The sequence below is a fragment of the Delphinus delphis genome, chromosome 16, assembly GCF_949987515.2.
Source record: "Delphinus delphis chromosome 16, mDelDel1.2, whole genome shotgun sequence".
In the NCBI taxonomy this organism is placed as follows: Eukaryota; Metazoa; Chordata; class Mammalia; order Artiodactyla; family Delphinidae; genus Delphinus; species Delphinus delphis.
In genome coordinates, this window is record NC_082698.1 from 19,294,470 (window position 1) to 19,423,516 (window position 129,047).

Consider the following 129,047-nt stretch of genomic DNA (forward strand, 5'->3'; position numbering starts at 1 on the left):
TGGTGGCCGTAATGGTTTTGCATATGGTAACTTGTGACCATTCAACCCATTCCGGTCTTCCTGGAGTGACTTACCCTTAACTGGCAGCTGTTCTTCTGCCCTTGCTGGCATGGGTTAGGCTCCCTGGTCTGTGCTCCCACAGCATCCTGGGCTTCCCTCGTCCCACCCTGCCTTGTATTTGCCTCTTGCAGGCTACATCCCCTGGAAGCTGTGGGCTGCTCTGTGAAAGTGAATGTTGTTGTCTTGCTGTTGTATCCCCTGGATCTAACACAGCACCTGACAGCATCAGAGGAGCTAACTAAATATTTGTGCAACAAATAAATGAATAATGCTCCCCCCCCCAGCTCTTTTAATCATCATACCCAACAAGGGAAAAGGAAGTGGGTGAGTTAGGAAACATTACTAGCATGTAGCAATTAACAACCCCAATCATGAACACTAAATGGGAACTTAGGAAAATAATTACGTGAGAATGTTAAGCAATACACAAGTTAAATTTCTTTTGGCCTCACCTGGAAAATGGGGCTATTAACATCTACTATACTGGTTTGTTGTGATGATTAAATGAGACAAAAAACGTTTATCATAGCGCCTACTTACTATGAACATGTGTTTGATAAATGATATTTATTTTGTTGTTGTCATTTACAGTGACATTCAGTAGTAAGTGAAAGAAAAAACAGAACAAAAATAATTCTTTTAGGCTGATTTTGACTAATAAAACAACAAATTTTAACCATTTCTTTTAATGTAGCAAAATAAGGTTATTTTTTCTATAATTTCAAAAATTTTGTGATTAAAGTAAAAGTGACCAGGGTTTATTACCAGCTCCCTGAAACTCATTCATAAAGTAAAAATAAGTATCATGTCCTCCTTGCCTTATAAGGTTTCAGTGAATTAAATGAATTTCCAAATGTGAAAGTGTCTTAAATGTAGTCACATACCTTTTTCAGTTTTCTCTCTTGCCTTAATTTCCCCCTCTGGTGTCCTTGCGAAGGATGTACTGGCTATGAGGCAGACCCTGAAAAAGAAGCGAGAGTCAGCAATTCAAGTGAAAATCCATGTGGGGCTGGCCATGACTTTAGGAGTCAGGTGCCAGGCTGGAAGGGATCTGGTGGGCACCTCCAAGGGAGAGGGAGCCCACAAAAAGAATCTTGGAATATCTGGGAAGTGGAGACAAATCCCCCATGCTGGGTCCTGGGTTTGGAAGTGCTCCAGAAAAATGCTATCAAGACTCAAGAATTTAATTTTAAAAATGCCAAAGGCGGCTCCCCTGGTGGCGCAGTGGTTGAGAGTCCGCCTGCCGATTCAGGGGACACGGGTTCGTGACCCAGTCCAGGAAGATCCCACATGCCACGGCCAATGCCAATATTCTGTTGGCAGAATATCAGATTGCTCTGTTTCATTCATGCTGTATGGGAGAGTCAAACACAGTTTCAACTACAAAGTCAACATTTGGGAAGCCGGGCCAGGCACTTTTCACTTAATCCTCACAAAAAACTCTGCAAGGCAGGTGTTATTATGCCCATTTGTTGGATGAGAGAACTGGGTCTCAAAATTCACAAGCATGAACAAGATCATACGGCAGAGCTAGGATTCAAAAGTAGGGCTCTGGCCTGCTGAGAGCCTGGCTCTTTCTACTACACCAGAGTATAGACAGAATGTTGGACTTTAAAGATTTGCTCTATAAGTTCATATTTTAAGGCACTACTGCTGCTTCAAGTACAAAAGAATAATAGATAATATCAAAAACAATTAATCCTTGCTCCAGAGCACAATAAACACCTCTGTGGACTACTGAAGATGAACCTGAAAACCAAAAATCTTGAGCACATCAAGAAATCTAACCCTAAGAAAGAAAGCTAATAAAATCAAATAATAGAAAGGAAATTTTTAATACAGATTAAATTAAAATAATAGGATTTTCTGAATAACATTTCAAATGATTTAGGATGCATTTTTCTCATTGCATCTTAACAAGGTACATGGTTTCAATTTGTCCCATTAACAGTGTTCATTTTGACCACCTGATTAAGATGACATCTTCCAGGCTTCTACACTGTACAGTCACTCTTTTCCCCTTTGTAACTAATAAGAATTTTGTGGGGAAGCCATTAGGATGCTGCTGCATGTGTGCAAACTAGAGTCAATGATGTCTTCTACTGAGATAACAGCAAAGGAGATGGGCATATTTCATAAACCTCAGGAAATAAAAGCCACAAGCCATGGTAGTTATTTGAAGCTAAGACAGTGTAAGAAGCTAAGGACAGTGTAAAAGTATTCTGGCCTAGGCAGGTGGGTGGATGGAGATGAACTATGGCACACAAGAGAGAGAGTAGTCAGGGGAAGATGGAAAGTTCAGTGTGTGGGTAGATTCTCCTAACTTGTGAGTCATTATTCTTATTTTAAAATTATTTCAAATTTAATTTTTGAATAATATATTCATATCAAATGAAAATATTAAAGAATACAGAATATTTGGAAATTAAACAGCAAACTACTAAATAATCCATGGGCCAAAGTAGAAATCAAAAGGGAAATTAGAATATATTTGGAAATGAATGAAAATAAAAGTACCACATATCAGGGCTTCCCTGGTGGCACAGTGGTTAAGAATCTGCCTGCCAATGCAAGGCACATGAGTTTGAGCCCTGGTCAGGGAAGATCCCACATGCCATGGAGCAACTAAGCCTGTGCGCCACACTACTGAGCCTGCGCTCTAGAGCCTGCGAGCCGCAACTACTGAAGCCCGCGTGCCACAACTACTGAAGCCCACATGCCTAGAGCCCGTGCTCTGCAACAAGAGAAGCCACTGCAACGAGAAGCCCGCGCACCACAACGAAGAGTAGCCCCCACTCGCCACAACTAGAGAAAGCCCACACGCAGCAACAAAGACTCAACGCAGCCAAAAATAAATAAATAAATAAATTTTTTAAAGAGGAGATAAAAAAGTACCACATATCAAATTTTGTGGGGTGCAGTTAAAGTGGTGCATAGAGGGATATTTATAGCTTTAAATGCTCATATTAGAAAAAAATAAAAGGAAAGCTCTAAAATAAATTATCTAAGCTTCCATCTTAAGAACTACCAAAAAAAGAGCAAATTAAATTCAGGGTAAATAAATAGAAGGAAGAAAATAATAAAGACAAGGGCAGAAACCAAAGAAATAAGAAATGGACAAATGGATAAAAATCAATTAAACCAAAATCTACTACTTTGAAAGAATCAATAAAATTTATCCCAGGGATGCAAGGATGGTTCAGTATCCATAAATCAAACAATCTGATAAGTCATCTTTAACAAGAATGAAAATTATATAGCCATCTCAATAGATGCAGAAAAAGCTTCTGACTAAATTCAACATTCATTTATGGTAAAAACTCACCACAAAGTGGGTATAGAGGGAACATACCTCAACATAACAAAGGCCATATATGAGAAGCCTACAGCTAATGTAATACTCAATGGTGAAAACCTGAAAGCATTTCCTCTAATATCAGGAATAAGGATGCCCAGTCTTGCTACTTTTATTCAATATAGTTTTGGAAGTCCTAGACACAGAAGTCAGGCAAGAAAAAGAAATAAAAGGAATCCAAGTTGGAAAGGAAGAAGTAAAACTATCACTGTTTGCAGATGACACGATACCATACAAAGAAAATGCTAAAGATGTCACCAAAAAAACTACTAGAACTCATCAATGAATTTGGTAAAGTTGCAGGATACAAAATTAGCGTACAGAAATCTGTTACATTTCTATACACTAACAATGAACTATCAGAAAGAGAAAATAAGAAAACAATCCCATTTACAATCACATCAAAAAGAATAAAAAGGAAAAATAAACAAACGGGACTGTATCAAACTAAAAAGTTTTTTGCACAACGAAGGAAACTATCAGCAAAATGAAAGGGCCACCTACTAAATGGGAGAAGATATTTGCTAATGATATACCTGATAAGGGGTTAATATCCAAAATATACAAAGAACTCATACAACTCAACATCAAAAAAACAAACAACCTGATTAAAAATAGGTAGGGGACCTTAAGAGACATTTTTCTATAGAAGACCTACAGATGACCAACAGACACAAAAAAAGATGCTCAAAATCACTAATCAAAGGAAACGCAGGGCTTCGCTGGTGGCGCAGTCGTTGAGAGTCCGCCTGCCGATGCAGGGGACACGGGTTTGTGCCCCAGTCTGGGAAGATCCCACATGCCGTGGAGCGGCTGGGCCCGTGAGCCATGGCCGCTGGGCCTGCACGTCCGGAGCCTCTGCTCCGCAACGGGAGAGGCCACAACATTGAGAGGCCCGCGTACCGCAAAAAAAAAAAGGAAATGCAAATCAAAATCACAATGAGATATCATCTCACACGTGTCAGAATGGCTGCTATCAAAAAGAACAAATATCAAGTATTGGTAGGGATGTGAAGAAAAGGGAACTCTTGTGTAGGGTTGGTGGGAATGTAAATCGGTGCAGCCGTTATAGAAGACAATACAAGGATTCCTCAAAACAATTGAAAATAGAGCTACCATATGATCTAGACTTCCACTCTTGAGTATTCTTCCAAAGAAAACAAAAACACTAATTAGAAAAGATATATGCACCCTTGTGTTCATTGCAGCATTATTTACAATGGCCAAGATATGGAAGCAACCTAGATGCCCATCAATAGATAAATGGATATAGCAGCCTTGGACTGAGCCTGGGAAGGGCCTGAGCTGGTGGGGAGGGGACAGGGGCTCAAATCCTTTCTCTGCCACTTAGCTGTGGATTCTTGGGCAAGCTACCTTAGCTCACCTTGGCTCAGCCAGTTCACTTCTCTGCAAAATGGGGATAAATGAGGCCTGGCTTAAAGCGTTTTCAGAGGTAAGTAAGAGAGCGTAGGAAAAGCACCTGGCACCTGCCTAGCACAGAGGACAAACCCTCTAGACAAGGTACTTCTCTCTCTCCAAATGATGTGTGTGCCGGTGTGTGTGTGTGTAAAGGTGTAAATACACGTGTGTGTTCGTGAGAAAAGGCAGGGCCGGCTGTGGGATGCAGCACACAGTTGGCTCAATTACTTATGGCCTCGAAATAAAAAAGCAGCTCCAAGCATGTATGGGCCCCAGGATGACTGTAAATCCCACAGCCCTGGGCCCAGGCCAGAACACTTGCCAACCCTACCCCACCTCCTCTGCTGGTGGCCAGAGCCCTGCTGCCCTCCTCTCTCCCCAGATGGCCTGGTCCATGCCTACCCAGGGCCCTGGGAAGCCACAGAGCATCAGGGGCTCCAGAGTGGTCCTGAAGGGTCCAGGGAGGGGGTCCGGGGCAGAGGCTGGGACCCCAGTTGTCTGCAGGGCTTTTTGGAGACTCTGCACTGCTTGCCTGCTCCGGGGACCTCTCCAGGTTAAGGAGATCCATCTGGAACCAGCGAGTGGAGGGATGCACAGCCTGGGCCTCTCGCCTTACATGTGGCTCAGCCAGGGGTGTGGATCCTTAGTCCCTCCCCCACAGGAGCTGGCAGAGCAGGTGGAGCTCTTTAGCCTCAGCGTTTCTGAGGGCTCAGGGATCCCCTTCCTGTTCTGGAGCTTGGGGAGAGCTGGCCATCTAAAGGACTCCTGCTGTGACTTTATTTCTAAACAGATAGCCCCCTCCCCGGGGGAGCTCATTTTGGCCTCAAATATTACAAATGTAACTTGGATGCCAACTGGCATAAAAAAGAATTAAACCTAATTCTTACGAGCAACCAAGGCGTGCAAAGCACTCTGTTCTCATTTAATTCTGGAACCACCTTTTAAGATAGTTTCATGTGGTATCTCCATTTTCCTAGAGAGGAAATGGAAACAGAGGTTAACAAGCTGGCCTAAGACCATACAACTAGCAAATGCCAGGGCTGGGATTCAAACCCCTGCTTTTTTCCAGAACCTCCCTCGATGGCAGGTGCTTCCACGTATGAGACAACACACCTGGACAGGCTGTGTTGGTGGCACTAGGAGCTCTGGGCAGACGCTGGAGTGAGGGTCCCGGGGCCCCAGGAGAGCTGCCTCTAGGATAATGAACGAGCACAAACCCCAGGCCCAGCCTTCCTCCACCTGCCCAAGCCCCTTCCTCAGGCCCCTGGCACAGCTGTCGCCATCCCAGCCTGTGATCCGATTACAGACCCCAGAGCCGCTGGTCTCTTCCTGCCGCTGCCGCTGCTGCTAGTGAACAGGAAAGCAGAGGCCCATCCTGCCTGCGAACAACGCGGAAGCAAGCGGAGGACGAAGCTATCAGAGGCCCTGCCAGCTGCCGTCATCGCTGGGGGCCCCGCCCTCCGAGCTCATTCTCTGGGGTCTTAGGCGGCGACTGCTGAAGAGGGGCAGGAACGAGGGCCCCGCGGTGAGGATGTGAGGAATCCTGCAGTTGGCTTTGTTTAGACGGGTGGTAGGGGCGCCTCCTCCCTTGCACCAGAGTGCGGACACGTGCACACATACAGAGGAAGCCCCCTCCACCTCCCACCCAGTGGCCTCGCACAGGAGGCCCAGGCCTGAATTAATGCTGGGCTTCACCAGATATGAATTTGGCGACTCTGGGCCTGCTCCTAATCTAAGCTTGCTTCCTCACGTGTAAACTGGGTTCATCATAGCACCTAACTCGTAGGTTTTTACATCCCAGGTCCTCACCAAATGCTTGTTGAGTAAAACCATTCCCCGCCACATCGACCCATCCATTCCCTGTGGTACAGGCCCCGGACCCCTCTCTCTTCTGCACTTCTTTCCTTCCTAGCATCCCTACACCTACTCAGCTGAGCTTGACCCGAGGTGTTCTTTCCTAAGCCTCCCCCTTCCAACCCTGCAAGTCCGTGAGCTACTTTCCTCAGGGTCACACTTCTGAGGGCTAGAGCGGGGGGTCCAAGAGGCTTCGGATGTTTAGAAAATGTACCCAGTTCTTGGAAATAAGGCGCAAGCCTACTGAATGCTCTTTCAAGGTCACACTAGAGCAGTGTCCAACAGGCCCCCTAGGGGCCTTCTGACTCTCTAAGGGAAGGCCATTTCGTTTGACACACTGTCTTCCACTGATTAGGGTGTAGACTCTGCAAAGTTAGATGTTAACTTAGAAAGAAATAGAGGATTGGGAAGTTGGGAATGATCCTTGTAGGCTAGAAAAATAACCCCAAAGATTATAGTTTTATTGACCTATAGAGCTTCTGTCATGCTGCTGGTTCCCTCATTTATGAGATAAATCTCTTAACACACGCTCACTATATTGTGTATGAGAATCGTATTTTCAACTTTTCAAAAATGATGCTTCAACACGGATCTCACGTTTCTAGGAAGAGGCCAGGGTTGGGGTGGGAGGATCCCCCAGGGTGGAAATTGGAAAGAATGCAGCCCCTGTGGAGGATGACGGGCTGTGGATGGAGAGGAAGGCTAAGCTTAAGGCCAAGTGCACCTGTGTCCTGAGAGCGGTGATGCTTAGGATGCTGGTGGTGATGTGTGTGTGTGGAGGGGGGTGCGGAGGAGGGGGGTAGATGGAACTACAGAGGGGCGACTGCTGAACATAGTGGCAACAGAGAGCTCGGAGCTCACGGGTCCCTCTCCCTAAGCCTGTGAGAAGAGACAGGTGAGAAAATGTAGTCTCCATCAAAAGGGCTTCAACAATGAGAGACCTCAGAGGAAATCATCAGCGGGGGTAGAAGGAAGGTTTCAGGTGTTGAGATTGAGGCTGAAGGTTCCAGAAGCTTTTGCGATATAAGAGGTTTCGGAGGAGGTGGGGCAGGTATGGAGGATGGCTGGCTGCAAGGACCTCGCCTCAGGCCCAGGGATGAAGGCAGCCAGGAGGGCGGGAAGCCGTCTGGAAGGAACCGGAGCCCTAGTGAGGCCGGTGACAGCCTGGGCAGGCCTGGGGCTTCTACCAGAGCAGGGCCTGGTGCACATCAGAGGTCAGGACTGCTCCTAGTGGGGACTCTGGGCAAGAGGCACTGGAGGTTTTCCTGGTGGTCTAGTGGTTAGGATTTGGGGCTTTCACTGCCGTGACCCGGGTTCAGTCCTTGGCTGGGGAACTGAGATCCTGCAAGCCGTGCGATGTGTCCAAAAAAAAAACAGGATTAAGAAAAGGGGGTTTTCCTCCCTGGCTGGGCGAGAGGACACCCTGAGTTGGTCACACTCATCTTGGGTCCTGGCTCTTGGCTTTCAACAAAAACTCCCCAGAAACCTCAGGTGTGCAAGGAAGGTATCAGGGCAGCAGGGAGCAGCTGTCAGGCCCTCTAGCTGTGTCCACTGCAGCACCAGGGCGGTGATTATCCCCCGAGTGTCACCCTTAGAACTGCTGGCAGCAGGCACGGACCCTCAGCTGGGAGCCTCCAGGCCCCTTCTATTGAGGAAGCCCGTGAGTCAAGCTGGTAAGTTTAAAACTACTCTCCCCTCAGGATGGGAATTCGTTTAAAGCGCCCAGTACAATGGGGGAGGTGGAACAGTCCTGAGGCGGGTTGGGACAGCGGCGGCTCTGGTCTGCCAGTCACAGGGGCCTCCCTCCCACCCGCCCCCCTGCAACCAGCTTCCACCCACTCTTTACCTCGGTTCAGATGAAAGTTTCATTTTCCTCTTTGGATAAAGCATAACCAAAAAAGTCTGCTGCTTTCCTTCGCATAGACGTCTTCAAAAGGATTTCTCCCAGGTCACCGGCCATTCTTTGTTCCAGAGGTCAAGGATTTCAACAGGCCGGAGCCCACTCTTTGAGGCCCGTAGATTTCCCCAGTTAACAGGCAGGACCTGAGGGCTTCCTGCGCCCTGCCCCAGACCTGCTGATTTAGAATCTCCAGGGGAAAAGGCGGGAGAAACTGCATCTTCCAAAACCACTCCAGGTGGGGAGTTCCCTGGTCGTCTAGTGGTTAGGATTTGGGGCTTTCACTGCCGTGACCCAGGTTCAATCCTCGGTTGGGGAACTGAGATCCTGCAAGCCGTGCGGCATGGCCAAAAAAGAAAAAGAAAAAGAAAAAGAAAAAAAGGGCGGGGGCGGGATTAAAAAATAACACTCCAGGTGAATTTGATGATGAGGCAAGGCCTGGGTAACAGGTTTCTGTTAGAACTCCACCAGGATATGGGGTATTCATACACTTCTCGTCAAACATCTACTAAATTGTTCCAGCTTCTTCCCCAGCCACCAGGTTCACCCCTAGGGTGGGGCAGCGTGGACCCCACAGAGCATAGCTTTGCAGAGCATCCACGCCCCCTTCCGCATGGGGAGAACCCTGTCAAAGGGAACCAGGGCGATGATAGAAATAGTCTGAGGGAGAAGTCGGAGGGGAGAAGCAGCCTGGGGTGTCCCAGGACACGGCCCGCAGGCAGGAGGAAGTCTCACTGACGGGGAGGCACCACGTGCCTGTGGACCACAGAGGAGGACAGACCTGGGCTGGGGTCCGGCTGCCCCCACGTAGAGCTGCGTAACTGGGGTTCGGGGTGGGGAAATAGCCTCTTCTTTGGAAAACGAGGACAGCAGTTCCTCTCTCAGGGCTGTTGTGAGGTTTGTCTGCCATAAAGAACATAAGTCACTGAGCACAGAGCCTGGCACATAGTAAGCGTTCAGTAAGTCCCAGCTGCTATTATCAATTGTTCGTTCTACAAACACTCTCTGCATAAAAACGGCAAAAACAAACAGCAAAACAGAAACTTAGACATGGTCCCAGTCCTCATAGTGCTTACAGGGTACAGGGTTTTAAAGGGATTTTGCTCTAAAGTAAGGCAAATAGAAGGTTTTTGTTTTTAACGTGACAGAGGAAAAGAACTTTGGGGAAAAGCACGGGTTTGATTCAGATGAGAGTTCTGCCCTCGCTCCTGCTTTCAGATTCAATCTGTTGGAGCAAGAATAGATTGTGGAGGTCCCAGAAAGGGGGCCTGACTTCCTGAGACCAGAGAACCTTTTCAGCCTTGAAGAACAAATAAAATTTTTACCCCCCCGTGCCCTGCCCCTGCACTAGTGTGTCTAAAGTCTTGGTCACCTGCAACTATTCTTAGTTCTATCAACTTCCAAGTCTGCCTCTACCTCAAATGTCTCAAGTTACTGCTTTAAAACCTTCCTATACCTGCAAACTACAAAGTGAAGACTAATTAAATGGATTTGAGAACCAAAAGAGAAAAGGGATGGTATGGGAAGGGGCACAGAATCACAGTCCTGCTCTTCAGAACTGGAAGATAAGATGAATGAGGACTGAACCCAGGCCCTCCTCAGGGAAAACTGAGCTCTAAGAGGCTAGGGAAGAGGAGTGGCAGTGGTGGCAGTGCTCAATGTGCAACCTTTGCCTTTTTCAAATTGGGAGCAGAGGATAGGGTTGGGGGACTTAAGAGGAGTTGATGGTTAACTGCTAGAGAATTCCAGAATCAAAAGCACTCAGCCAGCATCCTCCTCTGCAAAGATGCTTGTGTGATACAGAGTGGGGGGGGGGGGGAAGGGGGCTCCTGGTTTTGGATTTGCAGTTCCTTTTCGGGGACCACTTCCAAGTCGACCACCTGAAATTGAAATTTTTTTTTTTTTTTTTGCTGCACTGCGTGTCTTGCAGGATCTTAGTTCCCTGACCAGAGATCGAACCCAGTGCCTGGGCACTGGGAGTGCAGAGTCCTAACCACTGGACTGCCAGGGAAGTCCCCAAACGTTTCGTTTTAATACCCAGCCAAGGGCAGAGGTTAGACAGACAGACACCCCAGGAGCGTGTCCACAAGAAAAAGAAAGCAAAGAGTCACTGGAAGGACCTCTTTGGCATGCAGCTTCAGTAATTTCTCTTTCTTGAAGCTTCCAGAGCTTTAATCTCACAACTGAGAGGAAAGACAGACACTCTCACCTCAGAAGTGAAACACCATGTTGCTTATTTCTCTACCTGTGCCTTAAAGTCCAGTGCATCATAAGGCCACGCTTGGTGCCAGTATTTGCATCAGGGGCATGGATGGATGGAGTGTTAGGGAGGACAAGATTTAGGCCACTGTGTGACGCCAGCTGAGGCACAGAGGCAGGGCCGTGCATGTGCACAGGCAGGCACACATGCTCCTTCACACCTGCTCACCGAGAGGATGAACACTTTATTCTCCAGCAGTACAGAAACTGGACTTCTGGGAAAATCCTAAAGAGGATAATAGTGCTTTCTCCAAGGCTACAGGGGTGCTAACTAGGTTTCTAACAAGAAAACAAATCATTAAGTATTGTCATCACTCTGTGAGAGAATGTAAGAGATCCTAATTCTGACTCAGTAGTGTTGGGGAGATGATGCTGAAATGGTAAACTGAAAAGCAACGTAATAGGTGAAGGTGTTTCCATTAAGGGATGCAAGGTGTGAGTCAGAAATAGGAAACAGGGAAAACGAAGACAATCTCTTCTGGGTCTACAGAAGGATTCAGAAGGCACCAGCAGAAAAAAATGCTGCTCTGAGAAACAAGTAGGGCTGTTGGAAGAAAGTGTTGCCATTTTGTTAACAAGATCCTATTAAACAGCTGCTGTGTATCTTTCTAAATAGCAATACAACCTGTTGCGAGCACTAGGTACCTTGGCTGAAAGCATCCACTTTATGAGCACTTAGCTCATAAACTCCAGCAACAGGGCAATCTCAAGAATATCACACCTTGACCTTCTCGTTGCTCCTGGAACTCTACTAATGAGGAACTAAAGAGGAAACTAGTTTGAAAACTAGACTGGAAAAATGGAGGGGTTGGCATGCGTCAAGGTCCCCCTCTAGCGGTTCTGGAAATAAACAAAGTAACTTGAAATTTAGAATATCAGGAGAAAAAAATAGCTGCATAGACAAAGCTGAAGCAAACCTTTGCAGTCATCGTTTCTAATTCTGAGGGCGTATGATAGATTCCTGTTTGAAAAACCTCTCCTAGCAAAGGCTTCTGCCTTAGAAGTGGCACGACCCTTTTACTATGTTACACATTAACTGCCTCTGTGACCTTGGTTCCAAATGATTTGGTCTCACATCCATGTCCGTCAAATTCAACTTTCTACTGTTTGTTTTTCTCTCTCTCTCACCTATATGTACTTCTATGTTACCAGTCTTTATAACTATCATCTTTAATGAAGGAAAAATTTCAGACTTAACTTATGAGGCTAAAGCAGGACTTGGCAACACTGCACACATGACTGCTTGTGTATTATATAATCAACATGCCATGCACTGGTCTGAAGCACAGAGAATACATAAAAGGTGACATTCAAATGTTAATGTCCTCTTTGCAATAGACTTATACCAACCAATGTGATGACTTGAGAGAGTAAATATATCCACATTCTCCTTGAAAACCTAATCTCTATGCTGCCTCATATCCCTGTGCAGTTACTGGCTGCCACAAGGGCTCTTACACCCAGGAGACTCTCTGTCTCTAGGAAGGGGAGACTCGGTGCCACATGGTGGCAGATTTATGGAGCAACACTAACATCTTTCATGCAGAAGTCTGGCAACCGGGAGTAACCCAATCCCCCTAGGACATTCAGGGACACAAGTGATCAGAGTGTACCTAAATAGGTAAAGGGCTAAAGAAAAGGGGAGAAGGGTGGGGAGGGAAAAGGTAAAGAAAACTAAAGATGGTGGTAACTCGCCCTTAAAATCTGTTACTGGGTGTAACGAGGAGGACCAATCAACACTGTACAATTATGGTACAAAATATCTCTTACTTCCATAGTTAACCAGGGAGAACAAAGAGCTAACCATTCCATATTTTACATTCTTTAAAATGGTGCAGAAATTATACAAACAACTTTCTATCTTGGGAAAATAATCCTAAATTTCCACAGTTCTGTGTAAAAATGCTCAGTTTAAGGGGGTTTGTTTTTGGCATTGTAGCCAAAAGGAAACAATCTAAGCACCCAACAGGAGGAGGTATTTTAAGTAAATTAGGCTACTTCTATTTGACAGAATTTTGTGGCCGTTAAAATTTTGTTTCTGAAGAGGTTAAACAGAGGAATATTTTATATTGTATTACTAAGTGAAAATTCAGGATATAAAATTATATACACACTTCAAATCTACTAATACTTGGTAACAATATTAACAAAATCTCAAAGTGGAAAAATCAGGACAGGACTATCCAGCCACAGAGAAGCACTTTTTAGATTTATGAATCACTGGCTAATTCCTTTGGTGAATTTCTTTCCTTCCTCTAAGTTTCTGGGTTAGCCAAGTATGTCCAGGATTGTCACATTTTTCTATTCATTTTCATTAAGAATTAATAATTTATAGGGATTTTCCTGGCAGTCCAGTGCTTAGGACTCTGCACATCCACTGCCGGGGGCCCAGGTTCAATCCCTGGTCGGGGAGCTAAGATCTCACAAGCTGTGCAGCGTGGCGCAAAAATAAAAATAAAACAATAAATTTATGACTGAGATATAACAAGGAATATGGGTTTTATATTTATATTCTATGTTTCATTATCTAGGTGCTTATTGTTACAAATCCACTGGAGTCTCATTTATACTGATATTCTTGGGGAGATGCTTAAGATTATTAGGAAGTTCTAGAATGATGGCATGCAGGTAACATCCCTTGCCAAATTCTTTATTATAGAGGGTGGGTCATATCAGGGCAAAGTTATAGATCATAAACTATATACCATTTCAATCTCCACAGGTAGTGACTCATAATGATTATTCTTGGGGAGATGCTTAAGAAACATTTTAGGAATATCAGAAAGATACTGTGCTTACATAACCCTTTGAATGGGGTCTTAGAGTATTTCTTATACTAAATTCTCTGTTAGGGAAGATCAGTTATATTATGGCAAAACTATAAACAATATACTGAACGTTTAAACTCTACAGAGATTCAGCTGGTCAAAATGAAAACTCAAAGTGAATGTACACTTTAAAGTCACAATACTTCTTCCTCCTTTTAGAAGTGCCTCTTTAGGGATTTCTGGCTCCCACCAATGGAGACTCCTAACAAACCAAACCTCTTGTAGATAACAACTATAAACTCTGAGGGTAAACAAAAGTCAGCAAGAAATAAATGGTATATATATTAAAAAGGAAGAAATAAAACTGTCTCTGTTTGCATATGACATGATTATGTAGAAAATCTCAAAGAATCTACAAAAAAGACCTAGTAGAATAAGGGAGATTTCCAAGGACACAAGAGTATTCAACCCAGTATAGGCTGTACTGGTGACTTGCTCCCAAAGGAGCGTCAAAGGGGGAAAAAAGTAACTATAGTGAAGAAACCTGACAATCTTGGGCAGGTGATCGAGGTAAACATCACCAGTGATAAAGCATGTTAATAACAGGCACTACTGATGTGATGTGATGAGGACATTTCACCTCTATAGTATTATATATTTAACTCCAGTTTAACCATGAGAAAAATAGCAGACAAGGGCAAATTGAGGGGCATTCTACAAAACATCTGAAAAGCAGTCCTCAAAACTGTCAAGGATGAAAAACAGACTAAGAAACTGTCACAGACCAGAGGAGACATGACAAGTAAAAGTAATGTAGTATCCTCTGTGGGATCTGAGAAAAAAAGGCATTAGTGGAAAAACTGGCAAAATCTGTAGTTGAAAAACTAAATGTACCCACGTTGGGGGAAAAATGTACCACGGTAACTGTTATGGGCTGAATTGTATCCCCCCTCCAAATGTACATGTTTAAGTCCCAAACCCACTACCTCCAAATATCACTGCTGTTTTGGAGATAGGACCTTTTAAAGAGGTGATCAAGTTACAATAAGGCTGGAGTGGGCCCTAATCCAATCTGACTGGTGTCCTTAGGAGGAAATCTGGACAAACGAGCTTATTTCTTTTAAACGTTATGCTTCAAAAGGTACCATTAAGAAAGTAAAAAGACAATCCAAGGGCTGGGGTATTTACAAGTCACACACCTGACAAGGATCTTTTGCATCCAGAATAAAGAACTCTAACTTCTGTTATTAGTATTCTATAATAATGCAAACTATGATTCTATAATAAAAACACAAGTAACAGAATTTAAATATGGGCAAAATATATGAATAGACATCTCACTGAAGAAAATATATAAATGACCAGTAAGCACATAAAAAGATGCTTAACATCATTAGTCATTAGGAAAATGCAAATTTAAACCACAATGAGGTACTACTTCACTTAAGAATGGCTATACTAAAAAGACAGAAAAATAAGTATTGGTGAGGATGTGGAAAAAAACATAGCCCTCATATATTACTGGTGGAAATGTAAAATGGTGCAGCCTTTGGAAAAGTCTGGCAGTTCCTCAAAATGTTAAACATACCATATGACCCAACAATTCCAATCCAGGGTAAATACCCAAGAAAAATGAAAACATATTCACACAAAAAAAACTTGTTCATAAATAGCATTATTTATAATAGCCAAAAGGTAGAAACAACCCAAATGTCCAACTAATGAATGGATAAACAAACCATGGTATACAGTTGACCCTTGAACAACATATAGGTTAGTGGTGCTGACTCCCCTTTGGGGTTGAAAATTCATGTACTGTTATCTCTGCCTCAAAAACAAAGGAATTGATAAATTGCTCACCCAAGGGCAGGAAGCTAAAACAGTTTGGATAGAATAAGGCCTCAAACCCTAGATCTTTTGATTCCTCATATTATGAACACAATCTTTATCCTCATACTTAAAGATCAATAAAATGACAATACAGGTGCTATACTGAAAAAAACCTAAGTATAAGTGAACCTGAGCAGTTCAAACCCATGTTGTTCAAGGGTCAAATTGTATATTCATACAATGGGATATTATTCAGCAATAAAAAGGAATCAAGTCCCGGTATGTGCTACAACATAAATGAACCTTGAAAACATGCTAAATAAAGGAAGTCAGTCACAAAAGGCCCCATACTGTATGATTCCATTTATATGAAATGTCCAGAACAGGCAAATCCATAGTATGAGACAAATTAGATTTGTGGTCGCCAGAGAAATGATAAGGGGAGAGGGAGATGTAGAGTGACTGCTAATGGGTACAGTGTTACTTTTGGGGTAACTGAAATGTTCTAAAATAGATTGTAGAGATAGTTGCACAATTCTGTGAATAAACTAAAAAGCACTGAATTGCACCATTTTAATGGGTGAATGTTACGGTATGAATTACCTCAATAAAGCAATTTTAAAACACAATAAGCAGCAAAGCTCTAATCTGGGAAAAGACCAATGTTTCAATAACAAGGTTTTCCAAACTACTTATCCAGAAAAACAAGGAAATTTTATAGCTCAATTTCTTGGATACTCTCCTCAACTTCTATTAAACACACTGCCGTTTTAAATTAAAAATACTTTTTAAAGGACTGTTACATTGAGTTAAAGCAGGGGTTCTAACCCTCACTGAGGGTCAGAATCACCTTGCAGAACTTTAGAATTAACAATGAACAAGACCCTATGCCTTAAAGATTTCGATTCAAGTGGTCTAGGGAAAGATTTCAGCAATGTTAAATTTTTTTTTAAATTAATTAATTTATTATTGGCTGTGTTGGGTCTTCGCTTCTGTGCGAGGGCTTTCTCTAGTTGCAGCGAGCGGGGGCCCCTTCATCGCAGTGTGCGGGCCTCTCACTGTCGCGGCCTCTCTTGTTGTGGAGCACACGCTCCAGATGCACAGGCTCAGTAGTTGTGGCTCATGGGCCTAGTTGCTCTGTGGCATGTGGGATCTTCCCAGACCACGGCTCGAACCCATGTCCCCTGCAGTGGCAGGCAGATTCTCAACCACTGCGCCACCAGGGAAGCCCAGCAATGTTACATTTTTAAAAGCTCACTTATGGATTTAAAAATGTAGCCAGGATTGGGAATCACTGCTGTAATTCAACAGAATATTAAACTGTGTTTTAAAAATCTTCTTTTAGGGGCTTCCCTGGTGGCACAGTGGTTGAGAGTCTGCCTGCCAATGCAGGGGACACGGGTTTGTGCCCCGGTCCGGGAAGATCCCACATGCCACGGAGCGGCTGGGCCCGTGAGCCATGGCCTCTGAGCCTGCGTGTCCGGAGCCTGTGCTCCGCAACAGGAGAGGCCACAACACTGAGAGGCCCGCGTACCGCAAAAAAAAAAAAAAAAAAATCTTTTAGGTGAAGGCAGACCTCTTCTTAAGCAAAACAAAAGGTAGATATTTAAGAAAAATTTGTTTCTAATCATAGAACCATAAATAAAAAGCCACATAAAACACAAAGTTAGTCATAAAACGAATTATTTAATTGAAGCTATAAAAAAGAGGCAATATAACAGATAAAATAATTAGGAAAGACTATTTAGCACATTTTAAAAGATTTAAAATAGGAGGACACTTTACAAAAGGTTGTGTGGGAAAAATTCTTAAACTATAAGTAGAAATGTAACATTACAGAGCATGTTATAAAATACAATGACAGAAATATAAAAGGGCTATGTATGCTCTAAGTCTGAAAACTATTAATAATGACCAGATATTTAGGTTTAAATTTACAGTTCCTGGGTATGAGGATCATATTACTATACACATCTTCCAAACCAATGGGAAGTATTTTCCAATTAACCATGAGTGGTATCATCTTCTACAAAGTCTTTGGCCATCTCTGCTGTGATCACATCAATATGACTAACCTGAAGAATAAATGTTAAAAACAAAATCTGTTAAATCTTAAAGAAATGTATCAGTGTTCCCCTGTATAGGGTAATATTTTAAAAATACACCCAATCACCTGAATATTTTACATAACAAGTCAAATGACTCTAAAACACTGACTGAAAAACCTTTATTTACAATGCTGTTTGTTCAATGCATGAGTTTAAAAATATTTGAACCATATTTTTGTTCAGTTTTTATTACTTTGCTATTTTAAAGAATCTTAAGGCTGAAAGCACCAGGAAGAGTTGTGTGGTCTAACCAAATATAAATGAACTTATGTAACTGTTTAAGACTGTGAATTAAATAAGCACTAAAGAGATAGATAGGAAGATAGTGTCTCTTAATGCCAATAAAAATAAAACCAATGCAATGAATGCTACAAAAAAAACTGATAACCTTCACAGGCATTTTAAGTTTTTTTCAATAACTTTCTAAATTTTCTTTCATACTTAAGTAACATAAAACAAGAATTCAACAGTATAATGGATTGAATACTACATAAACTTAAACTTAATATAAAAAAAATTACCTTATTTCTGAACTTTACACCATAGAATTTGTCAGCTGACTCAAGCAATTCAGGCCTAAAAGTAGTTGTAATAAATTGAGCATGTACAGCAAGTTCCATAATCATATCTGTAAAAAGAAATAGTAATCTAATAAAACCCTTTTTTAGTTGAAATGAAAATTTAAAAAGCAACTATCTTTTTACTCTTACCTAAAACTTAAAACTGCCTGCATGCATACATCTACAAAAAATATCAACTTGTTTCTTAAACTAGGGATAAATTTTTAACACAAATAACTTAGTTACAGAATATAAAGAAGCAACACCTTCTAACACAGCATTAGAAATAATGTCAGAGCAAAGTAAATTTTCTCACACAAAAAACCAAAAGCAACCTTTTCCTGCTACCCACACCCCCAACCTGTATACTGGATTTGTTTGCATAAACTTACTAAAGATCACATATAGATTATTTAAACACATCAACATTGTTTATGACAGGGACTATTCAAGCATTGAGAAAAAGTGTTTAAAGGAGAGACGTTTGTATAAAAGTTTAACCGGAGGAGGATTTTCAATTATTACATCTATTTCTCACAGAACTAAACTTTGCAGTCTAATACTAGGTTTTTGAAAAATTGTTCAAAGAGAAATTATTTTATTTACTAATACCCTGTCCAGGCTCCCTGGATATCTCAGGCAACAAGAAATATACTATAAAAGAGGTAAGCTATTGGGGCTTCCCTGGTGGCACAGTGGTTAAGAATATGCCTGCCAATGCAGGGGACATGGGTTTGAGCCGTGGTCTGGGAAGATCCTACATGCCACAGAGCAACTAAGCCCGCGAGCCACAACTACTGCTGCCCACGTGCCACAACTACTGAAGCCTGCGGGCCTAGAGTTCATGCTCCACAACAAACCCACCTCAATGAGAAGCCCACGTACCGCAACGAAGAGTAGCCCCCGCTTGCCACAACTAAAGAAAGCCTGAGCGCAGCAACAAAGACCCAATGCAGCCAAAAATAAATAAATAAATTTTTTAAAAAAAGAAAGTGAGGGAATTTAGTGGAGTGGGGATGAAGGGGGAAAAAAAAAGTAAAAAAAAAAGAGGTAAGCTATCATTTCTAGCAAGTTACTATGAAACTATGAAACCAAAACTGTACCTGACACAGCCTTTCTGTGCTGAGCATCCAGAGCCTGGTCAATCTCATCAAACAAGTAAAAAGGAGCTGGGTCACATTTCTGAATGGCAAAAATCAGAGCAAGAGCTACCAAGGATTTCTGTCCACCTGAAAGCTGTTGCATTTCTCTCATTTCACCTTGTTTTCCTGTAAATGACACCTAAGAAAATATTTAATGAGTTATATCTCAAAGGGGTAAAAATGTACCAATTTAGATTCGCAAAATAGTCTACAAATTCTACTATGATAACGCTCTGGGGAAAATTGAATGTAAAGGTATTTTACCCTAATTCCAACTCCAGTGAACTGGTCAACTGATGGAACACTGCTTTGTGACCCAGAGCCCCTCTCACTTTCACCACTCCCTTCTCCTTCATCCTGAGACTGACTGCCTTCCACATCTCCTTTCTTCATCACCAAAGTAGCTTTGCCACCAGGTACCAACTTTTGGAATACTTCACTGAAGTTTTTGGATACCTTAAAATAAACAGATAGATAGATAGATAGATAGGGTGTCAACTGGAATATGTATTTTTTTAAAAAAAGATAAAATTTAAAAGCAATCAAAAATAGTTTTATTTTTTTAATCTTAAGAACAAGAATAACAGATTGGATCCCCTTTAAGAGCTGTATAAAACATTCCAGTTACTATTTTGCAACCTATATACTGGATTTGTTTGTATGTTTCAGATCCAATTATCAGTGGAAAAAAAGTTTAAAAATCTTTACAAATTGAATAACAGACTGAATAATACCTGAAGACTTTAGCTTGTGTGTTTACTACAAGTAGAAACATACCTGTTTGAAAGTCAACTGAATAGCTTCATATTTTCGAAGTTCAAGTACATTCATCAGTTCCATGATTGATTTGTACCCCCTATCCAACTCTTCTTGCCGCTTTATTAACTTTTCTTTCTGCTCAGAGAAATTTACAAACTGATCTAAAGCTTTTTTGTTAACATGGCTGTACTTCTTCAATTCTGTGTTGCACTGTTCAAGTTTTCGAAACAACTATAAAGAGGAAAAAAATGTGTAAATAAATCCACATACAGGGAAATTTGCAATGAGATTTCAAATTTAAAACCAATTAGATTTACCTGTTTGAGGCTCAGTGTTTGGTATTTTTCAAATGCTTCCTGGGGAAGTGATCCAAGTTCTCGAATTTTCTTCATACACTCTTCTTTCTTCTTCAGTAGCATGCCTTGTCGATTTGTCATCTTTTCTAGTTCTTTAGTGTCATGATTTATAGCATCCATGTGTTCTTTTTCCATATTTTTCCAGCGCTCCATACTTTTCTGCAACTCCTTAATTCCAGCTTCTGTTTTATCAATGGAATTGTCCAAATCTAAAATGGGGGGAAAACCAAATTAGGCCATAACACCTATTTTATTATTTTTTTGACCAAGCTGCGTGGCTTGAGGAATCTTAGTTCCATGACCAGGGATTGAACCCAGGCCCTCAGCAGTGAAAGCATAGAGTCCTAACCACTGGACCGCCAGGGATTTCCCCAAAACACCTGTTTTAAAGCCAGAGTGTTAGGTGACTAAAGATTTTCAAGGTCAAATCTATCAAAATAAATAGGTTTAAATTTTACTGTGAAAACTTATGAAAAACTTCAGAACAAAACTGGGAGTGTACATGAGTCAAGGTATACAGTTTACATTTAATGTTTATAAAAACCTAAAATAGTTTTCTTCTCAGCAACTAGTGATAAGAAACTTGATTCAGCTATTTCGTACTTTTGTCAATGAAACTAGTAATATTATGGTCTCTCATAAAATTGTCACAAACATTTCAACAAAACAAAGGTTACTATTTATAATCAACATCCTAAACTCTGTTCACTATAAACTTTTTATGATGATGGAAAACACATAAAACTATTGGTACATGCTTTTGCCTATTTGGATATTTCATTTTGTAGTAAACAATCCTATAAAACCAATAAGCTAAATTTAACTAAATACCAAAAATATTTTTACTAAATAAAAATTCACCTTCTGATCGTGCCATGGTATCTTTTACTCTTTTATTGATGGCTTCAAGTTCTGAGGTTGTAGCAGTGAGAACAGTACCCCCTTCTGTCTCTCTCAGTTCATTGAGTTCCTACAACACAAAAGGAACTTAAGAGCATTAAACCACAAAAATATGAATTTTGTTAGTTTCAAAATGTTATAACTGCCGTTTATATAGCTGTTAATATGTCTGAATAAACACTTAAGAAAACCGAAAAACATATTTAAAAGAATTGTAAATACTTAATGTATCCATTAAAGGGGAAAAAATTACCAGAAAACTTCTTAGCATCTACTGATGAGAAAATATTCATAACTAATATTTACTACCTAGAATGTGCCAGATAATCATACAAAACGGGTACTACTGCTATGCTTATTTTACACAAGAGGAAACTGGAGCTTAGAAATATTAAATGACTTGCCCAGTACTGTACACTAGGTGGCAGTGCTAGAACTCCAAGCCAGGGCAGGTGGTCAGACTGCTAGGCTTTCTGTCCCCAGAGCCCATACTCTAAATCAGAGTCTCTCATATAAGCATTATCAAAAGGTTATGCTTGTCAAGGAACCCTAGAAAAAGAACATACCTGTTCTACTTGGTCCAAGCGCTTTCTTAAATTCTCGTTGAGGTAAGTCTCTACTCGAGTAATAATACCTTCTAACTTAATTCTTTCATTTAGCAACTGTCTGTTTTCCTAGAAGAAAAAACAAAATTCTTTGTCTACACAGCCATGCACATTTCACATACAGGAATGCTATCAATCTGTTGTTTTCTCCATTATTTTTGTTCAAATGAGCTGAAATAATTTTACACCTTTCCAAAAGGCCCTATATTTAAAAAAAAAAAAAAAGCCCTATATTTTCTTCATTTTCCCTCTTATCTATTCAGAATGCTGTTTCTGTGCCTGGTTCTTTTTATAAGGCATGCTACCAAAAATATTTTTCTTTTCCTGCTTTTCGTGTTTTGAACTTAGTATTAATTGCTTACATCTCTGTATTTAAAAATCAAATGTTGTTAAAATGTTTAATCAAGACAATATTATTAAATATGTAAAGGTGGTCAGGTCAATAAATACAGCAAAGCTCACAAGCTCCATCTTACCAATGACAAATGGGCATTAAGTAAGATGAAAGAAAACAAAGATTTCTTACACAATCCTAACATATGGTTTGGAAAAACTTATTAAAACCTCATTTACTTTAATGGATATTAGAAGTCTAATAAGTCTTATATTTTCTCAATAATCTCTTTCACATTCCTTTATTAGCCAGAAAGACACTTTTCACAACAGCCAATTGTCAACAAAAAATTTTTTTCTTGTCAACTCTACTTGCCTGCTGAAGTTGACGAATTTCATCATTCAGTGCATCTACTCTCTTCTGATCTTCCAGACTAAGTTGAGAAAGCAAATCAGTTCCAAGTTCTGCTTTCAGCGATTCTCTGGTGGACTCCATAGCATGCAAACTTGCCTCCAAACTTTGTAAGCTACGTTGCTATATGACAGATTATCCATTTATTAATAAACGTACTAGTCAGTGTATCACTTACAATAGTGAAAAATTGGCAACTATCTAAATTTGATATTAAAGTGAGCTAAGTAATCATATTAACTCAATTAAATATTAGATATCCATTATATTTGATAATTAGAACTATGTAGCAACAAGAAAAATATTTATGATGCAGTATTTGCAGGATGTGTGTAACACATCATATTCCATGGTCAAACTATAAAAAAAAGTTGCTAGAATGTTAGGGTGGTATAATTGTGGGTGTATATATATATATTCTAAACTTTGTTGTTTTAGTACTATTGATGTACAAAATTAATAGTTTTTTGTCAAAACTGCTTCATGTTTATGACACCAATGTGTATTATCATTTGTAATAGCAGTAATAGTTTACTTTCTACTCATTTTAGCACAATCTGGACAGAATGCAATCAAATAAATCCATAAATAGTACTTTATAGACAAAAATGGATACTGGCTGACTACTATCAGGCAGTGCTATTATGCCGCAGCTCAAAATGCCTATTTGTTTAATGAAGTTGGAAAGTCTGAATGAGGCCTACAAAAGGAGACTCTGGGTACTCATGGGTAAAAGTGTGATAAAGATACATGTAGATTCCCAAAAGTATGGGCCTAAATGAAAATGGAACAGAATGTATATGTTATATAACATATAATATATGGTCCACCCCAAATCTTTATAATTAAAACAAATCTATTAAAAAAAGCATACTTAACGAACCTTGGGCATAAAGGTTTTCTCTGACTGCTGCCTCTTCTCTTTTAACATCTTCATTTCTGATAATATGCTATCTCGAGATGCTTTAAATTTCCTTTGCTGAGTCTCTATCTGCTGCATTTGGTTCATCAGCTGATCAATTTCATTATTAATCCATATACAAGGCTAAGGAAAATTCTCTTTGGTGCCTGTTAACAAAACATTGTGTATCCCCCTTCCTTTTCTTTACCCGTAAATAAAGCTATTTCCACAAATTTATGGACCATAACAACGCTGAATTAAATACTACACTGTGTTCAGTCATAAAAGAAGCTTAAAACATTTCACCCCACTTCTCTCTCAAAATAACACACATACTGTTTTACTAATTGCTATACAAAAAAATAAATAATAAATACAATCCTGGGAAGCCCTAAAGGAAGCTAAATGAAATATAATACATATATATTTTTTCATTCAACAAATATTTACTATATAATTTATTATGCTTATAGCACTACATAAGGGAGTCAGATATGAAGAGGAGGCCTTGCCCGATGTAGAAGAATAACTCCATCTAGCTGGATTATCAAATACAGGAAAGTAGTTGGTGCCTACTGTAAACCTCTTTTTTATTAGTATTTCCCCATGCTTCGTGCTCACATCTTGCCAAATTTGGGCAGTTCTCAAAAGTATACTATGCAGACCCCTGCAAAGTTAAAACTAAGATGTTTGTTTACCTTTTTCTTTGTGCTTTTGCTTGCAACTGATGACAGAAAAGCTATAAACTCACATTTTAAAAAATGCCAGTTCCAATAAAGAATATCCTAATGAAGCAGTAAAAATAATTATTTTTGCTGCTTGAGTATCTGTACTTAATACTGTGTGACATAATGCAAAGTACACATAAAGCACTTCTACCTTATACCATGGTTGTTTTAAGAAGATGCACGTGCACAAGTGTCTCACAGTTGTGAATCGAACTAGTCACTCTTCACAGAACACCATTTTTATTTGAAAGAACTAAGAGAACTACGGTTACTAAGACTTGCATTTTGATGGCCATTTCCTCCACTAATACTAAATCTGAGCCTCAAGATAATAACCTCTAATGGACATTTTTCAACCTTTATATATTTAACTTCTATGTAGTATGTGGCATTCCTGATACTGTCCACCATTCTTCCACTGAAATACTATCCTGGTTTTCCTCCTATAAAACTGTCTGACAAATACTCCTCAGTTCCCTCCATAATCTTAAATTTTTGTATTCCTCAGGTTCTTTTCTCTCAGAAGTAGATTTATTGCTACTAGCTATTTAACAGCTAAGCAAAGGATGTTAAAATAGTTTTTAGTTTTCCCTGTCTTCAGAATTTAAAGACTTACTACATAAGCTCCTGTGCTTAAATAAAAGTCAAACACATGGGATACTTTTCCCCATGGCATATGAGAAAATACATCTAACATGCAAAAGATTCTATATTCCCAACCAAAACAGTTATTTCTCTACAGCAACACAAGACAAAAAGATATTTTCAATATTTCTGCGCAGATTTTCATTGAGCTTTGCTTCAAGCTCACCTAGTTCTTCTTCTGCTTTTCTAACATCTTTTTGTAATTCAAGTCTAGACTTCCTTGTATCATAATAGCCTCCAGTTAAAGCACCCCGATGACTAACTTGGTCACCTATAAACAAAACGTAAGAAAATTAGTAATTCTGTATAACAACTTCTTTATTCAATAATAAATTGATTAATAATCAAATGACTAATCTAAAGGCTTTACCTATTTAATAAGAATGTAAAAGTTAAGAGTTTAAGTCACTCTGGAAAAAATTCTGCTTTACAATATTAACATTTGCATTTAAAAAAATATACCTTCTAGGTGAACCTGAACATCCGCCAGAAAGGAAAGAAGTGTTAAAGACTAATAGGAACATGTTAACAGGACACAGAACCTAGCTTGAAATTCCCACTAGCCACAAATGGGAAAATCTGAAAATCAAAAATGATGATGGCAATGTGATAATACACTGAATTAAAAGAAGTCCATAAATCGTAGCAATACATAAAAAAGAAAAAAGGATGGGGCTCTTTACAGAAGAGTGACAGCTAATAAATATAGAAGCAATCACAGAATTTTAGAACCACCATTTAGAAACCCCCAATGTATTAACTTGAGTCAAGCAAGGGTCACCAAAGCATGCTAAACCACTGGTGAAGAAGTTTGGGGGAACCTGATATTCATGTATTCTTAAAGGATAATCCCACATATCACTTATTAATTACAAAGGGGATAAGGCATCTTTACAACCAAGATTTGTTAGTGGTCAAACCTGGCATCAGTAACAGTGGGACACATTGTGTAGTGCAATAAGAAGTACACATCACTCATGCCAAGAATGCTTAACCTAAACCTAATGAAAAGAAAGCAGTAAGATAATCCAGAACAAAAGACTTTCTTTGAGAAAGTGAGTTTCTTGGGGTGGGAGGAAAACGGGAGACCTGTCCTATACTGAAACTGAAAGAATCTAAAGAAAAGGCATTGAATGCATCCTTGATTGGATCCTGGATAGAAAAATATTTTTGGACAACTAAGAAAATTTGAGGACTCCCTTGAGGTGCAGTTGTTAAGAATCTGCCTGCCAATGCAGGGGACATGGCTTTGAGCCCTGGTCCAGGAAGATCCCACATGCCACGGAGCAACTAAGCCCGCAAGCCACAACTACTGAAGCCTGTGGGCCTAGAGCCTGTGCTCCACAACACGAGAAGCCACCACAATGAGAAACACGTGCACTGCAACGCAGAGTAGCCCCCGCTCACAGCAACTACAGAAAGTCCGTGCGCAGCAACGAAGACCCAAATGAGGCCAAAAATAGATGCATAAAATATAACATTTTGAGAACAGGTCCGGAGGCTTCACCAAAGAACCAAAGGAAGTCCATGGTGCAAAAAAGGTTAAGAACCTCTACTATACATTAAATGATTATACTTAAGAGACATCAACTAAATATAAAGAGGTTGACCCTTTTTACATTCTGACTTGAATAAACCAAATATTTTAAAAATGAGAAATAACTGGACATGAATTTTCAAACACTCTTAAAACTAAAATGGAATTTATTTGTTCAAAGCTAAGAATTATTATTACAAACCTTCCAGGGTAATGCAGTCCATAGTGAAAGCACGGGCCAACTGGGTTGAAACTTCCATACTACGACAAATAAGTGTTTTTCCAAACACATGTTTGAAAGCTTTGTCAAATCTGGGATTGTACCTCAATTTACTTATCATAGGAATAGCATCCTAAAAATGAATATTTTACAAGCAAGCAAAGAGATCAAAACACAGTTAATTAAAATGTGTTAGCAGAATCATGAATTACATCTTCCTGAAATACAAACAAAATACCTTTATATTTCAAAACTGTTGGTTTTTATACTGAAAAAGTTAGAAAAATCATTCTACTGAAATATACTGGAAATTGTGCTCATGTAAATCATCCAGGTTTTCAGTACTAGAGCACAGTGATAAAGAGCTTAGTGGCTCTGGAGCCAGACTGCTCAAGCTCAAATCCCAGTTCTGCTGTTCAGATGTGTGCTCTGGACAAGTTGCTTAACTTCTCTATGTATCAGTCACTTCATCTATAAAACTGCAATAACAACAGTACCTTCCTGACAAAGTTGTTAAGTCTAGCAAGTTATATATGTGAAACACTTAGGATAGCCTCTGTCACATAGAAGGGCCAAATGTAAACTAGTAGTATTTCCTCAAAATATTTTCATTTTATTTTATCTCTCTCTATCTACAGATATATAACCTAAGTTAGATATTCAGAAAAAAAATTTTTCAGATAAAATTTATTTTCCCTTTTTTCTCTCGACTGGCAACAGAATTTTTAAATTAAGAAATACGGGCTTCCCTGGTGGCGCAGTGGTTGAGAGTCCGCCTGCCGATGCAGGGGACACGGGTTCATGCCCTGGTCTGGGAAGATCCCACATGCCGCGGAGCGGCTAGGCCCGTGAGCCATGGCCGCTGAGCCTGCGCATCCGGAGCCTATGCTCCACAACGGGAGAGGCCACAGCAGTGAGAGGCCCGCATACCGCAAAAAAAAAGAAAAAAATACATCCTACATACAGAAAAATGCAATAATATGTTAAGCTTAAATTAATAATTATGAAGCAAACACCAATATAACCACCATGCAGGACATGAAACAAAACACTACTGACACCCAGAAGCCATGAGTGTAACCCTTTCCTAATCATAGTGGTTACCTTCAATGGTTACCTGCTGGGGATGACACTATTAAAAGTTCATTCGGGTTTTTCCATAACCTGTTAGGAAAAACCCGAACGAACTTCTTGTCCAACCCAATATAACTTTTGTGGTCACTACTTCCTTGCACTTCTAGTTATATCATCTAAGCTTATTTTGTTCAGGTAGTGTAAAGGGAACCATGCTTACATGCATTCTTTTGTGTCTTGCTTCATTCACACATCACATTTATGACTCAATTTCTCCTCCCCAAAACTTCACAGATAATTCGTAAATTTAAAAGAAGAAAAAGCTAACCACTAAAATGGCTTATAAGATTCTCACTGTTCCTCTTAAATTGTAGATCATTCTCATAGGGTTTTAGCTTTAACCTTAAAAAATAGTGAAGTAGTTGCTACTACCATCAATACTCTGAAGCCAAACACCTCAAAGCAATTACATTTTTTTCAAGAATGATGTCTAGGGAACATTTTTAATCTGTTTAAAAATATACCAGCTAATAACAAAAGCAACAGTATGCTTTCAGAGTCTGTCATCTTGCTAGGTATTTTTACTCTAATTTATAAGCCATTTAAAAAAAGTACATTCAGAAAACTTTAAAATATTTACTTTAAATGATAGTTCCTCAGGGAATTCTTCTCCAGCTACTTCATCTTAATTTTGTCTCCCTGAGATACACTCTCAAAGTATCCTGTGCTTATGTATGGTTTGGCCAAAAAGTTCGTTGGGGTTCTTCCGTAACATCTTCAGGAAAAACCCAAATGAACTTTTTGGCCAACCCAATATTTTAACACTTTGCACATTTTGCAATGGTTTGTTTTATGTCTTGGCTGTGACCTCTGTCTCCCTTCCTTTCCTCATCCAGCACTATGCTCTTCGGTAAGACAGGAATGTTTATCTCACAGATCACGTGAATCCCAATGTACAGTGCCTGTGCACTAGGATGTGCTAAACACAAGAAAAAACGTATTGAAAGGAAGATAGACCTTAACACACATCAACTCACATTGGTTTCAGGATAGGCAGTATCCCTTACATCTAATTTGTTAAGAGGCAGAAAAGTAACCTCTCCAGGTAGGTTCATTTTATTAAACTCCATCAAAATCTTCGTGCTGACTTCATCTGAATCAACAATGTGATAAAACAACCTACATGTAAAGAGAACAGATACATCTGAAGTGCTATAAACATTTAAGCAAACAATTCACTTTTTTTCTATGCAATCCAATTTGTATGGGGAGGGCTACTTAGAAAATTTCAACGGAGGGAGAGGAAGTACAAAAAAGGGAAATTTCTAGCTTCTACAATTAGGAACAAACACTTAGCATCTACATCTTTAATTAGAAAATTAAGTAACTGAGGATAGACGACAATGGGAGACATATTGTATTAAAACTACAAAAAGTTGTTTCTTAGGTTACTCTTATTCCCTCTTTCCTTTAAAAACTCAAAATATCAAGCAAAAACATCTCACCTATTTCCAGCAGTGACTTCCACGCATGTGTAAAAAGCAGGCTCACATTCAAAGTTATTCATCACAATACCATGATAGCCATTTTGAACATGCTGGTTTATTCCCTTTCGACGAAAGTGGTCTAGCACTTTGTTTATACTATCTATTCCATTTAAAATGGCCTGTTTAGAAGTGAAAAATATTAAAATAGTGCCAATGGCACTCCTGCTGGTAAGAAATGAACCCATTACTCTAAACATTAAAAAATATACCAAATTGGGAGAATGGGATTGACATATACACACTATTATATATAAAATAGGTAACTAATAAGGACATACTGTATAGCACAGGGAACTCTACTCAATACTCTGTAATGGCCTATAGGTGAAAAGAATCTAAAAAAAGACTGGATATATGTATATATATAACTGACTCACTGTGCTGTACACCTGAAACTAACACAACATTGTAAATCAACTATACTCCAATAAAAATTAAAAAAAATAAAAAAATAAAAAAAATACCAGAGATTAAACACTCTCTCCAAAAACAGGTCACTCCCTTGAAATATGCCAACTACGTGCAATACTTTATATCATGGATTCTGTTCTATGACATCAACATTAAAAATGGACTCGCCATCTAAAAATCAAAAGTGCTCTCTTTAATAGCATGGGTGCTTAAATGATACCCATTCTTTCGTATTTATAAGACAAGTAATTTGCCCTCTACTCTTGAAAGCTAATAAATTCTTGCGCAATAATAACTGACAATGCAAACTGAGGTAATGAAAGAACCTGCCCACCTTTCCTGTTGCAGCTCTAAGAAGTTGCTGTTTCTTTTCAAGATCTTCTCTTTTAGCAGCAAGTGCTTGCTGTTCTGCATTCTCCTCTCTCCACAAGTAACTAATCAATAAAAATTAGACTGTCTTTAATTCTAAAAATATTAATATTCTAATAGTATACAAATTTGAATAAATACTGAAATTAAACTTCAATAGTTACTTTATAACTTAAAGACTGTTTAACAGCCAGTAATCACATTACTCAAAAATATTAAGACATATTTTAGGCTATACTAACTTTCTTTCACTTTGTAATTCATCTTTCTTATTTTTTACTTCATAGTATTTTCTGTCCAGTTCTTCAACTCGAGCTTTGACTTCATTAAGATCCTGATCCAGTTTCTATGGAAATAAAAATAATTCAAATTTAAAATCCAATTCCATACAAACAAATCCATAGTGACAGAAAGCAGATCAGTTGTTACCAGCGGATGGAAGGGGAGGACAGGAAAGGAGGGAGGGAGGAATTACCAAGGGGTATGGGAAACATTTTGGGGTGATGAACAGGCTTGTTATATTAATTGTGGTGATGGTTTAACAGGCATACACATATATCAAAACAATTAATTTGTTCATTAATGTCCTTACTACTTCTATAATACACACCCTAGAATTTTAAAAGAAAAAATACATTAATAAATTCTCAAAACACTGCAGTGCATACTTTTCATACTTCCCCCTCTAAACACACACTAGAACATAAGAGATGTAGGAACAGACTAAGAAGCGAAAAGGCTGTTTTGTACAATTAATTAGCACTGTAAAATCATCTCTACCCATTATAAAGCACAGAGTTCACCCTCACAAGTGGTCATTTTGATACACGTAAGTGTGGCTGAAATACTGAAAAATAACTTCAAGCTTGAGAAAGAATGAATAAAACCTCTCACTGGAAAATCTTGGTTTATCACTAAACTTTTTCAAAAGGGCATCTGTTGAGGTCGATATTTCCATGAACTCAAGACAAAATGCCTTTTCTTTATTTCAAGACAGAACTGTAGCTATTGCAGCTGAAACTATACTAACAAATTCGCAAATAACTGACTACCTCAATCAACCTGTGTTTTCCATCCCCTCCGTAAAATATCCTGAACAAAGCCCAAAGTACACTGGACTCTCAAGGCCAGTAGGCTGTCTATTATTCCTGGTCACTTTTCCTACCAGTTGAGCTGTTTATGGTTACAGAGTCAGTTCTGTTTGCTTCCTACTATGTTTTTGTTTTGGGGTAACTGATTACATTAAATATTAGATAAACTGATGATATGAGTACAAGGAAGAGTTGTTTCTTTAAAAAAATTGATTTAGTTTTGGACAAACTCAAAGGTGAGTCACTAAAAATTGGATTAAATGGGCAAATCAACTCTAAAAGACTAGGGAAAATAATTATTTAATATATAATACATAAGTTAATAGATACTGTGCACTTTATATCAGTAATTCAAAATGTCAAGTCGCAAAGTCAAAAAGACTGAGGAACTGATCCAGATTAAAGGAGATAACAGAAACATGACAACTAAATGCGATATATGATCTTATACTGAAACCCGAATTCTGTTCTCATCCAACTTCAAGGAGAACTGTATTTACATGTGTGGTCCATAACATGAAAGTCCCCTAGGAACTCCAATCACTACTCATATTCATAAGAAATACTTTGGGCTCTACATCAAAAGGCTGGTACACACTCTGCTGGAGGAGGTTGATAAGGAGGCTATACATGTGTGGGGGCAGGGGGCATATGAGAAATCTCTATACCTTCCTCTCAATTTTGCTGTGAACCCAAAGCTACTCTTAAAAAAAAAGTCTAAAAAATAAAGATTGGTACATACACATATATTTATCTATTTAAAATTAAATACTTATAAATATGTACATTTATATATGTGTAAAAAATACATATAAATATTATACATAAAATATACATAAGTATACACATTTAAGATTTTATGCTTTTAGTGGCTTTTTTTGATAAACCAACCATACCAACTGGTACAGATCTCATGGGGTAAGAAGGTTCCTTCTGGGCATGTATATATATATTCTCCTCACCCTACACCTGTCCTACACACTCCCTTCTCATCACTTCCAATCATCTATATATATCCACACATATCACTTAAAGAATTTTTCTCCCTTTCTAATTTTAAATAATGTAAGATCTTTCTTGTTCTGAAAGTAATGATTTTATCTTCTACTTCACTTTTTAAGAAAATGCTAACTAAACATGCATAGTAAATGTTTAATTCATTTAGAAAATGTTATAAAATCACCAATGCTTTAACAAAATATATATACATTCTGCAGTAAGTTATTACATTGACAGAAAATTACATTAGAATATAAAAATGGAAAAATTTTAAGTTACTATAAAGTCATGTTTTAGTTAAGGGTAGAGTTCAGGTACATATTACCAAGTCATAAAAATATATTTTAAAATACATTCAATCTATACGGACACTCACTGACATGTAAGAACTCTTCTTCGAAAAAGAGAACTACCATATGTATCATATTACATTGTGCTGGTCTTGCCTAATTAAGTATCTGGTCTTGTATATTTTAAGATAAACCATTTACAAATAAAACTTAAAGAAATAGATGAAACTGCACATGTTCACACTCTTCTGAAAGATTTCACAAAGCAGCTATGAAAGTTCTTACATTATACTGCTCCAGATTTTTCTCTTTATTTGCCTCAGTGTCCTCCAAATCCTTATGTATAGCAGCAATCTGTCTTTTCTTGTCATTAATAGCCTGATCTAAAGACTTGAGTTCCTTTTTAATCCACTTATCCCTTTCTTCTTTTGATGTAAACTGGCTTCCTCGACCCTGCTTTGCATAAAGATCCGTTCTTTCCTGCGTAGCTTGGGCCAATCTACACAAGATAGAAGAGAATGGTTTGAAAAGGACAACAGGAAATAACCAAGTTTAATTGCAATAGATACCTCAAGAGTACACAGAGACAATAACCATTTCTATAATTCCATAAAAGAAGGAATTAAAGGGAATTCCCTGGCAATCCAGTGGTTGGGACTTTGCTCTCTCACTGCTGAGGGCCTGGGTTTTATACCTGGTCTGGGAATTAAGATCCCACAAGCCGCACGGTGTGGTAAAAAAAAGAAAAAAGAAAAAAAAAAAAAGAAGGAATTAGGTATAAAAAGCAACTGTTATCTAATGGAGCTCCTGGGACTAGTTCTATATAACATTAATTTAACTGCAAAATCAGTTACAGTCAGGTAAAACAGCCCATCCCCTAAGGATTTAAGGTCATTCCAGGTCTGGGTTAATCAGTAAACCTACACAAATCTAGTACCCCATATCTCAGGAATTTTCAAAATAGCTCCAACTATATTTAACTATTTGAACATTTTCAACTCCTTACAATAAAAGACACTATAACGATTAAAAGGCAAGAGAAAACACTTACAACATACAGAACAAATATTAATGCCCAGATAACATAAAACAACCCTATAAAACATCAGAAAAAAAATCAGAAAAAAGGGGTTTCCCTGGTGGCACAGTGGTTAAGAATCCGCCTGCCAATGCAGGGGACACGGGTTCGAGCTCTGGTCTGGGAAGATCCCACATGCCACAGAGCAACTAAGCCCATGCACCAGAACTAGTGAGCCTGTGCTCTAGAGCCCATGAGCCACAACTACTGAGCCCACACGCCTAGAGCCCGTGCTCCACAACGAGAGAAGCCACCGCAATGAGAAGCCCGCGCACTGCAACGAAGAGTAGCCCCCATTCGCCACAACTAGAGAAAGCCCGCGCAGAGCAACAAAGACGCAACATAGCCAAAAATAAGTAGGATAAAATAAATTATTTTAAAAAGCCGACAAAAAAAATCAGAAAAAAATGGACACAAGATATCAACAGGCAATTCATTAAAATGAACATAAGTGGCATAAAAACATGATAATGTACTAAATTGTGAAATCAGCAAACGTTGGCAAGTCCAATCTATGGATAGATATTAAAATGTCTAGATGTTAAAACGACATAAAGTGGGAGAATGAACACACAGCAGGATACAATTTGGGTAAAAAAAGAACAATCATCATGCATGTTTTTAAATGCCCAACATTTAGCTATGTTATCTTGGGCAAGTTATTGAATACCCCCAGAGCCTCAAGTTTGTCAAATTTACAGTGGTGATACTGTGGATCTCCTAGGGCTTTTGAATAGGCAATAAGCATACAATAATGCTTGGCCGACACTGCCTATTACTTTGAAATGGACATTTAACTTTTGCCCTTATTTACTGTACCTTCTTAACCCATAACTACTTAATAAGGTTCTATAGAGGAACAATGTAGAAAATTAGAATTGTTGGTGAAAAAAATCCCAGACCTAGCAATTCCTCGCTCTTCTTTTTCTTTTACACTGTTGAATTTAGGTTCTGTTTCTGCCAGTTCTTTCTGCTTTTCTTCTATTTTTTCAAGCAGCTTCTGCCTTTCTTTTAATAAGCGTTTCTGTAAATGAAGATAAGTAAAAATGCAATCTATTTAAAAACTGTTGTTTAATTTATAAGTCTAGCATAAAATATTTTCTCATGAAAAAAATGCATGAGACTGATCACGCAACACAAAACTAATTTTTAAACTGATCCTGCAACACAAAACTAACTTTTAAATGTAAGTAACAAAGATAGTACTCAGTTGCAACTTGAATGCAAATTATTTTAATGTGCCAAATCTTTTACAAAAATTCAAGCACCGTGCCACAGAAAGGACTGTCCTCTGCAGTTCCCACTCACCTGAACATTTATATCTTTCATTTTTAGCACTTTAACTCACCCTCTGTTCACTATTGCCTGCCAATTCATCTTGTAAATCCTTGGCTTTAAGCTCCAACTTAGTCCTCTGCTTAATTTGTTCTTGTCTTTCAGCACTGAGCTGCTCCTTTTCTTCTTTCATAGCTGAAATTTTTGTTTTCAGTTCTCTAACTTGGCGCTCAATATCCTACTCAAAAAGTATCAAACAGAAACAAGTTAGACAACTAGAAATACAACAGCAAAATCAGGACACCACTGATTTGTCTCTTCTTTTTCTTTCATTTAAACTTTCAGTACTACTGTCTTTCCAATACTCAATCTCGGTGACATCCCACTTGAAGTTACCATTCTATAATTCTGGTACAAAAAGTTTACTGTGGTCAAAAATGTGACTAAACCTGGTTTATAACCTTACCTCCATTTTATCTCTTGCATCCTGCTGGGCGTCTCTTAATTGTCTGGATTTTTCTCCACTAGTCTCTCGCTTAGCAGAAAGCTGGGGAAAAAACCAAGCTATGATTTCTAACTCATTTCGAATTTGTTCAGTATTTAAAATTTTAAAATATCTGCTAAATTTTAAAATATCTGCTGAATTTTTTAATATCTGCTAAGTATTTTTAGCAAAATTTTAAAATATCTGTTAAAATAAACATTCACTTAAAAATTTTTTTCCAAAAATAATTGTAGTGGTTTTAAATAGAAAATGCCTGTAGTTTTCAGCATTACCTAAAACAAATTTTTGTACAAAATGTCAGCAATACTAATTACAAATTACACCTTAAAAAGCCAGGGAAAAAATTCATGAAACTTTAAAGGTGGCTTCCTCTCATCCTGGTCTGCCTGACATCACCACCTAATTATATTTCAGATACAACTACAGCAAGGACTATGTGGGTCTAGGCATTTTCCTTGGAGTAAACTGATAGTATAAATTTGCTGAGTAATGAATTCACTAAGAGGTTTTAAAATTTTGAAGTTTGTGTTTAAAAATCATTGAAAAGTATAAACATAAAATGAGTTTAATATATTCGTAAAAATAAAATTAAACTGAAGTGGCAAAGTATTTTACCTCATCAAGTTTAGCACGAGTCTCGTTAAGTTCCTGATTGTAAATGGTGTATTCCAGGGCTCGTCTCATCTTATCCCACTTCTGATACTGAGCTAGTTCTTCCTTTTCTTCCTCTAAGGTATGTAATCTCTCTTCAATGTATTTTAACAACTCATTGATTTTTTCCCGTTTGCCCTCTTAAAAATAAATGGGAGAGGGGTGAAGGAGTTCAATAAAATTTTTTTGTAACATCAATTCTCAAATATACCATGAGTTAAACTTAATCTTAAGAACGTTAGCATTATTTCTTTGATATTATGTGGTAACCAAATCCAAGATGCTAAAATTGCCATTAAAATGCTTTATTATGAAAAGCATCGGAGAATAAACACATGGTGACACTGATTCTTATATTACATGTGGTAAAGGCCTCTGTTTAAACTTCCTTTAAAAGCCAGTGTGCCTTCCCATGACATTAAAAAAAAAAACGTACTTAACATCACTGGTGTCACTGATTCTCAATTCTTACAACAGCATTATCTATAGCTACCATATATTGAATACCAACTATATTCCAATCATGGTGATACTTTGCTCCTCTACTCACCACTACAAACTATAAAAAAGGATTTCACAAGATGGGAAAGTTATGGACCAGGGAGGTCAAGTCTAAAGTCACAATATCAGGTAATTATTAGTAAGATTTTGAACCCAAAACTGTCTGACTCTAAGCCATGAGAGGGCACAGCACTTGAAAAGCAAAGTAGGGTTTCCATAATAAATGTACTAAGGAAGACTGAAGTTCAAAATTTCATATTTACTTGCTCCTGAACAACTTAAAGCCTAATGCCAACTGATATTCCAGCAATTATTTTTTGAGGAATACATACATTATTATCCTCACTAATAATAAAAAGGACATTAGAGGCACAAAGTAGGTGACCTAGAAAAGCACTATTATCTCACAGTAACAACTCTTTATTCAAAGAGACAAATTATTGGAACTCTCAAACCTTAAACTTCCTGAAACTAATTTTTTCTCCATTCAGTATATAGGCAAATTATCATACAATACACTTCTGAGGATAACTCCTCTCAAGTATCATAACACAATGAAAAAGTAATTCACAACAAAAAGAATAATGTAGAATCATATTTATTTTACCTGTTTCCTTCATTAAAGAGATGCTTTCTTCTTTTCGTTCATCATACACTCTAGTACCAGCTACTTCTCTTAATAGTTTTAGTCTCTGAGAATCTGGTGCTGTTGCCATCTGGTTGATCTAAAAGTTTTAGAAAAATAATTATTTACAGAGCTACAGAATGCTCTTTAAGAGCTCTACCTTGAAAGTTATTCACATGCTAAGCTTTAAGTATGAGTTCACACTGGGAAAATAGCAATGAACAGAAAAGGTCTTGCCCTCGAGGAACCTACTTTCTAGTGGAAAAAAACCAGGAAGTATGCATACCATTACATTATAATTGCTATGCGGAAAAACAAAACAAAATAAGAAAATACAGCATAAAGAGTTGGAGTGACAGTAATGCTCTTGTAAAAGAGGCAGACATAGATCGCTTATATGAAATGACATATAAGCAAAAATTGAAATGATGTAAAGGGACCTACTATGTTGTATGTGTGCAGGGAAGACTCAGATAACGGCTTTCAAATCAGCCTGCTTTTATTTTATTTTTTAAAGTTTTTTTTGATGTGGACAATTTTTAAAGTCTTTACTGAATTTGTTACAATATTGCTTCTGTTTTCTGTTTTGCTTTTTGGCCCCAAGGCATGTGGGATCTTAGCTCCCCAACCAGGGACTGAACCTGCACCTCCTGAGTTGGAAGGCGAAGTGTTAACCATTGGACCGCCAGGGAAGTCCCCAGCCTCCTTTTAAAGAAATTTCTCTTATAAAGACAGTCTTTTCAAACTCTTGCTCTTAAAGTGAAACTCCATATTGTTTCTAATCACTTCTTCTGAATGCTAACTTTCCAACACATACCTAAAAAAGCCTCCAACATGAAATAAGAAGTGGACATTTTAAAAGGATTTTCCCCTAGTTCAATATAGCACAACAGAAAGCTATTAGGACACTGCAGGTATGTTCTAAGAAAAAGAAATTATTTTAGATATATATAGTTAAAACATACGAGGAAACAGTAGAACAATCAGATAAAGTATATAACTCCTAAAAACTATAAAGAATATAAATTGTATTAAGGGAAAATAATATGTAGCACTACGGTAGATTTCTGGTAATTTAAGCATTCTAGCATTTTAACTCTGTGATATACTAACAGAGAGAGTATTAATTTCAGAGAGTAACTTTTTTCAAATGTGATTTTTATAAAGTTTCTACAACATCCTTAAATATGATTGTAACTTCTACAAACCAAAAATGTCTTCCAGTACAGTGCACCTTGGTAAATGATACAGATCACCAAGAAAATAAGATCCACTTAAATAATTCTACTGAAATACTTTTATCCCACTATACAATGGATCTATTTTGTACATAAATTTATGGCCACAGAAAAGGTAATACAAACTTCAGTGCAAAATAAATCAATGAAAACAGAAGACAATAAGGTCTATTTTCACTCCAACTTAACCACTAGAATGAAATCAAACTCATCATTCAATGAATATACTCAAAAAACAAATTCCACTTAAAAAGATACTATTTCTTACCTTTCCTTGTTTAACAATATAATAAGGATTGCTTCGAGAAAAACCAGCACTTTCAAGGAGATTCATCACATCATTTTTCCTGTTGATAAATTAAAAAAAAATTTCAAATACATAACAATCCAACTATAAGCAAAAAGAGTACACTAACTCCTGAGCTAAGGTGCATGAAGGAGTACAGAACAGTCATTTAACCCTTCTGTTCTATCAGCCTCAGAGAATCTTCTGATTCTTGTGTTTATGCTCTAAATTGTGATTTGTTGAACATGAGACAAAAGTACCATATATGAGGCAAGTAAAAGAATACTTTTAGTCTTTTGTATAGAAATTACAAACATAAAGAAAAATGCTTACGTGACCATTTTCTTGTCTAAGAAATACTGATCCTTTTTGGCACCAATAACTCTTCGAAGTGAAACTTCCTCTTTGTCGATCTAAGAAAAAAAGGAAAAGCCCAAAGTTAAATCTAATAGTAAAAGTGGAAACTTTATAGTTAATAAGGTCATTTCAGAGTCCCTCACCATAGCAATTATTTTGAAACTTCAATCATCTCACTAAAGATATGCCACGAATACTCAATACTATGACAAAGACATTTTTTCACAATGGCTTGCACATTCCCATTTGTTTACCAGAATATTCATTACAACTTTAAGACAAAATTAGTATGTAAGCTGTAGTTATTTTAGTATGAACTAAATTATAAAAGCCTAAGTACAACTATAAATAAGTGTTTCAAAGCATGAAAAAAGTCAGTTGCATCAATAAAATTCTCAATGTTACTACTGAAAAGAAAAAGCAGTTACTCACTGGCAACCGGTTGTCTGAATTGTCAAAAATAATCTCCACAAAAGCAGAAATAACACGAGGTCCTGTACCCTCCTAAAACATGAGAAAAATTAATATGTTGCGTAAGTGGGATTTTCATATTCTTTAAATACATTTAAAGTTTAGTGCATGGTAACAAGCCTGATTCAATGGAGAAAAATTTCTATCAGACTAATATACAGCCCTCTTGCCAAAGCAGCAAACACTGGATTAGGATAATAAAACTCAACCAAACAGCTTCTGATTCTGAATTTTAAAAATGAGAACTATGCAAGAGACGTCAAAGTTAGATTTACATAGGTCTTGTTCTGCATATCACCTCATTAGAGCATAAGACCCCATAGCCACCCAATTTTACCTATTTGCTAAAATATAAAACACTTTGAGGCTTCTCTCTTATAGATTCACCTTAATGCTAGAAAGGAGCCCTAACAAGTCACATGATAAAAACTGTCTTTTTAAACATTTGAGATATTCTATATAGTTTTAAATCTGCTATGAAAACATATGCATTTAACATATGGGTCACATTCAGACCGATTGTGACCCAACTACTTACATACCAAGCCCAGATAATTTCTAGACTGTGAAAACTGCTATTATGTAGTAGTTCAATACAATGAAGAATGATACCTAAAGAAATTATTCTTTTAATGCTAATCTGAGAAACCTAAAGAGAGATTTTTCTATAGGGAATCAATCCTGATTACTGGACTAAAAATTCAAATGTAAGAGGTGGGGGAGGGAATTTCCTGGCAGTCCAGTGGTTAGCACTTGGTACTTTCACTACATGGCCCTGGTTCAATCCTTGGTTGGGGAACTAAGATCCTGCAAGCCACACAGCGCAGCCAAAAAAAGAGTGAGGCGGAGAAAAATATAATGGTCAGAAAAAGAACTTTAAGTCTGAGAGATACTGTGGAGATATATTGAAGAATCTCGCTTTCTGGTCTTAAAATTAATTATAAGCCATATTTAAACAAGACAGGGACTTCCCTGTGGTCCAGTAGCTAAGGCTCTGAGCTCCCAGTGCAGGGGGCCCAGGTTCGATACATGGTCAGGGAACTAGATCCCGCGTGCTGCAATGAAGATCCTGCATGCCGCAACAAGACCCAGTGTAAGTAAGTACATAAGTACGTAAGTAAATAAATAAAGTTACATCATTTTATCATAGCCTTTTATACTTTATCCTAAAATTAGTTTATTATTCATAATTATCTAAAGAAAAATTCTAACAATTTTCATTACTATATACTGTCTTTCATATTGGATGTTACCGTTGTTACCAAATGATGTTACCATTTAAGTATAAATATGGCTAAAAGTAACTTTATGTTGTTTAGTTTGTAATGGTTGCTTTTCTATGCTCCCAATTAACTTATTTATTTATTTACTATTTATGCAGGCTACACTGGGTCTTGGTTGTGGCGCATGGGCTCTAGAGTGCGCGGGCTCAGTTGCTGCAGCACGCAGGCTTAGCTGCAGTATGTGGGATCTCAGTTCCCTGAGCAGGGATCAAACCTGGGCCCCCTTCACTGGGAGTACGGAGTCTTAACCACTGGACCACCAGGGAAGTCCCCACAATTAACTTCTGATTCTGAGTCTCAAAGTTTCTAATCCCCAACCTAACTTTCTTCTTTCTCAGCAAACCTGCTTCCAGACCGTTACCAGGCCATACTCCTAATAAAGAATTTATATTTATATGGAAGGCATATCCATCCATAGGGAACTCGCACAATTTTCTTACCATTATATAAAATTTAAGCCTTTATCCTGCATTAATATAGTAAGCTAAATTTCACAGCAGAACAACATACATAAGAGACACACTGTGTCATGTTCACAAAGGATCTGAAACTTGAAAAAATAATTTTGTTTACCAGAATTGACAATGTATTTTTAGAAGTATTTAATATCCATAAAGCAGTCTCACTCACATGTAACAAAGCCAATCTCTGTTCCGGACGAAGATGGCTAAACTCATCACTGAGAACAAACTGAATTGCTAGAAATACAAAAACAACTATTAGTGGGATCTAAAAAAGGATTTATGCCTTAGTTATAATTTCCCATACCTTCACAGAATACAGTATATCAGGTAATGAACAATGCAGATAAAGTAGATTACCTGTTTTATATAGACAAAAGGAATGCAGAAAATTTGCCTGTACTTCAGACTAATCAGCTAGGAAATGATGATATTAGAAAAACAATAAGTTTTCGCTGAAATATTTAAGGTAAGAAAATAAAAACACTGAAATACACGAACAGACTAGAACTAAGGTGTACCTCTTGATCAAAGTATACATGGTCAGGTTTCAAGCTATAGTTGCTTTTATCCAGTAGATATAAATAATATAAATTAAAATATTTAACAAAGTAGGATATATTCCTATAATATCCTTAATTGCATACTTTTTCAAAATAAATAGCACTAAGTAGGAAATGTTTCAGATTTCCACTTTCTACTGCAGTACTTACTTACCCTTTGTCTTCTGTAAGGAGCCATTCCTGCTTCCATAGGATGCCTAACTGGACCACCCTCTCCTAGAAATGGAACTCTTTACTCAACTGTTCTATTCCCAGTCCACCCAAGAGAGCTTTGACACTCTAAAAGAGGGAGTATGTATATATGAATGTGTATGCTGGGGGTGGAGGTGGGGATTGGTTTTCTTTTATAATCACCTTGGAGGGGACAGGTTCAAACTGCCCTCATCCCCCCTGGAGATCAGGAAATATTAATACTTCCACTCCAATCCTACTCTTCTCACCATCCCCAAATTACAACCACTGATGGGGTAAAGAGTACCCTTTAGCTTTGTAAGTAAACAAGGGATAGAACCTTTGCTATTACTACACCCTCCTTTTCCTCAAGCACTACTAAGAGGTTCAAAATTTTTTCAATCTACTCCTTGTACAGTCCAAATCTGTTAAAATATTTTTTCTCCCCAAAGAATTTAACAGAGGCATTACTATGCTTAAACGCATTTTATATTTAGAGATAGTTTTTAAAGTTCTACTTACAATCTTCTGACAACAACTGTCTTTGTTGAGTCTAGTTTTTTACACCTCTCCATCTTTTATTAAAATAATTGATTTAGATGAAACAGATAAGCCATTTTCCGTAACAATGTTAACTATTCTACTGCACTTACATTCTTTGAATCTCTCTCTCTCTCTGCATTTACAACATTTATATACAGCACTGAAGTTTAGAAAGCACTTCCATACATATTATCTCATTTGATTCTCACAACCCATCTAAGGTAGGCAGGGCAAATATCTCTGTTTTTAAACTGAAAGAGTACTTTGAGAAGTTAACTGTTTTGCCCAGTCTCACATGGCTAATCACTAGAGTAGAGCTCAGATTCTTATACTCTAAACCCTCTACATTAAATTGCAACCTCATTTGAAGAAGTATTTCTTGTGTTTCATGCAGACATAACCTCAGATAAACTACCATAAGATACCTAGGTCTTACTATGTTTAGAATTCAAAAAACAATACCTACCATAAAAAAAGTTACTTTTTCCAGATCCATTTCTGCCCACTACAAAATCAAAAAGTCCATGTTATTTTGTATAAAAAACAATAAAACTTTACAGAAAGTATTCAAAAAATATAAAATCCAATTTTCTAACATAACATCTTAAAAACTGAAATTAAGTACAACAGAACAGTGAACAACAAATCAATAAACAAAACAGCTTTAATTACCAGATGAGTGCAATTTTTGCATAGTCTTCAGATAATTTTTTTCTTAAAGGAATTTATTTCATTGTTTATTTTTTTGCTCTTTCCCAATACTTTAAAATTAACAGGAATAACTAAATATACTACCTGGTTTTCATGATTTATAATCATTACAATGGACATGTAATTCTATTTAATTGTATATAATAAAATATTTTTAACAATTTAAAGATTCACATAATGCTAAAAATTTTAAATACTTAAACAATCATTTAAAATTTTCAAACCATTTCCATGTTAAACAGTTTCTGATCAGTCCTATACATCATGTATAGTTCTTAGAATCACAAAAATATAGACAACTATGAGGCACTTTTTTTTACTACCTGAGTTCAGAAATAAGCAATTCTATACATAAAAGGATATCAAATATTTTAGATTTAATGAATTCATTTGAACTTCTTTTGTTTAACAAAATTTTCATTGTTAAAGAGTCATGAATAACTATGCCACTCTCTCTCACAATCTTGACCAATATCCTGAACAAATTAGCCCCAAAGTCATCACCTTTAATCCAAGATAAATTCTAAAGAAATCAGAGAGTAATGAAGTGCTTTAAAAAAAAAAAAAAAGGCATATAACAGACACAGAGGCCAGCCTGAAGGGGGCTTCTATTAGCTAAATCTAGGACAATTTGAGCACCAAAATAATTAGATGAATTATAAATTAGTGCTGGGGCAGTGGTGGGTGGGAATAATCCATGAGTCCATACTGATAATAAAAAGATAAATATATAGCTAAGGAGTGAAGATGTTTGATTACAGTAGAATACCAAGTGGTAAATGTGAAAGGAGTGCTGGAAATGGAACATCATCATTCTGCAACCATCAGAATAAAGGCAAGAATTATCAATGAATGCTAAATCTAAGGGGGAATTTTGATAAGGAGCACAATATGTGCATAGTCCAAAAGTCTCTCCCCATCTCCATGTTAGTTGCAAGGGAGAAAACACTAACTATACAGTGGAAAAATTGGACAGAATCTCTACTCAGTGATCAAAATTATCATCATCAATAAGAAGTAGATGGATATCATGTGCCTCCAGGTGGAATACCCTGAAAAGGACACACCATTTATGTAATATTTTTCAAAAATAACATTGTAAAAGACAAAGGAAGGCTGTGGAAATTATCCAGATTAAATGAGACTAAAGAGGCATGACAACTAAATGCAACGCCTGATCCTAAATTAAATCCTGTACTAGAGGGGGAAAAATGCTACAAAGAAAATTTCTGGGTCAGCCAACATAGCTAGAAAATAAAATAACATTATTGTATTGATGTTAAATTTACTGACATTGATAGTTACACTGTGATTATATAAGTAATATCCCTATTCTTAGAAAGTACACATTGAAGTCACAGGTAAAGAACCATGATGTACATAACTTACTCTAAGGAAAAATAAGTGTGAGAGCAAGTGCAAATGATAAAGCAAGTGGGGAAATGTTAACAGTAGATTTGGGGGACTTCCCTGGTGGTGCAGTGGTTAAGAATTTGCCTTCCAATGCAGGAGACATGGGTTCGAGCCCTGGTCTGGGAAGATCCCACATGCCGCGGAGCAACTAAGCTTGTGCGCCACAAGTACTGAAGCCGCGCGCCTAGAGCCCGTGCCCCACAACAAGAGAAGCCACTGCAGTGAGAAGCCAGCGCACCACAACGAAGAGTAGCCCCCGCTCACAGCAACTAGAGAAAAAGCCCATGCGTAGCAACGAAGACCCAATGCAGCCAAAAATAAATACATTAATTAAAAAAAAACCCAAAACAGTAGATTTGGGTAAAGGATACACAAGTAGTGTCTCTGTACTGTTTTTATTTATGCAACTTTTCTGTAAATTTGAAATTATCACTAAATAAAAGTTTTAAAAGGTAATTTATCATTAAAAAATTACAGAAATAGTTCAAACCATAATCCATTCATAAATAACTGAAAAATTTATAATTTCCCTAAGAATTACTCCTACCCACACAGTGGAATGCTACATAGCAATTTTAAGGATGTTGAATACTTAATGATAGGGAAAGATATTTCAGTTTATTCTGAAGGAGAAAAAAATAGATTACCAAAAGATTACTACAAACCAATTTTTATTTAAAAAGGCGTACTTATATATATGTACACAAAAACTGAAGAGGTATTGAGATAGACCCAGTTTATGTGTGTCCCCAGATTCACCTGCCCTAACCCAGGCCTTGGCTGCCTGTCAATAGAAAGGCTAGTCTCCCAACAGCTCAGGTTGTTTCTGCCTACCCTGGGGGTGCATTCAGATCTGTGAAAACCCAAAGGAGGTTGCAGTTCCCCAACCACTCCAGGGGAGTTAGTCCCCAGAGTAACACAATCCAAAAGCACAGTGTGGGGGGGGGGGAGGGGGGAATCAATGCCCTATGCGGTAAACTTTGACCAAAGAGAGACAGAAGCCAGCACATAAAACCTTCTCCATACCTCTCCCACCTGAGCTTTCCAAGGTGTGGTGGGTTTACAAAGTCTGTCTGTAAGTTATCCAATGTGACGGCAAACCAGGTGTATCTTCTTTATAAAGCTATGACCACTACCCCCCACAACCCCTTGCCCTCAGACTGCTCCCTCCTAATTAAAGCCTTAGCAGCTAAGCAGGCCTCGGGCTCTGTTCCAGGAAACCACAAGCTAGCTCTGGCGAGGATAACAGTTTAAATTTTTTCCTTTTAGCTTTTATGCTCTTTATGTTCTATAACTTCACGTATATTTCTTTTGTTAGAAGGCCAGGAAAAAGGTAAACTTAAAAAGGTTTATGGTTCTTGCACTTAAACATCAAACATTCAAGTATCAGCACATGAGGTATCTGCCTTCAAATCTTGTGTTTTTTTAAGGGTCAAAATCATTAAACAATCAAAGTGGTAAGCTTTCAAAAGACATTTTTAGGAACAATCTCACCGTATACTATTTTTGGTCTTTCTTATATGATTAAGGGACCTATTTTTAAAATATGTTAAACAAAGTCATATTATGTTTTTTCAGTTAAAACGAAAGAACATTTAGATAATGTCCTTTCTAACTGTGACTATTAACAATCTTAATGTTGCAACCAAAGTAGTAAAACAGCTGTCTGATAATAGCTAAAACAAAAATACTTGATAGGCCCTAAAGATATAATTTAATCATTCTAAGTAATAATGGCCATCATTTTACAGTTCATTTATAAAATTACAGTCAGTCCTCCAAATCCCAAATCCCTGTGCTTCACACCTGGGGATTTAACCAACTGCGGATTGAAAATATTCCGGGTGGGGGCGGTAGGGGAACTTTCCAGAAAGTTCCAAAAAGCAAAACTGGAATTTGCCACAAGCTGGCAACTATTTACACAGCAGGTATATTGTATTTACAACTATTTACATAGCATTTACATTGTATTATAAGTAATCTAGAGATATGCTTAGGTTATATGCAAAAACACTAAGATTTTATAACAAGTTTTATACAAGCATTCAGGATACCAAGGGACAACTGTATACAACTGACATATTAAGATATTTATCCACTTTTAATTTGTAAGTTAAGGAAATAATATAAATCTAGTGATTATTCATTTTTCTCCATTTCTAAAGATTTTTTTATTGACAAAAATCAGAAGGCACATATAATCAAAATGTTTCACTAAAGTAAAACTCTAGTTTTTACTAAAGTAAAACTCTAGTACAATCAAGTTACCCTTATGGCACACCAATTCAATTAATGATTCTCCAGTAGGCAAGGCAGAGGGAAAAGTATGTTTTCTTTATTCCCAACTACAAAGTTGCAATTGATGTATCAAGGGCAGGTGTTTTCCTTGCCCTCAATTTTTAAATTGTATTATATATTCATTTATTTCAAAATAAAGTATGATTCTCCAAGTTTCTCTGGGAACATCAGTATTCATTGTTCACTCTTTGCTGATTTCTCTATGAATCTCACCTCACCCATGCTATGGACTGAATTGTGTCCCCTCCCCACCCAATTCATATGCTGAAGCCCTAACCCCCCTATGTGAAGCTTTTTGGAGAAGGGGGTCTTTGGAAGGTAATTAATGTGAGGTTAGGAGTGTGGGGCCTTTAGGGTGGGATCAGTGCTCTTGTAAGAGGGTGAGGGAGAGGCTCTAACAAAGAAGGTCCTGTGAGCATGATGGAGAGGGAGGCCTACAGAGCAGTGAAAAAATAAATCCCTGTCGTTTGAGCCACCTAGTCTACGATATTCTGTTATGGTAGACCAAGCCGACTAGCATGCCAATAAACTCTGTGAGGACACTGTAGCAGAAATCTATGTCAATAGCAATCTTTGCTTTTCTAGTGTCTAGAAGCACTCATTTCACCTATCCTTTAAAAACTCAGCAGTGTCAGAAAACACTTTTGCTGTCTGTACGAGCAAAATGGAACCTTATCATCTGAAGAACCTATAGATTAACTATTATATTGAAAGGCAATCACCATTAGCCCCTTGTCCTCACACAACTGCCTTCTCATTTAATCTTCCCAACAGCCCCATGAGATGTATATCATTATTTCCACTTTGCAAATGAGAAAACTAAGCAGCTCAGGAAGTCAAGTTTGAAGAATATATGGCAGAATTGGGATTTTAACCCCATTCTGTTACAATTCAAAGTTTATGCTCTTCCCACCAATCTGTGTAGTCTGTCCTTAGACATTATAATAGGAAATAAAAAAAATCTGAGAACAATCTAATTTGTGAAAAAAGAATGGTCACCTTTGAAATAAGGCAATAGTGTCCACTTTAACTAGAAAATGACATACCAAGAAGAGCTGAAACGCTAAATTTAGTGTCATTCACTATAAACTTAAATCTGTCAAAACATACACATACGAGGCTACCAAATAAAAATGATGAATTTATGATTGTCTTATTCAAGTATTTTAACCGTATAAAGGAAGCAATTTCATCAGTGCAGATAAAAAACAGAAAAGTAATTTCATATAGAAAAAAATACACATATATTTATGTAATATTCAGAGACAATTCCTGTCTCCTTAAGCCTAAACACAGGCAGGATTTAAACGGCTGTAGAGGCATAAATCTGATCTAGTAAACCATGAACACTTACCAATAACATTATGTTTTGAACTGAAGGGATCTACAATTGTTTGATCTCTATAACTTCGAAAACCCTGGATAATAACCTAATAAATAAAAGAGAGATTTTTTTCAGAACACACCCCAAAAGAAATCTTCTAAGCTAACATTTTCCTTCTGCACTCCTTCCCGTTCTGGTTTCTCATTTAACACAAGACAGAAAAGCTCCCATGTCCTAGAAGAAAAACTCATTTTGGAAAGTGATTTAAAAAAACTTCTAAACAGCCCGTTTATCAGTAACCATTGCCACTGTTGCTTTTTTAAGAGTTATAATTAGTAACCTGTTAGGGAACTCTCAAAACCAAGCACCCTGTATACGGTTCGTTGGAACGCTAACCCTTAGAGGGCCGTCTAAAAGTCTATCGAGTACGCAGACCGGCCCAGCTTTCCTGGGAGCCCCTGTCAGTAACACACTCGGGCCAAAAAGAGCCGCCGTTCCAGGACAGGACTGCCTGGAGTCCAACACCTCCAGCAGAGACACTTCTTGTAAAGAGTGTGAAGGGGCTCATCTGTGGGGTGGACTCCAGCGCGGGAAGGCCATTCTGACAGAAGTAACAACGGAATGAGGCGGCGCTACACATTCAGCAGGAAGGAGGAGCCCCTTCACTTCTCCGGTTAAGTCGGGAGACACCCCAACTTGGGCCTCAGGGGCGTCCCCGGACCCGGGGAGACCCTCTCTCCACACATCCCACGCAAAAGGCCCACGGGGGGCTAGCCGGTCCCGCAGCACAGGGCCGCTTCTCACCCTCCCGGGAAGGCCCGGCTCCCTCCAAAGGGCCCCGCCCCGCCGACCCCTCCACCCCTCTCCCCGAGAACCCGCCTCCCTCAGGCGAGCGCCCTGCGGGGAGGCCTGGGCTGCAAAGCGGCGCCCCAATTCTCCGCGGCCCCCGCGCTTGCAGGCCGGGGCCGCACCCCTCCCACCCAGTCCCAGTCCAGCCCCGCGCCCACCCTGCGGGGAGAAACGACACCCCCGCCTCAAGGAGCGGTCCTCACGGGCCCGTGAAGGGTGGGAGGGACGCACAGGCCTCACCTGCTTTATGTACATGGTTCCTCGCCCCGAGCCGGGGAGAAGGCCTCCCGCGAGAGAACCAACAACTCGGCAGCTGGATCAGGTGAGGCGCCTAGGAGACCCCTCCCCCCAAAGCGCCGCTCTCTCCCCTCTAGCCAAACAAAATGGCGGCGCCCAAGGAGGCGGAGTCCCCGCCTCGGACGGAACCACCCTCGCAGCCCCCAAAGAGCGTAGGGGGAATCAAAGTCAGATCTGCTCTTTCTTTTTGGAAGAAGGAGCCCTTATTCAATGTCTTTAGGTGAATTTCACTTGATTCCTCAATTTTTAGATGAGTTTTTCCTGATAATTAGTCGGAAGCTTCACTCGGACAAGAGCCTTGATCGTGAGGTTGGCCCGTATTCCCTCCGAGCGTGGAGCCAATGGTTTCGACCACAAGGGGGGAAAGCTTCGGCGCCAAAGCGAAGACTGGGAGGCTAAGGGCCAGTAGCGGTGCGGGTAGGTGCTCACGTGGTCTCGGGCTGTTTGGAAATACGGTGCTGGCGCGCGCCCCCGAACACGGAACGTACTGGACGCGGGTGGGATTCGGTGTGCAGAATCCCTGCTCCTCCACTATTCTCTCTCGCTCTGGGAGCTTTTATACGTTTAGAATTGCTCCCACTGGGTCTGGACCGCCCAGTCGCAGGACACCCCAAATGGACTTGAGGCTCGAAAATTAGTTTTAATAATGTCATAATTATTAATACCTCGGGCGATTTTTACTGCTCTGCCAACTGCTATAAATCTAGGCGGTTGGACAACTGCAACAAAAAGAGATTTAGGTAAGATGAAAAGCTCCCCTCCCCTCCCTTTTTATAACAGCCTAAAACATACGAAGTGCTAGTGGCAACCCTGGGTGTATCTGATATGTTATCAATCGTAGGGGAAAAACATACTGTTAGAAATTGGATCTCCGGGTCCCCGTAAAATTACCTGCCACTTAGCAGCCACTCAAGTTGGTTGGTCCTCGCCATCCCTCCCGCTGCGGCTGGCAGTTCTAGACCTTAGTCTTTCTAGATTGAACTGTTTCTAGTAGACTCTTAACTTCATCCCTGTCAGCGCCTCTTAGTGCTGGCAGAATTCTTTATACACCGTTTTAATAGATGAAGGGAGAAGGACACTTCAGGGAAAACAAATGACTTATTTGAAGGTGAAAAGGGGGAGAGAAAGAGCACATAAGGGAAAACAAATGACTTTTAGGAAAGTCAAATGGGCCCTTAGGAGATCAGATGGGAGACCTGCTAGTTTTTGTGACTTTGTTTGGGTGTTACTCAGTGATAAGAGTCAGACTTCTCTGTGAGTTCCCGGAGAGAGGATTTATGACAGTTGAGTTACTTTGAGCTCTTTTGGGAGGCAGATAAGAGATTTCAGGAACTCAAGTACTTTAAGCTCAAAATAATTTTTATGCCACAGTAGTGGATTCTGGAGCCCTTCAAGAGGGTATTCAGAGTATACTTGCCACTTCCTCCCTCCCAGGTCTGAGGAACATGGTTTCAGTATAGTGGACCAGCATGATAATCTGCTCAATGATGAGAGAATTAAGCACTCTAGGCTATATTATGACGGAGAGCAAAGAAGTAATGTGCCCTTGAATGTGAATTGCTGCAGGCACCGTGGGAGTGCTCCACTCCTTCCAGATGAAGATGAAAAAGAATACATTTTGCCGGATAATAACTGCCAGTCTGTGTTGATCTCTTCTAGTAAGGACTCTACCTCCAGCCCTGCAGCTGAGTTACTTCTTGCTTAAGTTCTGTTAGTCCACTGTCTGTCAGGATCAATCTGGTTTTTGCAAGGACCTAACGGGTGAATTAAATGGAGATTTAATGGGGACCACCCCCCTCATCCTTTAAACCTTTGAGAGTGGCACTCATTTCCACCATTCTGTCCAAGATGTGGTACTGCTTCTAATTTATTATCTTGGCTGGCCTTAAGGCAGTTTTAGGGAGTCTGACTTTTAGATGAAAACATGGGAGTAAATCTTTGTGACTATGGATTAGGCAATGGTTTCTTAAATATGATACTAAAAGTACAGTGATGAAAGAAAAAAATATATACTTTATCAAAACTTTTGTGCCTCAAAAGAATTAAAATGACAAGAAAATGTGAGTTATATATTTGACAAGGGACTTGGATCTGAAATATATAAAGAACTCTTACAATAACTTAGCAACTTAATAAGTTAACAATAAAAAGACAAGTAACTCTGTTTAAAAATGGGCAAAGGGGGCTTCCCTGGTGGCACAGTGGTTGAGAGTCCGCCTGCCGATGCAGGGGACACGGGTTCGGGAAGATCCCACGTGCCGCGGAGCGTCTGGGCCCGTGAGCCATGGCCGCTGGGCCTGCGTGTCCGGAGCCTGTGCTCCGCAACAGGAGAGGCCACAACAGTGAGAGGCCTGCGTACCGCAAAAAAAAAAAAAAAAAAAAAGGGCAAAGGATTTGAATGCACATTTTCCCAAATGGTCAGTAAACTTATGAAAAGATGCTCACCATCATTAGCCAGTCAGATACCACTTCACACCCACTAGGATAGCTAAAATAAAAAAGACAGACAATAACAGGTGTCAGCTTGGATATGGAGAAATTGGAACCGTCTTATATTATTGCTGCTGGGAATGTAAAATGGTGCAGCCACTTTAGCTATTCCTCAAAAAGTTAGACATAGGATTACTGTATGACCCAGCAATGTCATTCCTAGGTATATGCCCAAGAGAAATGAAAACTTCCACACAAAAATTTGTGTATGAATGTCCATAGCAGCATTATTCATAGTAGCTAAAAAGTAGAAATAACCTAGATGTCCATCGACTGATGGATGAGTAAAATGTGCTCTATCCATACAATGAAATATGAGTCAGCAATAAAAAATAATACCAATACATGCTGAAGACTGTACTGCCACATACACTCACTGCTATGGCCCGGGTTCAATCCCTGGTCCAGGAACTCACGTGGCACAGCCAAAAAAACCCCACAAACATGGATGAATCTTGCAAATGTTAAGCTAAGTGGAAGAATCCAGTCACAAAAGAGCACAAATTGTATGATTCCATTTATATGAAAAGTCCAAAATAGACAAATTCATGGACACATAAAATAGATTAGTAGTTGCCTGGGGCTACAGGTTGGGTGGGAAGGTTGGGAAATGGGTTTTGGGGAAGGATTTTGGGAAGGGTTTTCAGAATATTCTAAAATTAGATTGTAATGATGGTTATACAACTTTTTAAACATAGTAAAAACCACTGACAACATTGCAATTCAACTATACTTCAATTAAAAAAATTTAGAAACTGTACACTTTAAACGGGTAAATTTTATTATATGTGAAATATATCCCAATTAAGCTGAAAAAAGAAAAACTAGAAAAATTTTCATTATGGATCTTTAAACCATACCCAGGTCTTCCCTCGTGGCACGGTGGTTAAGAATCCGCCTGCCAGTGCAGGGGAGATGGGTTCGAGCCCTGGTCTGGGAAGATCCCACATGCCACGGAGCAACTAAGCCTGTGTGCCACAACTATTAGGCCTGCACTCTAGAGCCCGCGAGCCACAACTACTGAACCCACGTGCCACAGCTACTGAAGCCTGCACACCTAGAGCCCGTGCTCAGCAACAAGAGAAGCCACGGCAATGAGAAGCCCGCGCACCGCAACAAAGAGTAGCCCAGCTGGTTGCAACTAGAGAAAGCCCATGCACAATGAAGACCCAACGCAGCCAAAAATAAATAAATTAAATAAATTAATTTTAAAAACCCACACACAACCATACCCAGATTTAGGTCATGTGCAGATTTATATAATGTACAAATTATCTGGGTCATTGTAGAACCATTCCATAAAAGTCACCAGTGATATGTATATATAAAATTATATATGTATATATAATTAAAATACATTATAATTTCAAATATGCTATTGAAATCTCATGTTTATCTCATCTTTACTCAAAACTTTAGCTATTTAGGTTAGCGCAGAAATTCAAATTCTGGCTTGGAATCAAATATGCCCTCTTCCAAATTCTCGATTTTGCATTCTGTAATAACTATCACTACAGAGTTAAGCACAAAATTACATTCTTTAACCAATAAGATGATAAAATTTCCAATGTAATTGGTATTTTAAAATGTTCTACAATTTAAAAGTTATTTAATGCAAAATCGCCAAACAGTATAAGGGTTTTTGGTGGGGGGAAGAAGCAACACAATGCAAAAATGAGTTATTTACTAAGAAGAGGGAGGTTTACCTCCTCCCCGCACCTTTTCTAGAACCAGAGTTTTTGCTATAGGCAAGATTTAAAGACCCTAACCTCAGGACCAAGATTTTTTTCCCAAATTTTTGGCCTGTAGCCCAAAGTTAAATTTCTTTTTCCAGGTTGAAAGTCAGATGGAAAAAAAGAATTATTGATTTAAAAATCATTTAATGCAGACATTGTATCATCTGTTTTTCTGGCTAAAGAACAAACAAAACCTCATTCAATCAACTTTCTCAAAAGCAACTTCATATTTTATACTTTTCAACATACAGACTTCAGCTGTTTGTTTGGCACCTTCCCAAAGAGACAATTCTCAAGACCCTGAAATCTCTGATCATTTTAAAACTCAGCACACTTAAGATTTGTTTTTATACCATTATACACGCATCAGAATGACTAAAATTAAAAATACTGATAACACTAAAGGTATTAGAGCGAGGTCTTAGAGGAACTGAAACTCATACATTCATGATAGAAATGTAAAGTAAGTGGTAGAACCAGTTTGCAAAAAGTTTCTCTTTTTTTTTTTTCTTTTTGAGGCCAGTCAGCTGACAGCTTTATTGCATCAGGGAAGGGGATAGATCTGTCAGGAGCTCTTCGTGGGGCGGGTCCGCTTTCTCTTCACCATCACAGGCTTCGGGCTGCGCAGGATAGCGCTGGCTCTGCGGGTGACGGCCATACGCAAATCCGTATGTTCTTTCGGATCACGTGCGGGATGCTGCTGAGGGTGGCCCGGGCGTTCTTGTTGATGGTGGTCCGCACGAAGGAAGTGGCTGCCTTTCGCTGGCCGGATCCTCGCTTCATGACCACCACGACCCCTTTGCCGTCCGCCGCCGGCTCCACGCCCACAGTCTTGCGGTGAATGAGCCCGTTGTAGCGAAAGGAATTGCGGGCCTTCAGGTTATTGGGTTCAGTGCTGTACGTCTGCTGCTCCTCTCTATCAAGAAGCTGGAGCAGTTCCGCACGACCATCCGTTGCAGATGCGCGGACTTGACGGCAGCTTCTCTCGTGGCAGCGGCCGGATACGGAGTTTCTTTCTTATAAAACTAGATATACATCTACCCTAGGACCTAGCAAGTCCATCCATAGGTATTTTGCCTAAGATGAAAACGTAAGTCCAACATGATTTGTATATCAACAGATGACTCAATCAATAAACTGAGGTATATATATTGACAACAAAAAGAAATGAATTACTGATACATGCAATGACCATTGATGAATCCCAACAATATTAAACTGAGTGAAAGAAGTCCTATCTACATGAATACATACTGCATACCTCTATGTATAGGAGGTTCTAGAACAGGTGAAGCAAATCTATGGTGGGAAAAAAAATCGAAAAAGTAATGATTACTTAGGGGAGGTTCCAGGGGAAATGAGAAGGAACGTAAGGGAATTTGGGGAAAGGTTATGGTAATTATATCTTTATAGGAATTTTGGTTCCAAGGTTTCTGCATGTATCAAAATTCCATGACTATTCACTTAAGAATTTTGCATTTAATTGTATCTTCATTTTACATCAGAAGAAAGAACATACTAAATATAGAATTCTAGGTAATGATAATGAATGCTGAAGTATTTAGGGGGAGGTGTATTGTTGTCTGCAACTTACTTGGAAATTTACCCCCCCAAAATTAGCTGTGTAGACAGATGGACAGATGTGATGAAATAAGTGTAGTTAAAACATTAATGGGAAAGTTGAGTGGAAGGTATATGGATTTCATTGTAAAAATTTTTAAACTTTTTTGTATTTGAAAATTTTCATAAAAACATTCTGGGGGGATAAAAGTCCTAGAAGTTTCCAAAAAAAAACTAGCCCATTTTTGCCTCTCTGATCTCCTCTCCTGCTACCGCCCCTCTCTGTTCTAGCCGCATTTAAGTGTACCAGGTATCCCCTACCTCAGGACTTTTGCACTTGCCCTTCCTGATGCCTGCATTTCTCTTCCCTCACATATCTATCTGACTTTCTCCCTCACCTTCAGGCAGATTTATAAGATTTCTGTCCCCTGGTGTACATGCCCTGTATAATCTCCTCCCCTTGGGTGTAGATGGGACTTGTGGATACGATGGGACATCACTCCAGGGATTAGATTACCATATATGGCAACGGGACTTGAGGGGATTTTGCAGATGTAATTCAGATCCCTAATCAGGCAATTTTGAGTTAATTTTTTGAAAAAGATGATCTTGGATGGGCCTGACCTAATCAGATGAGCCCTTCAAAAGAGGGCATCAGAAAGGAAGTCAAGTCAGAGAGATTCCAAGCCAGAGATGCTCCCCTGCTGGTCTTTTAAGCTGTGGAGAAGGCCATATGGCAGAGAATAACAGGTAGCCTCTGGGAACTGAGGGCCTCAGTCTTACAACTGCAAGTAACTGAATTATGCCCCAAACCAGTGAGCTTGGAAGAGGCCCCTGAGGTTGAGATGAAATTGCAACCTGGCTGACACCTTGATTTCAGCATGTTGAGACCCAAAGAGAGGACCCAGTTGCATTGTAAGAGTTCTTTATATATCCTGGATACTAGACCCTTATCAAATACATGATTAACAAATACTTTCTCCCTTTTCTGTGCATTGTCTTTTTACTTTCTTGATAATGTCCTTTGAAGTACGGAAGTTTTAAACGTTAATGTCACCTGATAGATCTATTTTTTCTTTGGTTGCTTGTGGTTTTGTTGCCATATCTAAGAAACTATTGCCTAACTTTTAGTCCAGTTTTTTTTGTTTGTTTGTTTTTGGTTTTGGCCATGCTGCATGGCTTGTGGAATCTTAATTCCCCAACCAGGGATCAAACCTAAGCCCTCAGCAGTGAATGCACGGAGTCCTAACTGCTGGATGGCCAGGGAATTCCCTAGTCCAATTTTTATAATTGATATCTGTGAAAGGAGTCACCTGACCACTCCACACTACCTGGAAAACACTTCTACCAGACATCCCCAAGACTTACCCCCCACTTCATTTAGGCCTTTACACAAGTGTCACCTTATCAGCAAAGTCTTCTTTGATCACGTTATCTAAAGTAACAGTACCCTTTGGTCACTTACCATACTTTACACTGCTTTATATTTCTTTAGAGGACTCCTTATATGACACACTCTCTCTCTGTCCCTCTCTGTTTCTCTTTTCTTCTCTTTTCCATTTTCATTTACTGTATACCCCGGTGCCCATATTGGAATGTATGCTCCTGGAAAGAAGGAATTTTTGTTTACTTTGTTAACTGCCAATTACTCAGTGTCCAGCATAGACTCATAATAGGTGATCAATAATAATTTGATAAGTTAATGATTCCCCCAATCCAAGTGTTATCAAACTTTTTCATCTTTGCCAATCTGAAATATGTAAAATGATATTTTAATGTCTTTTTGTTTGCATTTTCATTTCTTTGAGGAAGGTTTAGCACCTTCTCATACATTAAAAAAAATATTTCTTTCTCTGTTAGCATCATTGTTTTCAATAGATGCTATTGTAATAAATGAAATATACACATCCCTTCAAAAGGATTATAAATGTTATAGTAGTTTTTGGTCGTTCTATTCTCTATCAGGGTTTGAAATAATGCCTTTTGTTGAATGCATGAAGAATGAACAGCTAGAAGGTGAAGACAGGGCCCATGAAACTTTTTGACGTTTAAAAGGAGTCCTCATAATTGAAGGGTATTGTGTAGGCTAAAATATGGAGAAGACACATTTAGCTGTGGCAAAATACACATAACATAGATTTTACATATCTTGACCATTTTTAAGTGTACAGTTCAATGATATTAAGCACATTCACATTGTTGTGCAACCATCACCACCATCCATCTCCAGGACTCTTTCCTCTTGCAAAACTGAAACTTTACCCATTAAACAATAACTCTCCATTTCCCTCTCCCCCAGCCCCTGGCAACCACTCTACCTTCTTTCTCTATGAATTTCACCACTCTAGACAACTCATACAAGTGGAATCATACAGTGTTTGTCTTTTTGTGACTGGCTTATTTCACTTAGAATAAAGACTTCAAGGTTCATCCATGTTGGAGCATGTTGCAGAATTTTCTTCTCCATTGTGTGTGTGTGCGTTTCTCTGCAACCGGCCTTTTTTTTTTTTTTCAGTTGAAGTATAATTGACCTACAACACTATTTAGTTCCAGCTGTACAACATAGTGATCCGATATGTCTATGCATTTCAAAATGATCACCACTCTTCTGTTGCCTTTGAATGTTTCCCCATGCTTTTGGCCCACCTGCATTTCACACTCCTTAAAGGTCAGACTATTGGCTGCTTCAAGGTGTATCATGCAGTCCCTTGGAATTACATTGTGACTTATACATTCAGGTGTTGATTGTTTTTCACTCATTCATTCATTCACTACAAAATGTGACAATCATGGTTCTGCAAAAAAGGAAGGAAGATATGCTTAAGCACTTTGAAGTTTATACCTAGCTGACCTTGCCTCTTGTTGCCCAGGGCACTAGGTTTGCCTTCATCCCGTATTTTTATACATCCCAGAGAAGGAAACTAATCAAGTGCCACCAGTCCTGGACCAGACATCCAAGTAAACATCAACTACAGGTACCTATTGGGCTAAAGAATCGGAAGTCACAAAATAAAATCTCTGCTCTTTGCAGATCATGTCTGAAGTCACAGTTACCTTCTGTTGATTTGTGAAAGGAGTAGAGGACCGTCATTGGGATCTTGAGTATGTTATCTAAGCTGGTTTTATAGTCACCACAATGACTTCCCTGGGAGGAAAGCCGGTGAATCTATTACCCGGAAGGAGACTGTGTCCCAGTGCCAGGGCTTGGTCCTGGCTGTTCTAGACAATGCCGCCAAGTACGACCATGTAGACTGCACTGCACAGCTCCTGAGGACACCATTCCTAGGCTTGTGTCATATGGAGAACTGAAGATAAAGATCTCAAATGGAAGCTCCTTCTCAAACAGGAAAGGACTGGGAAAGAGAGCATTGGTGGGTATCTGTGCTGATTGAGCGGTGCCAATGAACTGACCCCTCCCCGCATGACTTTGTCCTGAGGAAGAGAGTGAGGGTTAAGAATCTGGTTGGTGAGATACCAGTCTCCCTCACACAGTGAGTTGATAGTCATAGTCATAGCATCTACTCTCCTGCAGACTCTCTGCAGACACTTCATGGATAAAGCTCATCCAATCCTCTCAAAAACCATTTAATGGGTGAAGAAATTGTTCATTTCCTTAGAGAGGGAAATGAAGAGGGCATTAGACTAGGAGAAAGGTGGTTCACTACTTACTCACCAGTGGACTTTGGGCAACTCACTTAGGTCTTCTGGTCAATACTCAGTTCCCTGCAGCCCACGAACTGCTTGTTGCAGCACATGAGGAGAGCAGTACAGGATGAAGAGCAGGTGTTTAGAAACCCTCATGCAATTTGACGTCCAGTGCATGATCAGGGAACTTGTTTCATGCTGTCCATGAGTTAGGTGTATTGAGAGCTGTATGTATACTAAGAAAATATTACCATGTGTGATATTTTAAGGGTTAGTTGGTCAACTGTAAACCAAATGCATACAAAAATCTGAGAAAATAAAAGCATTTAGGTCTTTGTATAATTTGTTATTTTTTACTTATTAACTATAACTTTTTTGTAAACGTATGTTTAAAATTTGTAGATATTAGCTAAATTAGGAAGGCAAATTTTCATAATAATATTTAACTATAACTTACAGTTGTCAAAACACTCTTCACTTGACTTCTTTTAATCAAGAAAAGACATACTTTTCCTAACACACAACAGCAGCAGTAATAAAACAAATGATGACTGTGAAAGTGATTCTGAAGAAATTAAAACCAAAAGAATTTGTCTTAGTTTTACTTGAAAGTATAAGTCTTCATGTGTTAAGCTCACTTTTGTGGACATAACTGATACTAAACCACTAAAACTGTGGTATGTTATCTTCAGAGATGTACTAGCAAATGAAACTAATAAAGAAAGTCATCCACATAGATCAGTGAAACAGGATAGAGAGCCCAGAAATAAACTCACGCACTTATGGTCAATTAATCTACAACAAAGGAGGCAAGAATTTTCAATGGAGAAAAGACAGTCTCTTCAATAAGTAGTGCCGGGAAAACTGGACAGCTACATGTAAAAGAATGAAATTAGAAATTCTCCAACACTGTATACAATAATAAACTCAAAATGGATTAAAGACCTAAATGTAAGACCAGGTACTATAAAACTCCTAGAGGAAAACATAAGCAGGACACTCTTTGACATAAATCACAACAATATTCTTTTTTTGATCCATCTCCTAAAGTAAGGGAAATAAAAGCAGAAATAAGTAGGACCTAATGTAACTTAAAAGCTTTGCACAGCAAAGGAAAACATTGACAAAATGAAAAGACAACCTACTGAATGGGAGAAAATATTTGCAAATTGTATGACCAATAAGGGATTAATATCCAACATATATAAACAGCTCATACAACACAATATCAAAATACAAATAACCTGATTAAAAACTGGGCAGAAGAACTGAATAGACATTTTTCCAAAGAGGAAATGCAAATGGCCAACAGGCACATGAAAAGATGCTCAACATCACTAATCAGGGAAATGCAAATCAAAACCACAATGAGATACCACATCACACCTGTCAGAATGGCTATCATCAAAAAGAAAACAAATAACAAATGTTGGCAAGGATGCAGAGAAAAGGGAACCTTCCAGCACTGTTGGTGGGAGTGTAAATTGGTGCAGCCACTGTGGAAAACAGTATGGATGTTTCTCAAAAAACTAAAAATAGAACTACCATATGACCCAGCAATTCCATTCCTGGCTATATAGCCCCCCCCAAAAAATCACCAAAAACACTAATTCAAAAAGATTCATGCACCCCAACGTTCATAGCAGCATTATTTACAATAGCCAAGACATAGAAGCAACCTCAATGTCCATCAACAAATGAATGGCTAAAGATGTATTATATATATATATATATATATATATATAAAAATATATATAAAATGGAGTACTACTCAGCCATAAAAAAGAATGAAATTTTACCATTTGCAGCCATGTGCATGGACTTGGAGGGCATTATGCTAAGTGAAATGTCAGACAGACAAAGACAAATTATGCATGATATGTGTGGAATCTAAAAAATACAACAAACTAGTGAATATAACAAAAAGAAGAAGACATAGATATAGAGAACAAACTAGTGGTTACCATTGGGGAAATGGGGAAGGGGCAATATAGGGGTGGGGTGGTGGGGGGTATTGGGTGTAAGATAGGCTACAAGGGTGTATCGTACAACATGGGGACTATAGCCAATATTTTGTAATAATATAAATAGAGTGTAACCTTTAAAAATTGTATAAATAAATAAATAAAAAATAAAAAGTCATCAAATTTAGGTAGCATTTACAAAGAAAACAAAAGAATAAGTTTAAAACTTAAAGAATACTTTGCAAGACTATTGAATTTTTAAAAATTGATAGAAGCAGAGGTTCAAAATTTCCCATATAAACATTGTTAATTGTGTCTAATAAAGTAGGACTTTGGGATGCTAAAATTAAAAAAAAATAGTGCAAAACTGTATCAAAAATCTTGGAAGTTATGGGTGGATTTGTGGCAAAGAAGGTAGGTCAAATATCATTCTTCATAGCTGGACAAATTCAGCAGCTAGCTAATGACATGGCAGATTAACTCACAAAACAAATACAGGTAGCAAAGTATTTTTATTTCTTTTCATTGCAAATTGTTGAATGCACACATACTGCTAACATGACAATTAATTTGAAATATGTATATGCAATTTGAACATTGTAGAGATATGAGGAAGAATTTTTTTTCAGCCTCATTGATGACAACACAACTAGCTCTGAACTACATAAAACTGTGAAGGATTACACTGTTAAGGAATGTGGTTTGAGTTTAAATTTGTGTAGGAATATGCTCGAATGGTGCAGCTGCGTTGACAGAAAAACATTCTGTAGTTATTACCCAAGTTAAAGAGCTTGCATGAGTATGTAAATCAGCACATGGCTTCCCTCATCAAGAAAGCTTTGCAATGAAAAAAATTTACAGTGTCTAGTTACGTAGTAAAAAAATGTGAATTATGCAAAAGCTGATGTATTAAGTTTGAGATTTTCTTCTCTTTATTATGTGACAACATGGAAGTTGATAACATGGAAACACCTATTATTGCGTATGATATGAGGCATGAGATTCCATGCTTATTGAAGGGGAAAGTTCTATTAACAATGTCTGAATATGAAACAAACTTTCAGTGTTCCTAGCAAGTGAAAAACGCACCTACATAAGGTCCCCACCTTTTAAATATGTGGTTTGGATGACAGACTAGTTTATTTGTGTAATATTTTTGGCATTTTTGATGATCTTACTACTTCTAAGCAACGAAAGACTGCAATATGATTTTCAATGGCAGATGGGATCGAAGAGCAAAAATAAAATTGAGAGGCTTGGAAGAACAGAGTTTCCATAGACTGTTATAACATGCTCCATAATTTAACAGCAATTATCAGTAAAGTAGGGGATGATCTTGATATTGCACATCGGGGAGGTGTTATGGCCAAATGTCTTACAGATTTCACAGAATTGTTTAAATTGTATTTCCATCAAAAGAAGATCCATGATAGGAAATTTACAGATCCAGAAACCTTTGCTTTAATCGAAAGATAATTTGATTCAGCTTTATAACCTTACAGGATAAATTGGTGGAAATGGCAATGGATTGAGAATTGAAGATGGATTTTGAAAATCAGAATCATTTGCTTCACTTTGGGTAAAAGTGAAAGATGAAAATCTTGAGCTTCCTGGAATGGCTTTAAAATTTCTTCTTCCATTCCCATTAACAAACCTCTGTAATACTGGTTTCTCCACTAGAGCTCTTATTAAAACAAAATTTAGAAACAGTTTCAACAGACATTGTACCTTGTGAATAGCATTATATTCCATTCTGCCTGCATTAGATAGACTAACAAGCCATAAGCATGTGTATTTGTCCATTAAAAACACAATATTGATATAAATAATGTTCATTCCAAGTGGGGAAACATATCGTACTTATAATTTTTCTTTAGTTATGACTGAAGAATGACAAAAAAGTTATTCGCATAATAGCAATTGTCTATATTAATCGGTTATTACATGCACATTTAATGAACAACACATACAGACTTTGCAATTGTTTTACTTTTTCCTTTGTTATGTTTGCTCTGATTATGTTTATTGAAACGTAATATTGTCTATTGAATCTGATAGTAACAATTAGGTTTTTATTTTATATGTTTGTTTTTAAACGTAATTTATCTAGTTTTTTATTTTTTATTGACTTTTTTTTTTTTTTTTTTTGCGGTACGCGGGCCTCTCACTGCTGTGGCCTCTCCCGTTGCGGAGCACAGGCTCTGGACGCGCAGGCTCAGCGGCCATGGCTCACGGGCCCAGCTGCTCCGCGGCATGTGAGATCTTCCCGGACCGGGTCACGAGCCCGTGTCCGCTCCATCGGTAGGCAGACTCTCAACCACTGCGCCACCAGGGAAGCCGTTGATTACAATTTTGAGTGATGTGAAGTCCAGTAAGTTAGGAAAAAAGGGCCAATTTTATTCCAGTAGGAAAGATGAACATTGTTCTGAGTGTCACTTTTTCATCTTTCCCACTAGAGGGCAGTCAAGAAGTACTTATAAGTGTTGGGCGTATCATAAAGCCAAAATTGCTCTTTAACTAAGAGATTGAAGTACGGAGAAAAAATAAAACAGAGCAAGATCAATTACCCAGCGAACGTTTATTGGTACCAATACTGTACTGTAACACACTAAGACTCGATGAAGAGCTCGAAACCCAGTGTCTATGTGTTTATAGCTAAAATCCAAGATAGTAGGTAAAAATGAGACAACACAAGGGTAAAGAAAGAGTTTTGCAAGATGTTGTTTTATATTATGTGTATTTTAGAGTGCATGCACGTGCAGGGGAGAGAGAGAGAGAGAGAGAGAGAGAGAGAGAGGTTGATTCATTCCTCAGGCCTGAAGCCTGGGTGGGCTGAAACCATCTATATTGACAGTTCCAGTTCATAAGACGTGGAGAAGTAGAGGGACACAGGCTGCACATCACAGGTGTTACTGAGCTGTTGCTCTGGGGGACACACACATACATACACTTACTTTTATTCTAACTGTCACTACAAATCTTAGCCCATCTCTCTATTCCAGTTTCCTAGCTGACTTCTTTAGGGAATTGCTTTCACTAATTAGTTCATTCAACATTTGCTGAGTATCACCTTGTTTCCAGCACCTTGTAAGGCTCCGGGTACAGCTGTGAATGAGCTTCTACTCTCAAGGTGTTTAGAGAATATAGCTTTTTATGTTTGGGGCCTTGAAGGTCCTGGCAACTGTTTTTATTTCAAGTCAGCATCTCCTTCAATCGGTGACAAGTGGGCCACTTGGAGCTGCTGTCTCTCAAGTGTTCTCTTGCAAAGGTGGGAACGCAAGAAAGAAAAAGAGAGAATAACTATAGGACCATAGTGTGATCCAGAGTTGCCTTGATAACAAGATTAGAGAAAACAGCCAAGCCTTTGAGGTGCCAGGGCTGGACTCAGCCTTGGCCAACTGTCCATGGAAGCATGTCACCTTTTGACTTTAACAGAACTTCACTGAAGTGAGTCTTTGAAATCCAAAGGAAGAGGGGCCCATGCATTGAGGAACTCATGCCACACCTACTCCAGCCTTGTTCCGATTCGTGTAGGAACACACGATGTTCTCACTTTAAAGACTGTCTGGGACTGCTGGAGGCAGTATAGTGGATGGGTAAGAGTTTGACTTAAGAATCAGACAAGCTGCAGTTAGAACTCAGGCTGGACCTCGTGGTAGCTGTGTAACTTCAGACATTATGTCTGAGCCCTGGTTTCCCCACTTGAAAGTGGAAATAATAATAAGAGTAGCACATCAGAAGGTGTTGTGAGGATGGAATCACATAAGTGAAGTTCTTAGCACACTGCCTGGCATAGGGTAAGCACACAGTGAGTGCTGGCTTTAAAAAATAAGCTGAGCTGGAGCTCAGAGATCGTCTCATCCAACTCCATTCTACAGATGAGAGAACTGAGGCCCAGCAGCCTAGTGATAGTGGAAAGATCATGAATTTTGGAGTTAGACAGACCTGGTTTTGAATCCTGGCTCTACCAATGGACTTGAGGAAGGTCACTTAATTTCTGTAAGCTTCAGTTTCCTCATCTGTGAAATGGGACAATAAGGACAATAAGGACAATAATTCTGAGGACTAAATGGTATATATTATGTAAAGCACCTGGCACAAGGGCCTGGCACATAATAGTTGCCCAATAAAATGTTCCTTTGCTTCCTTCCTGCTCTTCCGTTGTCCAGAGTCATACTAGGTCCTAACTTTAAAAATGTAGGCCTCAGGGAGTTCATGCTGACCTTCATGATGCAAATGTGGAAGTCAAACTGGTCTCAAGTCAAATCCAGTTGCTGACCTTGGGCAAGTGACTTATCCTCTTTCTGTTGCATTTAACTTGTCTGTAAAATGACGTTAATAACACTACCTACCACCCAAAGCTGGTGTGAGGATCATGCTCTCTTTTGAAGTGTCCCATAAATGTTTATTTTCATGTCCTTCAAACATGGCTCTGATCTGTAGGAGACTCTCAGGTAGATAAGTAGTCACGCCCATGTTCATTCATTCAATCAGTCATTTTTTTTGTTGTTGTTGTTGTTTTGTGTGCCAGGGTGTTATCAGAGCTGGGAGTCACAGAATTAGACAAGGCTCCTCCTCTTGAGTTGCTCACAGTGTAGAGGACTTAAACAATGGCTACATAACTGTGGGTCAAGGGCTTTGAGAGGCTCGGTCATCAGCAGTTAAGAGTACAGAATCTGGGGCTTCCCTGGTGGCACAGTGGTTGAGAGTCCGCCTGCCGATGCAGGGGACACGGGTTCGTGCCCCAGTCTGGGAGGATCCCACATGCCACAGAGCGGCTGGGTCCGTGAGCCATGGCCGCTGAGCCTGCGCGTCCGGAGCCTGCACGTCCGGAGACTGTGCTCCGCAACGGGAGAGGCCACAACAGTGAGAGGCCCACGTACCGAAAAAAAAAAAAAGAGTACAGAATCTACAGTCAGACAGCCGAGGTTTGACCTCAGCCTGCCACTCTGGGATCTTGTGCAAGTTACTTAACCTCTCTGTGCCTCTATAAAATAGGGATTACCACTGCACTTCGTTCATGGTGTTGCTATGAAGGTTAAATGGTTTCATAGCTGCAAAGTGGTTAGAACAGAGCCTGGAACATAGTAAACACACTCTGTGGGCTTTTTCAATCAATAGGAGCATAAGCAAAAATGACATCAGTAGAACTTAGGGGAGAGGGTGGAGTCCTAGAGGAAGAAATAGGGAAACCCAGGAGAAATTCAGTGCAGTTTCTATACCTCAGCCACCCTACATTTCACATTTCAAAATATTCCCGGGAGCCAAACCTGGAAGGAATCTGGAGAGCTTTTCATCAAAGACTCACAGTTTGCAGATGAGAAAACTCAGGCCAGAGAGAGAAAATGGCTTGCCCAGGTGAGGTAGACAGAATAATGACCCCCAAATACGTCCAAGTCCTGATCCCAGAACCTATGATTATATAGCCTTACATGGCAAAAGGAACTTTGCTGATGTGATTAAATTAAGGATTTTGAGTTGGGAGATTATCCTGGTGGGTGGGTCCAGGGTAATCTCAAGAGAGTCCCTAAGGGAAAGAAGGAGGCAGTCAGAGGGGCAGACGTGGCATCAGAAGCAGCGGTTGGATTGATGTGGGCCAACAAGCCAAGGACAGCGTGTGAAATGGGACCTCTGCTTCCCCCATGCCCCTTCCCCACGGAGGCCCTTCCATTGATCTGAGCCTTCACTTCCTGTTGTTTGTCCCAGGAACCAAATTAGCTACTTTCAGCTCTGATAAAATGTCTGCCTCCCCAACTCCTGGCTTTGGAGAGAAAGCCAGAGCCTCACTCTCAGAAGTGTCCACAGAAAATGAGTGATATTAGCTATCTGTGGAAAACTTTTAAGGAAATAACTCACCCTAGATGAGATTTGTGAACAAGGCTGATGAGATTTGGGAAATGTAGTCAATAGCAAATAAGCAGTCATCTAACTAATTATCAGCGGTCCTCTGTGAAGCAAGACTTGGTGGCTGTGATGGAAAACTGGCAGGAGACAATAGTCAGAGTTTGTATCTCCAGAACTAGACAAGGTAGAAGAGGCCTTGTGAGGCTGGGAGACCAAATTTATGTATTTGGACAGAAAAATCCTTAGAACGAAGAAGAGAAAGTGATCAGGCTACCGCTGCTGGAGAGAAAAGCAGGGCTGTCGGCAATCAAGATAGGGGACACTGCTGGACTTGATAGGTTGGGAACACAAACTGACATGAAGTTTTTGGAAGCCTGTTTGTAAGTATGGACCAACAATTCTCCTTTAGGAAATTCATCATAGGGGAGTAATAAAGATGTTCAACTGCTAACATGTTCATTTCAGCATTGTTTATAATGGTGAAAATACTCAACAATATGGGATTGGTTGAATAAATGATGATATGACTATCTGGTAGGACACTACGCCAGACATTTTTTTTTAAATGATGCTGTAGAAGACCAGTTAAAGACATGAGATGATGTTAATACACACTCATAGGTGAAAAGAGCAGGTTGGAAGATGGAGTGGGCATAGGATCTCATCTTTGTTTTAAAAAAATTATAATACACAAAAAGCCTGGAAGGACAAATACTAAAATACTACCAACAGTTCCCTCTCGATGATGGAGAGGTTTTGATTTTTTCCTTCTGGCTTGTTGCATATTTTCCATATTCAATAATTAGCACGTGTTACCTTTGCAAATGAAAGTTATCTATAAAAAATAATTAAAAGAAAGTGACCACTGGATGATATCTAGTTTGTACCTGGATCTTCCTGTATGTTATCTCATTTACACTTTAAAGCAGTATGAGTTAGGTGTTATTGTGCCCATTTTACTTACAGAGAAACTGACACAGAGACTTTAAGTAACTTGCTCAAGATCATACAGTTCATAAGTGCTGGACCTATGATTTCAAACCAATTGCTTCAGACTCTAAGGCCACCTTCTTTCTACGACATCACTTGCTTCCTTGTAAAGAGTTGCCAGGTCCCTCTGTGCTCTTTCTATGTTCTGAGCAACCTTCTGCTCATATAGTAACCTCGGCTTGCCTTATCCTGTAGCAAAGAACAATACTGCTGCTGCTGGACTCAGGAATGGCCTGATAAACTAATACATTAATTTCCTATTTCATTATTCCCACTCTTGTTATTACTTAGAATAAATTGGTCCCTCCAGAGCTTATTAGGGCTGGGGGAACAGGGGGGTCAAGTCCCAGGGTCCACGCTGGCAGGCTCTGGCTACCCTGGCTGGTTTCCTGCCCAATCTCCTTCAGTCTAATTCCCAGGGGGTCATTTGAAATAAGCTGTGACTTCTGTAGAGACTAGAAGCTGGGTGATTCCCCAGCGTATGTTAACCCAAGGGCATTGAGATAAATGCTCGGTTTCCGTCATGTGAGTTGACCAAGGAGAGAGATGTGCCTAAATTGATTCCGTATCCACACCACGTGCTTGGCAGGAAGAAGTCACTTGGTCGATATAGAATGTATCCATGGCCACAGGAAACCACCGAGGTCACTCTCCGTGCCAGCAGCTGCCTTTCCTCTCCCCTTGGGTCAAACATTGCCCAAGTGGCCGAGAACTGATCAAGCGGTTAGTATTTTCTGGAAACCTGCACTGTGTCCTATTATCTGAAATGACTAAAGGGAAGGTTGCAGGAACAAACAACAATTGAGCACCTGCCTGCCATCAGCATTCTCCTCTTTCCAATATTCATTCATTCGACAAATATACAACTTGTTGAATGTGTACCGTGAACTAGACCTTGCACTGGATGCCAGAGAGAATAAACAGGTAAAAAGGATGCCATGTAAGGAGCGTCTTACTTAAAGCATAGGATTAAAAATTTCTTTTTTGTTTTAAAATTATTGCTCAGTAAAGTTGATTCTGCTGATATACAGTTCTATGCATTTTATTTCTTTTATTTTTTATAAATTTATTTATTGATTGATTTATGGCTGTGTTGGGTCTTCGTTGCTGCACGCGGGCTTTCCCTAGTTGCAGTGAGCTGGGGCTCCTCTTTGTTGCGGTGCGCAGGCTTCTCATCGCGGTGGCTTCTCTTGTTGCGGAACACAGGCTCTAGGCACACAGGCTTCAGTAGTTGTGGCACGCGGGCTCAGAAGTTGTGGCTTGATGGCTCTAGAGCACAGGCTCAGTAGTTGTGGCTCACAGGCTTAGTTGCTCTGCGGCATGTGGGATCTTCCCGAACCAGGGCTTGAACCCGTGTCCTCTTCATTGGCAGGCAGATTCTTAACCACTGTGCCACCAGGGAAGTCCAGTTCTATGCATTTTAAACATGTATAGATTCACCCTGTTAGCATCACAATCAGAGCACAGAACAGAGTATAGGAATTTTAATTTCCAGTTGGCTGTTGTGGAATTCAGTCCCAGAGAGTTTGAGCAATTCTCCAAGGTCAAGGTGTCCAGTGTTTACACAGATGATGGGAGGAAATGCGGGTTTCACCTTGGAGTCAGCAGGAGGTCAAGGAAGAGCTCTGTGGCCCAGCATTGATCCTTGAAGTGGAAATCCCCTCTTTTTCATGGATGGTTGCAAACTTCTTGGTGTCAATGAAATCTACTCTGTAGCTTGTCTGGAATAACTGATTTAACAAAGAAGTATTTTAACTCACTTTCTTTAAAAACAACATGACTTCAAGGTAATCTTTTGCCAGTAACTCTTGGTCATCTTGGTGACTGTCGTTTGAGGTACCTTATTCTGACTCCTCTCTTGGGGAAAGTGTGCTTGCTGCCCTCACCACAAGCCCGCCTTTAACCCGATGTGTTTAATGAGCTCTATCCTGGACAATAAACACTGCAGTGTGGTGAAAACTGTAAACTGAAAGTCAATAAAGTTGAGTAAAAGTTGAGAGCCCCTTCTAGGGAGTGTCACGCACTTGCAAAATCCAGTACTTCCATTCTACTTCTTAAATCACCTGCTGTCGTTGCTGAAAGCACTTTGGAAAATTTTTAAGCCAGCATTTTTATGTTAGTTTATGTAAATAATAAATGCACATGATAAAAATGACACTAAGTGACTGAGAGTCTCCCTCCTACCCCCAGACCTCGTCCCTTGGTCTCCCCTTCCAGGGGCAAATGCCATGGCCAGTTTACTGTGTATCCTTTTGGAAAGTCACTAAACAATCAGAAAGCATTCTATTTATTGTCTATAGAATGTGCATTTATGTACTGCCTAAAAGAAATATGCCACCCCACTTCTCCTGACTCTATTCGTTCAATTAATTTAACTGGGGGCTGGTACCAGGTATACAAGGACCAATAAGGCAGCTGTGACTTTCAAGGAGCTCTTGTCAAGCAGAGGAGCTGGGGGCAGCATTTGTGTAAACAGGACTAAACACAGACTGCTTGGGTTAGTGGCCCAGATGCCCCTTAGTCCCGCCCGTTTGGTCCTGGCCCATCCACCACTGGCACCATCTTGTGGCAGTGGCTGGTTTTCCAGATGTACCTGCAGGGCTGGTCCCAAAGCCTCCAAGGTGGGGCTAAGCTTGCCTTCCCTGGGGGAAGGGAAATTCTTCTCCTCAAAATCCCCAACAGGACCCCGGAGGCCATCCCCACAGCTGGTGACCCCTAGCCTGGAGCGGGCCTGAGGAACGCTTACTTTCCGAAGTGCTTGGAATTCCCACCCCTGCATCACCAGACTGGAAGGGACTTGAGAGGATGAGCCACCCCCTTTCCTGACTCCCGTTCCCACACAACACATCCCCATCCTGGGGACTTCTGACCTCGTGGGGGTGGGAACACATCAAGGACCAGGCACTCCTTCCCTGGGCAGCCCACTCAGTGGTCACACAACACAAGTGGTGAGAAAGATCTTCCCTATATTAGACAACACATGTGGCCCAGTGACACCCATCCAACAGGCAGACCAAACCGGGCTGACAGGATCAGAAAGTGGAGGCATCTGAAAGCATAAACAAATTTTCAAGGGACATTGATATTTGATACTATTTAAAAAAAGAAAACAAAAGAAACGAAAACACTAAAGTGGTCATTGTGAGAAAAATCAGAACCTTATTAGACATCCTTATACTTGTCTTTAGGAATTAGATTGCTTGATTTTATATTACCTCCGGGAGGAGGGTGGGCAAGAAATATGATCATTAGAGGCTTAAGACTTCGAAAGATCTTAAACAATATTCCTGGATCCTGCTCTCGGCATTTACCCGGAGGAATTGTCCCCCACCAGACAGCCTTTCAAATATTTGGTGACTTCTTCCGCTCTCACACTCAACGTTCCTTGCAGTTTGTCAACCTCCAGGAAGCCCTTTCTGTGTGACTGGGAGAGGATTGGGGTTTCCCCCAGCACACACAACCTCGTTTGTGTTTGTCTTTCCACTCAGCGTCCTGACCCCTGTGCTTGGAGACAACAATATCCCCTGAGTGGGTGCCCAGGAGGCACCCATAGGGTCAGTGACTACTCCTTGCTTCATGGCTAAGGCTTGAACATCCGCCTACCTGTCCCCGTCAGCCTTACATCACAGGTCTGGAGGGATGGGGTCCTCGTTCTTTACCCTCCTTACCCAGCCCCAGGACAACCAGGGTCTCCCGCCAGGCTTTCCATAGCAAGGTTGTGGAATAGGGCTGAAGTCGAGAGCTGGTGCCTCTCAACCTGGTAGGATAAGGGCACAGGAAGGGGTGACTAAGCCTCCCTGGCAGCTGGGGGTCATACGTATCATGGCTCTTATTACTAAACAGGGCTCTGGAGCACAGGGGACCCTGAACGAAACAGGAAGTGGTCACTGTGATTCAACCACAGAACTTTTTCCTGTCATCTGGTGGGAGTGACACAGCTTTTGGGGAAAGTCAGTGCTGAGGTGGGAGTGTGGGTGGGAGGGTGGGTGGCTGGATGTTCAAGTTATGGGCCAGTGCTGCCGCAGAAACTGGGCAGTGAGGCCGGGAAGGAGGGCAGACTCCTTCCTGTAGCATCGGTGTCTCCAGGGAGTCACAGCCAGCACCAGTCCCAGCTATGTGGGAAAATGCTTCTCCGTAGAGGGGACAGCTCCCAGGAGGCAGCATCTCTCTGCTTTCCTGGAGTCAGAGACCCTATTTACTAAAGCTACCATTTGTACAGGTTACTTTAATTCTCTGAGCCTCTATTTCCTTATCAATATAATGGGAATAATAATGGAGTCCACTAACAGCTTTGTTGTGAAAATCAAATGAGATGTTTATCACTTAGAAAAGTGCTTGGTATATGGTAGGTGGTAATAAACAATAGCTGTTATTATTTAGTATTTATTATAATCAGGGACTCTCAGAGGTGGAAATCTTAACCTCAATAATCCATTTTAAAGAAAAGAAATCTGAGGTGTCAAGAGGGCCAGTGATGTACCCAAAGTCTCACATTGCTAACCAGAGGCACAGGTGTGCCTAGAACCGAGGTCTCCTGCTTTGCAGCCCCTTTCCCTCGTTCTCTCCTCACCCCCGTTCATCATCCACCACTAACTGGGTTCTTGTTACATGCCAACCATTTAATGTATATGATATCAGTTAATTCTCAGAGAAGGTAGGCAAAATTGTTCCATCTTTCAGATGCCATGTCATTCAGCATGCTTTCAGCCATCTTCTCATCAATTCCTTTAAAACTCTCTGCCCAGCCACCCCCTCCAGGAAGTCCTCTGGCATTAAACCTTCCCCAGGATTCTAGTCCCTCCCAAACACCCTGCCCTCTCAGCTATTAGCCGACAGCCTGATCTAGCAGATACATCTTGCAACCATCAATAATCAACATAAACATGAGGAAGGACAAACACATGAAGGACAACATCCTTCAAACATGGGTCTTTCACATCATAACTTTAAAAATTGTTTAAAATACTTTTATAATAAACATAAACTAACAGGCATCATTTTTTGAGTATTTATTTTATGCCAGGCTCTCTTCTGATTCACATGGAATATCTTTAAATATGCATTTCTAATATTCTCAGCAAGTGAGGAGAATTCCATGGCGGCTCCCATTCTTCCAAGGTGTTCCCTGGCTTCTAGCAGCTCACTTGAGGCAGTAGCAGCTTGCGGGCATCTTCTGCCCTTAGGAGAGGTCCAGGCACAGATGAGGCCACAGAGCCCCAGGATGGCAGACAAGGACTAGAGGGGGGCAAATACCCCAGGTACATCTAGGGACAGCCAGCCAAACATATTCATTGTGGTGTGAACGTATTTCTGAGGGAAGATTTGCCCCCTCTGGTTTGTGTCTTATTCTCCTGTTTCAGTGTCAGCCTGTGATGTAAGGTCCAAAATCCTTAGAGGACGTTCTCAGCCTGGTGGGCCCTGCGTTACTCTGTCCTCTCCTTAATCTCTGAGACCTGCTTACCTACCACTCCTTCCCCTGCCTCGTCACCTTGTCTCTACTACACCAAAGAACTTTGCTGTCATTCCCCCTAATAACCCCAGCTGGAGTACAGCTAGACTTCTGCACATTTCCTTCCCTGCCCCGGCACTCCCCCTCACCTCTTGCTTGCTTCCTGAGGACATTCATGTAGAAGTAAATAAATACTCCGTTTGGGCTTCTCTGCCCTGATGAAACTGGTGGGCTCCTCAAAACAGGGACTGGGATTTAATCTTAACAAAATTTTATTTACAAAAATAGGCTGAAGGCCTATGGGCCTTAGATTGCCACGTGATTTTTTTAAAATATTGCATTAAAATATTATTTTTTGGCACTCCACCCCTCCCTTAGGTTTTTGTACTCAAAGCAAGTACTCAACTCTTCTCACACTATTCCCCGTCCTGTTTGTATCCTCAGCCCAGCACAGTACCTGGAGGTGTGTCAGCTCAGTTCTCACAGTTGGATGAATGAATGGATGAATGGATGAATGAAGTGGAAAGGACACCAGAGTGGGGATCGAGAACTCTGAGGTCCAGGCTCTGCCACTAATTATGGGACCCAGGCATATTTGTTAATGCTGCAGACCTCAGTTTTCTCATCTGTAAAATGCACAGACTGTTTTAGGATTCTTTCTGCAAACACTCAATAAACATTCATAGATAAAGTTATGGCTCAGACATAAAAAGAGAGACATGACCGAGTTTGTTGCCCTGGAGGTCCTCACAGTTGAATGAATTTAGTAAATCTCTGAGCCTTAGGTTTTTCTTCTGGAAAATGGGATGATGTTTGCCTAGGGCTGTCAGTGAGGCTCAAACGAGAGAAGGCAGGCATTCTGCACTATATTACTCCAAGTCCTCTCAAATCTTGAGCCCCAGGACTTGTTTAATGCTTTTCTATAAACCAGTCAACAAAAATACTAACATCACACCCTTGTACTGGCTATGGGGAGCAGCTGAGTGCCAGGATTTCAACTCTGTCTGGGTACTTACTGTGTGTCCTTGGGCAAGTTACTGAACTCCTCAGGGCCTCCATTTGCTCATCTAATGAATGGGAATGACAGTTAAGTGTTCTCCCACCTCACAGCATTGTTGCCAAGGTGACTGGAAATTGCCATTGCAAGTGTATTGAAAACTGAAAACACCATATTTGGGAAGTCATCAGAGGACTCCTCCTGGCACAGTGAAGTTTTATGTCCGTCCCTCCCCCATCACACCTGCTCTCAGAAAAGGAACAGAAACTACTGCTTACTGACATGGAAAGTGATCCCCGCCAGGGGAAGCTTAACTTTTACTGGGCATCAAAGCCTTACAGAAGCGAAGTGGAATTTCAGGTGTTGGGGAGTTGGGGGGTCGGAAAGCCTTTCTGAGCCACTGAAATCGCACGCAATTAACAATGTCGTGGACAGCGCTTCCGAAAGCTCCTGACAGTCTCATTTGGTCATTTCTTATCGAAACTTCAAGTAGACCAACTCACTTCTGCTTGGGCCTCAGTTTCCAACTGCATGAAAGGAGAGAGTTGGGCAAGGATAGCTCTGAGCCCCCTGCTTCTTTTAGGTTTTAATGGTGTTTCAGAAGGCCGGGAGGTGTGGTTGGGAGGGGAAAGGACGATTTCATTTCCCTTTGCCCTCCTCAGTTACCCTTTCCGGTCACTTCATTCCCACACCGGTGACCAGGGCATTGCCAGAGCGTATTTGCACCCAGGTAGGCTGGGGCGCATCCTCTGCCTGCCCGCGGCACCCTTGGATTCCCTGCCGGCTGGGCGCGGGTGCCCATTGCGCAAGCGCTTCCGGGGAATGTGGCCGGGGCAGTTCCCACGGAGCTCCCAGCTCAGGGTGGGACCCTCTCCTCGGCCAGGCAATCAGAATCACACTCTGCAAAATACTAATTATTGTTGTTTCCAAAGCTCCACTGCTGGCCGTTGCCGGGCCCTGCCCAGGAAGTCCAAATAATCAGCACCTATGGCATTTTACTCACCCCTGGTGGGGAGCCGGGTCACGTGATCCCTGGGTGCTCCGTAGGCGGGAGCCACTTCCTGGAGCTCAGCCTGGGACCGGCAGGTGCCAGGAGGCTGGAAGGGGCTGGGGCCGAGTCGGGGTGTGTGTTCGTGGGGGATGTAAGGTGAAGAAGGGAAGAATATGAAACTCTCCAGGAAGAAGGAAGAAACACTGTCTAAGTGAATTTATACACGATTCTCTTCATTTTCCAGAAGAGGTTGAGAGATGTAAGAAAATCGCCCCAAGTCCCAAGCTGCCAAAAGAAAGAGCCAGGGCACTTCCTACTACACTAAAGGCAGGTAATTTCACAGGCAAGATAAACCACCCCAGTCTAAACAGTGGTTGAGCATATTGGGAACGTGAGAAAGCAGTGGGCAGGCCTGCCCTGTCCAGGTGACTATGGGGCTGTGGCACTCATACTCTTGGTGGCAGTGAAAATGCCCTGTCAAAATTCAATGAAGGGGACTTCCCTGCTGGCGCAGTGGTTGGGAGTCCACCTACCAATTGCAGGGGACAAGGGTTCGAGCCCTGGTCCGGGAAGTTCCCACATGCCATGGAACAGTTAAGCTCTTGAGCCACAACTACTGAGCCCGTGTGACACAACTAGTGAAGCCCGTGCACCTAGACCCCATGCTCCGCAACAAGAGGAGCCACCGCAATGAGAAGCCCACGCACCACAAGGAAGAGTAGCCCCCACTCACCACAACTAGAGAAAGCCCGCGCAGAGCAATGAAGACCCAACACAGCCAAAAAGAAAAAAAAAAAATTCAATGATGTGGTACGCATCCAGTAGGGTCCTGTCCCCTGACCTGCATCAGATTTGTGGGAATTTTAGGAAACAGTCTCTTGAAAGTTTCTTGAACAAATTGCTTAATTGATGTCAATTAAGCATCAGTTGGTATTCCAAAGAAGCATTCCAGAATCAGAAACAGTTTTTGAAAAAACACTCATAATTTGTAAATGCATACCACCCCTCTTTGCCGCCACGCCTCCAAACAGTGGAAACAATACTTGGGGAATGAGTCTATCCACTCCACCGGATATTTTGCAGCTCCTAAGAATGATGATTACAAAGAGTCTTTAATAACATGAGGAAGTGCAGAGGCTATAAGGTAGGATACACAACTGTACACACAGGATGATCACAGCTGTTTGAAAGGAAAAAAGAAAGAACGAAAGAACCCAAACCAATACATAGAAAACAGGTTGGCAGGAAACAGCAAAATGTTGACAGTGGTTTTCTGTGGGTGGTAGGAGATTTCATTTTCTTCTTTCAACTTTTCAGTATTTTTTAACTTTTCTATCTATGGCATATATTACTTTATAGTGAAAACTAGCCATGTTTTTTACTTTAAAAGAGAGAAAGTGGATTATAAGAGTAATAATAATAATACTAATAATTACAACAACAATAATAGTAAACTAACATCTACTGAGCATTTACTGGGTATCTGGCACTGTGCTAGGCACTTTACTTCTTTAAAAGAAAAAAAATCCTCATGGCAATCCTGTGAGGTGGACATTATAAATGTCTCTATCTTATTTTTTATTTTTATTTTTTTGGCCACGCGGCTTGCGGGATCCTAGCTCCCCAACCAGGGATTGAATCCGTGCCCCATCCACAATGGAAGCGCTGAGTCCCAACCACTGGACAACTAGGGAATTCCCTTAATGTCTCTATTTTACAAAAGCTCTGAGATGTTAGGCATTTCCGGGACATTGAGTTTTTCGGTATCCAGGCTCCAAAGCCCCCTGACGTATGCAGGACTTACCCTTGTGTGTCGACTTGGAGGAAGGAAGCACCCTACCTCCTACCACTGAGGTCCAAGGGCAAATCCTCCCCCTTCCAGCTTCCTGGCAATGCGTGTGGGCACATGACCTGAGGCTTGGGCCCTGAGCCCTGGAGTGCTGGAGAGTTAGAACTCTGTTCGCTGTGGTATCTGGCTGCCGTGACATCGGCATCCTCAGTAGATGCTTCCCGGCCAAAGGGTGGTTTTGTGCCTTCTGCTGCTCTGGGCCTTGAGCACTGCCTTAATTTCTGCTCCTTTCCCAAGACTACCCCTGTTGAATCCCTGCCAGTTCTACTGCATTGGATTCCCTTTTTTTTTTTTTTTAGGATCGTCCAGGTCCATCTCTGTGGCTTGTTACTAAGAGTTCTGACTGATACTGGTGATTTTCCAGCAGTCTCAGAGCAAATGGTGGAAACAGGACTGTAACCCAGATCTGTCCACCCAGAGCCCAAGCATTTAACTAATCCTTTTGTGTTGTCCACTCTTCCCCAGAGTATGATAAACATTTCCTGAACTCCTAGAAAACAAACCGGAAACATCAGCTTGAAATTTTTCTCAGAAATTGGCGGCCCACCACCCACTCGACTGCCGTGGGAGCCTGGCAACCCAATCGGTGAAGGGCAGGAAGCCAGAGACAAAAGCCAGGTTCGGGTGGAGCCAACTCCTGCCTCCAGTGACTGGGGCGCATGGGGTTGGGGAGGAGAGGAAGCAGAGGCGTCTCAGGCCTCACTGGCACTTCCTGGCTGGTGCCAGAGGACTGACTCAGCATACAGTGTCCTCATCCTGGAGGCCTTCCTTGACCTTTGGAGAATGGGAGAGGAACCCCTAGTTTGACCCTTATGGCACCTTGAATCTTCCTCTCCCACACCAGGTTGATGACTTATTTACACGTCTACCCCCATGCAACTGTGACCTTCTAGAGAGCAAGGACAGGGTCTTTCCCACCCTGAATTCCTCTTGCCTGGCACATCAATGTTATTGGAATGAATGAGAGAATAAGTGAATGAAGGGCTCTCCCCACCCCTATGCTAAGCAATGGGAAATCTTAAACCCTGGGACTTTTCCAAGTCATCTTGGTGAAAGAGAACAGCCATGGGCTTTGGAGTTGACAAATCTTGTTTTAAAACCTGACTCTCGTGCTTCCCTGGTGGCGCAGTGGTTGAGAATCCGCCTGCCAATTTAGGGGACACGGGTTCGTGCCCCGGGATGGGAAGATCCCACATGCCGCGGAGCGGCTGGGCCCGTGAGCCATAGCCGCTGAGCCTGCGCGTCGTGAGCCTGTGCTCCGCAACGGGAGAGGCCACAGCAGTGAGAGGCCCGCGTACCGCAAACAAACAAACAAACAAACAAACAAACAAAAAACCTGACTCTCTTACCTATAAGCAGATTCTTCCTTAACCTTTCTGGGCCTCAGTTGCCTCATCTGCAGGATGGGAACAGGACCTAAATTCTCACATTGAATGATTGGGCAGATAGGAAAAGTGGTTGGCACACTCAGTCTCAGACTGAGTCCTCAGTCTCAGCTAGCTCGCTTCCTCCTCCCAACGCTTCATTCTGACTTGCCTCCTTCTCCCTGCCCCTCACTTGAGTAAATGTCCAACGATAGGCAAAAGGTTAAATAAACTATGGCATACCAAAAACATAAAATGTTAGGCAGTCGATAAAAACGTTGTTTAACCAATAATTATTAATGGAATAGAAAATGCTCATGTATTCATGTGAAGTGAAGATAAGGCTGAATTATTCAATACTGTATGACCTCAGCCATGTAAAATGAGTGTGCATATACACGCTGGGACGTGCAATAGGCAATTTCTGGAAGGATACTCAAGAAACTCTTAACAGTAGTTTCCTCTTGGGTAGGAATAGAGAGTTAGGATAGACTTCAACTTTTTACTTTATAACCTTCTGTCTTATTTTTAATATATAAAATAATATATACGCAATATATAATTTTATGTATATATATTTGCCATGATTATATATTAATTTTTAGATAAAAGCCAAAAAACCTAGAAAGAATAGAAAAGAAGTGTAACAAGATTTCAGCAGTGGTTATTTGGGGAGTTGTGGAATTATGGGATTACTAAAATAATTCTCCCTTTTATATTTTTCTATATTTTCCAAGTGTTCTTTGATGAGCATACAGTTCCTCTATAATCAGAGTTAAGGCAAACATTAATTGGAGTAGCTCCCCTGGGGTAGGGGGAAGAGGGAGGACGAGCAGGTGACTGTGCCCAAAGGGCCAAGGGAGCGTGAGGTGTATCTGGGCAGAGGTAGTTGCATTTTTGGAGCCATGTGGCTCCTGCTGAGTCAGCTAACTAGTTGTTTGGCCCCAGCTTGCTGGTGGAGGCAGGAAATCCTCCCACTCCGGCCCTGGTTTACACTTAGTCATCCTCTGGGAAAGCAGGGTAGGGGTGGAAGCCCGAGGTTAGTTGGGAGCCTCCACCTGCTCTGGGAGCCTTCTAGGCAGAGAAATCCCCCAAAGATGTCTAAGACCTAAGCATCCTATCCACCTCACAATTGCCACCTTGGGGTAGGCAGCAGCTGGGAGCGAGCAGGGAGGGTTGAGGGAGGGGTACTCAGACTATGGCCCTCTGGCCTTTGGCAGGCAGACTGCCTCCTCCTGTGGAAGCTACTGTGAATATTAATTACCATTTGTCCAGGGCTTTTAGATTCCCCAGATGAAAGATGCAGCATAAGGAGTGTCACGATGAATATGTATTTACGGTATCGATTTCATCCCAAACATCCATCATGACAGTCATGTGTCTCTCTCCTAACCTCCCACTGCCCTGACATCATAGCCTCAAAGCACAGAAGTTGAGCATCAGTATCAAATGATGCTGAAGGGGAGGAGGGAAGGGCAGGGGCAGCTGATCCCCCACAATCCTGCATTTCAGATGGGTAAACTGAGGTCCTCCATTCCCCCACAGGTTAAAGGGAAGAAATTATGATGAAGCCTATGAAACTGAGGAAGGAAGCCTTGGAGAGAGGCACTATGGATTCCTCTGGACCAGAGTCCAGGATTCTGCCCCTCTTGTGGATTGAGGAATGGGAGGAATCCCAGAACTCTCTGGCTCAGAGCATGCAACGCCAAGCAGCTTCATCCCTAGATGCACAAAGTAGATGGAGTTTATTCCAACTTCTAATTCCTCTAGTAAACTGATTCACTTCTTTTTTGATTGCTTCTGAACACCTGACCACAGCTTAATTCTGTCATCTTCTGGCTCCGTGAATTTTGGAGGGGGAAACTCTTTGGTTTTCTGGACTCTTCTCATTCTGTCTTTCCTTCTTTATTTTATACAAGATGATTGATCTGTAAAGCTACTTAATGTGTTTCTGGGCAGGTGTACAGAGCAAATCCAATGGAGAGAGGATCATGAAGGGGCCAGGTCCTCCCTCAAAGAGACACATTCTTATAGGAGAGTCAGTCCTTTGCTTATGAGACGTTTAAACAATCTAAGAGAGCAGGCAGGCAGAGAAAAGGCCTGAGCCCTGAGAAGAGCAGGATAGTTGTGGACAAGAGAACTCAGGAGACTTTCCCAGGACCCAAGTATGGAGGTGCAAAGGGACACAGCCTAAGTGGAGACAATGAAGAGCCCACTGAGGCCAGAATGGAAGGTTCATGTGAGGATGTGGGCAGGCAGATGGGCAGGCTGGAGGAGATTGTGAAGGCCCTTGAATGTCAAGCTAAAGAATTAGGATTTTGTCCAGAGGGCAGTGGGAACCCATTGAATGTTTCTGAGCCAGAGAATGATACAAGGCAGAGTTTAATAAAAGGTTAAACATTTTCACCAGGAGGGGAATCTTAACATCTCTGAGTCAGCAGCTCTACCATGAAATTCACCATCTCTCTCCTCAGTCCAGCTCCTGAATTCTATTTCAGCTAATGACACACAAGCACAAATGTCACCTCCCCTGGTTGCTCTCTGACACACTACCCAGTGTTATTTTCTTCATAGCACTTATCACCCTTGGAAATGATCTTGTTTATATACTTGTTTACTTCCTTTCTCTCTGTTGTTCATGGAATGCACAAAATGGGGTAGATGGGCGATTGTTATCTGTTTTGTTTGCTGCTTCCTTTCTATCAACTATGACAGTACCAGGCTGGTGTCAGATGCTCAATGCGTATTTGTGGAATGAATGAGTAGATGGATTGACAAATACATTAATGGCACACTATTTTCTCAGTCACCCCGTCCCCACACCCCATGGTGATTCTTGACTCAGCCTTCTTCATCCTCTGCAGAATCCAGTCATTCATTCCCATGTCTATGAATATTATCTCTGCATCCCTCCCTGCCCTCCCCCTACCCCTCTGCATTTACGCCTGGACCCTCCCAGACAACTCTAAGCTTCTTCAGGACAGCGGCTCCTCCCCCTCATTTCCTCCATGGGGGTAAGCACAGGGCCTGGGCAATGACAGTTCCCACTGGTCCAGTCTTTACAGTTTTCCAAGGGTTTTTCACATGATCCTGGTATACCTCGGGCAGGTTCAGACTCAAACCTCAGCCCTCAACTCTAAACCACACACTTATTCAGTTATTCTGATTTACGCATAATTTATGATGAGTGAATGAATGAATGAACAAATGAGTGAATGAAAGCTGGAAGTGCTCAAGATCAGGTGTAGAGGGAGAAACTAAAATTGGGAAGACCTGTTGAGGAAAATGTTGGTCCCCAACATACTGATACAAAAGGAGAGAGACTGGAGGTTGGGGATAAGGGGGATAGCCAAAAGCTGGGGCTAGAAAGGGCTGACTCCCCAGAGGTTAGATGACTTGGTCCCATGTGTCAAGAACCCCCTCCTCCATCGTCTTGTTTTTTAAAATGGAAAGACATGTAGCCAACCTGGGAGAAGACACCAGAGAAGAAGTTAAAGGAGCAGGGGATTCTGAGTCCAAAGGAGATATAACTTATTGGTTTGTGAGCTACTGTGTTTGTAAGTAATAAGTATTAAAAATATAAGCAATTCCATTGGACAAAAATTGCAAAGGACAGAAATATATAAAGAAAAAATAAACTGAAAATCACCAGTTATTTCACCATCCAGAAAAAGTCATCCTAAATTTTGATACACATCTGTTCAGACTATATAAATGTAAATATCAATATAAATATATATATTACATTTATATAAATCTATTATATATACTTATAATTTTATTATATATATTGTATATATATTTTACACATACAAGTATACACACACTTTAAAAAAAAATAAAATGGGATACATACAGCTGTGTAAACCTGCTTTTTGTTCATTTAATAATATGTAGTGAACACAAAAGAGATTTTATAAGCCCAAAGGGCAGTTTGATAACCTTTGGGATAAACAGGAAACCAGAGAAGATATAAGAGCATGAAGTGAGTAGTTAAGCTCTGGGTTTTGATAAATATTATTAAAGTAAATAAAACTTAGACGTCCTGCCAGGTTAAGTAAATTATTAGCTCTCTATCAGCAAGGCCACTAAGTCGTAGACTCATAGGATGTTGGTACTTGAAGGAGCCTTTGAGTTGATCTAATTCAACCCCCTTCCCTTAGGTATTGAGAAACTCCAAGCCCTGGGACATTAACTAATGTGCCTAAAGAGACATGACTGGTGAGCCACAGAGCAGGAGTGAGAACGGAGTGCCCTGACTCCCAGTCCAGTGCTCTGGCCATTAAACCACACACGTCAACAGTGTGCATGCTCAGGCACTGATGTGCAGAATGGGACAGGGGAGATGAGGCCCCAAACCCAGTAGTTCTCCAGGTGTATAACACCAATGGAGGTGTGTGTGTGTGTTAAGACGGCAGCAAAGTGTCCCCAGGCAGGTCAGCAGCTTTGATGAAATAAACCAATTATTTGAAAGACATAAACAACCAAAGTTCACTCAAGAAGAACTAAGCGGGGCTTCCCTGGTGGCGCAGTGGTTGAGAGTCCGCCTGCCTATGCAGGGGACATGGGTTCGTCCCCCGGTCCGGGAGGATCCCACATGCCATGGAGCGGCTGGGCCTGTGAGCCATGGCCGCTGATCCTGCGCGTCCGGAGCCTGTGCTCCACAACGGGAGAGGCCACAACAGTGAGAGGCCTGTGTACAGCAAAAAAAAAAAAAAAAAAAATACAGCCGGCGTACAACCTGCCCATATTAAGTGCTTTTTTAAAGGTCTTTTGAAAGGCCCTAAGCAGGCTTCCCTGGTGGCACAATGGTTAAGAATCCCCCTGCCAATGCAGGGGAAACAGGTTTGATCCCTGGTCCAGGAAGATCCCACATGCCGCAGAGCAACTAAGCCCGTGCGCCACAACTACTGAAGCCTGCGTGCCTAGAGCCCATGCTCTGCAACAAGAGAAGCCACTGCAATGAGAAGCCCACGCACGTTAATGAGTGCAATGAGAAGCACTCGCCGCAACTAGAGAAAGTCCACGCGCAGCAAGGAAGACCCAACGCAGCCAAAGATAAATAAATAAATAAATCTATAAAAAAATAAATAAAGGTCCTAAGCAGTTAGATTACCAAGGGTCTGGCAGCTCTGCTTCCTGATTCTAAGTCTACTATTCTTTTCCTTGTGGGCTGGAGATAAACTGTTTTCGCCTTCCTATCTTAGAGATATATTTGAGGCTTCACTCTCTGGGAGGTTTATTCCTCTCGAGCAGCACATTTTCTCCTGGCTGCTGGAGAAGCCCAGGATGAAAAGCGTAGGGATGCTTCAAGGGTCTATTTTAAACTACCACCTAGTGGCTTCTAGGTTTCTATAAACTTTATAAGTGAATGGGGGTGGATGTGTGTGGCAGGAAGGGATCTGACCTGCTACTATAAATAAATACTACCATGATTTTAAATTTAGGTACCCTAATTGATAATATGAGGGCACTCACCGGAGGTGGGACAAGAAGGGTAGGGTTGAGTTTTCCTGTGCCCAGGCTATCTGGTCATCTCCAGGGCCTTCTTATTGAATACTCAGTCTTTGGGCATTAATTAAATTCTTTAGTGGCAAGTTAGTCCAGTGTGTGGCAGGATCTCCACCCCTTCTAGCTGAAACTGCTTCATCTACAGTCCTTGCTCAGGGATTCTGAGCTAGGCAGCTCTCTGAACTTAGAGGAGACTGATTGGTGCCAGGGTGGACACCTGACCCAAGGTGTCCATAGGCTGACCAGTGTCCATAGGCTGACCAGTGACCAATGAGGTGATGTGCTGACATGGACTCTGACCAATATGGTAGCAGTAATTAAATCTAGGAAACCTGTTTCCTTTAGGACTGGGGAGGGATTCAAAAGTGGGACCTGGGGTTAACAGGCTTATGAGCTTATGTGCAGAGGACAGCATGGGCTTTGAGAGAGATGGAAAGAGCAGCTTCTGGTTCTGACAGCTTTTCATTCCTATCTTGTCATTCATTCATGCCTTCACTCAACCAATACTTATTGAACACCTACTATAAATCAGGCCCTGTGCTAGATTCCTCTTGAAATTCAATATAATCTTTGCTCTCCTACTGCTTTTAGTCTGATGACAAACATTAATAAAATAATCACAGGTAAATGAATAATTCTTAAACTTTGGTGAAATATGAAGAAAAGATATAGATAGGGAGCTATGAAAGATTGAACAGGGACGTCTGACCTAGTCTGGGAGCCTGAGAAGGCTTCCCCGGAGAGGTGAAGTTTGAGCTGAGAAGTGAAGGACAAATAGGAGTTATTTAGTTGAAGGGTGAATTTAGGGGAGAAATGTGTTCCAGGCAGAGGAGCCAGAATGTGAAAAGAGGCGGGAGGGAGCATGGCTTGTTGAAAGGAGCTTGTCATAAATCCACTGTAGCTGGAGTGGAGTGTAACTGGGCATTAAATGCCATTCATGTCTATACACAAAAGGTTGTGGTTTTTTTTTTTTTTTTTTTTTTTGCTGTACATGGGCCTCTCACTGTTGTGGCCTGTCCCGCTGCGGAGCACAGCCTCCGGACGCGCAGGCTCAGCGGCCATGGCTCACGGGCCCAGCCGCTCCACGGCATGTGGGATCTTCCTGGACCGGGGGACGAACCCGTGTCCCCGGCATCGGCAGGCGGACTCTCAACCACTGTGCCACCAGGGAAGCCCAAGGTTGTGTTTTTTCTAATGTGGCCTGAGGAGACTCTCTCCCTTGAAGACAAAAGCCCAATGGACAAAAGTACCTACTGTATACCCCAGGTGCTCAGAGGCATACAGGATCAATGAAATAGTTTCATCCCAGCCTCCACCATTTACTAGCTGTGTGATCTTGGGCAAGTTACCTAATATCTCTGAGGCTCAGTTTATGCATCTGGAAATGGAGACAATAAAATCATTTGTACTGTGTTGTGTTGAGGATTAAAGAGATGATGCCTGTGTGCATGCCTAGTTTGACTTGTGGCACATAGTAGGTGCTTAATGCACACTTTTGATATTAGCCAAATGACTGAGAAAGGACCATGGCTCAATAAGAACTCACTTCTTTCTTTTTTTTATTTATATATATTTTTTATTTTTATTTTTTACAGTATGCTGGCCTCTCACTGTCGCGGCCTCTCCCGTTGCGGAGCACAGGCTCCGGACGTGCAGGCCCAGCAGCCATGGCCCACGGGCCCAGCTGCTCCGTGGCATGTGGGATCCCCCTGGACCGGGGCACGAACCCGTATCCCCTACACCGGCAGGCGGACTCTCAACCACTGCGCCACCAGGAAAGCCAGAACTCACTTCTTTTTGCACACTGGTGGGGGGCTGGAGGTGGGGCAAGACTAATACAGTGTTCAAGACAAGGTAGTAAACAATGCAAGAGAAGCTGAGGGATGAGCCAAGGCAGGGGTCAGATGGTTAGCACGGGGAAACACAGCCACGTCCACGGGCTGGCATATCTGGGAGCTTAGGCATGAAGCATCCTGGGGCCAGAAGGGAGAGGATGGAGCTCGAGCCAAGAAGAGGGGAGCTGGGGAAGGGGATTGTGTGGGGCTGGGGACATGGGTCCACCTTGGGAGGCCAGCTCCACTCTGGGACAGAAAGTCCAGTGGACAGTCATCAGTACTTATGAAGCTCTCTTTCCCCACTGAATCCCAGGTTCTAGCAGGTGCTCAGTGTTAAATGGATGGACGGATGATGGTTATCTAGGCACAGAGTCACATCCATCACATGCAGTGTGTGAGGGTTGGGATCATCTATGCTGTGGCTTTGAGCCATCTGGTCCAGGGCTCCCCCCATAGAAAGTCACCCACAGCAGAATATAGGGTCTCAGTGCCAGAGATTCTAAGACATGGAGCCAGGCCCTAGTCATGGGGTTTGGGTTCTGGACAGGGTTTATTCCAGAAAGAATACAAAACTTGGTAGATTTACTGAGAAGGTGAAGATTTATACAGTCCCATGGATAAATCCTTCAGAGTGAGATGGAGAGTAGCAACACCGAGGATGTACTGGCTTCTCTCTACGTTCATATTACCTCATTCTATAAATGCACTGTGGTATGTTTAATATTTATTACCCAAGTGTTGTTCTTTTTTAAAAGTCACTGTGGAAATGGAAGTAAAGAAAAATAAAGTTGGTAAATTTTAATGGAAACCAGGTAGAGTTGATACCCAAAATATATGCCATAAGGTCCTATAAAATTGCCAGAGGTAGGCTAAAAATTTGGTTCTGAGCTGTCTCCTTGCCTGAGCAAAGAGGGAAACAGGGGTGGTCACCAACTTTATGGTGTTCAGAAGAGAAACCACCAGTGACTCAGTGAGATGCAGCCTTTCAGGGTATTGAGATCTGGGGTGCTTTCTCCCTGGGTCCTCACACAAAGGAGAGCCATGGGTACACAGGGCTCCTGCGAGCACATTGGTGTGAGCTGCTTTCACATTTCCTGCCCCTAGGTCAGGCCTAGCTCAGGAGCTAGGGTAGACCTGAGGAGCTCACCCACAGACTCTGCTGGGGAACAGAATAGAGAATTAACATTTCTATTCTCCCAGACACATTTCTGCCTGAAGCATTGCTGGAGACCAAGAGAGGTGTTCCTTCAAAACCTGGGGATGAAGGAACTGGATAACACCAGCTTTAATTCTCCACCTGGCACTGGAAGCCAATGTAAAGTTGGTCTTGGCAAAAATGGAGGTGTAATTAATAAGAAGACTATTAAGGGAGTGAGAGTTACGGAGCCATCCCCAGCTGTGGGGCTTCACTTGGCTTACCCTCCAGTGACTCACTGGCTTATGAGCAATCCTCATATGCCTGATTTAGAGGACTTACTCACCCTTCAGAGAAAGAATTTAATGCAATAAAGCAAATGTCAGCAAGTGGGCTGCGGCTTAGCACATCACCCCAGCCTGCATCCAGCTTCCCCCTCCCTGGCTCTCCCTGCTTGCGGCCCCTCCAGCCACTCAGCACCTGGACAGGCCCACACAATGGGACACATTCCAAGGCAGAGCGGAGACTCAGAGATATGAAACCAGGGAGGGACCTCAGGCAGACCAAGCCCTGAAGTTTGGTCCAGCAAGATTAGAGATTAGCTCTAAAGCACTAGAGTCAGGGGCAGGGTGAGGGCTAGAACCCAGGATTTCTTCCTTCTATACAGTGCCCTTCACTCCACTTTCTTCCCCTGGAAACCGTGCTTAGATTATGCAGATGAGGGGTGCAGGCTGAAGCAAATGCAGCTACCCCAGTCTGGGTGACATTCTTATCTGAGGACTCTCCAAGGACCAGTGGGGAAGGAAAGGTGTGTGGGGAGCAAAGTCTCAAGCAAAGTCTTTGAGGTGAGACGTGTAGAAAGAGCTGGGCTACCCTGGGCTCGGCCGCCATCTTGCTATTTGTTGACATGGTGCTTGCTGTGGGGGAGCTGGAGGCCTCTCTGGACGCCCCCCCCCCCCCGCCATAATCAGGTGGTATGGATTGGAATCCCTGTGTCAGGCAAGTATGGTATCATTCCCAGCCAATTTCCCGTTCCCCTTGATTAGGAAACAGGCCCCAAGAGTTAGGCTGGAGCAGAGGCATAAGCCACGGGAATACGCAAATATTTCCCCTTCCTTCCTCCACCACACAGAGGAAATTACTCAGAAGGCAAGTTGATTCAGCCTTGGATTTAAATCAACTCATTGAGGGATTTACCTAGGAACTCCTGAGGGAATTATCTGGAAGAATTAATTCCAAGGGTAAAAGAGGGAGAACAGGCATTTAAGGTAAACCTTTACCTAGTTCACTTATCTGTCCCTTGGTCGTTTTTCCAAACTTTTCTGAGAGTCTGCCACATGCCAGGCACTGGAGGGAGGGGGCTGACCACAAACTTGCCACTCAGGTTTGCTGGAATCAAGGGTCTTGAGCTCTAAGGGGCTTTTGGGATCAACTAGCTTAGTTCACTCATTTCATGGATGAAGAAGTGGAGGTTCAAGTTGAACTCTGCCTGGGGCTCACAAAGAGCCCAGCGTGGGCGGATGCTCTGACCACGTCTCCATGTGGCCTGAGCCTAAGGAGTTCTCTTGCAAGTGAGCCAAGGGAAACCTCCCAACAGGAAAGCATTATTCTGTATTGCTAAGATCACCAGCTCGTGAGCAGACGCACAGCCTCATGCCTCCAACTGCACACCCACCACCATCACCTTAGCGTTCATTCGGAAATAAAACCCAGTGAGGCAGGCTGGGCCCCGCCTCAGTGTATCCCTGCCTTACCCCAACTCACCAACATGAAGAAGCGTTTTTGTTCTTCTCACTATTTTTATTTTGCACTATAAAAAGCAACAACATCAACAACCAGTAACATACTGCTTTTCTTCACATTCATATGGATTTTAGGAAATTATTGCCTTTTCCCCTGGAGAAATAACCTACAGACAAAAAAGAAGTAGTACCACATTGAGAAATCTGCAAATCCCAGAAGTCAACAGCTTGAAGACAACCCCAAGGGGCAGGGAAGAAAACAAGTGTCACCAGAGACCAGACAAGCACATGTAAGGACAGCAAGCTGGGGTGACAACCGTTTCAATGCCACTGACTCAGACAGTGGGTACCCTTTCTCTCCTGGCACCCAGTGCCACCACCTCAAAGGGGTGATTGTTGGTCTATGGTCTAAAGAACTCTTTTCAAATGACGCCAGAGTTGCTTTGAGGAGAGGTGCAACGAGAAAGGTTCAAGTATGAGTAAGAATCATGCCAAAGTCCAAAGTCAGGGTAAAACCCACAGTGAAGAGGAAACCAGAAGTGTTACTGTCTCACTACTTCACCCAAATGACTCCACCTGACCCAAGACAGAGTCTCAAAAACATCTGAGGGTTCAAACGAGCATATACATCATGTCCCTAAAACCCTGTAGGGTTACTTTCCTGACTAGGTGGTGATCAGCTTATGCCCTGAAGCAACACAGACAGATACGGAGACTGCCAAAGTTAAAAAAATAAGGTGGAAATTGTGCTTCCTTCAAAATGAATTGGCTTTGCTACTGCCTTTTCTCCTGGTCCAGCAACTGCTTTCTCTCATATTGCTGCAGGTATTTATTGCCTTATGCTTGAAATGAAAAGGCAAACTTTGAGGTGCAAAGACTGGGCAGTCCTGAGGGCAGGGGGTCTGGAAATACAGTAGTCAGCACGTGCTGTGCTCTCATAATGGCTTGGCCTTCCTTCAGTCCCAAGAACCTATCCCCGAGGTCAGTCTGAAGTTTGTTTGCAAACCTGGTGACCCTTCACTGGTCCCACCAGGACAGCAGGACAGAGTGAGGTCTTCAGTATTGCACACGTATGAAATGTCCACGAGTCAAAATACAAAATCACAGTTGTTCTTGGAGCTGGGCTGGTTTTCCCACTCTGGTCTTAGCAGGATGTGGCTGTGGCCATGGGGCTCTGGCTGAGCTCTGAGACCGTTGAGTGGGTGGGCAACGGTGCCAGCACCGAGGTAGGGAATGTGCAGTAGGAACCCTGCACGTCAGGGCTCAGTGTCTGTAAATGGGCTATGAACGAAGGGCCGGCTGCCTCCCCTTGGGAGGAGGGAGCCTGGGGGCTAGGCGCGCAAGGCAGGATCTCGGACTCATACTGTAGGAGCTGGCCCATGAAGCTGAAGTTGGGCGAGACCACACTCCTCCTCTGCTTGATGTAATCAAAGGCGTCCTTTAGGTGGAACTGCTTGGTCTTCATGAGGTAAGCCATGCAGATGGTGGGTGAGCGGGAGATCCCAGCCTCACAGTGAACCAGGACCTTGCCTCCCTTTTCCCTGACACAGTCTGGAAGAAAGAAAAGACAGTGGAAATGAATTGGGATTGGAACTCAAAGGCAACTGGATTTAATTAAAGAATTAAAAAAAAAAGTGACCTAGTAATCAAATCATCCTCCCTGCTCAACGTCTGTGGTCCCACACCAGGCTTTTGCCAGTCTTTAACCTCCACTGCTGAGGATAGACTTTAGGGTCCCACCATGATGTCTATCTCTGTGTAGGACCTTCACAATCCTTAGTTCTCCAGGATGCTTTCACAGGTTCTGCCACTGGAGGTGCTGGACCTGGAGTAACTCCTTCCTGGGGATGCCATCTTAACTCGGGTTCCACGGATGCGTTTCAAGAAGACTTTGGAAAATCTTTGAAGCTGCATGCAAGTTTTCGTTGCACATTCACATTTCCCTGAGAGGGTCCCAGGCTCAAAGACTGACTTGGAGAAGCAATTCCTGCCTCTCGGGGTCTGATTCTAATGGTGATGACCTAGCCCTCATCCTGGTTGAGGCCTTCCATCCTCCCCGGGATCCCTGTTTGGCTGTGCCAGGGTGGGATGCTTGGCTCAGCACCGAGGGTTCCCAACCAAGCAAACATACAATAAATAGTGCACAGCCACTAATTATAGCCTTGGCTAAGTAACGCTTACTAGACGGAGGATATAAATGGCTTTGGCAAACTCCATCTTGCACAACAATGGGAGTCACTGCTATAAAGCTACCACCTTCAGTTAGCATTCATTAGCTCAATATGACAAAAGCGGGGTGCCCTCCTTTTCTGTTCTACTCCTCCCCCCAAAAGAGCTCCAACTGTTAAAAATGAGCAGGGGCAAAAGGTTAAACACATATACACATCAAATAAAAACCACAAAAAAGAGTCTTTCCAATTCCCTCTCTTGCTAGTGAGGAAACAATTACATCACAGGAAGTTAGATGTCCATGGCACTATGTAAGGCCACAGTATGCAACAACATTTAAGATTTTGAAGGGCAAATAAAAAGTCAGCCCCCTTACCCACCTCCCTCCTCAAGTTCAAGAAATTTGCAAATGCATCTCTAAGATCTGAAAGATCCAGTTTCTGAGGAGTCAGGGAGGAACCTGGAGTCTCCCCAACAGAATGAAAATCCCAAAGGACACCCCAGGGTTCCTCATTAGAAGTGCCCCAGTCTCTGATTCAAAAGAAAAAAAAAAAAAGTTCCTGTAAATTAGTTCAAAAGAGACTCCAAGTTCCTAGGATTATAGGGTCGTGACTCCAACCTTCTTTTGCTCCTCCACCAGCAAAAAGCTGGTAGTCTAGCTTTTAATTGGCCCAGAGCCAAATCCCAGAAAGCAAAGGGCCTACAGTGTATTGCTTCTGGATCCCACTTCACCCCTGGGGGCTTGCCTTCTACGTGGCCCTCGGAAGGGGTCAATGCATGATTCGGCCTCAGTCCCTCCTTCCTTCAGGAGGGCAAGGAGTCTGGGGAAAGGCATCTCGTGTGCCTTCAGAATGCTGTGGGTTTGTGCGGTTGTGTACCCAGACACAATGCACACACAGGATGGGGAGGGAGGCTTCTGAGAAGTGATGGGGGCGGGTTTCATGACTTCACTGAGAAGCTATCTAGATAATTGAATAACAGGCTGACAAGGGCAAGGCATTCCCAGGGACAGGGAGAACAAGTCAAGGGTTTCCCACCCTGACCCCATCATCTTGACTGTCTCTCAGAGACTCCAAAGGAACCATCGCAGCCCAGAGGTTCAGGGAACAGGGAGGCAGGCTCGGCCTTTTGCCTCTGGTGAGTTTCTCTGCAGGCTTCTGTGGAGTAGAGATTGTGTGTGCTGAGCAGAGGGCTCACCACGTGGTGGAAGGGGGGCCTTTAACGGCTCCCTGCACTAAGTAATCATTGCTGCACCCAGCACCGGCCTTTCTCCCTCCAACATCCCTCAGAGCACGAGGCAGGAAGATCACTGCTCAGCTTCAACAGCTATGCATGTTAAAGGGAAAGAAGGACTCTGGAAAGGGAGGCAAGCCCACAAGGATGGGGAGTGGTGGGTGCTTGCAAATCTGAGACACAAAAAAGTCAGTCCAGCCCCCAGGGGAGATGGTTGAGGGAAACAGAGATGTCCAATGAAAGAACAATCCAGCTTGTTCGAGGAGTTGGAATCCCAAGGCCCAAAGCCCTTTCTAGGCAGAGGGACGAGAGGTTTCCAGGCCTACACGATGGAGTAAATGATAACTGCCTCACGGAACGTACAAAGGATGCAAAAAGATGCCAACTTCTCTGTGCATAAAGCACAGAGCTTGAGACGAGCGCTATCTTTAGTCCCAAATCAGCTGAAAATGCAAAACAATTGCCCCCAAAGCAGTTTGCCAAAAACCGTGGAAAGCTGCCAGGGCCCTGGGGGCTCAGTGCGTAAGGAGTGCTCTCTCAGTCCTTCTGTTTGTTTTCAAAAATATCCCAACCTACGCAGAAGCAGTTTGGGTGGTTCTTTCCCTCCCCTGCTTCCCCGGCATGGAGCCTCACACACGGATGCACCCTGCTTCCCGCCCAGCCAGAAACACTAACAAGAGCGACAGAGTATTGCTATAAAATTGTAGTAATTCATTTATCTTGCAAATTAAAGCTCCTATTAATAGCAACTCAAATCCTCCCCTCTGTCGTTTTGGTCGGTGCATCCAACGAGCCAAGTTGGCTCTACAACAAGATGCTTTTCTTCTCACTGACGGGAACCCCCATCAGTACATCAAAATCCAAGAACACGCTCCCCTAGGGGGCCCCCAAAACAACTGAGGGGGAATGGCTGCACCTACCAATGAAATCTATTGCTTCTTGAAAGTGGGAGCTGATGTTAGCCGCATGGCTGTCTTCCACGGGGATCCATTTGTAGTGTAGGTGGGTCGTGCAGGCCTCAGAGGTCCGTCGTGAGACATTCAGCAGAGCCGTGATGTGCAGGTTGGCGAGGAACTCACACTTGGACGCATGGTAGGCACTTCCAAGGTACAGGAACGGAAGGATTTCAACTGGGCCGCCCTGGAAGGAGGGGCAAAGGAGGACAACCAGGAAATGTTGGATTAGCTTGCTCTTTGGGGAGAAGAAACAAAACAACGCTGACCTATTTGTTTTCAGGTGGGAGGTTCCCTTTCTGGTTTCCAGGTAGAGAGCTCAGAGTCAGCGCAGTTCACCCAAGAGTGTGTGGGTGGAGCCTCTGTCCTGGTAAACTCTCTACCCTACATTACTGCCTTGTGACTCAGTGACAGCAAATCCCACACAGCTAAGATTTTCATTTTCTTATATATATTGAGGTGGTAGGAAATGCCGGCAGCCTTCCTATACTGACAAGGATGAGAAGAGGGTGGTGTGATGGAAGACTTGAGAGGCCCGTGCTATAGTTCTAGCTGCCCTGAGAGTGCCAGAGTGAGTCCTTTAACCTTGGGGGCAGCCTCGGTTTCCTTCTAGATAAAATGGAAAATGGTTCAACAAGGTGAGCCCCCTCCTTTACAATCCTGACGTTTTATATATATATATATATAAAATGTGTTTCATCAAACCTAGGACACTGTTGATCCTAAGATGCATTTGGAGCTCAGAGATGTTAAAATATGCTTCCCCCGTCCCCCAAAAAAGTAAACTTCTCAGAAGTGAAAATGACCACTATCTATCCAAAATCCTCAGATAATGAAAAGCTGTTAGGCCATGAGCAGGGCCTGATCCTTTTTTTTTTTTTTTTTTTGGCTGTGCTGCGCTGCGTGGCATGCAGGCTGCAGGATCTTAGTTCCCCAACCAGGGATCAAACCCGTGCCCCGTGCAATGGAAGCGTGGAGTCTTAACCACTGGACTGCCAGGGAAGTCCCAGGCCTGATCTTCTCGTGGGGTTGAGTTTTGGTGAGAGACGCGGACATCTTCACCCTTTTGGGAGACCACCTATACCTGAGGTTTCTAGTTAAGAAGGATCCCCAAAGAACCAGAGACCATCTACCCTGAGGAAAAGCTAAAAAGAACAGCTAGCTAGTCAGACTCTGGCAGTCTCAGCATTTCCAGGGTGGCAAGAAAAGCCATTGTTCCATACTTGGAACAATGGGAGCCCCTGGAGATTTAGAGGGAAAACACTGAGCTGGGGTGACAGTGGCTGTGTCTTTGGCAGCCTTTCCCATATCATCCATCCGCTTCCTGTGTTTCCATTTCCTGTCCTGGAATAAGAGTAGAATGGAAACTCTCTGCCAGACCCACAATAGGGAAAGGGGCACGGGACGAGGGCCAGGAGAAGGCAGTTCTCAAATTACCCCGCATGGGTGTTTGCTTTTTCTTTCCTGAGAAGTCAGGTGTTTAAGGCAAAGGCCAGTTTGGCCACTTGAAAGAAAGTTATAGAGATTTTACAAAAGGTAGTAATAGTAACCAGTATTTTTAATAGCTGGCCCCTGAGCTTAACACTTTAGGTGTACCTACATACATCTCTCCCTCTCTTTAGAGCCTGGAAAATGCTGACACACCGGGCCTGGGAACCTACTCAATTTCTCCTGGAGCTTAGCCCAACACCCCTGAAACCATGTTTCTTTCCTTTTTTGAATCTTCTTTTTAGACTCAAGAGGAAGAAACCAAAGGCCTTCAGAAACCCCAAAGGTTAACACGACCTCACCCGGCTTCTCTCAAGGCAGAAGCGCTACTAAGAGTAGCACTAGGGGGTTCCCCAGATGAACCGTGGAAACACACTAGGGCCTCCCTAGTCCTTGCTTGGCCAAAGGTCTGCTGTGCTTTCACAACATCCTGCAAATTCTCGTTTCTCTTTCACTTTCTGAGAATGGAGGAGGAAAACACCACCCAAACAAACAAACAAAAATAGAAATTCAGCTAAGCCGGATGCCCATGGCTTGAAAGTCCAGGGTTCATCATACACTAATTTTAATAAAAGAAAACAAAATAATAACCCTGGCACCTCGCCAAGCTAATAGGTTTCCATTCAAGGAAAAGCCACCTGGCTGTATTTGGAAGTTTATCCCCAGGGGCAGAGCTCTGCTCTTGGCAGGCAGCTGGCATCTTACACAGTATCTAGAAATCTTCCTTCTATGATTTGGGTATGTTCTTATTTTGTGCAAAGAGCTTTTTGTGCAAAAAGCTCCTCCTACCAAGTCAGATGCCTAGAATGGCCCTCTTCCAAAAGAAGGCATGTGGAAAGCAGAACAGGGTCCTGAAAAGAACCAGAACAAGGAGTTAAGAGAAGGGAGTTCTGGGCCTAGTGTGGCCATGAACCCAGCTGCAGGATTCTTGGCAAAATCAATCATCCCACCAGCTGTGACAGTTTTTCCCTCTGTAAAATGGGAAGGTAGGTTTTGATCTCTGTTTTCTGCAGATTTGGGTCCTTGCTGGCTTTTTCCACATCCTCCTGCATTGTATAGGTAACCCCTGCCTGAGCCGTCCACTTTTTCTTCCTCTAATGAGTTGCCAGAAGGTACAGTTCTTTGAAGGGAAGAAACCCACATGTTTGTAGACACATGAAATCCTCTAGTGTGTCTTGATCTCTGGTTTCAGAATTTATGGAATTATAAGCATCAGAAACCCCTAGGGGAGGCTGCTTAGCCATCCAAATAGTAATTTCTATACAACCCTCCCCCAATCTTCCTCCTTCAGTTAAAAATACCTAGACACGCCTTTACAGGTACTCGGTTGGTTTGCAGAAACTGCAGAGCATGAACAGTTACGAAGAAGATCAACACAGGAAGCCTGAAAGTCAGCTCTGAAACGTCTTCAGGGAAACCTAAACCGATATTTCAAAGCTTCTCTGCACCTCCCAGGCCAGCTAACAATAATGTATATTTCGCTTCCACTTTTTGCCAGAAGCCAGGGAGCGTCCTGAAGCGCATTTGCTCTTGTCAGCTTATTTGCTGGAAGGAAGCCCATTTACTCTTAGATGGAAACTCAAGTTGGCAAGCAACAGAGGCTCTCTAAAGCTAGAGGCCTCTGCCAACTCCCTGATCCGCAAACGAACCAACCAAGGTTGCTGAGCAGGGAGTGGAAGAGCCAGGGTGCTGTGCAAGGAACAGAGCCAGGAGCCGGGACGGTACTTCCACACCGTGTACCTGGTCATAAGCCGGCCTGTAGCTGATGTTGAGCACTGACTTCCCACACTGACTGATGAGGGCTGTCTCGGTTTCAACCTTCTCTGGTGAAATGGGTTTTACGTCCACGCAACACTCAGGATATTCCGAGTGGAAAGTCTCATATCCCCCTAAAAGACAAAAAAAAGGCAAGAGAGATATAAGCATCGATTTTTCTCAGGCTGTCAGAAAATGCCCAGAATTGATCCATACCCTGAGTGTGGAATAGTAAAAAAAATATTCAGCTACTATACATTTTGGTCATATTAAAAAATTGAGCCAAAACAAGTAATAGTTTTAGAATAGAAACGGGCTCCACAGACACACACACACACACACACACACACATACACACTCTCTCTCTCCTAAAAAGCTATAATTCAGAAAGGCAGTGATGAAAGTTTTCTATGCCTATCAGAAGATAGGCATAGAAGAAATGAAAGTTTTCTATGCCTATCAGAAGAAGCTTAAACTGTGAAAGGAAATATATCTGACATGTGGCAAATATTAACCAAATCCCTCCAGAAAACAAAAGCTGTTTTCTCTCATTTACCTAAAATGCAGGTGTGATTATGCAGAATTTCAGTAATTTGTAAATGAGACTCTAAACTGGTCTGGTTCATCCCTAGTCCCTTAGCTCTAAACTGGATTATAGACGAAACCTCCTCTATTCATAAGGGAATGGGGGCTAACACGAGGTTTAAACTCAGGGCAATAAAACAGCTCTGCCCTTTCTCTTTGCCAAGGTGCTAAGAACACTGCTGACAATCCTCTCCATAGGTCCAATGTAATCAATCTAGTTAATTACCTTCCAAACCAGAGCAATGAGGCCTTCTGAACTTAATTCTTAACTCCTTAAGTAAAAACTCCTTCTTTCTCCTTGATGACCACCTACTCTCCCTTTATCTTATGACCCTCCCCTCCTGAACTTTCTCCCCAGCTACACACACACACACACCCTCATACCTGGCAGGTATGATTCTATAAAAATCCTAACTATATTTAAACTTCTCCAAATGGATCAGATCACTTAAGGTAAAAACTACTCTCTGACCGAGTCATAGAAACTTGAGTAGGTAAGTTCTCAGGCCCACACACGAGGTAGGGAAGAACCAAACGAAACACTGGCCTCGAAGCCTCAGAATGCCAAATGCTGCTGGGTGCATAGGCCAGACTTGTGTGGGGAAACACTTTGCTTCCAATCCAAAGGGACCTAAGACACTTCCAAGAGCCTCCAGAAAACCTGCTTCTTTTTCTGGCCCAGAGAATTCACTTGGGGTCAAATCATCAATTTTTTTTTTGTTTTTTTTGGTCCATGCTGCACAGCTTGTGAGATCCTAGTTCCCAGCTTATGGGATCTTAGTTCCCTGACCAGGGATTGAACCTGGGCCCTGGCAGTGAAAGTGCTGCCAGGAATTAGGAATTCCCTAAATCATCAATTAAATAAGCATTCTGAGACCATGTATTTTTCCAAAAAGGCCCCCTTTTTTTCTTCTGTCTTTTGGTGTTGTAATAGCCCCACAGTGGAGCACATGGTGGTTTTTTAAACCCCTGCAGTAGGCAAATGGTTAATGGATTACACGGCAGTCTCCAGCTCTCTCCCAGAAGCTACAGCCAATTCCTAGAATGAGTCATCTAGCTATTACTGCTTCCTCTCAGCTTGCTGGAACTGCCCCCAACCCCATTTAGCACACCCAAATCTCCCCTGTGGTCACTTCAACAAATAGCCAATTGGGCCTTCCCAAATGAGCTTCTGGACCTCCACAATGACCACGTTCCCGGTCATGATGACAGGCCATGCCGGAGGGAGGCGGAGGTGGAAAGTTTGAAGGTGTCTGTGGCTTAGTTTTCCCTCCCTCCCCACCATTGCCCCCACCCCCTTCCCTCCCAGAAGGCAGAAAGAAACCACACTTACACTGACCCTCAGCTTCCTCCGAAGAGGTGTCCCTATAGTTAGCAAATCACTTCCTGTGCCTGGGCCTCAACATTTTGAGTCCCAGGAGACAAACTGAGTGATAGGGGATGGGAATCTGAAGTAAGAGTGGCCCAGGCCCTCTCAAACTTCAGAATGAAGCTTGGGAAAGAGAAGCCTTCAGGCCACCCCATCTCTTGGCTTTAAACAGAGCACTTAAGAGTTGGCTGTTGGGCTTCCCTGGTGGCACAGTGGTTAAGAATCCGCCTGCCAATGCAGGGGACACGGGTTCGAGCCCTGGTCTGGGAAGATCCCACATGCCCTGGAGCAACTAAGCCCGTGTGCCACAATGACTGAGCCTGCACTCTAGAGTTCATTGAGCCACAACTACTGAGCCTGCGTGCCACAACTACTGAAGCCCGTGTGCCTAGAGCCCGTGCTCTGCAACGAGAAGCCACCACAATGAGAAGCCCGTGCACCGCAACGAAGAGTAGCCCTCGCTCGCTGCAACTAGAAAGCCCACGGGCAGCCATGAAGACCCAACACAGCCAAAAATAAAATAAATTAAAATAATAATAATAATAAAAAGAGTTGGCTGTTAGGAGGACAGACAGGAGGTGCGGGTGTGGGCTGGGTCCTGCCTGCCTGTTGACAAAATAAGGCAGGCAGACAAAGTCTCAGTGTAGTTGAGGGACAGATAAACAGGGTCCTGCCTCTTCTAGCTGGGGTCAGGAGTCCTATAGATTAGATGGTCTGTCTTTCACCCACTCCCATCAGAGGCGTGGAGAGACAGAACATTCCTCTCTGGTGCCTCACTTGAACTCCAAGAGCCGTGGCAATTCTTTTGGCAGCTTCAATCCTCTTCAGAGTGATTCTGTTTTTGATCACCACCGCATTACCAGGGGAACTGAGCAGAGAAAGCACACGGACACTATATATAAATACGCACTGACAATGCCGTTCGGTCATCTCATTTTAGTGGGTTTTTTTGGGACTGGAGGGCATTGAGGGAAGTGTAAAAGGCATTGCAGGACTTCCCTGGCAGTCCTGTGGTTAACACTCCGTGCTTCCAGTGCAGGGGGCGTGGGTTTGATCCCTGGTTGAGGAAATTAGATTCCACATGCTGCGTGGCCAAAAAAAATGGTTTGCCCCACGATCTGGGATGCCACTAGATTAAAAACCTGAACTCTTATCTGGATGTGAGTCAGGTAAAGAAAAAGTTTTCTTTGGCAACAACTTAAAGTTTAGTACTGTTATAAGGGTAAGTATTAAGCAATTTCTACTGAAATTTAAAACGGACATAACTTTCGACGTGGCAATTCTCATAATTTTACTGAAAGATAGTGCACATGCAAAAGCATTTGGACAAAGGTATACTCTCCCACACTGCTTCAAATACTAAGGCTGGAAGCAACCTACTTACTGGCTATCACCAGGGGATGGGTTTAAAAAGTGAATAGGACACGTATGCTCTGATATGGACAAATCTCTCAAGATCTAGTTAGATGAAAGAGGCAGGAACAGGAAATATACAAAATCATTTTATTTTTACTCATGGAAAATTAATTTATCTAAAGATGAACAAGAAATAGTTGACTGTTGTCTCTGGGGAGTAGAACTGAGTTCTAGGGTGTGCAGAAGATCCACTTTTCATTGTACAGCCTTTGTGCTGTATGTTACTTACATTAAAAAAATTTTTTTAAACATTAATTTTTCTGAGATGTGAGTCTACAGAGCTGCCTACTTCCTGTGGCAATAACTTCCAAACTGCTAGCGTGGCCCCCTGCAGAGGGGTGGGGAGCAGAGGTAGGACCCGGAAGGGTTTCCTGGAATGTATCTTTCGTGCTACTGGAGAGGCAGAAGCTTTTTCTGTACTCACTGCTAAGAAGCGGAGACAAAAAGCATATCAAAAAGAAATCAGGGACTATGTGTGAAAAATCTCTGCAGAGCTTGGAGGGCACTCTCCATCTCCTGGGGGCTGAGGCTGGGTAAAAGAGGAATATCATTATCTTCTGCCTCTGTTGTTTCCCTAACAGGAATCAACAGGGGACCGTCTGTAGGAGGTGCTAACAGAGGTGGGAGCTGCCCGTGTGCCTCTGGAATCTCCTGGCCTGGAATGTGTAAAACTCCACAAGTCGCACGGTTTTAAAACAGCGCTCTCACTCTCTCAGCTCACTGCACCTGAGCTCTGAACCACATCAGTGTTACATCTCCAGGTGTCCCCGTCAGAGTCGGCCGGCGCAGCCTAGGCTGAGTCCTCATGTCTGCCCTACAGGCTATGCCTTCAATACGTTTGAGGTTACAAAGGACTCAAATACAAGGCGGCAGCAGTTATAGGAAGTGACACAGAAATCAATATTCTGGAGTCTGAGAGTAAATCACCCACCCACCACCAACGTCATCTCCCCCAGCAGGTGGAATGGGCAGACTGGTGAAGCAGCTTCTGGGGATCTCAAACCAAATGCGACGCAATCCCCTTCACAGCCACCCTGTGGCACCTCTCACGTGTCCTGGCTCGCTGGCCAGCCTTCCTACCACCCCTGGCAGACAGCGTTAGGCCCGCCGGGTTTGGCCCACGACCAGTACAGATGATCCTGGGGTGGGGGAGAGGAGGTGAAAAGGGTGTCAGCTCCAAACGGAGCGAGAGAAAGGCCTGGGAGGGGAGAAGGGGAAGCCAAAGAACAATAAAAAGCAATAAAATGAAATGGAAAGGAAGGGGAGGGGAGGAGAGGGACTCGCCAGGGTCAAAAAGGCAAGAGGGTCGAAGACGACACAGCCTAACATACGTTAATCGTGCAGGAGGGAGAAAAGGGGACACCGCGGCGCCACACTTCGGGGGTGAGGGTGTTACGACCTGCTGATCCCTCCAGATCTGTCCATCAGGACGGCTCCAGAGCGTAGGCCCCAGCGAGAGCGGTGAAGTCGGCGCCAGGAAAGCCGGCCCGCGCCCAGCACTAGGCGACCGACCCCCAGCTGAGAAGCAGCGCCCCCGGCTGCGTAAGCAACCCCACCCCACCCACCCGGGCCGAAAGGCCGATCGTCAAGCGCTTTCGAGGAACTCGAGTGGGGAAGCTGTGAGCGCTGACACTAGCAGTGCCCTCCCTAGAGCACGTCAAGCCCCAAGGTGCAGACTCCCGCCAGCGGAGAACCGCTCGGGTTCTAGCGTCAAGGAAGGCGCCCGGCGCCAGCAGGGGACCCCAGAGCCCGGGGCCGTCCCGGCGCGGACGGTGACAGGGGACCGGCGTCCCCGACGCGCTCACCTTTGAGGAAGTAGACCCGCGGGCCGGCGGGCAGACAGGCGAGCAGCGAGGTGAGCACAACGCGCGCGGCGCTCTCCTCGCGCAGCTTCTGCCAGTGGCGGCTGCCCTGGTCCAGCACGACCACGGCCGCCACGCCGCCGCCGCCCTCCTGCAGCAGCCGCGCGCGCGCCGCCTCGTCCGGCAGCACGTAGCGCGCCGACACCGCGCCTCCGCGGGCCCGCCGCAACACCACCGAGTTGAGGTTGACGTTGAGCGAGCCGCGCACGCTCGAGGCGGCGAAGGCCAGGTAGGGCCGGCAGTCGAGCACCACACAGCGCGCCGCAGCCTCCTTGCGGAGCATCTTGCGCAGCTGGCGCCCGTCGAGCGACGTGACCTTCATGCCGCCGCCGCCGCCCAGCGGCCCCGCGCAGTGCGCCCCGCAGGTGCCCACAGCCAGGGTGCCCGCCGGCGAGGCCCGGGAGGGCGACCCGCGGGCCTGCGGCCGGCCCACCGAGCCCGGCGCCGGAGCGACCGCTCAACTCTTCTTTCCCGCCCTTCACGCTCGGCACCCGGCCCGGCCACTCGCCGCCCCAGAAGCCGGGGATTCCGCTGGCAGCTCAGCGTTTTATGTGAATGGGTGTACAGCCTGTGACGTGGCTGCCCATATAAGGCCGAATAAGAGTATTTCCCCGCCCCTTCGGGCTGTGGCCACGCCCCCCGGGAGCCGGACGTGCTGGGCGGGCGCCGAGCGTTAGTCAGCCTGAGAAAGAGGAAGTGGCAGGCAACTTGCTGTGCTCTCTGTGGCGCTGCGCGGAGACACTCACTTGCGCATCACCGGGGACTGCTGGTGGGGTGTCAGGAACGCCACGAGGCCGAGGTGACCCACGCTGTGCGGGAAGAGGAGGAAGCGGGGGAGGCGGAGCTGGCGTCGTGACATGGGTTTAGAGTTTCATAGACGTAGGTTCAGAACCCGCTGGGGGCCGGGCCAGGTACCGTGGTAGGCAGAGTTAGGGGCGGCCTCGGCCAGTGCCCCCAGATGGATCTGACGTAGATTTCGATCCTTACGCGTCTTTACGCGGGGAATGAGATGATAGCTGGAATTTGCTTCGAAGGCTGGGTTATCGACTCAAGATTGGGCTTGTGTTGGTATCGTTGAAACTTGGTGACGGGTACCTGGAGGTTCATTATACTGTTTTCTCTACTTTTCTTTATATTTTGAAATTTTCCATGATAAAAGCACCTCAAAGTAAAAGTGGAGAGAGAAGAGCCAGCAACTAATCTCCCCAAATGGGTTCTGCCCTCAAAGGGTTGATGGTCCTTTTCTTTGTCACACTCCCAGTAAAAATTAGAATAATTGTTTTTTGAGGAACCGTTTTCTGAGCCCCAGAAAAATCTGTCCTGAAATCAGCTGCAGCATCAACACGCACCGTTGATGGAGCTCAGCCCAGCCAACTGTACAGGTGGCTTCTGGATTTGGAGGATTATCTGTGGCTCCAGTATAATCCCAGGCTGTCTGCACCCGCCGGTCCCCAGCAGCTTCAGGCTTCCCATCCCCAATCTTGGGGAACTGGACACGATTCACCCATTCAGCAAGTATTTACTGAAGGTCAGCTTTGTGCCCTGGTAGCTGCAGGGACATGCTTCTACCCCCAAACTCAGGACGAACCATTTTATTGTGAGCCTGAGGCAGGAGGGGACTGCCTGATGGAAAACAGCCTGCCTCCACTAGGGTGGGGCTTGTTTACTACCAACAGAGGGGAGTGAGGTTTTTAGAAGGAAGCAGAAGTCCAATTCTGAAATCAAATGCAGTCAAACCGGACAACAGCCAGCTGGCCGTTGCCTCTGGGTCTCAGATGCCTTCAGTCAGAGGCGCTGTCCTCACCCTGTTACTGGAATCCCAACGAAGATGTGATGCCGGGGGGTTTTCTTTCTCTTTGGGATTATACGTGCCAGCCTTCCCTGCAATCTGCTCCTCCTCTAGTGTCACCGGAACCACCCAGCCTCAGACGTTTCAACCTACAACCACATGGCCAGGCTCTGTATTGGTTGCTGGACACCAAAGTGAGCAGTCCTCACTCTGCTCCAGCTGCCCCCAGCTAGGAGACGAGGCTTGGTCCAGCCCAGAGGCCTCTTTTTTTTTTAAATTAATTAATTAATTAATTTGCTGCACCGTGGCGTGTGGGATCTTAGTTCCCCGACCAGGGGACCAGGGATCGAACCCCTGCAGTGGAAGCGTGGAGTCTTAACCACTTGACCACCAGGGAAGTCGCCACAGGCCTAAGGTCCTGTAGTCAGTGTGGAAGAGCATCCACGGTGTGCGAGGTGGGGTAGGGATGTGGCCCTGGAGAAGGCCACTCAGCGCAGAGGAGAGCTGAGGTGAGCTTAACGAGAGTGAATCCAGGTGAGCCAGGCCATGGAGTGGGAGAGTGGAGGACATTCCAGGCAGAGGAAACTGCTTGCGGTAAAGGGAAGAAAACCAAGAACCCAGCAAGGTATGTGCCGGAGGTACGTGGGAGACTAAGGCATTTCTGGCATTTATTAGAAAGTTAAGCAGGCTCAGGTGACGGAGGGACTTGTGTGCCATTTACGGCATTTGGATCTTATGGTTTGGCTGGAGCAGCCACGGATGAGGGTGTTACTCAGTGACTTGGTCAGGTGAGCATTTGGGGACCTCACTGAGGTGGCACTGTGGAGGATGGATGTTTTATTTGCAAGTGGAGATGGGGTCCAGACTGGCGTCAGGGAGACAGATAGGCGGCTTTTGTGGGTAATCCAGGCCTGAGCTGATAAGGGCCTGCCGGAACTTGGCAGTGATAGCAGCAATTGAAGAGGCCACACAGATGGGAGAGACATTTAGGAAGTAAATTGCCGGAAGGGATGGGATGGCGGAGAGAGGAGTAGAGGGTGACTGAGTAAATGGTGACACCTTTAGATAGGGACCCTACAGGAACAGGTCCGGGTGTGTAGCAGGAGAGGGGTCGGGGGTGAAGTTTAGACTTATTAATAAGTAGGAGTTGATCCTGTGCCACCCAAGGGGGTGGTGGAAAGGTGCCCTGGCAAACAGTGCAGGAAGGTCATCCATCAGTGGATTGCTCTGTCACTTCCCACCCCAACAGATCACCAAGTCCCTGGCTTCCAAAGACTCTGCCTTCCAGATCTCATTCCTAACCTGCCCTTTCTAGTCCCATGGCCAGGGCCAGCTTCCTGGGTGTGTGACCTGTGTGACCACAAGGCCATCCTTAGAAGGGCATGATGCTTGGTTTGATGCTCTGCTGTCGCTCTCTTGAAATTCTTGATAATTTTTGGACAAGGGACCCTGAATTTTCCTGTTGCACTGGGCCCCGCAAATTATGTATCCCGTGCTAGCCATAGCTGTAGTTAAAGGGCCCCATTATCCCCTGCACTGGACCCTACAGTAGCATCCTGCCTCCCAATCGCCAAGCCCTCTCCTTTCTCTCTTGTCTTCTGCAATGTGATCTTTTTAAGCTTAGATCGGAGCACAGAGCCCACCTGCTCTGCTCGAAAACCCTCAGTGGCACCTATGCACTGTCTGATAAAATCCAAATTCATTAGTGGAACATCAAGGTCCTTGTTCTAGCCAGTTGGCCGTAACCCACCTCCAGCCTCGTTTGTCTCCTTCCTTCCCCCTTCCCCCTTCCCCCAGCCCCAGGCTCCAGTCACACAAAACTACCTATTTTCCTAAACTTGCCCAGTATTTTGCTGCCTCCACACTTTTCTACAGGACTTGAGCGCCTCCCCCATTCCTTTGTTAGGAATCCTTCCCTGCCTTCACACACCAGCTCCAGAGCTACCGTTGCACCTCCAAGAAGGCCCCCCTTAATCCCCCAGCCTGTTAATCAGTCGCCCTCCTGGGTGTTCTCACAGTGTGCAGTTTCCCCCTCCCCCAACAGAGTGTTATCTGTCCTGCCATTAGTTTGAAGGCTCCCAGGCCATACTCAGGACTTATCCCACCATCTGTGACCCAGTCATAACACCCAGCACATGGTAGGAGCTCAGGCAATGTTGGTGGAATGGAATCCAGTGCTTGCTGAGGCTTGAAAGCAGCAGGCTTTTTAGGAGGCACCCAGGGGAAGAGTTGGCCACAGCATAAATCAGGGCCTTAGACCCTGGGTCAGGAGGCAAGATAGGAAGCTGTGGATGCACAGACCCTAGGATCAGGAAGTAGAATTCATAGGCCACAGGCCTAGGAGGAGAAGGAGTGTGTCTGAGACTGGAACTGTTTAAATAATCATGCCTTTCTCCACCCACCCCCCACCCCCTGCCCACTGCTTTGGAATGGGAGTGAGGGGGGTTCAGGGAAGAAAGCAGAATTTAAATTAACATGAGCGTATGAGGCAAGACCTTGTTCTAGTTGTCATTCGCTCTCCCCTGCCAGTTCTACTCAGTTGGGCAAGGAGATTTTTATGTTTCTTGACCCTCCTTGACCGGTCATCTTAGTCCTCAGGTCCCGGTTCATCGCTGCGATCTGGTGTTCTTACCCTTTGAAGGGTCATAGTGCCCCTTTTTAAAAAATGTGGGCCCATTCCTTGGAAAAGTGCACCCACAGCTTTCAGCTTCCAATGTCAGGGAGCTTCATGGACCTGGGAACTCCTGTGATGGTCCCTGCTTCCTTCCTCTGCCCAAAAAGTGGGGCCAGGTGGCCTGTGGGGGTGGATCAGAGGGTGCCCCAGAGTGCCACCCCGAAGCCAACCCAAGGGTCCTCCAGCAGCTCCAGCCCTCAGATGGTGCATTTTGCCAGCTCTCTTCATTTGCTTGTTTCTCATCATGAAAGTAGCGCGCATGCTCGTTTTTTTTAAGAGCACTACTTTCTTTGGTGTTAACATCCCCAATCAAGACTGCTGTTGGGTCTGGACCCAAGACTTGCTTCCCACCATCTTGGTCAAAGGAAAGAGCACTGGACTAGGAGTCAAAGATCTGGATTCCTGTCCAGCCTCTGCTATGACTGGCTTCTGTTGTTTCCCTAATATTTGTAGAATGCTTTTTGTGTGTGTAGGTGTTTTTCTCCCCATGGCCCTCCCATCTCCCTTGCCCCCAGGATCTTAGAGTGGAGTGAATACAATGTTCACTCAAGGGTACAGGCAGCACTTGCTGTGTGACTGTTGAGAATCACTCACCCTTTTGTTTTCCTGTCATGGTTTCCTCTTCTATAAAATAGGGACATTAGCGCCTATCTGCTAATGGTGAGTGACAATGACATAATATTCATGAAGCTATAGCCTGACGCAGTATAAGGTATTTGTGTGGTTGTTGCTGCTATTGATAATATCCATCAGCAAAGCATTTACTCAGTCAAATCCTGATGCACTGGTACATTCAGTTTCCTCTTCTGTAAAATGGGAGTGGAAATAGGACTTAGCTCATAGGTTACTATCAGGATTCAGTGGGTTAATCCACGAAAGGTACTTAGAACCGTGCCTGGTGCATATTAAGAACTCAATGAACGTTAACTAGTTGAACAGACTGTAGTATTTTTTCCAGCCAAGAAAAGACTTTTCTAATGGCACAGGAAAAAAAAGACGGGGGTAGGCATGACAGGGAAGAAGGAGTTACTTGCTGTCTAATTCAGCTGTCAGTGAAAGAAAGAATTACTAGAAGCCTGTGAACTTGTTCTGAAGGCTTACTGAGTACAAAAGGATATTTAAAGAGTAAAAATCCCCAGACCCACTTACAGTAAACTAGGAAGGACAAGAAGCCATTCACACAATAATAAGTGCTAAGTTAGGTGGTTTTGATATTGAGACCTGAAGAAACTTTACAGAAGACAGATCAATAAAGCCTGGAGCATTAGAGCAGGCGAGTCTGGGAGAGGGGTTTAGCTTTGATAAATAACCCCTCCAATTGTAAGAGCAAGGACTTTGGAGCGTGACGTTTAAGTCCCTGGTTTGCCGCTTACTACTGATTGTGTGACCTTGGACAAGTTACTTCACCTCTCGAAGCCACAGCTGTCTCATCTGTTAAAAAAACGGGGCAGGGGCGGGGAGAGATAATAATAGTACCTACCTCATAGGGCTGATGAGAAGATTAAATGAAGTACCTACAAAAAGCCCTTCTCTGCCTGCCTGGAGCATGGTGAGGGCTCCGTGTGAGCCAGTATTTTTCTTTATGAAAAGTCACAGGCAGCACGGAAGCACAGAATCTTGGCAGTAAGGAATTGTAATTCTATTTTGAAATTTTCCAGGGAGGGAGCTTACTGCCTCATGAGGCATTTTTGAATGAGGCCAAAAAAGGAAACAAGCATATTCTGGGATTTTTATGAGATGGCAGGTATGTCCTGAGCCCTTCACTTAATCCTCACAACCTCCCTGTGATGTAAGCATTATTGCCCCTATCTTACAGTTGACCAAGGACAAAGAGCTGTATTATCCGCTCTTTGCTTCCAGCTCTGGAGAAATACTGTCTAAACCTAGACCTTCTTTGAAATATTTGAAGATGGTCATCTTGTCCCTTCCCCACCTTATCTTTTCTAAGATAACAGTCCTTGTTCCTTACTATAACTGTTTTCTGAATTCCTAGAAGATTTTTTTTATTTGCCAGAACTCTTTACTTGTGATCCCTGAATGAAACGGAGGTACAGCAGAGAATGTCCATTTACTCAAAGTTCAAAGGTCTGACCAAAAAAGAGTGGCTGTTAAGGGCCCTGGACATGGTTAGAGTAAGGAAGATATGGAAGAGAGCAAACACTTGAAAGCAAAGATGCAGTTCTTCCCCTCCACTGGGGAGCCACAGACTATTTCTGAAGGATGCGAGGGGGATTTTTACCCCCCACTCCTAGCCTACCCCCTGCAGCATTTCAAGTCTGGCCTGGATGGGCATGGGGCATCCTTGAAAGCTACAGGAAGTGGGCTGGGTGTGGGAGGATGTTAGAAGGAGCAAGTTTGTGGTCCCTCCAGCTTCACCATAGAGATTCTGGCTAGAAAGATAAATGGCTGGTAAAACATGGTCTTTTTTTTTAAATAGGGAGTGTGTGCCCTTAAGTGAGCATCGTATTTGCTCCATACTAAGACTCTGGGGGCAATGAGGATGGGAAGGCCATGGGGAGAAAACCACCTATATGTGAAAAATCTACAGCCTCTGAGTAGAGATCTCTCTGGCTGCTGGTTTTCTCTCCCCACTTCCCCCCACCCCCGCTGTGTGGTGCCTGGAGCTGTTTCCCACACTCCAGTCTTTTACCACCTTCATGGACTTTGCAATATCTGAGTACCACCTCCTCTATCATTCCTGAAATTGATTTTTCAGAGACTCATTAAACAAACGAACAAAAAAACAAAAAACCAACCCATATTTTGTCTTAAACAGTAGTCTCTGAGGTTTAATAATCTAATTGTGTTTTTTTGCAGTAGAAATTAAAATATATGGCAATTCAAATAGGAGACTTTCGTCTGTACTCCACCTACAGTCACTTCTCCTGCCACTGGGATGCCACTCTGTGCTTGGAGAAACAGTGATTGGGTTCTGGAGTAAAGGAGACAAGCGTCAGGCCCAGACTCTGGAAGTGGCCAGCAGTGCAGTCTTGTACAAATGGCTTAGACTCTACCAAGGGACAGTTTCTTCTTAGTAAAGTTGGGATAATTAACAAGTTGTAAAGTAAAAAAATAATATACTTGAACGTACCTTGTAAAATGCTTGGGATATTCCTTTTATCAGTAACTTCCTTGCTCCTGGGGAAGGTGGGGTCTGGAATCCTACCTCCTCTGGCCTAGAACTAGTGGGAAAACATTCCTAAACCTCAAGACTTCAGAGCCAGGGCACTGCCCAAGGTTCCACCAGCCAGGGCTCCGCCCCTGACCTGCTGTGGGACACTGTGGGAGTCACTCCCGTGCTCCATGCTTCGTTTCCTGTCTTTAAAGTGGGAAGAGTTCTGGCGGTGCTTCTCAAACTTGATTGTGCCTAAGATCACCTGGAAGCCTGCTGAAATGCAGATTTTCCTCCTGGGGCTGGAGAGTCTGTATTTCCAACCAACTTCCAGGTGATACTGTTGCTGCTGGCCACAGACCACACTTGGACTAGCAAGGAGTTATTTTACTTAACTCCTAGAGGTGTTGAAAGGCTTAAATTAGACAATACATCCTAAACATTTAGCCCTGTGTTTCCTTCAGGAGCTTATCCAATAGATGGTACCACTATTATCAGTATTATAGTGATTGGTGTATATGGGGGTAAGGGTGGGTTGAGAGGTAACCCCAGACAGAGCAGAGGTTGATGAGAATTCTTGTAACTGTGGGGTTTGGAAAGAGCAAGTCCTAGCTTTATAACCCATGCCATAGCTGTGTGAGTTTGGCCAGATCTCTTGACCTTTCTGAGCCTCAGTTTCCCCCTCTACAAAGGGGAGGGTAGTTGAATTAGATGGTGTCTAAGGATTCTCTCAGCTTTAAATCCAAACTTGAGGCCAGTGATCTCTGCACCACCCCCACCACTAAAGGACACATAACAGGCCTGACCTTGGCCATAACCTTGAGCCACATCTGTTGCAGGGATGGGCCTGCTTAGAGCCTGCCTTGACTGCAGGGAGGATGAATAACTGGAGAGCCCAGTTTGGTGCCCTTGGTGTTCCTTGAGCTCTGAGTGACATCACTCCCGGAAGCCTCTGTTCCTTGGGCCTCATGCAAGGTTCTGCCTGCTAGAGGGGAGGATTTGCTGCCGGGATGGGAGAAGGCTTGCCACGAGTTCAGAAAATGGATGTAAAAGGAGGCATTTCAACATTCCATCCCACTGCTGTACTGCACCGGAGGCAAAGGTGATTCACGAGTAAACTCTTTGTAAGCATGATTCCAGCCTTTCCACATACCCCTCCAGACTCTGGTGTGGAGACCCAGGTGGCCAGAACCTGCAAGAAACTCGCCGGTCAGTGGAAGAAATAGGCATCCAGCAACCTAGTCCCCAAGCGAGAAGAACAGGCCTGCTGAGATGCTTGAGTCCCATGGCTGCAGGCACCCTGCCAGTGCAGCCCCTTTGTTAATCCACAAGTCTGTATTGAGCCCTCGCCAGGAGCAAACATTTATTGAGCACCTGCTGCATACCTCTGCCTAAGCAAGTTCACCTGAATAACTGATTTAACCTCACTACATCCCAGTGAAGAGAGCCTGGTACAGAAGGGGGCATCCAGGTTCAGAGAGGTTAAATGACTTGTTCAGGGTCACACGGCAAGACATCCAACAAGGTTCACAGCCTGAGCAGAGCCCACCAGGTTGAGCTGACACCCTCCCTTCTCTCTCCTCTGTTATGAACTTGTATCAAAACCCCTGTCCTTCATGGTTACACTCGATTATTTATGTTTCCCTCTCCCCGCCCCGAGCGAGGAGCCAGCACCTAAGGTCCCTGCAGCCATAGTGCCTAGCCTGGACCACAGCTGACCCTAGGAAGACATCTTGCCCAATGGGAACTCAGATCCTAGCACTGTACTGCTCACTCCAGGGCTGAGAGGGGAAGGAAGAAGAGCCCAGGGCTTCGTTCCTGACCTCAGGAGCTTACTGTCTGGGTGTTATGGATCCAGATCTGAATCTTGAAAGGGAAAGAGTGTCCATGAGTCAGGTTGGACTTGGTTATAGATTCAAGGGGCTGGGAAACCCAGAGGAAGCAGAGATGGTCAAGGGCCCAGCAGTCAGGGTGGGCCAGGGAGAGGTATAAGAACTGAAAGCAGGGAGGATTTACATGGGCAGAGAGGAGAAGCTCAGCCACTGAAGGAGGCAAGGGAGGTGGCGGCAGCCAGGCGTCCTCTCCGGGGAGCAGAAGGCCATCCTGGTGGGGGGCAGGGAGGCTCTGGGGATGGTAAGGAGGCGGGGGAGGTTAGGTCTAGGAAATAAGGCCCTCTTTGTGCAATCAGGCCTTGTGCAGATGAAGCCTGAAAATGGTGATTACCCTTTGGCCTAGTAATTCCACTTCTGGGAAATGATCTTAAGGAAAGTCTTCAAAACATGGGGGACGTAAAGCTCTACTCACAATAGTGTTCATCACAGAGCTATTTATACGAAGGTAAAAATGGAAGCAGCCAAAACATTTCTCATAAGAGAATGGTGAAGAAATCGGTACATTCAGCAGCCACCACGTGTGACGTTTTCAAAGATTCTGAATAATGTTCAAAATCAATTATGTTAAAATATTGAGGGAAATGGCAGGTTACAAATAACAACGACAGCTGCATTTATTGAGTGCTGTTTGCTAGGCAGTCAGTGCTTTACATATTTGGCCTCATTTAATCAATACAACCATCCCAAGAAGGTGGAATGACTTCCACAGAACAGATTTGCACGCAGAGTGAGGCTCTCCCAGGTAGAGGTGGAAGAGCTGGGATTTGAGCTCTGGTCACACTCCAGTGTGTGCTGACCACCACCTGATGTAACGCGACCACTTCTAGCCAGGAGACCTGAGAGAGATATATCAAATATTAACAAGGGTTCTTTTTTTCAGGGTGGGAGGTCTGTGCGGGGCGGGGGGGTGTGTGATTCCCCCCTACTTTTCTGTATTTTCCAAATTTTTCCTTATGAAGTTGTGATACTCTTTTTGTATATTTTCCATATTTTCAGTTATGTATTCTGCTTACCATTCTGCAACTTCGTTTTTTCCATTTACTAGTAAGTCTCAGTGCTCTGATCTTCCAGATGCCCTTTATTCTTTTGGGGGGGGCTCAGCACATTCCATGGTACGGATTTGGCATAATTTATTTGTCTGATCTCCTATTGAAGGACATCCTAGTCTACACCTCTTTGGGCAGAGGGTTTTGTTTGCTTTTAACAGAAAAGGATAAACTGGGGGGAGAGGTCCTTCTAGGTGGCTATACGTGTGGCTTTGGCAGATTGGGGTGGAGGGATTTAATTAGGGGCTCCAGATTCAAGGATGGTCCCTGTTGGTAAAAATGGCCAGCTGGAGTGAGTGGGTCTATTTGAAGGATGAGTTTCTGGTGTCTTAGGTTTCCAGTAATAATATCCCCACACCCCATACTCCCCCTCGGGGCAGCTCTATCAGCTGACCCCCTCTTGGCAGGTGTAGGACTTTTCTCTTTAGAGGAAGTTATAGATTAGGATCCCTCCTGCCCTGGCTTCATATTGACACAGGGCTTAATTTTGTTTTGCTGTGGGCAAATCCTCTTCAGGAAGTCAGTTACTCCAATGCCTCTGGGCTACCAGGATGCAGAACTGACTCTACTCCATTCAGTTCTACCAACTTCCCTGGAGGTCTTTTATAACAAATAGAGTCTGAAAAACCGGAACCTCAGTCAGTTCCTTACACCTGCTGTGTGGCCTGCAGCCAACTTTGTTAGGGCCCTGGGCTGTGTGCTTCATTTATATGGAAGAAGGGGCCAGAGTTAGAAGATTTCAATCATCTCCAACCTTCTGCTGCGATTCTTGGAGGCCTTAGTGAGAAAGACACACTCGCTGTGCAATCCTGGGTAGGTTATTAACTTCTCCGAGTATCAGTTTCTCTTTTTTTTTTTTTCTGCGGTACATGGGCCTCTCACTGTTGTGCCCTCTCCCGTTGCGGAGCACAGGCTCCAGATGCGCAGGCTCAGCGGCCATGGCTCTGGGCCCAACCGCTCCGCGGCATGTGGGATCTTCCCGGACCGGGGCAAGAACCCGTGTCCCCTGCATCGGCAGGTGGACTCTCAACCACTGCGCCACCAGGGAAACCCTAGTTTCTCATTTGTAAGGTGGGGGCAGTGAAATACCTGGTAAGGTTTTGCAGATTAAATGAACTACTGCCAGGAGTTTGGTGGCTAGCATAGTAGCTATGCCTGGAAGCTGAGCGATGAGTTATGGGCGTAATACTTAAGGATCCTTAGAATGGAAGCCCCTTGGCTCCCTTGAGCCCAGTCTCCAAGAGGTTACCTGGGGCTGCCCAGGACAGCTTGGCTTTGAGATCCTCTGATACAGGCAGGGAAGCCTATTCATTTCTCAGCCAATAGGATGGTACCCTGAACTGCCTAAAAAGCAAGAACAACAACAAACAAGCCCCCCTTTCTAAAGGCAGCTCCTAAGCCTGTAAGAGTCCAAACTCGCCCAGCTGCGATCTGGCCAGCATGTTATGTACCTCCTCTCGCGTCATCCGTAGATTTGTCTTCATCACATCACTTCGTCCTTAGCCTCGGCAGCCAGAACATCAACCTACAGCTTCGAAGAGGGGAGGCATCACTTATTGAAGTTCAAAGATCTGGTCCAAAATGTATTATTAGAGAGTGAAAAAACTAAGTGAAACAAAAGGTCTGGAACTACTATTGTAGGAAAAGAAAAAACCCACTTAACTACATGGGTGTGTGTTTTTATAGACATATAGACCTTCTTATTCTTACCTATATTCTGCTGGTATAAGAAATTCCCTAGTATAAAAGCATTATCAGGCAACAGCAGCCTCTTTGGGGGAGTGAGGGGAGCTCCCCCTGTTTACTTTCTTTTTTAAAAAATTTATTTTAAAAAGATTTTTGGCTATGCCACACGAGATCTTAGTTCCCTGACCAGAGATCAAACCCGTGCCCCCTGCCCTGGAAGCACAGAGTCTTAACCACTGGACCACCAGGGAATCCCCCTGTTTACTTTCTTTATTGTTTGACTTTCTGATAATGAGCACACCTTTTGAGAGAGGCAGTCATTGTAGCAGTTAGGAATGAGGGGTATGTTGGAGTCAGACCATCTTGTTTGGCTTCAAACTCAGATATGTGTCTCTGGATCAGACACTGAAGCTCTTGCAGCCCATCTGTGAAGTGGGATGACAGTAATAACACAGCTGACCTCATGGGGTTGTTTAGAGGGTTAAACAAGGAGATGCATATGCTTAGCACAATGCCTGGCACTCAGTAAACACTCAGTGAAGTTCAGCTGTTATTATTACTTGTGTAACTAAAAATAGCATGTACGTAAATATTTCTTTGTCTATATATGTAAACATAGGACAGGGGTATCTTGAGGCTCCACATGCCTTCCTGTGATACACTCAGCCCCATAAAAAGGAATGTGAGAGAGGAAAACAGAAAAGGGAATGACTGCCTGTTAATTAGCCAGCTCTGAAAGCCCCTGCCCCACGCGATGTTCTCTATTCTCACAAGAGGGGCAATTAAAGAAAACACTGGCGTGGGAGCAGGGAAAAGTTTTAAAGGCCCAGAATAGAGGCCACCCGACCCCCAACACTGCCCCGAGGATTAGCTGGTGACAAGGCTGGAGAAAGGACACAGGTTTGTACTGTCTCTTGAACTGGGAGCTTCTGGGGCAGGAAGGAATTAGAGATGTCCAACTCATTGGCTCATTCAATGAATATTTATTGAGGGCCTGTGGTGTGCCAGCCAGCAGTTCTAAGCCCAAGGATACACGTGGACAAAGAAGACCAAAACAGAACAAAACAGCCAATAAACAAACAAAAGCTTATAATCAGAGAGCTTACATTCTAATGGAGGTAGATAGACACTAAACACAGTGAGTAAGACTAGCGGCCTGTGGAATAGTCATAAATGCCACGGAGAAAAATTAAACAAGGAACGGTTTAGGGGTCACAGGGATAGGTTGCAAAGGAGCTCAGGAGGTAGAATTATGGGGGGGGGCCCCAAGCAGAAGGCAGAGTGAGCTGGTGTTCCCCGCAGCTCAAGTCTCTGTAGATTTCTGAACCACATCCTTATTCAGAAGGTCTCCTTGAGTCCCAGCCCTCAGATCCACAAACCAGGTGTGTCTCTGACTGCACATGGAAGGCCCCAGCTCCGGGAAACTGAAGGCAGGGTTAAGGCACTCAGCTTCCATGAGAAAGTCATCCAAACACTGCTTTGAAAAGCAAAAACCAGGGGAGTCTGTCCTGAGTGTGGCTCCACTGAAGCAATGGTTCTTGGCCTTGAGTGGCCTGACGTCACTGGGTGGGGAGGCGGGGTTGTTAAACTTCCGATTTCTGGATCCTGCCACAGACCTTTTGCCTCACGGGTCTCTTGGGGTGGCCTGCCGGGCACCCCACCGGGAGAAACACAGGTTGGTGGATTATATATGACCCAGACATTCATCTCTAGGTACACTAACCTGCCCTCTCACCCCTGGAATCTCAAAAACACTAAGAGATTCCCGCCCAGTGAACAACCTACTTATTTTAATAATAATGCCTGCCTTTTACTGAGCACTTAAACTGTGCGCGGGGCTCTCTGCTGAGCACCTCAGATTTATTATCTTCCTTTAAGCCTCACAACAACCTGGTGAAGGAGGTAAAATTCTTATAAGGAAGCTGAGGCACAGCCGTCAGTGGCAGAAGTGGGACGCAGACCTAGGCTTGCCTGACCCCAAACTAAGTTCCGAAGCCGTTCCCTGCACTGCATCCCTCCAGTGCTCTGCTGGGCACTTCTGGTACTCCTCTCCACAGCTGGATTGCAAACGGCTTGGAGCCAAAGTTGGCTCTTAGGCTGTTTATATTCCTCAGACAGAATTTTCTTGAATTAACCACACTTGCCTTCTCAGAAAGAGCTAAGAGAGCGTTCGCTTTCTCCCCAGCTCTCAGACCCCCAGCCCCTGAAATCGCATCTCTTCCTCCTCCTTCCTAAGTGGATGGAGCCAGTCCTCACTGAGGACTCTACTCACTCTGCTTGGACATTTACCAGAGGGCCTTGTATTTGAGTTCTCAGCCTTCCCTGCCCTGCCCTCCCCTGCCCTGCCCTCCCCTCCCCTCCCCTTCCCTTCCCTTCCATGAGTTCCTCCTGGGCTGTGAGCTCCTGGCTGGCTTCTCCCCATCTGCCTCCCAGGAAATAGTACATAATAGGCTCAGTGAATTCAAGGGGAGCTGGTTGATAGCATTCAGACTCTAGATTTCTGTGGACATAAACCAAGGACTATCTTTTTTTTTCTTCTCTAAATCACATTCATTTTTTATTTATTTTAAAATTAAAGTACAGTTGACTTACAATATGATATTAGTTGCAGGTGGACAACATAGTGATTCAATATTTTTATAGATTATACTCCATTTAAAGTTATTATAAAATATGGTCTATATTCCCTGTGCTGTACAATATATCCTTGTTGTTTATTCATTTTATACATAGTAGTTTGTGTCTCTTAACCCCCTACCCCTATCTTGCCTCCCTCCCAGTCATCTCCCCGTGGTAACCACTAGTTTGTTCTCTATATCTGTGAGTCTGTTTCTGTTATCTTCATTTGTTTGTTTTATATTTTAGATTCTACATATAAGTAATAACATACCATATTTGTCTTTGTCTGATTTCACTAAGCATAATACCCTCCAGGTCCATCCATGTTGTAGCAAATGGCAAAATTTCACTTTTTTATTTAAACATCTTTATTGGAGTATAATTGCTTTACAATGGTGTGTTAGTTTCTGCTTAAAATTTCACTTTTTTTTAATGGCTGAGTTTTAAATATATATGCCACATCTTTATCCATTCATCTGTTGACGAACACTTGGGTTGCTTCCATATTTGGCCATTGTAAATAATACTGCTGTGGACACTGGGGTGTATGTATCTTTCCAAATTAGTATTTTCATTTTCATCGGGTATATACCCAGGAGTGGGATTGCTGAATCATATGGCAGTTCTATTTTTATTTTTTTGAGGAACCTCCATACTGTTTTCCATAGTGTCTGCACCAATTTACATGCCCACCAACAGTGTATGAGGTTTCCCTTTTCTCCACATTCTTGCCAACATTTATTGTTTGTTGTGTTTTTAACATCCATTTTTATTTAATTTATTGAGTACCTACTACATGCCAGGCGCTGGCTCAGGTACTAGGAATTCAGTGGTAAACAAGGTAAATGAGTTCCCTGCCATCATGGATCTTCTTTCTAGTGGGGAAGACAGGTAATACACAAATAAACTCAGCAAAGCCAGCCTGTGTGGTAGGAGCTGGGGAGAAGGGAGAGCAATTATAGCTGGAGGCCAGAGAGGCCTTGCTGTGGCGGCATCATTTGAAGTAATGATGGAATGATCAAAAAGAGCCAGACATGTATGAATCATGGAAAGAATGTTCCAGGTCCTGAGGCTAGGATCAGTGTGGCCTGTTTGAGGATTCATGAATGCTACTGGGACTGGAACTTAGTGGGTGAGAGAGAGGTAGGAGAGAACTTGGTCAGAAGTCCAAAATGGATCTTACTGGGCTAAAAGCAAGGTGTCAGCAGGAATGTGTTCCTTCTGGAGGCCCTGGGGGAGAAGCCATTTCCTTACCTTTTTCAGCTGCTGCAGGCTGTCTCATTTCTTGACTTAAACTTCCCTTCCTCCATCTTCAAAGCCAGCAAAGGTGGGTTGAGTCCTTCTCACACTGAGTAGCTCTGACTCTCCTGCCTCCCTCTTCCGCTTATAAGACCCCTTGTGTTGACACTGGGCCCACCAAAATAATTCAAGTTAATCTCCCCATCTCGAAATTCTCGACTTAATCATATCTGCAAAGTCCCTTTGCCATGTAAGGTCACACATTCACAGGTTCCATCATTAGGGGGGCATTACTCAGCTACCACCACCAACACAAGCATGCCAGAACTCTTGGTTTTGTCTCCCAAACCTGCTCTTCCTCTACCTTCCCCATCTAAGAATATGGCACCCCATTTACCTACCCAAAACCTGAGGTCCTCCTTGATTCATCTTTCCCTTGTGCCCCACCACTGCCGCATTTCACACATCCAAAATTCATGTGTGTTCACCAAGACATTTCTTCTTTTACTACCCTCATCCAAGCCTCCACTGTCCCTCACCTGGACCTTGGCAGTAGCCTCCTAACTGGTCTCTGTTTCTACCCTATCCTCCCAACAGTTCATTTTTCAAGCAGCCAGTGATCTTTCATCATCACCCTGCTTAAAAGCCTCCAATGGCTTCCCATCTCAGAATTAAATCCATTCTCCTCACCATGGTCTGCAAGGCCCCACAAAATCTGAGGCTCCCAGACCATCTCTTACCTTTCCCTCTTGTCCACTAAGGTAGATGAGCTGGGACTACTGAGAGTGTTTTCTACCCAAAACAGCAACAATGCCGTCCATTAATTGACCTCTCCTCCTTTGTCTGAGTTAAGCATTTAATCCTCACAGCAACCCAAGAGAAACAGTTGGGATTGGATTCCAGAACAAAGATTTCACTCAAAATAACATTACTACTAATAAGTGTCCCTCTGACTCTCCACCCTCATTCCTCCTACCCCCACACCTTCCCTGCAGACCCTGGTCAAGGTGCTTTGAACTGTGGGAATTGTGCCTGTTACACCACGTCCTTAGCATTGGCCACTGGGAGTGAGGCTCTACAGAGAAAATCCAAGTCTTCAACAGACTTATCTTAGGTGATTTCAACAATACGGAAGGTGATGCCAATGAAGCCTCTTACAGGAAGCCCTCCCTGATTGCTTCAGTCCCCAGAGCTCTTACCTTTCTCTCCACACTTACAGTTTATTTCATTTACTTCCCAGCAGACCTTGCAGGGGCCATTATCACTTCACCTGTACATTTCACCCACAAAATATGAGCTCCTTGGGGGAAAGGGATTTTTGTTTGGTTTTACACTGCTGCATCCTGAGTGCCCACAAAGGGCCTGGCACATGGTAGGCACAGAAGTATTGGGTGGGTGAATGTATCCTTTTTTGCAACCCACAGAGACTGGAGTCAATCTGGGCCAGCCCCTGTCTGGGCTTCCAGGGGTGCAGAAATGACCCAAGTAACTGTTCACCCTCTGAGCTTGTGGGGGAGACAGACCGACCTGCGTGCTCACAACAGACTTTGCCAAAGGATGGAGGTGGCCATCATCAGGGGGACTGGACCTGCTCGTTGGAAGGGTGCCAATGGAACTTAGAGAGACAAGTGTTGCCGAGTCTCTGCTGGGGCAGGTGGCGGTAGGCCTGTGGGAATGGAGAGGTACCACTGGACAAAAGTTAGGAGCCCAGGCTCTGGAGCCCGAATGCCTGGGTCTGGTCCTCCTCCACCACTCACTAGTTATGCGATCTTGCCCCACTTATTTACTCTAAAGAAAAGTGCCGACTCCAAAACCTGCTGCAGAGAGATTCCGATCGAGCAGGTCCAGGCTGGCTAGGAGCCTGTGTAGTTCCCCCCACCCCAACAAGCAGCCCATGATTTGTTACAGATGGGCCATAGACCATGCCTTGCAAAACACTGACTTGCAGGGAGAGAAGCTCATGCTGATCAGCAAACCGGAGTGTCAGGCTTGTAGCTCAGTGACATTTTTCAGCATGAAATCATAAATGGTCATTCAGGGTTAAACATTTAGGCATGATACTACCCAGTAGGTGCCACGGAGAAGGCTTCAGGATAGTGGCCAAGGAGGATATCCAACAGGCCTTGTCTCCCCAGGTCAACCCAGGACACTTCCCAAAGGCAGGTAGTGAGGGACTGTGCAAATGTTTATTGATAGACTGATGGATGTTCTAGCTAAGCTCCAACTGGCCAGCCCCAGCCCCACACAGAGGTTCTGGGTGAACCACATGAACCCCAGGGAAGACCAGGTTGCTAGGGGGGTTCAGGAGTTGGTGCCCGGCTCTGGTGTCTCCATGGCTTGACTTGAACCAGGGTCTCACAGCCAGGAGCTCTGAGAAGCCAGATGTAAATAAGGCCATGGGAGACATAAGGGAACCTCTCTGAGCCTTAGTTGAAATGCATGGCCTGAGTGTTACCAGGGCAGTCTTCATTTATTCATTCCACAAATATGTAAGCACCAGTCAATGTGCCATGCTAGGCTAGGGATACAGCGGTGAAACAGGTGTCTGTACTCAGTGACCTTATATTCCAGAGGGGAATCAGATTATAAGCAAATAAAATACATAAGTTAATATAAGAGGGTAATAATGAAAGGAAGATCATAAATGAGAGTAATTGGATGGAGAGCAGGGAGTTTACTTTTTTTAGTTAGGGTGATCAGAGAAGGTTTCTTTGAGGAGATGACATTTATCCTAAACCTGGATGAGAAGGAGCCAGCTATGTAGGATCCGAGGGAAGCATCTTCCAAGTGTCGGGGCATGGCATAAGCTAAGGCCCAGGGGTGGGGAAGTGCTTCAAATGGACTGTACAGCGCCTTCTAAAGTGTCCTCAGGACGGGGTCATTTAGCCTCTGTGTGGCTGTCTGCACTGTTGGGGGCTCACAACTCTCATCTCAGGGATTCTAAATTAGGAAGTCATGTTATAACCATGGCAAATACTGATGCAGAACCTCATGCCAACGATAACCTTTTCTCACCTGAACCTCACAGTTGGCCCTTTGGGTAGGTATGACACTGTGTTCTGGGCCTTTTTTCCTGATTGGAAAGCTGAGACTCAGAGAGTGAAGCATGCGGCCCAGGTCACATATTCGTCAAGTGTCGTAACAGGGATTCGAATCCAGGGCAAACGCTAGAGCCCGGGACTCATAATAGATCCGCGGCATGCATGGCATTGTTGAGTTGACGTGCTTTCGCACCCGCCACCCACCCCCGCTTCTCTCTGAAGCTGGGACTCTTGGGCCTGGAGGCCTCGCCTCTCCAGAGGCCAGTAACATGGCTGCCCGGCCTGCTGGGCCGTGGTGCCAACACCGAGGGCCACCCCTCTGGCGCAATTGGCGTGGGATTCCTGAGGGCTGAGGCCTGGGGGTGGTGAACCAGATCGGCCGGGCTGGAAACCATCCTTCTAGGCAACTCCTTCTAGAGGGAAGAGCTCCTGGCCCTGAGCGGTGCTCTGTTCCCAGCTGCCTCCAACCTGCCCCCTCCACAGCCCCAGACGTCCGCTTGACTCAGCCCGACCCCTGTGTGTGGGCGTCCTCTGGGCTTCCGCAACATCCTGTGTTCTGCCTTCTGCTTACCTTTTTTCCATTCCCAGGGAATCCCTCCCATCAGGGTTTGTTTTTACACCCTGGAGCCGACCATCCCACAGAACAATTAAAATGGCTCCCCCAGGATCACCCAGAGCCATTCCTGCGTTACACAGTCAGCCTCCAGCCTCCAGGGTCTGGCAGGAGCCTCCCTCCCTCCCTAAGGCGTCAAGTTCTGCCCTTTCTTCAGCCTACACGTTAGGACCTTCTCTTCCAAAGAGCCTCACTGTGTTCCCCACTCCCCGACTCTTATCCCCTTTGCTGTCTGAGCCTTGGGAGTGGACATCTCTCATGTTTGTCTGTCCTGTCATCCCTTCAGCTGCTCCCTCTGACGATAGGACTCCCTTTTCTCTGAGTCGCCCGCCCCTCGTCCGGTCCCTGATATTTGATGAGGCCTCCAATCGCATAATACCCTTTCTTCTGGCCACTGTGATTGGCCCAGGGATGGACCTGTGACCCAAACCAGGCCAATTGGAATCCTTGCCTGGGATTTTGTGAATGGAACATAGGGAGAAAAACCCCATCTCTCCTTCCTTTGGGTTTGCCAAACTGACATGGTGCATGATGCAAGCCAGGCTGGCAGTATCTGCATCCCTTATTCTCCTTCCCTCACCAGAAGGAAGGTTCCCAAGCTACCCATCCGAAGTGGGAGAAAATGAGGCCAACAGAGAGAAGCAGAGAGAGTGAGGAAGTGAGTCGCTCATTATTCGAGTTTTTAGAGTTCCTGGTCCTGGCCTCACCTCAATGAACAAGCCAGACTTGCTTACTTACTTATTATTTACTTACGAATTACTTTTGCTTGAAATAGTTTGAATTTGGTTTCAGTCACTTGCGATGAGTCCAAACAAGTATGGTCATTCATAAGGTTCTTTCTTGTACTGTGACATACGAAATGCCTTTTTTGGGGGTCTGTGTTTCCATTTTCTCGTATAAATGGCAGTCTCCTTCAGACCAGGAGTTATTGCCATGAAAATGTTTACTATGTATTTCTGATATCAAAGAATATATGCAATGAATAAAATATAATAATAAAACAAACACTTGATACCTCCTATGTGGCCCAAGAACTAGATCATTGGCCCTATCAGTGGGATCCTCCCCTGTCCCATAACCTGTCTGCCCCCAGGGGTAACAACTATCCGAAATTTTATGCTCAGTATTCCTGGTTCTAAAAAAATTTTAAGATACATTTGTTTGATTTCCTTAGAAAATGTTATTTAGCTTTGCTTGTTTTTAAGCTTTAGAAAAAATTGATACAGTATATGTAGCTTTCTGAAACTTGCTTTTAAAATTCTTTAAAAAAATTTATTTTATTGAAGTATAGTTGATTTACAAAGTTGTATTAATTTGAAACTCGCTTTTTAAAAACTCATCATTTTACAACAACAAAGGCACGATGCATGAAAGAAATAATTGATAAGCTGATCTTCATTAAAAATTAAAATTGCTCTACAAAAGAGAGAGAAGACAAGCCACAGACTGAGAGAAAATATTTGCAAAGAAATACCCAAGAAAGGACTGTTTTTAAAAATACACAAAGAACAGTTAAAACTCAACAATAAGAAAGTAACCTGAAAAATTAAAAATGGGCAAAAGATCTGAACAGATACCTCATTATGTGTCATTAGGGAATTGCAAATTAAAACAATGAGCTACAACTACACACCTATTAGAATAGCCAAAATCCAAAGCACAGACAAGATTGTCTTGCAGAGGGTGTGGAGCCCCAGGAGCTCTCATTCAAAGAGAGGAAATGCAAAAATGGTACTGCCACTTTGAGAGACAATTCAGCAGTTTCTTAGAAAACTAGGCATACTGGGTAACTCACCAGTCCTACTAACTGGTATTTACTCAAATGAATTGAAAATTTATGTCCACACAAAAATCTGCACATGAAGGTTTACAGATACTCTATAACTTACAAGCGACCAAGATATTTTTCAGTAGGTAAATGGATAAATAAATGGTGGTACACTGGGGAATCTAATATACAGCATAGAGGCTACAGTTACAATACTGTGTTATACACTTGAAAGTTGCTAAGAGAGTAGATCTTAAATTTTCTTACCCGCCAACACACAATTGTAGTTATGTGAGGTGATGTATGTGTTAACTAACTTAACTTGATAATCATTTTGCAATATATATGTGTATTAAGTCACCATGTTGTACGCCTTAAACTTACAAAATGTCATATGTCAATTATATTTCAGTAAAGCTGGAAAAGTTGTTAGTGATAAAATAATAAAAAAAGCCCCACAACAACAAAAAAACCCAGAAACTCATCATTTGTTTCTAAGAGGCATTCATCTTATTGCATATAACTATAGTTCATTCATTTTCACTGCTGCATAATAGTACATTGTGGAACAGACCATAATTCACAAGTGTTCCTTCTCCTGATAATAGACATCTGGGTTTTTCATAATTTTACTATTTTGAACAACCTTATACATGTCTTTCACACAGCTGCAAGAGTTTGAGGGGTATATAGCTAGGAGAGGAATTAATTGCTAGGTTATTGGTGTGCAAGTTCAACTTTGAAAATTGTGCCAAATTGTTTTCCAAAGTGATTACACCTACCTATACTCCCCATGACCTTGTATCAGAGTCCCCACTGCCAACATTCCACCACCATTTGTGCCCTACTCTGTATCCCACATGGTGCCTAGCATGGTCTTTGATTTGTCATAGGCTCAAAAAATGTTTTTTTTACGGACTGCTTGAGACAGTGGAATGGATGGGATGGATGGTTAGGCAGTATGGAATACCATGGAAATTTCCAGAAAATTGGAGAAGGAGTAGAGACCATCTTCACTGAGAAGGATGAACAACTGGAAATTCCAGTATCACAGACAGTCACTGCCAGCCACAGACCACACCCTGGGCTTCTATGGGCTGATACCCTAGGACCCCCTTGAAGGCCTTTATGTTTGCCTGATCCTGACCTTCAGAGCTCAGCAAGTGCTCTCCTTATGGACGCAAGCTTCTAGGATGAGCCTGCTTTGGGAGTCTTGCCTTGTCCACCTTGGAACATTCCATGTTTTCAAATTGCTGCTCAGGCTTGTGCCATGAGTCTGGGAGGGGGTCTTTGGAAACCCACTCCTTTGGGCATCCTATCTCTGAATAATACCCCCTATACCTGGATGGGCCCTAATGTCAGTTTCAAAAGTCAGGTTTCCCTGCCCTCCTGACTCTAAATTTTTTTAAAGTTTTTGTTTGTTTAATAGGCCAGCGTTAGTAACATGTTAGGACTTTCTGGTTTCAGTCACGCCTGAAATTCATAATCTTTACACACGCATACACATACACCCTCTCAAAGCACACATTCCTTACTTCAAGTCCAAGTCGTACGAGAGGAGCCTTCTGTCGGAGGTCAGCAGCTCTGATTGCATTTCTTTATTTAGAACATTGTTTTCTCTGAAGCTGATGCCATTACCTTGAGTTCACGGAAGTGGAGCCCATTAGAAAAGTCAAGAGGCTCCCGAACAGGCTTAGAGTGTGATGCTAAACTTAGGTTCATTTGGCAACTGTGGTTTATTGACAGGGACCTTTCTCTCTCAATTTTAATGGAGACTGCATTTTCCTGCTTTGCAACCGCCAAGCTGTTCATGGTAGGAAGAAAGGAAACTTGGGGCTTTAGTCCCAGATGTCAACATCCACTCTCATCTCTGCTCCTAAATTTGCTACTCCTCCAGCAAGTGACTGACCTATTTCCCTTAGCCCTAATATGGCTCATTGACGCCCACATCCGGGGCTCAGGCTGGCCCAGGCATGAGCGCAGAAGAGGTAGCACTGTGTCCCTGGTCCCGGTGGAGCGGGTTTATAGACCTGATCATTGACTGGTCTCTTGGCTTCTGACCTGTATGTCCCCTTCCCCCATCTTGATTGCCAGAGCCTGAGTGTCTGCTTAGGTAACCACACCCTTGCCTGGCCTCAGCTTCCCCACTCCTGGCCTTGCCTATTCTGTTCCCATCCGTGCTTTCTGTCATCTCTGTGGTTCACAGCAGTGCTGGGACACTGGCTTTGTCCTGGGGTGAGTGAACTAAGCTCTCCGAACTGCAGAATGAGGGTGATAACAGCCACCACACCAATGAAGGTGGGCTTACACGTAACACATGCAAGTTGTCAGGTGTGGTGAGATTGGCAAAAATGAAACATTTGGACAATGACTTGTATTGACATCGTGAAAGGGATGCTGTCAGGGTCAGCAGTGGGTGAGAGTGGGGAGTGAGTTAGTCCAACTGCTCTAAACAGCAATTTGTCAATACTTACTCAAACAGAAAAATATGTAATTGTCCTTTGAGCTAGAAATGGAAATGCCAAAGACCTCCATATGAAGATGTTTGTGGCTACATTCCTTATATTAGCCAAACCTGGAAATCATCTAAATACCTACTTTCCTATATGATACAGCTCTGTAATGGTGTAACATGCAGCCACCAAAAAACAATGAAACAGTGATTCATGGACTAATAGGAAGTGATCTTTAAGAAATATGGCTTGGTGAAAAAAAGATACAAAACACTATACTATGCTATTTCCATGTTTAATGTGTAATATATATGTGTGTGTATATGCTGAGAATATTTCTGGAAAAATTAAAAAGAATAGATAACAGAATATGTTCTAGGGACGAGGATGGGGTAGAGGGAGAGTTATCTCTTGCTATATGCTCTTGTACTCTGAAATTTTTATCACGTGTATGTACAAGTTAAACAAAATTTTGAAATACAAAACTGAATATAGTAAGCTGTTTTTTATTCTAATTGCTTCCAGGTTTTTATTTCTGCAACACTGATATGTCACAAATAGTGCCTCTGACAATGGCCTTTTAAGAAGAGAAAGACATCATACACATTAGGGAACTGAAAGGAGGATGTGGGATCCCCAGAGTTTGTCCCTGCAGGGTCCCACCCCGGGCTGCTGGCCTCCTGTGGCCTTAAGCCCAGGAAAGGCAGGCCCCCGACTCCTTGTCACTGCCCCCGCTTCTCCTAACCCTGGCCACACCTCTAGCCACAAGCACCCCTTTTTCTTGGGCCCCCAACTCTATGTTGAGTATCCCTTGATGCATGCCGGGCCAGTGCTCAGTGCTTCACATGTGTTAGTACCAGGTGTTTATCTGCCTTCCTCTTCCCTCCATCCCCACAGCTGGCCTGGTGGTCCAGGCCACCAAAGCTTCCTCACAGCTCCTTGCCCCCCTTCCATCCATTCTTCACACAGCCACCTGAGTGATCTTTGTACACGACACATCATAACGGTCATTGCCGTGCTTAGTAAACCTCCTATGGCTTCCTGTTGCCATTAGAATAAATTCAGGCTCATTACCATGGCAATGAGGCCCCTTGCCTCCCTCTCCTGGTCTCCTCCACTGCCCATCACTCTTGCTGCTCCAGCCACACTGGCCTTCTTCCTGTTCCTGGAAGAACCCGAGCATACTCCTGCCCCAGGGCCTTTGCATTTGCCATCTTTCTAGCTGGAGGCCTCTTCCTCCAGCTCTTCACATACCTGTGTCTCATCTTTCAGTCTCTGCTCAATGTCACTTTTCAGAGGCCTTCCTGGCTACAGTAGGTAAAGAGGGCGCCCCCTCCCCTAAATCCACCCACCACTCCATCTGGCACCCAGATTTATTTTCTTCATAGCATTTATCAGTCTCAGTAGTGACTTTTTGGACTTGTGTGGGGTCTGATCCCTCTCCATAGAATGTCTATGCCATTCCCGGTTCCTACCTCTCCAGCGCTCTGACCAGAGCTGGGAGCATGGCGTGGATGCCATGGGTGTATATGACGTGGATGGATACAGAACCTATCGTGGTGGATACAGTACCTACCATGTTGTAGGTGCTCAGTGTTGGTGGAATCTCTGCTGCTTACTTGCTGTGTGGCCTTGGGAAATATCACAACTTCTGCAGCTGTGCAATGGGGCAGGTCAGGAGAACCCTGGCAAAATAGCTTGCTGCTCTCTACGTGGAGCTTTTTGTTTTTTTCTACAAGTCTATCATTCTGAAGGAGTGTGTGGAAATGCAAACTCTGATTTTTCCAGCTGGGGCCGTTTTCTGCCCACCTTCCTGCTCCGGGAAGCAGCATACGTGCCTGGGAGACTCTCCTCTAGAGAGGATTAGCCTGGAAAATAACCCAGTGCCCAGGGAGAGGGAGGCGCGCCTCCGTGGGCATTGAACTGTCTCTTGAAGAAGTGTGGGAAGAAAGACTGGGGTGAAAGAACACAGGCTTATGGGAGGCAAATCCTCAGACAGTGTCTGACACTCATTGCGTCGACACAGAAAAGTGCTAAATGAATAATGAATGTGACTATGATTAATTTTTACTATTAGCAGACTGTGTACACTTTGGAAGGAACCAGACTAACTATCTCAGATTGTGTATTTTCACAATTCTCTGCCTCATTAAACCTTCACAGCTGCCCTTTGGGTCAGATACTCACGTTATCCCCTACCTGGAGTTGAAGCAACCGAGGCACAGAGCGGGTAGGTATCTTGCTCAAGTTTACACGTGGCTGCAGAGCCGGAAGTTAAACACATTCATGCTCTTCCTGCTACAAGTTGGAGGTTTCTTGGAGCTTTCCAGGATTCTTAACTTTTGCTAGGCCTGATCCTTTTCCTTGTGGCTACCGGCAGTAAAACAACCACTACGAAATGAAAGGAGGCTGTAGCTTGTTTGGGAGGGAACAGGGCTGGGAAAAGAAGACAGGGCACCATTGCTTGGTTCTGTAAGAGAATCCCGAGACAGACTCCAGGGGGCCGCCAGGTAAGGGAGGGAACGAGGGCCAAATCCCGAGGACCTCGTTCAGCTTTGGGGCAAGGTGGCTAAAACTCCACGCAGCTTACGAGAGCCTTGGAGGAGGCTGGACCCTCCGGAAGGAGGCTCAGCAAGAGTGAGTGGAGACAGATGCCCCAAGCAGGCTCCTGTGGGCTGGGAACTCAGGTCTTCCGGGGCTGGATCCTCCACCCCTATCCTCAACCCTGGGCTGGGGCTGGGCCTCAAATCCCGGTCTTCCAGCTGTGGGGCAGGCCCAGCCTCCAGGTTTTTTCCTCCACAGCCAAGTTCCAGGGGCCAAGCCCCTTTGAGGGAAAAGAACGCACACGTGAAGAGCTCCTGACTCAGAAGCAGACCTGGAGCCACCTTCCCAAGATGCGCAGGGCGAGGACCAGCCCCTTGTCCTGCCGCTGGTAGGGGTGACATTCTCCACCCTCACTTACTCCTTCCCGAGAATGACGCCTACGGTCTCACCATTACCGCCCTTCCTTTGGGATAAACACTGGGATCGAGCTCTTTGCTCAAGTCTGCAGGGAGGTGACAGGAAATCTCTAAACCCTTCTCGGGAATTTATCCACCCAAGGGCGCATGGGGTGAATATGCTGTTCCAAGGGCTGCAAGGGGCTGGGGGTGGCACATGAGGTAAGGGTGAAATACTCAAGAGAAACAGGTCCCAGTTGGGCCCAGGGTCAGGGCCTGAAGAACAGCTGGTGGAACTGGGAGGAAAAAAAGGAACCGAATTAGACGCATTTTAACGAGACTATTACGTTTTAGGCAACACCTCTGCTGGAGAGTCATCTGCTTTAAGAACCGGATGAAGGCAGTGTGGTCAGGGTTTGGTGCTCAGGGAAAGGCCACCTGGGGTTTGCACGTGTCTTTCCCCCCAGCCCTCCCCCTCCCCACCAACCCTGGGCCCCCTTCCCAGCACCTCCCTCCCCACCAAGGTTCCGGCACGGCCACCCACAGAGCAGCCTCAGGGCTGGGCGCTGAGTCACAGGCTGTGGTGCCTGCCGGGGGGGCGAGGGTGGCAGATGGCTTTACGTGGGCGTGAGTGAGGAGGGGAGGGCAAGTGGGCGGGGGCAGTGACCCTGGGCCCAGCAGGGAGGGGTTCAAGGAAGTGACCTGGGAGGGAGGCTACGTCCTGGGATGAGCCGCCACTCTTCCTTTCTTGTGTCTTCCCTCCCAGTTTCCAGGGATGCCATTCCAGTAGGGGCAGCCGGCCGTGGCCAGCCTGGGGTAGAAAGTGACCCTGAGGGGGCCTGAGGCCCAGGGCTCCTGCACGGCCCGCCAGGCCCGGCTGGTCCGGCAGTGAGAGGCAGAGCCCGGCTGTGTTTA

General features: G+C 43.2%; 2 protein-coding genes and 1 pseudogene across 2 annotated transcripts; all 3 read right to left on the minus strand.

Moving 5' to 3' along the window:
- Positions 1-17,112: 17,112 nt before the first annotated feature.
- Positions 17,113-49,396, minus strand: SMC3 (structural maintenance of chromosomes 3). The gene is made up of 29 exons (XM_060034085.1): positions 49,273-49,396; positions 48,214-48,289; positions 42,904-42,942; positions 41,330-41,397; positions 39,378-39,449; positions 38,922-39,001; positions 38,571-38,649; positions 37,047-37,164; positions 35,903-36,078; positions 35,249-35,329; positions 34,856-35,020; positions 34,410-34,531; positions 32,715-32,928; positions 30,292-30,395; positions 30,015-30,114; positions 29,228-29,388; positions 28,760-28,901; positions 26,631-26,781; positions 25,010-25,162; positions 23,501-23,652; positions 22,582-22,740; positions 21,834-21,941; positions 21,229-21,337; positions 20,329-20,576; positions 20,030-20,242; positions 19,517-19,708; positions 19,214-19,391; positions 18,072-18,178; positions 17,113-17,517 (listed from the first exon to the last, which is right to left on the minus strand). Exons 1-29 carry the CDS (start codon positions 49,285-49,287, stop codon positions 17,446-17,448), a joined length of 3,654 nt encoding a protein of 1,217 aa, XP_059890068.1. The 5' UTR covers positions 49,288-49,396; the 3' UTR covers positions 17,113-17,445.
- Positions 49,397-54,120: 4,724 nt separating this feature from the next.
- On the minus strand, positions 54,121-58,206 carry LOC132439768 (large ribosomal subunit protein eL28-like; annotated as a pseudogene).
- A 30,276-nt stretch (positions 58,207-88,482) lies between these two features.
- DUSP5 (dual specificity phosphatase 5) lies at positions 88,483-101,728 on the minus strand. The gene is made up of 4 exons (XM_060034086.1): positions 101,205-101,728; positions 96,015-96,163; positions 92,754-92,973; positions 88,483-89,982 (listed from the first exon to the last, which is right to left on the minus strand). The coding sequence occupies exons 1-4, from the start codon at positions 101,581-101,583 to the stop codon at positions 89,576-89,578; spliced, it is 1,155 nt and encodes a 384-aa protein (XP_059890069.1). The 5' UTR covers positions 101,584-101,728; the 3' UTR covers positions 88,483-89,575.
- Positions 101,729-129,047: the final 27,319 nt, after the last annotated feature.

Bases quoted from the DNA above. Each gene is read 5' to 3' on its own strand.
- SMC3 (XM_060034085.1), bottom strand. The intron at 35,021-35,248 runs GTAAGGTTATAA...CTTTTTGAGTAG, and splicing joins ATGCAAGAGATAAAATGGAG to GATATTGAGCGCCAAGTTAG. The intron at 22,741-23,500 runs GTTCGTTAAGTA...TCTGTCATATAG, and splicing joins AGAAAACCTTTATGCCCAAG to CAACGTAGCTTACAAAGTTT.
- DUSP5 (XM_060034086.1), bottom strand. From the start codon at position 101,583: ATGAAGGTCACGTCGCTCGACGGGCGCCAGCTGCGCAAGATGCTCCGC. The intron at 96,164-101,204 runs GTGAGCGCGTCG...TTTGTCTTTTAG, and splicing joins GCGGGTCTACTTCCTCAAAG to GGGGATATGAGACTTTCCAC. The intron at 89,983-92,753 runs GTAGGTGCAGCC...TCTTTCTTCCAG, and splicing joins AGAAGCAATAGATTTCATTG to ACTGTGTCAGGGAAAAGGGA.